Source organism: Eptesicus fuscus, chromosome 2 (genome assembly GCF_027574615.1).
Source record: "Eptesicus fuscus isolate TK198812 chromosome 2, DD_ASM_mEF_20220401, whole genome shotgun sequence".
Classification (NCBI taxonomy): domain Eukaryota; kingdom Metazoa; phylum Chordata; class Mammalia; order Chiroptera; family Vespertilionidae; genus Eptesicus; species Eptesicus fuscus.
The window spans coordinates 69,699,576-69,843,754 of NC_072474.1; the positions used below are offsets into that span (position 1 = coordinate 69,699,576).

At 38.9% G+C, this 144,179-nt stretch overlaps 5 protein-coding genes and 1 pseudogene across 16 annotated transcripts in view; 3 read left to right on the forward strand and 3 right to left on the reverse strand.

Annotated features, from left to right (window-relative positions):
• The first annotated feature begins 10,588 nt into the window (after positions 1 to 10,588).
• On the forward strand, positions 10,589 to 41,936 carry G3BP2 (G3BP stress granule assembly factor 2). Of its 3 annotated transcripts, none has more exons than XM_054728249.1 (11): positions 10,589 to 10,607; positions 24,828 to 24,946; positions 27,158 to 27,239; positions 28,353 to 28,526; positions 29,031 to 29,121; positions 30,023 to 30,125; positions 30,881 to 31,061; positions 32,035 to 32,133; positions 36,255 to 36,357; positions 38,618 to 38,736; positions 39,024 to 41,936. In XM_054728249.1, exons 2-11 carry the CDS (start codon positions 24,852 to 24,854, stop codon positions 39,294 to 39,296), a joined length of 1,320 nt encoding a protein of 439 aa, XP_054584224.1. In that variant the 5' UTR covers positions 10,589 to 10,607; positions 24,828 to 24,851; the 3' UTR covers positions 39,297 to 41,936. The 3 variants fall into 3 exon arrangements, with proteins under 3 accessions (XP_054584224.1, XP_008141890.1, XP_008141891.1); XM_008143668.3 differs by lacking the exon at positions 10,589 to 10,607 and adding an exon at positions 37,648 to 37,776; XM_008143669.3 differs by lacking the exons at positions 10,589 to 10,607; positions 32,035 to 32,133 and adding an exon at positions 37,648 to 37,776.
• A 120-nt stretch (positions 41,937 to 42,056) lies between these two features.
• CDKL2 (cyclin dependent kinase like 2) lies at positions 42,057 to 85,903 on the forward strand. Of its 2 annotated transcripts, XM_054728237.1 has the most exons (15): positions 42,057 to 42,076; positions 57,022 to 57,220; positions 60,780 to 60,974; positions 63,674 to 63,852; positions 64,918 to 65,030; positions 66,272 to 66,411; positions 68,888 to 68,976; positions 70,775 to 70,910; positions 72,330 to 72,628; positions 73,216 to 73,309; positions 76,280 to 76,403; positions 76,652 to 76,758; positions 80,385 to 80,516; positions 83,550 to 83,638; positions 83,796 to 85,903. In XM_054728237.1, exons 2-14 carry the CDS (start codon positions 57,053 to 57,055, stop codon positions 83,613 to 83,615), a joined length of 1,842 nt encoding a protein of 613 aa, XP_054584212.1. In that variant the 5' UTR covers positions 42,057 to 42,076; positions 57,022 to 57,052; the 3' UTR covers positions 83,616 to 83,638; positions 83,796 to 85,903. The 2 variants fall into 2 exon arrangements, with proteins under 2 accessions (XP_054584212.1, XP_028004264.1); XM_028148463.2 differs by lacking the exons at positions 42,057 to 42,076; positions 80,385 to 80,516 and adding an exon at positions 54,405 to 54,422.
• LOC114232270 (U2 spliceosomal RNA) lies at positions 66,692 to 66,806 on the reverse strand (annotated as a pseudogene).
• Positions 85,904 to 96,116: 10,213 nt separating the features above from the next.
• ODAPH (odontogenesis associated phosphoprotein) lies at positions 96,117 to 103,738 on the reverse strand. Its single transcript, XM_054723457.1, has 2 exons — positions 103,672 to 103,738; positions 96,117 to 96,514 (listed from the first exon to the last, which is right to left on the reverse strand). The coding sequence occupies exons 1-2, from the start codon at positions 103,736 to 103,738 to the stop codon at positions 96,117 to 96,119; spliced, it is 465 nt and encodes a 154-aa protein (XP_054579432.1).
• Positions 103,739 to 120,429: 16,691 nt separating this feature from the next.
• Positions 120,430 to 132,003, reverse strand: THAP6 (THAP domain containing 6). 6 transcript variants are annotated; one of them, XM_054728300.1, is made up of 5 exons: positions 131,920 to 132,003; positions 130,864 to 130,966; positions 130,036 to 130,243; positions 126,471 to 126,596; positions 120,430 to 121,512 (listed from the first exon to the last, which is right to left on the reverse strand). In XM_054728300.1, exons 2-5 carry the CDS (start codon positions 130,941 to 130,943, stop codon positions 121,402 to 121,404), a joined length of 525 nt encoding a protein of 174 aa, XP_054584275.1. In that variant the 5' UTR covers positions 130,944 to 130,966; positions 131,920 to 132,003; the 3' UTR covers positions 120,430 to 121,401. The 6 variants fall into 6 exon arrangements, with proteins under 6 accessions (XP_054584275.1, XP_008141895.1, XP_028004270.1 ...); XM_008143673.3 differs by having other exon boundaries at positions 120,430 to 123,236; XM_028148469.2 differs by lacking the exon at positions 131,920 to 132,003 and adding an exon at positions 131,397 to 131,739 and having other exon boundaries at positions 120,430 to 123,236.
• A 20-nt stretch (positions 132,004 to 132,023) lies between these two features.
• RCHY1 (ring finger and CHY zinc finger domain containing 1) overlaps positions 132,024 to 144,179 on the forward strand; it is a 24,789-nt gene continuing 12,633 nt past the window's right edge. Inside the window, exons 1-3 of one of the 4 annotated variants that reach the window (XM_008143675.3) lie at positions 132,024 to 132,227; positions 136,699 to 136,818; positions 137,068 to 137,183. In XM_008143675.3, coding sequence (XP_008141897.1) covers positions 132,138 to 132,227; positions 136,699 to 136,818; positions 137,068 to 137,183 — 326 coding nt within the window. In that variant the 5' untranslated portion in view covers positions 132,024 to 132,137. The remainder of the gene's footprint in view (positions 132,228 to 136,698; positions 136,819 to 137,067; positions 137,184 to 144,179) is intronic. The other 3 variants (XM_054728254.1, XM_008143677.3, XM_028148467.2) reach the window with 3 other exon arrangements.

Below are 144,179 nucleotides of genomic sequence, written 5' to 3' on the forward strand. Positions count from 1 at the left end.
AGAAATTTGTTCTCTGCAGAATTTTTGCACAGAAATTTGTTCTCTGCAGAATTTTTCTTCTTTTTTTATCTTCATCAAAGGACACGTTTTTTTATTGATGAGAGAGAGAGAGAGAGAGAGAGAGAGAGAGAGAGAGAGAGAGAGAGAGAGACATCAGTGTGAGATAAAAATATTGATTGGTCGTCTCCCAAAAGCGCCCCAACCAGAGATCAAATCTGCAACCTGCGTATGTCCCCTGATTGGGAATTGAACCCAATTTTTTGGTGTACAGGACGATGCTCCAGTGAACTGAGCCATCCGGCCCGAGCTCTGTGCAATTTCTTTTCTTGGGCTAACAAAGGTTTGCTTTTCAGAATGAAGCACAAGGAAGGTCTTGATGAACCAGGCCTTTCCTAATGTATTTGAGTATTCAGGTGATTTGGAGACAGCTGCAGGTCTTATACTTTGCTGTCTTTCCCCAAAATAAGCCTCACAGTACAACTGGGGTATGAGGTCAGTGTCTTGGTTTGAAGCCAATCAGATCAGAGTCATTGAAAACAGAGGTTTAGAACACACACCACAAACACAATAACTAGTAAAAGGTCTTCCTTCACTAGATACTATTTCCCGGTTCCCATAAAATTAGGATTGATGTTTAGTCTTCAGATCAGAAAGCCCAAAAAATTTATTCCCTAAGCAGTCGGGCAGAAACCAATCACTTCTACAGGTTTCTAAGGCTAAGTGTTGTTCCATCTTCCTCTGCGCTTTCCTTAAGATCCCACGTTTTATAAGAAAGGCCATCTGACCCCTGCCAGTTCCGGGGGGGTGGGTAGTACTGCTTTTTAAGGCTTAAACGCTATATTTTCTCAGTTGGCAGAGAAAAACAGGGAGGAAATGCAGTTTGTTCATGGAAATTAAGCCCAGCTTTTCCAAGATGGAATAGGTCTGGCCGTCCTTTCTCATCACAGAAACAGGTGTTCTGTGATGAAAGCGCTTGCACAAACATTTCTTAGAGGATTTTTATGCAGTGGGAAAGCTTGAAGAACATTTTTCAATGTAAATGCCATTGGCCTTCCCTCCTCCCTTTGGTTTCTGAGGTGTGCCTGGTTTTGAACTTGTTGTAGTAATACCACACTGCTTGTCATGCTGCTGCATCTTTGCGCTTGCTGGTGCTTCTGCCTGGGACAGCTGTTGTCAACCATTGCATTTTCTTCACTGGCTCATTCTTACTTCACCTGCGAGACTCAGCTCAGGTGTCCTCTCCTCCAGGAATTCTGAGCCTCCAGTTTGATGTACTTGCCCTTTCGTTCTGTTCTCACTGCACCCCATGCAAATCTGTTTAAACTTTATTTTGTTACAGTGATATTAAAATTCTTCTTGGCATGTGTCTTTCCCATTAGCATATACACTCCCGGAAAACAAATTATTAATAAAAATTATTAATTATATGACCATCCTTTTCTTTTAAAAATCATAATGTTAGCCTATTCCCAAACGTTAGGCTTAGTTAATAATCCTTAATGAAAAACATGCAGCTTTGTGAAATATACACTATCATTATTTTGTCTATTAAACTGAAACAATTTAGATTAAGATTCTAAGTTTAAGGGTCCTTAAGCACACTGTTGCTACTGAGCAAATATGGACTGGAATACCCACTTGAAAAAATGGTCTCATTCTGTTTTTGCTGTGTGTGTATGTGTGTGTACTTCCCTTTCTTCCTTTATTAACCCCTTATTATTCTCTGTTACACTAGCTTTTCTTTAAAAAATAAATTGATTTCAGAGAGGGAGAGGGAGAGAGAGATAGAAATGATGAGAGAGAATCATTGATCAGCTGCCTCCTGCATGGCCCTATTAGGGACTGAGCCCACAACCCAGGCATGTTCCCTGACTGGGAATCGAACAGTGACCTCCTGTTTCATAGGTCGACACTCAACTACTGAGCTACACCAGCTGGGCTAGATTTTCTTCATATTTCCAAAGGGCATGTCCTAGTTTATAATGTTCACTGTTAGTTTATAGATTTGGGTTTCCAAGACTATCTTGAAGGAGGCCATTTATTTCCCCTTTCAGAACGATGTCTGAAAGCCATGTATCTGTCACCCAGTGAAAGGTGATGTCTAGGCTGTGGCCATACAGTCCAATAGTAGTAATCACCAGAGCTTATACTTATATGATGCTTTGTGGGTCATGCCCGGTGTTAAGAACTGTGTATGCGACAGTTCTATGAAGTAGTAAGTGCATTGTGCCTTTTTACAAATGGGGAAACAATCTCAGATAACTTAGCATCTTATAACTTTTAAATGCAGAGCTGGATTAAGAACCAAATGCTACCACATTCCAGAACCCATGATTTAAAACATTCTTAATTGTTTATTTTTAAATAAAATGAGTACAGATTAACAGGAAGTTACAAAGACATAGATGGGGAGGTCCTGTGCAAACTTTACTACTCTCCCCCAATTTGACATCTTATATAACTACTAGAGGCCCAGTGCACGAAATTTGTGCACGGTGGTGGTGGAGGTGGGGGGTTCCTCAGCCCCGTCTGCACCCTCTCCAATCTGGGACCCCTTGGGGGATGTCCTAAACCGGCAGTCGGACTTCCCTCTTGCAATCCGGGATCACTGGCTCCTAACTGCTCACCTGCCTGATCGCCCCTAACCACTCTCCCCTGCCGGCCTGATCGCCCCTAACCACCTCTGCCTCGGCCCCTGCCATTGTGGCTTTGTCTGGAAGGACGCTTAGTCTATCCGGTCTAATTAGCATATTACCCTTTTATTAGTATAGATAGTACAATATCAAAACCAGGAAATAGTTTCACATCCATAGTATATAAACTGAGGTTATTGATTAGCATAGAATTTTAGTTAAATATGCATTTTGAATGAAAATAGCATTCTTTGTACTATAAAGCCTTTATTATAGTAAGCAACTCACTACTGCCATGATATACATTGAGGAAGAATATGGTTTAGGTCATTGGTTCTTAATCTTTTAGGTCATAAATGCATTTTAGGAGGCAACGAAATATGACCTTTCAGCAAAAAAGACATATACACACACATTCATGGTTTCACAAACATTCTCTATCTCTACACCTCAAAATGTACATAGACCACAGGTTAAAAACTTCTGGTTTAAGCCAAATACATTTACTTAAATCTGGAAATCTATATAATAAAAGCCTAAGCAACTGTTATGGCGGAACGACCAGAACGACTGGTTGCTATGATATGCACTGACCACCAGGGGGTCAGACGCTCAATGCAGGAGCTGCCCCCTGGTGGTCAGTGCACTCCCACAGGGTGAGCGCCGCTCAGCCAGAAGCTAGGCTCATGGCTGGCGAGTGCAGCAGCAGTGGCAAGAGCCTCTCCCGCCTCCACGGCAGCACTAAGGAGCAATGAGCAGGTGGGCGGTAAGGAGCGAAGGGTCCCGGACTGTGAGAGGGCACAGGCCGGGCTGAGGGAACTCTCCCCCCCACCCCACCCCCCGCCGCCCCCTGTGCACAAATTTCATGCACCAGACCTCTAGTTCTTTAATAATTCTTGTTTTTTAAAAATATATTTTTTTATTGATTTTAGGGAGAGGAAGGGAGAAGGATAGAGAGATAAAAACATGGATGAGAGAAACATTGATCAGCTGCCTCCTGAATGCCCCACACTGAGGATCAAGCCCTGACCAGGAATTGAACCCTGACCTCCTGGTTAATGGGTTGGTGCTCAACCACTTAGCCACACCAGCCTGACAGGGTTTTTTTTGTTTTTTTTTTTTGCTTTTCCCAACTCTGCTTATAGAAAAGCCCCTAGAACCCTCATTTTCTTAAAGGCTGAAAGTTCCTTGGATTTTTCTACAGTTCTTGGTTAATTGCAGAAAAAAAACAAACACAAACAAATAAAACAAAACTTGCTTCAACATATTGCCCCTGTTCACATTTGATCTGGAACTGCTTTCTTGTGCACAAAAGACCTTTGGTCAGTAACTTGCAGATGTCTTTCCTTTTCCAGGTCACCAACAACAACTTGGGTAATTTGGGGTCATGGCTCTGGGATCTTGGAAGTCCATCTAGTATGAGAATGTAGCTGGGAGCTCCTGTCAGTTTTGAGCCATCTGCCAGGAAGTATATTTCCACAGCTAGGGCTCACTCTGAGAGTGTGATTCAACAAGGAATAGGTTAGAGCAGCAATCTGGAAGGAGAAGGGTAAAGATATTAGAAAACAAAACAAAACGTGGGACCTAACTGGGTAGCTCACTTGGTTAGAGCATTGACCCAATACACCAAGGTTTTGGGTTCAATCCCCAGTCAGGGCACATCCAAGAATCAACCAGTAAATGCATAAATAAGTGGAACAATAAATTGATGTTTTGTTTTTTCTCTCTCTCTAGAAATCAATAATAAATAAAACCTTCTCTGAAAGAAAAAAAAAAGCTTATGTTCTAATCAGAAGGGTAGGATGAATCTTGATTCTGAGGAAGATTCTTGCCTTGGTCATAAACCTCTTACATGCTTCCTGCCGAGGTAAAGCTCAGTGAAATATTCTGCTGCTGTGGAGCTCGAATCTAGAATTAGCTAGCCCAGAAGAACCTACAAGGAAGTGGTTACACCTGGAAACGCAGGTGGAAATAAGGGCTGATGCTGATACTTTGCGTGGGGGATTGGCTGTGTTCTGCTCTCACATTGGTCAAGGTAGAAGAAAGACAAAATGCTTTCACTGTATCAACTGTAATATTTTATGATCTTTTTCCAATCAGAAGAAGTTTCACAACTGTTCTACCATCTTCTAGTTTTCTGTCTGCTGACGAATGCCTTATATTTTGCATTAGCTTGGTCTTTTACTACCCTGAATAGGTTGTTGTTTTTGTTGTTTTTTTTTTTTTTAGTCTGGTTGGTACAAGAGACTAGGAAAACAAATTTGTTTTCAAAGGTACTATATCCTTTCCCTCTTCCTTCTGAACTTGACTGTCTAAGACAGGGGTCCTCAAACTTTTTAAACAGGGGGCCAGTTCACTGTCCCTCAGACGTTGGAGGGCCGGACTATAGTTTAAAAAAAACTATGAACAAATTCCTATGCACACTACACATATCTTATTTTGAAGTAAAAAAAAAAAAAACGGCAAAAACACCCGCATGTGGCCCACGGGCCGTAGTTTGAGGACGCCTGGTCTAAGACAAAGACTTATGCCAGTGTTTCTCTGCACTATCAAACCAAGTATTTGACCCACGAGAATGGAAAGTGGAAGGATGGAGGGCACATCTGGCCCAGCGTCTGTTCATGACTATCTGTAGCACCGTGTTGGGGCTCCCAATGTTGAGGGTCTGCCTCAGTTCTGTAACAGCAATCAGTTCTATATCTGCTATGCCAGAAACTTCTAAACACGATAAATAATCCTCCCAATACCCATAAAGTTGGCTGTTTATCCACGAGGAAACTAAAGGTCAAAGAAGCGAACTAACCTAACAACCAGTGTCACAAAATTAGTTAGAGAAGAAAATGGGACTTGATCCCACATGTTTTGTACTCTTACATTTTGTACTCTTATATTTAGTGGCAAATTTGCTCCTTAGCTCTGGCTTCTTTTAGTATAACCTCTCCCCTCTCCTCCCCCCCAGATGAGGGAATGTGGCTCATGGACACTGGTTGATACTAACTTAATTCCTCTGAGGCTGATTAGCGACCCACCAGGTGCCATTTCACAGAGAGAGATATGCCTTTCCAATATTCAGAGTATCTGCTGACCAGGGCCCCCTCCTCTGGGTCAGAGGGCTTGGTGAGCATTAAATCAAAGAGGAGGCAATTGGGTAACCTTGCGGCATCTCATATCCAGACTGTAAGGCTTGAAGAATTCAACACACTCTGTAGCCCAGTAATGGCTAGAATATTGGTGTCTGCCAAATTTTAGTGTACCCTGGACAGTGCCAGATAAACATGGTAAAGTTTCTCCTCTTTCCAAAGTCATCATTTTTTGGACTACAGACAACTCAGGGCAGATGAACCCTCTTTTATTTACATTACCTTTAGTTCTTACACTTTCCAGGAGTACTGTATGTCTTAGATCACTTGGCCTGAGGGGATTTTAGCCCTCATCATAGCTTTGTGAGCATTGGATAGAATCTATTAGAATTTACAAGCAATCATTCAAGGTGGGTTACTTTTGTAATCCCATAACCTAATTCTTTGGGTGTTGATATTGTATGAGGTTTTTGTCTCTAAATTCTGAAGAAGTGACCTCCTCAGTCTCTGCAACCTTTATTTTCTTAAGCTCTGTCTGGTAGCATTTAGAATCTCCTCTACTTGAAGACTTTAATAGATAAGATCAAAACAAGTTACATAGCTAAAATCCGCCATCTATAGTCAATTTCATATTGTTACATTAAACATTTAAAAAATTTTTTCAATTACAGTTGACATTCAATATTATTTTAGTTTCAGGTATACAGAATAGTGGTTAGAAATTTATATAACTTACAAAGTGATTCCCCTGATAAGTCTAGTACCCACCTGACATCATACACAGTTATTAGAATACTAGAGGCCCAGTGCACAGATTCATGCACCAGTGGGGTCCCTCGGCCTGGCCTGTGGGATCGGGCTGAAACAAGCTCTCCAACATCCCCCAAGGGGTCCCGGAATGCAAGAGGATGCAGGCCAGGCCGAGAGACCTTACCTGTGCACAATCGGGGCCCTGGAGGGATGCAGGAGGTTGGCCAGCCAGGGAGGGACAGCGGGAGGGCTCCAGGGCATGGCCGGACCCAGCAGCAAACTAACCTACTGGTCAGAGCATCTGCCCCCTGGTGGTCAGTGCACATCATAGCAACTGGTTGACCAGTCGACTGCCCTCTGGTGGTCAGTGCATGTCATAGTGAGCGGTTGAGCAGCCTTAGCATATCATTAGCATATTATGCTTTGATTGGTTGAAAGGCCAACCAGACGACTGGACACAGCATATTAGGCTTTTATTATATAGGATTATTGACTGTATTCCCTATGCTGTGCTTTTCATCCCTGTGCATATTGTTACATTTTATACTGGGCAACAAATGCGCAGGCTGTGCAAGAGTTTTATGCATCTTTCTGAATGTGACATGTTTCATACACAACCATCAAATAGAGAGGAGGAACCTCTCCTTAGACCCTAACTTGTCCCAGTAGCACAAAGGTAATGCATGGAAAGATTTCAGGAGAAATTAACATTTGATTCTTTCTTCAGGCTATAATAGCCTTTCTACTCTCCTGCTCTAAAAGGAATGGATTCATCCTACTCATAGGTGCAGGTTTCTCTTTGCATCAGAAAGCTTTGTAAAAGAGCCTGCTACAAGAGAGCCCTGAGTTTTCTATCGGAAAGACTTGCTTCAAGGCTAAGGAGGTACGTCATTTAGTAGTGGTATATGGTAGAATGGCACAAATCAGGGGACACTCTGGGGTTTCTTTCTAAATTGGCCTCTTTTAGCCAAGTGTAACTTACTTGCTTTTGAATTGCTTGTGAAAATGAAGTGAGATAATATGTATCAAGTGTTTTGAAAACTATAAAAGGCTATGCAAATGTAAGTTGTTACTTCAGAGCAAAGCAGTGAACAATAAGAACAGTTTTTTGCCAGATATTTACATTATGATTCATTAACAGTAGCAAAATTACAGTTATGAAGTAGCAACGAAAATAATTTTATGGTTGGGGGTCACCACAACATGAGGAGCTGTATTAAAGGGTCGCGGCATTAGAAAGGTTGAGAACCACTGCTCTAGAGCAAGGGTTGCTTGGGGTCTTTTTTTTATAGTCCTAGAGCTAAGTTAAAAATATTTCTTACATTTTTAAAGGAATTAAAAAAGGGGGGGGGTAGATGTGTGACAGATCATATGTGGCCCTCAACACGTTAAAATAGTTACTATCTGGTCCTTTACGTATAAGTTTGCCAACCTATGCTGTAGATTAGTGGTTTTTTAAAGTGTGGTTTAGTCTGGCTGGCGTGGCTTAATGGTTGAGCGATGACCTAGGAATCAGGTGGTCATAGTTCGATTCCAGGTCAGGATATATGCCTGGGTTGACGGCTCGATCTCCAGAGTGGGGAGTGCATGAGGCAGCCGATCAATGACTCTCTCATCATTGATGTTTCTATCTCTCTCCCTTCTGCTCTGAAATCAATAAAAAATATATATACATATATATATATTTATATATATATATTTTTTAAGTGTGGTTTAACTGCTGTTAGAACAGAGCAGCAACCTGGGAACTTGTTGGAAATGCAGGTCCTCAGGCCTTAACACAGATTTGCTGAATTAGAAACCCTAAGAGTGGGGCCCAGCAGTATGTATTTTAACAAGTTCTCTAGGTGACTCTGATGCACGGTAATTCTGAGAACTCCTGCTATAGAGGAACTTTTTACCTGTGCGCCAGGATACATGGTGAAAAATGACAGTGTGGTGCATAAAAGCCCCAAACTGGAAACTACTGAAGGTCAATCAGCAGTAGAAGAGATAAGTCGTGGCAGTAAATACAATGAAAGTATTCCGAGGCTTGTGGTTAAGGGCATGGAATGTGAAAGCGGACTGCTTGTGTTTGAATCCCAGCTCCACCAAATAGTAGCTGTGTGACTTGACCTCTTTAAGCCGCAGTTTCCTCATTTGTAAAATAGGTATAAAATAGTTAACTACTTTATGGACTTAACTGTGAGGCTTAACCAATTATGTAAATTAGAAGAATGCCTGGTACAGAAGTATTAGACTTAAGAGCAAGCTGCATATTATAATGCTTTAAGGAAAACTATGCCCAAGTTCATTTCATAAAAGTGATGGTCTGCCTATATATTTTGCATATAACAAAATGACTAAGCAGCCTACTATAGGTAAAACTATGTCGATTTTGGAGGTTCAAATGTTGGCATTGCCTCTGCAAACCTCAATTTTCACATGTAAAAATAGTAAAATTGTTCTTATAGGATTGTGAAAAAAACTGATGCAATGTATATGCCCACATTGTGTTTGGTACATGGGCATTTAATAAATGTGTTCTCTTTCCTTTCCTAATTGCCCTTTCATTTCAGCCCTTCCTTCCAAAATGCCTCTGCTGTCTTGACATTCTTTGAGAAACATTGCCAGAACTAAGGTGCAAAGTGGCTTCCTTGACTGTAAGGAGATTTGGCTTTTTCCATGAGTCAAGGTCAGGAGAGTCAGTATCTAGTGTTTTCCCAGCTGTGCCCAGGGACCAAGTCTGTGTCTAGATCTAGGACAGGACTGTAATCCTGATATCGCCTAGGATTTTAGTCTTTTAGCTTCCTTAGTATGTAAAATTCTTAGTATGTATTAGCAACACCTAAATACAAAACGGGTACACAAAGAAATAGATTCTCTTCCCTTCTGTGTCATTCCCCCACCCCCTCACCCCCTACATCCTAGGGCCCAGCACCTAGGAGACCCCATATATATATTTATATATTGCTTTGAGTTGTTAGGGTGAATTTGATTTCGGTGGAGCTTAAAACCTCCACTTCCTAGGATGGCTTAATAAGCAATATAGGTGAGTTTAGGGTGCAAGCACCTGAAACCACTGGCTGCATTTTATGCTCATCTAGAGCAGCAAACAACCTGCGGACACTTAAGAGAAGAAAATTACTAAATTCCCTCCCTCCCTCTTAACATTAGTAATCAAAGGGGACCAGAAATACATGTCTCCAAAGACGGCGCAAAAGATGCAGCTCTTGCAGGCGAACTGGCTCCTGTTCTGGCGCGATCTCGAAGGGCGGCGAGACCAAGAGCCTTCAGCCAGGAGAAAGGCAGCCTCCTTGTGACGTCAAATCAGCGGACTCGTACCGGCTTCAGGCCGGTTCCGGTTCCCCGGCTTTCCGGGCGCGCGAGTACGTGAGCGCGGCGATGGTCTGCGCGTGCTCCGCAGAGGGACGAGAGAAGGTTGGGTCCGGCTCGCGAAGGAGATGCGTGATTGGCTGAGGCCGTGCTGGGGGGTTCCCCAGCCCTGTCGGCAGGGGTAAAACAATAAGAGGGGGCGGCGGCAAAGGGGGCGGGACGTCCGTGTTCCTGGTCGCTAGCCGCAGCGCCTGGCGCCGAGGAAGGGCTGGTAGCGAGGGGACGAGCTCGCGGCTCTCCGGCTTCCGAGGTTTGACGTTTGTTGGAGGGCGGGGACGGCGAGCGAGAAGAACCCGCTGCAGCTGGTCCTCTGCGCCTCTCCCGCTGACCTCCGCGCGACGTACCCGCCGCCGCTGTTGGTTGGAGGTGTGTAAGGGGGCCTGCAAGGGAGGTCGGTGTGGTGGTCGGAAGGGGGACTGTCCCTTCGCGCGCGGCGGCTCGAGGCAACCGTCCAGAGCGGGAGCCCGGGTGTCAGAGGCGTAGCGGCGGGGACATTGATTGCTCCTGCCGGCTGCGGACGCCGCGGGGTACGCGTGAGAGGAGCCGAGCGTTTTCTCCCAGGTGAAGGATGGGAGGCCGCGTGGGGAGGGAGCGGACCGGCCCGGCGCTGAGCGGCGGCGGCGGTGGGCTGCGAGGGCACAGGTGGAGCGGGGGCTTGTAAGGGATGCGGCGGTGCGATGGGAAGGGGACGCGGTCGTGCCCCGAAGCGCGCCGACGGAGGCGTCTTACGGCCGGCGAGGGAGTGGGCTTTCCGGAGAGGACGTCTCAGGTGGGGAGCCCAGCTGCCGCACCTCCGACTCCTTCGCGGCGCCTGTCCCAGGTTCCCGGGGAAGCGGGGAGGCAGTCGCCCCGCCCGTGGGGGAGGGGAAGGCGCCTGTGTCGGAGGCAGAAGCGACGCAGATGCGAAAGTAGAGGCCTCTGGGCACCATTTCTGTGCAGCGAAACTGAATCCGGGTTTGAAGGCGCCCGCCGCTTGGCTCCCCCTGTCCCTGGTGTTCCGCGGTCCCCGAGCCCCTCTCGGGTTCATCCCCAGCGTGTTCAGAAACTGGAGCTACCTGTGACGTGCGCTTCTTCGTGCTCCCCCCCCCCTTATTTATTTATTTTTTTGGTAAACGGTCCTTTATTGACCCGGGAACCGAAAAGATGTTTGAGTACTTTGAAGAATGGATTTCTTCCTCTTACCCCACTTTTTTTTTGGGGGGGGAGGGGTGCGGGCAGGATAGCCAAAGGGAGGAACCTAAGCTTCCCTAGTGTTCATTTTGTTAGTCGAATCTGGTCGAATTTTACCTGCGTCTCTAAAAGCAGATTTCTTAACATGGCCCTGTGCCGCTCGCTTTGGAGCGAAGATAGATGTGCATCTATCATTTTCAGCATAGGTCAGTATTTTTTCCCCTTCCGAGGTCTACCTAAGGCTTTAGCCAAATTTTTTTTTTTCTTTTGGAGGGGCGGTGTCTTTGCTCTCTTAAAACAGACAAACAAAAACACACGTGCACCGAAGGTGCAAAAACAGCAAGGTTGTCCTCTCGAATAACCCCCATATGATTGTCGTGATATTAACTTGGGTTATCATCCTGGTTTGGGGCTCAAGACTCCAGACCTCGTTTTGGTCTTCCAAATGTTAGCAATGCATGTACCTGGTTCCGTGAACCATTTACTGCCATTAGGGAGCCCCGTATACTAGAGGGTAAGAAGATGGGAGTTCCTTGTCCAGCACCATATTTGGCAGTTAATATAGCCTTAGGCATGTGAGCAAGGTTTCTAAGTAAACATAGTATCCAGTGGTCCTTTCGATGTCCAAAAGTCCTGGTCTTAAGAAATAGACGGAATGATTAGTTTGAACTTAGAACTGAATTATGTGTTTCTTTGGTTATATTTATTCCCTTTGTTTTCTTAAATTTTTAGAACTCAGTCATATGATTTAATCTCTAAATGCTGTTTAATTCTGAAAAGTTATCAGGAATTGTAGGTAGGATAAGGACCTGCAGTGGCTTGCTTATTACTAAGAGCTGTTCCGATTGCGAATATTCGAGGTTGAAATATTAGTCAAGTGTGAACAAGTATTAAGAGTGGAGAGAACCAGAATGCTTGTGGGGTAAGTGGGGGTCAGAAGTAGATATACGGAGAAAATAAGTATTTAATCGTTTGATAGTCTAATTGAGTGTTCATTTTGCAACTTGAATTGCCAGCAGACAACTCTTGAGTTGAATAATATTGACACTGTTGGTAGCAGGAAATACTCATTATCTATATTTCACTTATGAGAGATCAAAAAAGAAAATTTCTATAGCAGTTACTGAAAATCTATAAATACTAATAGTGTCTTTAGATTTTTAACAGTATCCTTATCCTGCAGAATTATTGCTGTTGATTACCCACTATCAGGATTGAAAATTCTTTCCAAGTTGCTTTAAATAAGACTTTCCCACATAATTTATGCTGAGGGGTTATGGAGGTGGAGAATGACTACTGTTCAAATCTGGTTTTGATAGGTACGAATTTAAGGGTTGTTTCTGAACTTTTGAATCGAATAGAACTTAATTGACAAACATGACTTGGTTACTCTCCACTAATGGACACTTGTTTAAGAACTGATAAGGCAAATTGTTTCTCCTCCTAGAACTCTGGACTGGCTCAGAAGCAATAGTATAACAGTTTCTTGACTGCTGTGTCTCAGCTTATTGTTTAATTTCTATATGTTTTACCCTATTTTGATAAAATGTTTTTAGTAAGTTGGGTTGACACTTTTAAGATTTCCTATTATGTTACTGTCCCCTGCTTTTTTGCTTCTACCAACAATATCAAATACGTGAACAGTTGTGTCTTTGGCTGTTCTTCTAAAGCAGTTGTTTTTAACAGGTGTAATGAAAACATCACCAGAAGCATGAGACCTGATTTCAGATTGTCTCTTTCATAACTATAAGGAGGGACTTTGAGCTCCTTCCTTTTCTTAGGCTCTCTAAACATCAGTCTCCTTTTCTGTAAATGAAACTAATATCCTATCTATTTCAAGGAGATAAAGGAATATGTAGGGTACTTGTTAAACTTGAGAGCATAATATAAATACATGTTTTTATTATTGTTGGTCAGCATTTCCTCTCTTACTACTTGATCACTTTTAATAGTTTCTGAGCTTCAAAACTTGCTTCCTTACCTTTGGGGCCTAAAAAAAGAAAAGGCTTAATCCACAACTACCTTTTATTGTTTATTTCCACTACTGCTGCATGAATCTTGATTGTGATGCTTTCATTCAATGGTCTGCCACAACAAATTAGCCTTTGCTCTAGAAAGCTATAGATACATTGCTGTTTGATTGGTAAAGTCATTTTAAACAGACCCACCTGGAATTTTAGAAGATTCTAATTTTAATTTGGGATTAGCTATTGAAAATGGGTTAGCTATTGAGAATGGTTCAGTGAGAAAGGGCCTGGGCCTGAATTGTATGAGCCCAGAGTGAGGGGCTCTAGAGGGATAAGGGAGTAAGTATTCAATAGTAGAGATAAAGCTGTGTCCTAGCATAGACGTAGCCCTTGGTAATATAGTTTTTTTCTGGTAAAAAGAACTGCATCCTATTTGTAGAAATCTTAGTCTTTTTATAAGAAGCAGGATGTAGTACATTTAACTTTACAGTGCTGAAAAACTTATTTGTAGATTATTTTCCTATATGTCATTTTCTTTTGGCTTCTTGGGGGTCTTTTTTATTTTGTTTCATTTTTTAAATAAGTCATGTGTTTCAACTTCTTAGCAGTTTCATTTAGGCCCATGGTCGGCAAACTGTGGCTCGTGAGCCACATGCAGCTCTTTGGCCCCTTGAGTGTGGCTCTTCCACAAAATACCACGGCCTGGGCGAGTCTATTTTGAAGAAGTGGCATTAGAAGAAGTTTAAGTTTAAAAAATTTGGCTCCCAAAAGAAATTTCAATTGTTGTACTGTTGATATTTGGCTCTGTTGACTAATGAGTTTGCCGACCACTGATTTAGGCCATTTTCTCTAAGCATTGAAATAGCCACCAAAGTGTGATATGAATTTTTATGTCAGTAATTTGTAATGAGTGAATTTTTTTTCCCCCTCTTAGAACTACTTGAGCAAAGATGCTGCATTTCTTATTTTTAATAGGTGGTCAGGACACTCCAGGCTCCTCTGAGAGTGAATTTTTGATTGTGCATTTTGATGCTTATATATAGTGGCGGTGGTTGCAGCCAGCTGTTTGAAGTTAAAAAATTATAATTAGGTTTTATGATTATATGTAGATCTAGCTATTTTATGGATAACTAGAGACCCGGTGCACGAAATTCATGCACTGGTAGGGTCCCTAGGCCTGGCCAACGATCAGGGCCTTCTGGCTGCCGGCTGGGGCCTCCCTTCCCCAGCTGCCAGCTGGGGCCTTCCTTCATTCTACTCCGCCCCCTGGTGGTCCACGCATGTCATAGCGAGCAATAGAACTCCTGGTCGAACTCCTGTGGGGAGACTTTGCATATTAGCCTTTTATATATACAGATAGTTTCTTTAATAAAAATGGAGATGTCATTTGAGATCCCTGATATAAAGATAATTGGTGAGATACAAAGTTACTTTGTATTTTTTATTGAAATCTGCTCTGATAATTATTTTGCTATAGTAGATCGAAAAATTAACTTCACTGTCTTGCCGAAGTGAATACCTTGCCGTAACATTATTGAAATCAGACCGTCATTTAAAATTTTACCCTCTGTTGCTTTTTCCCCCCTATGGTTTTGTAGTCTGACAATATTATTTTTTAGTTTAAAGTTGATTTTTTTGAAATTGTTGACAGTATTATAGATGTCTCGCATTCCCCCCCCCCCACACACACACACACACTTTGCCCTCCTCCACCCATCCCCGCCCCTCCTCATGCCTTTAGCACACTATTGTCTGTGCTCATGGGCTATGCATATTTGCATATATGTTCTTTGGTTAATCTCCCTTACTTCCCACCCTCTCCCCTCTGAGGTCTGTTAGTCTGTTCCCTGCATCCATACCTCTGGACCTGTTTTGTTCATTAGATTCCACAAATAAGTGAGGTCATACAGTATTTGTCTTTCTCTGACAGGCTTATTTCCCTTAGCATAATAATCTCCAGGTACATTCATGCTGTCACAAAGGATAAGAAAGCCTTCTTTTTTCAGCTGTGTAGTATTCTATTGTATAAATGTATACAGCTTTTTTATGCACCCATCTACTGATGGGCACTGAGGCTGTTTCCAGATTTTAGCTATTGTATATAACACTGCTATAAACATAGGGATGTATACATCCTTTCTGATTGGTATGTCGGGAATCTTGGGGTATGTTCCCAGAAGTGGGATTGCTGGGTCGGAAGGCAGGTCCATTTTTAATTTTTTGAGGAAACTCCATACTGTTTTTACACAGTGGTTGCATTCCCACCAGCAGTGTACTAGGGTTCCCTTTTCTCTGCATTCTCACTAATGCTTGTTCTTTATTGATGTACTAGAGGCCCGGTGCATGAAATTCGTGCACTTGGGGGGCGTTGTCCCTCAGCCCAGCCTGCACCCTCTTCAATCTGGGACCCCTTGGGGGTTGTCCGACTGCCAGTTTAGGCCTGATCCTGTACCTTTCAAAACCAGATTTGAACAGTCAGACATCCCTCTCATAATCCAGTACTGCTGGCTCCTAACCGCTCGCCTGCCTGCCATCCTGATCACCCCCCAACCACTCCCCTGCCAGCCTGATTGATGCCTAACTGCTCCCCTGCTGCCCTCCCCTGCTGGCCCGATCGCCCCCAACTGCCCTCCCTGCTGCCCCAGTAACCTCCAACTGCCCTCCCCTGCTGGCCTGGTAACCTCCCAACTGCCCTCCCCTGCTGGCCTGGTCGCTCCTAACTGCCCTCTCCTGCTGGCCCGGTCACCCCCCAACTGCCCTCCCCTGCAGGCTGGGTCGCCCCTAACTGCCCTCCCCTGCAGGCCGGGTCACCCCTAACTGCCCTCCCCTGCCAGCCTGGTTGCCCCCAACTGCCCTCCCCTGCAGGCCTGGTCCCCCCCACCTGCCCTCCCCTGCAGGCCTGGTAACCCCTAACTGCACTCCCCTGCTGGCCTGATTGCCCACAACTACCCTCCCCTGCTGGCCATCTTGTAGCGGCCATTTTTGACCACATGGGGGCGGCCATATTGTGTGAGGGCGTGATTGTCAATTTGCATATTATCCCTTTATTATATAGGATTGATGGTAGACATTCTGACAGTGATAACTGATTATAGTTTTAATTTGCATCTCTCTGGTGATTAGTGACTTTGAGCATTTTTTCGTATATCTATTGGCCATCTGTATGTCCTCTGGGGAAGTGTCTATTTAGGTCTCTTGCCAATATTTTAAATTGGATTGTCTTCCTGGTGTTGAGTTGTATGAATTCTTTATATATTTTGGAAATTAATCCCTTATCAGATGTATCATTGACAAATATATTCTCCCATATGGTAGGTTCCCTTTTCATTTTGATGATGGTTTCTTTTGCTGGGCAGAAGCTTTTTAATTTGATATAGTTCCATATGTGTATTTCTTCCTTTGTTTCTCTTGCCCTAGGAGATGTATTGGTTAAAATGCAGCTACATTAGATGTCTGAAATTGTACTGCCTATGTTTTATTCTAGGATATTTATGGTCTTTTGAATTACACCTAAATCTTTTATCTATTTTGAGTTTATTCTTGTGTGTGGTGTAAGTTGATTTTTATTTTATTTTTATTTTTTTCATGGACCTGTCCAATTCTCCCATTTATTGAAGAGACTATTTTTACTCCATTTTTTGCACTTGCCTCCTTTGTTAAATATTAATTGGTCATAATGGTGAGGGTGGATTTTGGCTTTTCAGTCCTGTTCCATTTGTCTGTATGCCTGTTCTTGTGCCAGTACCAGGCTGTTTTAATTACAATGGCATTGCAGTATAGTTTGATATCCAGTATTGTGAGCTCCTCCAAATTTGTTCTTGCTCAAGATTGCTGCAGCTATTCGGGGTCTTTCTTGATTCCATATAAATTTTTAGAATATTTGTTCTAGATCTGTGAAATATGTTGGTATTTTAATTGGGATTGCACTGAATCTGAAGATTGCTTTCAGTAGTGTGGACATTTTAATTATGTGATGAACTTGGTATATGCTTCTACTTGTTTGTATCTTCCTCTATTTCTTTTTTCAATGTCCTATAGTTTTCTGAGTACAAGTCTTTTACTTTGTTGGTTTATTCCTAGGTATCTTATTTTTTTGTTGTAATGATAAATGGGCTTTTTTTTTTTTTTTCTTTTTTTTTTTAGTTTTTCTGAGAGTTCATTATTGGTGTTTAAATATGCCATTGATTTCCGGATGTTAATTTTGTATCCTGTTACTTTTCTGAATTCATTTATTAAATCTAGCAGTTTTTTGGTGGAGTCCTTAGGGTTTTCTATGTACAATATTAAGTCACCTGTGAATAATCACAGTTTTACTTTCTCCTTTCCAATTTGGATGCCTTTTATTTTTTCTTATCTGATTTCTGTGCTTAGGACTTCCAGTACTATCCTACCTAATAATGGACAAATATGCAAATTGACCATACCTCCGACACACCCACAAGCCACGCCCACCATCCAATCAGAGCAAGTATGCAAATTAACCCAACCAAGATGGCTATAGCCACAGAGAGCAAGGTTTCCTAGGTAACAGAGGAAGCCAAGCTTTCCGCCTGCCCTTGCCAGGCCTAAGTCTCCACTCAAGCTACAAAGTTTCAATTATAGAAGGTAAACAAATTGAAACAGAAATGGCGGCAGAATGGAGCTTGAGAGAGCAGGCTAGGGTTGCCCCCGGCAACAGGGGAAGCAAAGCATTCCGCATACCCTGGCCGGGCCCACCCGCTTAAGGCAACAAAGTTTCAATTATAACCCCAACAGAAATGGCTGCCAGCTGCGGAGGGAGCTCCAGGCTTGGCTCCGCTCCAGGCTACAAAGTTTCAATTGTGGAAGGAAAATAAATTCCAGATACCAGGGCCTCCGCTTGGGTTGCCAGGGGGCGTGGCTGGCCTGCAAACCACCACAGGCCCCTCGCTCAGGCTGCCCCATGCCCCAAGGGAACCCCACCCTGATCAGGGACACCCTTCAAGGCAAACCAGCTGGCCCCCACCCCTGTACCAGGCCTCTATCCTATCTAATAAAAGAGTAATATGCAGATTGATCATCACTGCAACACACAATATAGCTGCCCCCATGTGGTCAAAGATCCTACCCCCATGTGGACACAAGATGGCCACCACAAGATGGCCACCACAAGATGGCCAGCAGGAGAGGGCAGTTGGGAGGCACCCGGCCTGCAAAGGAGGGCAGTTGAGAAGGACCAGGCCTGCAAGGGAGGGCAGTTGAGAGGAACCAGGCCTGCAAGGGAGGGCAGTTGGAGGTGATCAACCCTGCAGGAGAGGGCAGTTAGTGGTGACCAGGCCAGCAGAGGAGGGAAGTTGGGGGCAAACAGGCTGGCATGGGATTGGTTAGGGGGTGATCAGGCTGGCAGGCAGAAGCGGTTAGGGGCAATCAGGAAGGCAGGCAGGCAAGCAGTTGGGAGCCAGCAGTCCTGGATTGTGAGAGGCAGTCGGACATCCCTCCAGGGGTCCCAGATTGGAGAGGATACAGGCTGGGTTGAGGGACAAACCCTAGCAGTGCACAAATTTTGTGCACCGGGCCTCTAGTGTTAAATAATAGTGGTGAAAGTGGACATAATGACTGCACATGAATTGATATTTCACAGTTGGGGTTAGATTTATTTTATTTTTGTTTCTAAGACCATTGGTATCAGGTTATCTGAAAAAAAATAGTACTATATCAGTAAACACAAGTGTTTTTTAAATTACCTCTTGGAAACATTAAAGTTGAAGAGTGTACCCTACAGTCTAGGCTGTAGGTTTTTCATTATTCTCTTTCTCTATGTAGCTGCTCATTTTTAATTCTAGCGTGGTATTTTTATGATCTGTTTCTCCCATTTCAGCCTTCTCAATTTTATCTTCAGTTAGTTGGTAATATTTAAGCACACTCCAACTTTAACCATTAATGGTCACTAATGTAAGCATACTGTCGGTATTTTTTGGTTAACTAGTAGTACTAAATGAATTTTCACACTTTCAACTTTTATTCCAGAGCCATGTTTCCTAACCAGTAACTCATATCTGTTAGATGGTTATCAAAACCTAAATGAAAATTTTTCAAATACTATTTTTAAAACTACGAAGTCAATATATGTTCTTTTAAATACTCAGTGTGATGTAAGTTTAACTTTCCGTTTTTCCCTATTTTTATTGAGTGTATAATTTTGTATTTTATAGCTATGCTATAATTTAGTAAATTATTTCCCTGTTGATGGGCATTTAGACTGATTTTTTTTTCTTTTTTGGCAATGAAAAACCTTGAATACACATCTTTGTGCATTTACTTCTTGAAGTGTGATTACTGTGTATGTGTTCATTTTTATTACTTTGATTAAAACTGTGAAATTAAATCTCCAAAAGGTTTTAACAGTTTATATTCCACCAATACTGTTTGTGAAAGAGCCTTTTTCCCATATTCTTAACAGTACTGGATACTAATTTTTGTTAATCCTCATAGGTGAAAGATAGCAACTTTGAATAAATTGCCTTTTTTGAACTGTTGAATAATATTGATTTCAGGGTACCATGTTTTTCTTATAAATGCTTGGTTGTGGTAGATTCTCCAAAAATGGTTGTGAAATGATTGACATAATGAAGCGTAATTGCATTGCTAAATGTTAATAATTGAGGAATAATTTACAAAGAGTAAAAACCACTCTTTTCATGTGCAGTCATATGACTTTGGACAGACATACACAGTCATGAGACCACCACTTCAATCAAGGTACAAGATATTTCCATCACCTGAAGTTCCCTCATGTTCCTTTATAGTTGTTTCCCTGCTGCCTCCAGCCCCTGAATTAATGTAATCCTATAATTTTTACATTTTACAGAATATCTTATCAATAGAATTATATAGGATTAACTTTAGCTTGGAATAATGTTTTTGAAACTCATCCATGTTGTTGCACAAGTCAGTTCTTTTTATTGCTGAGCAGTATTCAATTGCATGGACTTAACACCACAATTTATTTATTCTCCTGGCTAATGGTCATTTTGTTGTTTCCAGTTTTTGAATGTTTATTAATAAAGCTGTCATAAACACCATATATGTTTTTTGACATATGCTTCATTTCTCTTAAATAAATACCTAGGAGTAGGATTGCTGAATAATATGGGATATGTGTATGTTTTTTAGTTTTATAAGAAACTGCCTTACTGTTTTCTGAAGTGATTAACATTTTTTCTTTCCTACCAGCTCTCCCTATCTTGTAAACAGTACTTTTAGATTTTTATGTTAGTCATTATTATAGGTGTTGAGTTGTAGGTTGTTGGCCTCATTGTAGAAATCTAGAAGCATTAGAAAGAGGTGGTCAACTGTGATAATGCAGACAGGTAGAGGAGTGAGGAGAGGTTATTGGATTTTTTTAGTAGAATTGTGACTTTTGAGGGAATGACATTCAAGGGAAAGCTCAGAATATAATACATGAAAGGGGAGTAGAGAAGAGGACGACTAAGACAGATACGCATTTAGTAATTTAGGGCAGGATCTGACTAATGAAGTGTCATGATAAAGACCCAAAGTTGAGAATTCAGAGGAAAGATAATTATATCCTATTGAGGCAAACAGATAAACTTTTCAGGGGACAATATTTTAGCTGGACCCAAATGTGAATGCGTAGGGTTTCAATCATTAGATAGAAAGGAATGGAATGAGTATTGAAGTAGGAGTCAAGGTGTTCTTGTTAATAGACTTCTAGAATCCTGGCATTGGAGTTATCTAATCTTTGTTAGACACATGATTAGTTTGACAATATTTCTGCTGAACTATTCAGTTAGTCTCTGCAATAAATACCTGCAGTGACTGGCTATTCATGAAATAGCTCTTTCAGGTTATTCTTTCATTATATTTATAGTAGAGTTCTGGTGCACCGATTCATGCACCGATGGGGTCCCTCAGCCTGGCCTGCGGGGATCAGGCTGAAACCAGCCCAGTGCACGGGTTCGTCCAGGGCATGTCCAGCCCATCTCGCCCAGTCCCATTTGGGGCTGATCAGGGCCAGCCGGCCGGGGAGGGACCACAGAGGGTTCCAGGGCATGTCTGGCCTGTCTCACCCAGTCTGGACCCACCGGACCCCAGCAGCAAGATAACCTACTGATTGGAGCATCTGCCCCCTGGTGGTCAGTGACTGGACAAACGGTCAGACACTTAGCATATTACGCTTTTATTACATAGGACTAGAGGCCCGGTGCACAGGATTCATGGCCTGTGGGGATCGGCCGTGGGAGCGCCGCTCATCCTGGTCAGCCAAGCAGCTGTGGACCCGCCCTCTGAGCAGCGCTCCCACTGTGAGAGCACACTGACTACTACCAGGGGGCAGCTCCTCTGTTCAGTGTCTGCCCCCTGGTGGTCAGTGCACATCATAGCAACTGGTTGACCTGTTGTTCTGCTGTTTGGTCACTGGGCTTTTATATAGGATAGGACTGAACCTAAATCTACCTTTCTGTAATTTGTATTTATTGTTCAACCAGTATTGAACTTGTACAGAGTAGAACAGAAATGTCAGCTCATTTTTGACTTTATATTCATACTAGCCTTAGGTTGTTTGCTTTGGGGACAGTTCCATTATATGCTGCTAATTCGCTGACTTAAAAAAGTAAACAAAAACCTAAGTGCTTAACTAAAAGCTGAAGTTTTAGTCATGGGAAGAGTAGAGGCTAATAACTTTGGTTGATAACAGGTTTTTTAAGTATTCATTTTGAAATTGAGGAAATTTGAACATATTGTAGATACCAGTAGGAAGTCCAATGTGACTTTCTTTTCTATCTTGTGTGTATGTGTTACTTTTTCCCTTCTCTCTTCTCAGTGGGTTATGAGGATTAAGAGATTTAGAAAAAATGGTAACAGTTGACATATAAAGCATTTTCCCTGGGTATGCTTTTCAGGAATTAGTCTAGGCAAATGGAGAAGGAGACATTTTAAGAAATAGGAATGAATAAAAGGACATTGTTGAAGATACGCATGGATTTTAAGTGTGATGGGACAGAGTTGGTCAGTAGCATGATCTTGGACATAACGAAGGCTCAATAGATAATGAGGGAAGCTGGATATAATGTTGGTATTTGGGTGAATAAATAGGATGGATAGCTTTTGATCGACAAGGAGAGAATAAATTTTACGTTGTGCATCTCAGTCTTACAGCAATCTCCACGCTGTCAAATGGAGTTTAATATATTGAATTTCACTTTCTCTAAAATGATATTAGGTGATAATTGGTCTTATAAGGTGCTAGAGGCTAACAACCTTCTGAAGATCTTTTTTTGTACTGTCTTGGTTATCTTTATTGATGTGCATAGTCTTGTAGGCTTGACCAGAGATCATGTCTCATTTTGTAAATTAGGAAATTAAGGTAAAAAAAGAACATGACTTTTTATTCTGAACCGGTAATTTGGCTCTTTCTTTCTCTTGACTTTCTTATATACACTGCCTTGCATAAATAATAAACACAAATTCTGTATTAGTCAGCTTTTTCCATATCCCAAACTACCTTGTTTGGTGGTTCATCTATAATTTATCCCTAATGCTGCTTTGATGCATTCCTTATTTATTGAACTGTTAATTTTTCTACTCTGGGGTGGGGGAGGAAGATGGAAGAGATGGCAGTTGCTTGTATAGAACACATAAATTAGTTTGTCATTAAAAAATAGATTAGTCAGTAAGGTTGTGCCATCCCCAATACCTTTACTTTCTGCTTGATTTCCATCAGTCGGTTATATTTTAGCCCTCTAAATTCTGATTCACTTTAAATCAGACTTATGGTAAAGAAGTAACTGATCTTTAAGTTATATTTGTCAGTATAATTAACTTAAAACCCATCCTCTGAGTGACATCTTTATTTCGTTTTATCATCCCTGTGGAGGAGCCTCTCCTGCGCCTTAAGAAAGAGGCTCTGCATAGCCTAATATTGTATAGCCATTAGTTAGGCTTTTACCAGATGAACATTGCCTTTTCTCATTTGCCATTTCAAATTACCTCCTTTGAATAAATAATCCTATATAATAAAAACCCTAATATGCAAATCAACTGGATGGTGGAACGATCAGTCGCTATGACACACATTGACCACCAGGGGGCAGATGCTCAACACAGGAGCTGCCCTCAGTCAGTATGGTCACTGCTTCATTCAGCATCCCGGATTGCGAGAGGGCAGGCCTCTAGTTTATTGAATAATAATCAAATAAAAGTTACCTCTACTTCCTATTCCCTTTGTCTAGCTCTGATCTAAATTGAGGATACCATGATCATGATATTTCATTGACTTTCTATGTGGTAGGTAATTTGAAGTCCCTCTTGAATGAACCTTGTTATAATAACTTTTTAGTGTATTTTGACCCTTCCTTTGATATTGATAGGTGTGATCTGTACCTTTTTTTACTTTGGTTATATGTGAGAAAAATGATAAGTGAATATGTACCTTATAAATGTGATGGAATATTTGGGATAAATGAGGAAGTGTCACTGTAGAAAATCTGGAAATATGGAGGAGAAAGGGAACAATGAAGTTCCCCAACCCAAAAACAATTCTTAATATCATTTTTGTCTTTAACCATTTGAACAAAACTATTTTTAAAAAATATTTTTTATTGATTTTTAGAAAGAGAGAAGGGAGAGGGAGAGAGAAACATCAATGAGACAGGAGTATCATCGATTGGCTGCCTCCTGCATGTCCCACACCAATCACACCGGTGATCAAGCCTGTAACCCAGGCATATGCCTTGACTGGGAATTGAACTGTGACCTCCAGACACTGAACTGCTGAGCCATGAAGGCTGGATTGTTATAATTTTGACTGTTCTGGGGCTGTAAACATATAAATCATTTACTTTAAATGAAGAAAGGTTGTGTTCTAATTTTATTTTGTATTTCTTTTTTTGTTTTGTTTTGTTAGTTAATCTTCATCCGAGGATATTTTTCCATTGATTTTTTATTTTAGGGAGAGTAGAAGAAAGAGGGAAAGACAGAAACACATAGATTGGTTGCCTCATGCATGGGCCCAGGCCCTGGTTGGGGCTCTGGGCCGGGGAGGAGCCTGAACCAAGGTATGTGCCCTTGACGCTCTATCCACTGAGCCAAAGTGGCTAGGGCTGTATTTGTGTTTCTTTACCTTATCTTTGAGATTTCAGCTTAAAAGTAATTTTTAGCATAGCACCTAACACATTCTGTTCTTTGCTTGTTTATATTCCTTGACAGACTATAAACTCCTTGAGGGCTAGAGTCTTATCTTGTTCCCCAGTGTATTTAATTTACTATAAACAGTACAGTACATGGCTTAGTTAGATGCTTAATCAATGGAAAGAAAGATTGGAAGGACTCAAATTTTTTTTTTTTTTTTGAGTACTAAGATTGTTGATTTTTAGTGGTAATCATTATTTTGAAAGTATGAAGAAGCAACAAGTTAGTACTTTTTCCATAAGTGTAATCTCGCAGTCCTGTCTCCTCTACCTAGTTTTTAAAAATGAATTCATGAACATAAGGATAATGGTCCCCAAAGGAAAACAGGTGCTATGAATGGAAAATCTTGGTTACTTGTTCTGACTACTTTTTCTTATAATCTGAGGCAGCACTGGACTGTCTTGTTCTTGGTTACTTGGTTACTTGATTTTATAGTCCAGTCTGAGGCAGCACTGGACTGTCTTGGAAATAACGGTGCTACTTCTCCCTTTTGAGGGATAAAGCAGGAGATGCAGATGTTGGAGGTTACCAGTGGTATTTTGGAATTCTTTTGCCATTGTAAACTACTTTTTAATAAGTGGTATTAATTTTCTTAATTACCACTTGTATGGCTCAGAAAATTGATTTCATGGAAGTTTACAAAGATGACTTTCCAATACTTAATATTCTTGTGTTTGCTCCTTTAGATTTTGACATTGTGCAGCAAAGAAATGGTTATGGAGAAGCCCAGTCCGCTGCTTGTAGGGCGGGAGTTTGTGAGGCAGTATTATACTTTGCTGAATAAAGCTCCAGAATATTTACACAGGTAAATTTTAAATGGTATATTTTAGTATTTTTTATTTAGTTTTATAGTTTTATTTTCTTGAGTATGACTTGACATATTGTCTTCCTGTCACTTCCTGTCTTGACAGTATCTTTTGTAAACCTTATCTAATATTTTAACCATCTGGTGGCTAAAACCATTTTTTTTTTTTTTTAATGAAATCCACAGTAAGAAAACCACTTCTCACAATATAACACATCACACGCTTATGCATGCGCACAGAATTATATACTCTGGTACTTTATGTTTCATTTAAAAAAACAACCACCTTTGGCTTGACAACTAATGAGTTCCAGTGTGCAATTTGAAATCATGGGCTTAAGCCATCTCCTTAAAGTTCTCTATAGCAACGTTAGGAAATGAATCCATTAAGTGATTACATTTGTGAACATTTCTTGATTAATCTGCAAAATAGTATTTCTTGGTAAAACAGCAACAGGAGCCTTGTTTGCTATTTTGGTAAGAGTTGGAATTTGTAAGCTTATTTTTTCCAGAGATTGAAATGAAATTGATTTATGTTCTTTCTGGTATATTTTAGCAGGTGGAAGATAAGTGAGACTTTTGTAAGTATTAGGCTTTGCAAGTATTTGTTGTAGAATACTCTAGCCAAGTGAGCTAAGGATAAATATATATATTATTTATAGGTTCTCTTACTAGGATGCTGGTTATTCTAAAGTTAGATTTTGCAATATGCCCTGCATTGTTAAACATGTGTGTATTATTCTGTGTTGTTACAGGAGACATTTTTGTATAGCAACACCCCCCCCAACCCAAAATGAATACTTACACATTTTCCTAATTATAAAAATAAAGGCATTCTTGTTGACAGTGTTTGTGGAAGGAGAATAGAATTAATAGGGCCATTCATGATTTGAAATTTAATCTTTTTACAATGTAGGTATTAACATTTTAGCTTTTTTTTTTTTTTAAGCAAGGAACTTTTTTTATAGTGACAAAAAAGTAAAATGTAAAATAGACTTTCCACCATCATTTCAAATAACAGCACTAACTTCTGTTTTATACTTATGTAACCAGTTTCCCTAGTAATGAAAATTTAGTTTGTAATTTTGCACTGGTTAATACTGTAATGAATATCCTTACACATACATTTTGTGCGCCTTTAGAATAAGTTCCTAGAAGTCAAAATGTTAAAGGTTTTTCTTATGCACATTTAGAGCCAAATTGTCCTCCAGTGAGATAATAGCAATTGATGTGCTTGCCAGTTTTACATGGGAGGAAATAGTATAAACTTTAAAATATGGGTAGCAGTTAAAAGTATGGATGCTGAAATGAGACAGACTGAGTTTATGTCTTAGCTGCCCCACTTGAAAGATGTGTGATCTTAGGTAAGTTAATTTAACTTCTTCTGAATCTCAGTTTGCTCATTTAGATAATAGCACTTATTTCATGAAGTTGTTGTTAGGGTTAAATGAATCAGTGTATGTAATGCATTGAGAACATTACTTGGCATAGAGGAAGTCTTAAACATGTTTTATTATGATAGAACTTGAATTCTCTTTATGAAAAAATCAACCTTGCATGTTTGATAACCCTAATTTAGAAAGATATTAATTCTAATTGCTTTAGATAATGCAAGAGAAGCATCATGTACTTAAGAGCAATATAAAAATATTAATAAATTGGGTGTTGAAATAATGTAGATTTTTTTTATGTAATCTCTGAATTTGTTATTTTAAATCTAAACTGATTAAGCCTTTCAAGGATTAGTAGTCATTTGGAACTCAAAGTAGAATGTTAAATAGCATTTGATTCCCAAACAAATCTAGGTAACTGAGTTTTTTAATCTAAAGGAAAAGAAATGGGTCAACTACTGCAGCATCAGTATGTAGAATGTTTTATGAATATTTCGTTTTTCCACTTAACAAAAAATAGATGTAACAGGAATTAGATGAGAATAACTAATTATCTGGGTGCATGGTATATTCAGTGTTCTAGACACGCTAATAATTTTATGTCATTATTCATTTAACCCTTACAAAAACCCTATGGGGTAGTCACTGTTCTGATTTATAACCAAGGAAAGTGAACTTAAAAACCCTAAATGTACTTAAATATAAACAACTAATCATTGAGAGAGCTGGACCTGGAAATTAGGTCTCTCTGATACCAAAACTCTTGCCTCTTAGACTTCTCTTGACAATTGAATATTAATCATTATCAATGGTTTTACAGGTTTTATGGCAGAAATTCTTCCTATGTTCATGGTGGAGTAGATGCCAGTGGAAAGCCCCAGGAGGCCGTTTATGGCCAAAATGTAAGTATCAATTTCATATACATTTTAGATGTTTCTTGTGTGTTGATAGAGATTTGAAAAATAGCCTTTGTGTGCCCATTACTTTATTTCCTTTTAAGTAATTCTTTATTGTTGAAAGTATTACATATGCCCCCCCTTGCCATTAATTTATTGAATGTGATCGTTAGTTGTAACCAGAATTTATGTTATAATAATTGTGATTGTGCTTTGAGTTCTTAAAAACATCCATTTTGTATGAAGCACAGTATTACATGGGGGTGGATACAAAAGAGAAGATGGGATGTTTTCTCTCCTTGATGTAATAAATTTATACATGAAACAGTTGAGACAGTGTATTAAGTTTATACAAATGTGGGCCTAATCTTACTTTATAAATAGGGATGTACAGAAGTATGTATGCTCCTTATGATAAATGTATATATTATTTATAGGTTCTCTTACAAGGATGTAGAAAATAGGATGTGGGATTTCAGCTAGACTCTGAATTATAGGATTTGGCCTTGCCAAACGAGGAAATTGAGAGTAGGAGAAAAGGCCTCAGCAAGCATGCAGTAAAGTAAAATTAGCTATGAGGTCAAGGAGTAGTCAACACATTTTGTGTGAGTAAATACCCAATACAGAATAGTGGCAGGAAGCTTTATAAAGCCCATACTTCTGCATAAGAGATGCCATTGTGCTTTCTTGTATAGAGAGTTGACATGTTGAAAATGGTGGCTTAGGAATACCAGTCTGGCAGTAACACATAGTATGATGAAATGGATTCAAGTGAGGCAGAAGGATTAAGTAAATAATCTATAAATTGTAAGGAAGAAATCAGTGAAGTTTTGTTGTAGTATTGTATAGGTCCGTGGTCAGCAAACTGCGGCTCGCGAGCCACATGCGGCTCTTTGGCCCCTTGAGTGTGGCTCTTCCACAAAATACCACGGCCTGGGTGAGTCTATTTTGAAGAAGTGGCGTTAGAAGAAGTTTAAGTTTAAAAAATTTGGCTCTCAAAAGAAATTTCAATCGTTGTACTGTTGATATTTGGCTCTGTTGACTAATGAGTTTGCCGATCACTGGTATAGGTAATGCAGTATCACAAGAATTTGTATTTTTTCCCTTCTCCTAATAAAGGATATACACCACAAAGTATTATCTCTGAACTTCAGTGAATGTCATACTAAAATTCGTCATGTGGATGCCCACGCAACCTTGAGTGATGGAGTAGTTGTCCAGGTCATGGGTTTGCTGTCTAACAGTGGACAGCCAGAGAGGAAGTTTATGCAAACCTTTGTTCTGGCTCCTGAAGTAAGTTTTCATTTACATAATTTTATTTGGCTCTTAGTTGCTTGACGTGTCCAAAGAGTTTCTTCATACCAGTTTACATACATATACATGTAGCTTTTTTGAGAAATTTGTGCTTTGTGTGCGTGTGTGTTTGCACTCTTTGACTAGAGGTAAAAGATACTGATACTAATGGGTATATAGATTATTAAAATTACAGAACCAATACAAAAATTAAGTTTTATAGGTTACATATTAAACAGAATGGAAAAGTTCCATTTGTTAATTGTTCAGATTCTTTTACATTGAGTAGACATTTCTTGAGTTCCAATATTCTTTGATTGATCTTCTTTAGTTTACTTTATTAACATCATATAGTATGTTCAACTTTGGGAAATTATATTTAGTCTACATTATTTTTATAGTATTAAAATAGAAATTGAATGTGTTGTGTAATTTGTTCTTTTTGTGTTATGCCACCTTTATGGGTACTTATAGCATATTTGGATGTTGTTGTTCTTTTTACAGGGGTCTGTTCCAAATAAATTTTACGTTCACAATGATATGTTTCGTTATGAGGATGAAGTATTTGGTGATTCTGAGCCAGAACTTGATGAAGGTGAGGTTACTTTCAAGGTAGAAAGGTTCTTTCATCACTCTTTAAGGAAAAGTATGAAACTTACAGAAGCTTTCGTATATTATAACTGAGTCAAAACCCCTTTCTCCTTTTGGTATTTGTTGTAAACAATATAGGTGTTCATTATATGAAATTATAAAAATGTCAGACAGAGAGAGTGAAAAAAATTCTCAATCTCATCCTTTATAGATAACTAAGAGTTTGGTGCAAATTACAGAATTTTGTTGAATCCTATGCTTGGCCTAAAGCTTGCTTTTAGGCCTGGCCGGTGTGGCTCAGTGTTGAGCATCGACCTATGAACCAGGAGGTAACGGTTCAATTCCTGGTCAAAGCATATGTCCAGGTTGCGGGCTCAATCCCCAGTATAGGGTGTGCAGGAGGCAGCTGATCAATGATTCTCTCTCATCATTGATGTTTCTATCTCTCCATCTCCCTTCCTCAGTGAAATCAATAAAAATATTTTTAAAAAATAATAAAGCTTGCTTTTAGTTTTTCACTTAATATCTTTGTTGACTGGTAATTTTTTAGTTATACCATAATTATTTAATTGATCTTCTGTTGATATACATCATTTTTTAAATTATTATTTGTTATATTGAATAGATGTGACAAAGGAAACTGAGTTATGGCTTTATAATTTATTTCCTACCCTTTCCTTACTAATAGATTTTTTAAAAAAAAATACGATTAAATACCAAACTTTATCTTGTTTGCTCTTCATTTTTTTTAGAGACTAGGGAATATCACAAATGAATGCTTTTGTAAGAAATATGGCAATTTTTTGCTATTTACTATCATATCACTGCCTTAATCATTAAAAATATGTATATCACATTGTGTGTCGAACCTCTTAAAAAATATTTGGTATATTATGTGTTGTCAGAATCGGAAGATGAAGTAGAAGAGGAACAAGAAGAAAGGCAACCATCTCCAGAACCTGTACAAGAAAATGCTAACAGTGGATACTATGAAGCTCACCCTGTGACGTAAGAATAGTGCTTGCAAAGTTAAATTTGTTCTACATTATAATGTCAGGTGGTTTTTGTTCCTAGAATTGTTGGAAGTAAGTTTTTGATAAAGGTACCTATTAGGACAGTATTTGAGTACTTTGCAAGAAATTTGGAAATAATTGTTTAATTGATTAAAAAATTGAACATGGTTTGGACCAAAACCATGATCACTTACTGATAATGCAGATCACTTAGGACAATACAGAGTGAGCATTTTATTTTGTTTTTTTTAGATCATTTTATTATTTATCTGTTTTTCAACATCTTTTTTTTTTTAAATCCTCACCCCAGGGTATTTTTTCCGTTGATTTTTAGAGAGAGTGGAAGAGAGAAGGAAAGACAGAAATATCAATGTGAGAGAAACATCGATTGGTTGCCTCCTGCACTCGCTCTGGAGCCTGCAACCGAGGTACATGCCCTTGACCGGAATTGAACCTAGGACCCTTCAGTCTGCAGGCCGACGCTCTATCCACTGAGCCAAACTGGCTAGGGCATGAGCATTTTATTATTATAAGTAGGGGTTTATTTCTAGTTGATACTTAAGTAAACATTTTTAGTAATCCAGTTTTAAAACAGTGGAATTGAGAAATGTTGCTTGAGAGTATTATTCCCTTCTGCCTTCTAGTTCTTACTGGACTTTTTCCCATTAGATTAGAGAGATACTGAATTTTATCTTTTTTGAATTGATCATTTTACTCATACTAAAAAGGAAATAAAATATTTTATTGTAGTAATGGCATAGAGGAGCCTTTGGAAGAATCCTCTCATGAACCTGAACCTGAGCCAGAATCTGAAACAAAGACTGAAGAGCTGAAGCCGCCAGTGGAAGAGAAGAACTTGGAAGAATTAGAGGAGAAGTCTACTTCTCCTCCTCCTGCTGAACCTGTGTCTCTGCCACAAGAACCACCGAAGGTTAGATCAAAGGAACTTTTTATAACATCACACTTTTATATTTGATACCATTAATGAAGCATGATCTTTGTTCTATTATGTTAATTGGTTTCATATAGTAAACTATACTTTTTTGTGCATATGAAAGAAGCTGTGGGTTTTTTGGTAATTCTGAGAAAATCGCATTGTTTTTTCCCCCTCAAAAAATACCCCGCAGAGTGAAGTTGAAGATTAATCTTTGTCTCTATGCAATGTTTAGTACCTTACATGAAATTATTTGGGTCCATGCATAAAACTGTGAGTTGCTCTTCTATTCTGTACTAATAAATCCTCTACACACCGGATGCAAGGAGTCTTACAATTTCCCAACTTAAATAAGTTGGCCTATTAAAAGAAGAGATACCTCTTATTTCTGGCTTAATGGGAATGGTTTCCTTACTACACCAATTAAACTATCTTGGAAAGATGAGTGACACCCATAATGTATCATTTAAGCCTATCTATACATCTTTTATCTTTCTGTAAAAGTAGAAGGTTAAAGTATATTTGGGTAGTGAGAGGAGATTCCTTGTTCAATTTGTGAATGTTTGTTAAAGTTTCCAGCTAGTACTCTCTTCTTTCCTATTCTTCCCCTCTTAACACCATCACACACCCCATTTTCTCTAAAAGGGGAAAGAAATTGGTTCTATTAGGCTCTTATTTTTCTAGCATGTGTTAGTGGTTTTGTGCCACTTGCTCATCTACTTAGGGCATATAGGAACTTGCTTGTGGATTTATTTAGTAGTTCAGAAAAAAACATCAAGTAATCTTGCATAATGAGATTATGAAAGCTGGCACATAGACTGGCATGTGTGTGTGTGCCTTTCTTTTAGGAGTCCTCCAATATAGAACAGTAGTTTAGAACTGAAAAGAAAATATATATTTGGAAGTTTCCCTATAGGAATGTTGGTGGTTTTCCATGATTAGTAGTCTAGGTTTGTTGCATTTCCTGCAGGCTTTCTCCTGGGCTTCAGTGACCAGTAAAAACCTGCCTCCTAGTGGTACTGTTTCTTCCTCTGGAATTCCACCCCATGTTAAAGCACCAGTCTCACAGGTAACCAATCTGTGAACACATTGGATTGTATCCTTGTTACATTGCCAATTGCTTATCTTTTTAATACTTTTTAAAATGAGTCAATCAGAAATTATGGATTAAATATACAAAAAAAAATTGTCTTAAATGTCAGTGCACCCACTTTAAATGCCAAATCTCCATTCATCATCTGCATAGGTGGTATTTGGGGTTTGGGTGTGTGAAATGCAGATTAAGTTGGTTTTACATATATATATTGTCATTTAAAAGGCTTCTATAAAATAACCAAAATAGTTCTTTTTTAAAAAGTTTTAAATTTAGCAAACATATTTTAAGGAAGAAATTTGGAAAGGCACAAAGTAGTATGGCATTATAAAGAATCACTGTTTTAAAAAAATAAAATACTTTAAAAAATTATACTGCCTAAGCTCTTTGTAAGTGGTTCACACCATTTAATTGAAGCCTGTACCAACTTATGACTGTAGTGTTCACCTTAACCAATCATTCCAGTATTCTGCTTTTTGTTTGTGGTCATCATACCCATTTCAGAGCTTTCAAAACATTGAAATAGGTGTACTTTAGAATTAACTAAATTTAAATTAAATTTATAAGCACAGTTTAAAAGAATGTCTTATTCTTTGACCTACATTTGACTTAAACTTCATTCCACTAGAAAATTTAATTAAAATTGCTAGTGCACATAAAATTGTTTGTATACACCTGTTTGTATACACCTCTTAATATGCTCTAAATAGTGAAACTTTGTGGTTTCAAAAAACTAGTAATTATGAGTCAGTCTTTCTGGTGTTGGTACACATAATCAGGTACAATACATGGCCTCATGATAACCTTTTTTCCCCCCTCAGTTAGATATTCAGGAAGTGTTGAGTAGTTACCTCAGATCACAAATCAGGATTCTCTCTTAAAGAAAATTAATTTACCAAGTATTGATTGTACTTTTCAACCCATCTGAAGACCTGATAAGTGACTTCTGGATATGCTTTGAAATGCTTGATTTATCAGATTTGCATTTGGAATCTTTGGATTGCTATTTCATTTCAGAGAGTTGGCTACATTAAAAAAAAAAAAATTACTCTTAGTTAAAAGTTAAAATAGCTAATCCTCATTATACCAGGCATTGTCAAAACATTTTCTGTTCATTCTCATCTAATTTTCATAACCACTTTGTGAGGGTAGTTACTACTATTATTCCTGTTTCCCACTTAATTAAATTGAGTAGTACTTGAGACAGGTATATAAATAGTAGGGCTAGGCTTTGAATTCATGCAGTTGGACGCCATGAGCACTAGAGTCCATCTGTGACTTATGCAAACCTATATAGATTTCTTTAGACCCTTGGAGGGGAATGTATCTCTATTTACACTTAAGAAGAAGAGTACTAAGGCATGTCTAAATTGCATTTCATTATATCCTAGCCTCTTGCCTAGGAAAAACAATTATCTTAAGATTTTTGAAGTTAGTTTTTGAATTGTAGGAGACTAGATTGTATTTCCCAACCTACACCCTTATTAAAACAAAATGTTTATAATTTAAACTTTAAAATAAATTTCTGATCTTTTTAGGCTATATTTAGAATGAATTTATGATTTTTCCCCTTGATTTAATAAACCTTTCAATTTTATTTTGTTACTTTGGTGTAATATTTATTTCCTTAACAGTTTTAGCATAGGTAATTAATAAAAGAATTAAATGTAGTTCTTAGGATATTACTAGTAGGCGTTAATGTCTTGGTGAAAAGATTTTGTCTGGAAATTGATTATTTTATCTAAATAGCTTATGTTAAATTGAAGTATGTGTTTATTAGTTGCGGTTTTTATTTGCTGTTATTGACTTGATTTGATGGTTTCATTTTTATCTCATATTTCGTTTGACTTTCATTTGTGGGATTTGTCATGTGAGCACAATTTCTTGTTACATGGAAATAATTTTAAGGCCCTAAAATAAAATAGTATGTGGCATATTAGCCATTTTATCTAGTTGAGTACGTAGTTTTAATCATAAACTTGAGCCTACAGTATTAAAACTACACAGCTGGCTTAGTTAAAATATTAATCAGTTATTGAAAATAATTTTGTTAGATTTTTTAATCTCATTCTTCTTGCATTGGTATCATCAGATATATATTAAAAGGTTGCTAAATTGATTTATTTGTAAGATGTTGAAAATTATTTAAAATAATTGTTACTTTGAAGTCCTTAAAGGATAATGAAGAACTTTACTGTTTTGCTACTTGTGGTTTTGTTTTGGTAATCTGTTTTGAAAACAATTTGAATCAGTCAGGTTGCCTCAAATTCTTTGATAACATTTGGATTGAATGAGTCTTAGGTTTTTCTGATATTCTTAAATTAAAATGTGCATTTGCTATTTTTATGAATTTGTAAAACACGCTAGCTTCATCAAAATTTTGTTAGAGTACATCTATTCTTTAATTCTGTTTTACAATCTAATATTCAAGTTAAGTTGCACTTTAGGCCCCCTTAAGTTGAAATTTCTAGATAACTGCCTTTTTCAGGCATCACATCATGGGTCAAAATATCTTATAGTGTTCAATTCCAACTATAGATAGTATTGGTCTCAGGGCTGTACCTTGGGTCAGGCATAGAACATTCTTCTACATGTTTGGGTTAGAGAACTAACTGAATGTGATTTAACTTTAAGTGAATCAATAGTTACTAAACATCTATGTCTAACAGCACTGTTTTGGTTCTTTGGGTGGTGTAGAAATAAAGATATGGTCCTTGTAGGAATAAATACATATAAATAACTGAATAAATCTGGAGAGAGTTAAAAAATTTTTTAACTAGCAAAATTCTAGAATATGGGAAACAATTCATCTTGTTGGAGGAAATGAGAATCTACATGGAAGAAAAAGAATTTGGGAAGAGTTAGGCAAATCTATTAAAAACTGTTAGGAATTACAGTGGGTGAAGGCATTTACAATAAATTGTCATTGGTGAAGGAAGCATAACTTTTTGTATCAAAATACGTCCTTGTAAAAAAAATGTCCTTGCAAATTATAATACTTCAGTTATATAAATGATGAGTTTGAGCCACTGCTGGGACTGAGGTCCTTAGAGATGATCAACCATAAAGACAGCACTGAAATTACTAGCTTCCCGACTTGACAACATGTTCTTCATATACTGCTGAGTGTTTTCAGCATCCTTTGAAGGTCCATATATTTTACCTCTTCCTTGGACTACAAATATTTGGGCAGTAAATAACCTGAAGAAGTTGGGAATACTGAACATGCCATTATACTAAAAGAAAATGTAATAGATGTGGATGTTATTTTGTTTTTAAAATAGTTTAATTGTATGTGTTTAATTCAGCAGTTAGCAGAAACTTTTGGAAGGCATCTTAAATGTCCCATTACCTTCCCTCCCTCCCCCCAATTATCCCTCAAGAAACAGTTAAGGAAAATTGTTGGGGTCAGTCCTTAAATAAATGCACACCTTTCTCATAAGGAAGAAAAATAGAAAGTTAAGACTTCTTTGACTATTTGAGATACTATATACATGTTTCTATCTTGTTTTCTTATGTGCATTTTGACTTAAAAGTAGTATTTTTAGGTGCTAGAATAAGCTAAGTTATATATTTTGAACTATCAAAATATTGATTTTCAAGGTTTATTTATAGGGTGAGGTTTAGAGGATATTGCTAAGCACTTACATTTGAAGGTCAGCAAGCTTGATAATTAGAAAGTATGTGTCAGATATTCTTGTCTGCCTGAAATAAAGATGGCTCTTTCTTTTGTATGTGTGTTTACATGGAGTGGCTGGTTCATCTTGCATTTTTGTGATTTTTATGCTTTCCCAGTGTGGATGTAATTTCTAAAATGTGGTTGTAAAAAATAGCTCATTGTGAGTTATATGGCCTTGAGTGGGAAAACAAAGCCTACCCTACAGTCCTAGATTGGTACAGAATATCTTTATAAAATTATTTTTCATATATATTAGACACTACGTAAAAACATTCTAAGCTTAAAATTACCATTATGCCTGTTAGTGACTTTTGGTAGTTGCTTTAGTTAGTTTTTCTAATATGGAATGTGTTTCTTTTCTTTATAATGTGTTCTTTCCCTTGCATTTTATAATGTGTTTTTTTCCCTTGTATTTTAGCCAAGAGTTGAAGCTAAACCAGAAGTTCAGTCTCAGCCACCTCGTGTGCGTGAACAACGACCTAGAGAACGACCTGGTTTTCCTCCTAGAGGACCAAGACCAGGTGAGTCAGTCCCTCCTCTGTAACTGTTAGAATTTAGTGTTTAGTACTTGAAAAGTTGGAAAATACTGAACTTGAAAACTCTGTGTTTTTTGTTTTTTTTTTTTTTTTACAGAAACAAGATCTATATTGTTTCAATACAGATAGTGTTTTATACCCAAATTCTTTTATTTTCTTTCATTTTCAAAATGCTTAAAGGTTTAAAGAACCTGCTAAAATTCAGTCTGGTGCAAAACAACTAACTTCTAGGGGAGGATTAGTTGTTATGCCATAGAGACATGTATTTTGAAGACAGTTACTAATAATTTTGAGCCAAGTATTATTTGGTTATTGTCACTGGTTCTAAGAATTCAAAACCGAGCTGCCAATAACCTACTTTCTTACTTAGCACTCTTATCTCTTCACAGATAAACAAATAAGCACACCCTGATTCTTCTTATTTTGATTGTCTTAGGTTTTAAGTAAGTTGCCATGATTTTTGACTTGTTTCCATTTTTAGCTAATACATGTAGCACCTCTATTTGAATAATATAAGTATATTTAGATTGCTTTTGGGAGGAGGTGGGAGATAGTATACATCAAATTTAGAATGTGTAATTTTTTTCACAAAAGTAAAATATAAGTGATGTGTTATTAAACCAGAAATCATGGAAGCTAGGATTTGTCCTAGCTTTGCCACTGATTGAGTTTATGATCTTAGGTGATACCCCCTTAAATTATGCCATTCAGTTATTATACCAATTTTTCTTGTGCGATGCCTTTCTCATATGCCTGTGTTTTTTGTGTTACTGGGAGGATCAAATATGATTTATATATGTGTATAAATGTATATGAACACCCTAACATACATAATATATACATGAAGTATTACTATTAAATTTACTGATTTAGCTGTAATTTCATACTACCAAAGATTAAGTAATTTGTGTGTTTCAAAATACTAAACACATTTAGTACAAATATACTTCACTATATGAAATCTGTTTGGCTCCTGGGTAATGGCAAGAGTTTGATTAAGGAGGGAAACTTGAACTACTAACATTTGTCTTTCATTTAATCAATGAGATGAGTAGATCTGGAAGGGACTTGTGCAATCTAGTCAGTACCCTCACTTTACACTTCAATATCACATTTCCTAATTAACCTACTAACAATAGGCACTTCATCTCTGTTCAAGGAACTCACTATCTTATTAAACTAAACCTGGAATATTAAGTGATTTTTATATTCATTGCTTTGAACTAGTTTTTATAAGATGTTGTGAACTTTATATCTGCTCTGTTCTTTTCTCAGGCAGAGGAGATATAGAACAGAATGAATCTGACAACCGTAGAATAATTCGCTATCCAGACAGTCATCAACTTTTTGTTGGTAACTTGCCACATGATATTGATGAAAATGAACTGAAAGAGTTCTTCATGAGTAAGTGGTTTATTTTGCTTTATCTTAAAATTAAGCAGGAGAAAAACAGAGCTTTTCCCATAGTAATTAGAATATCTCCAGTTACCAACCACTTATCAGAAGAGAGTAGATTGCTATATCAGATGTTTCTCAGTGATTGTACTTAGTGTTGACTGGCCTGGTTCTTATAGGTGAGAAGAAGGAGCAGGATGAATCGGTGTTAAATTTGGAGGTGGGATGAATTTAGCAAATGCAAATCAGAAATAGAAAAATACCATTGTCTTTCTAAAATCATGTAGATACCTTTCCTTTTGAAATGTCTAATAAAGATGCTGAAGGGTTACAAAACAAACAGTCCAGCTAGTTGTTGGCGTCTTAGATGAAGGACCTATATGAGTGAATATGTACCTTAGTTGTTGTTGGATGTAGCCACTTGCAACTTTTATTTTGAGATGGATCAAGGAGATTAAGGTTATTCATCTTGAACAATTGAGGCCACAAAGTATTCTGTTAAAATATTTAACCCTTGGTTCCCTCGCCAGTTTGGCTCAGTGGATAGAGCATCAGCCTACGGACCGAAGGGTCCCAGGTTCAATTCTGATCAAGGGCACGTACCTCCGTTGCAGGCTCCTCCCTAGCCTAGGCCCTGGTCAGGGCATGTGCAGGAGGCAACCAATTGATGTGTTTCTCTCACATCAGTATTTTTATCTGTCTTTCCCTCTCTCTTCCCCTCTCTCTAAAAATCAATGGAAAAATATCCTCAGGTGAGGATTAAAAATAATAATAAATAAAAATAGAGCTATTAATGTGAACTTATCATTAAAAAAAAAAATAACCCTTGGTGCAATGTATGTTTTCACAGGTTTTGGGAATGTTGTGGAACTTCGCATCAATACCAAGGGTGTTGGCGGAAAGCTTCCAAATTTTGGTTTTGTGGTTTTTGATGACTCTGAACCAGTTCAGAGAATCTTAATTGCAAAAGTAAGTGACTTAAAGGGCAAAATTCAAGACTTTATTATTCCTGTTGTATATAATATTAATCTGGTGCATTTTTAAACCATAGAGAATCTTTTTTAATGTTAAAACTAAAAATTGTTCACTATGAAGTAAATGGTTTATGCAAAGAATAGAGAATTGTTAGTTTTAAAGTCTGAGGTGTGAGTCATTTTAAATTTGTTTCTTAGGGTTTTCTTATTTACATATACAAGGAAATACTTTACTATTACTGTCTAACCTGCCCATGTAAATCTTTTTGTCTCCTTTTAAAGCCAATAATGTTTCGAGGAGAAGTGCGTTTAAATGTGGAAGAGAAAAAAACGAGAGCTGCAAGAGAGCGAGAAACCAGAGGTGGTGGTGATGATCGCAGGGATATTAGGCGCAATGATCGAGGTCCTGGTGGTCCACGTGGAATAGTGAGTGGTGGAATGATGCGTGACCGGGATGGAAGAGGACCTCCTCCAAGAGGTGGCATGGCACAGAAACTTGGCTCTGGAAGAGGAACCGGGCAGATGGAAGGCCGCTTCACAGGACAGCGTCGCTGAAGCCCCACTGTTGGCAAAGTCTTGGCAGTGGTACATTATTCATCGTGTTTGCATTCTTGTTAATTTTTTTTTGGCTTTGGAATGTGACACAGCCTTTTTGATCATTTCTTTGATGTGAAAAGCATCTTTTGGTTATGAGTTAAATTGAGGTGGACATTATTTCCCCAATTTCACAACAGGATTCACATTGTTAATTTATAAATCTAGACTTGGAGAATTGAGGACTGAGGAATGACCATATCTTAAACTATCTACAACAAAATGAACTTTTTAAGAGGACATGCCCAACTGAATTCAGGTCCTTTGAGTAAAAAACAAAAAAAACAAAAATCCTCTGCTGCACATTTTGTTTTAAGTGTTACTGTTTCTGCCTACTAATCTTGGAAACACAAATAGTGCAATTGGAGAATCTTGCCTTTTTTCTTGGCTCCCCCCAAAATACAAACCAACAGAAACTTTTTATGCACTCATCAAAATGCACTAATGGGTACTCTGAACTCATTATCATTGACATCTGCAACAGGAGGCAACAGGGGAGAAAAATCTTTCATCCTTTTTTCCAGTAGAGAATAGATTGTGAAATGATGAGGGCATTTTATCTGCTTGCTGTGACCAGCGTGTGTACACATAAACCTTAACAAGACTACAAGTATATTCCAGAAGAAAATCATTTAGTTTGAACTAAATAACAAAAATCAGAACTTCAAATGCTATGGTCTTGAATACTAGACCAGATTTAGTAGCTTCATATCTAAGATTTTTCTACCTGCCCCTCTTCAGTACAGGGATGGCTGGCTGCTCAACACACTCCTCCTCCCCTTTTTCCTTTCTTTAAGCTGTGTACAGTGAAAATTGTCTTTACTGTATTTTTGTTCTCTGGTAATGTAATAAGCATGATGGTGCCTTCTATTAATACATCATTCCAGTCTTGCTGGTAATTTTGTACAGTATAGTGTATGAATTGCTGTGCTGCAAAGCCAAACAGCTGCAAAATGTTGAAAAATCATTGAAGTGTATAAAAATTGCAGTATCTTTAAAATTAGTAAAATTGACTAGCATATTATTTACCTTGTTCTTTAGTTAACAACTTTGTGTTCTCTGTGGGAGGGAGTCTTGTGTGTTTGGGAGGGAGTGGGAAGGAGGAAGTCGGTTATTTGAGTAAGTCTCTTGTTGACTTTTCTCTTAGCATGAATGTGAATGATGAAGCAGATCACTTGAGAGGTGCTTGGAAAAGTCAATCAACTTGATGTACATTTTTAGTGACATTTTAAAAGCAGTCAGATTCCATAAATGGCAAGTAAACCTGAAGTGAGGATACTGCAATTTTCAGAGAAAAGAACAGCAGCTCTTAAGTGTTTGCATTTTCTATTTGGGGGGCAGGGAACTGTCATTCATTTTGCACAATTCTTGAACTGATGTCAGCACCCAAGTGGCTCTGAATTTAAGTCTGGGATGACATCTTTTATTTTTACATGAATCTCTAAACAATTCTGTGAGCAAAGTTTGTAACTGCTGGATTATTGTCTGTCTTTTTAGCAAGTTCCAGTAAACCGCAAGTATGGCAAAGGATGTTCAATTTTATGCTTGAAGCATTTGGTACACACCAGTTTCTGATGTTTCAAGCTAGGAGTGGGGTAAATAAGTGTGACCACTTAAAGCTGCTTGTTAGCATGGAAGACTTCTCCATTCTATCTTGGTAAAAACAAAAATGCACTTGACATAGTAGCAAACGGATTTTGAATTATGAAAACTGTTTGCTATTTAGTAAATTAGCAAATGATGCACATATTTTGTTTTTCATGTACTGGGCAATATAAGTAAAATTAAATCTGTCCCTTTTTTTCCTTTGAATGAGGTCTTCCATGTTTGAGGAAAAGTCTTGCACTATTGCATACGTTTTGGGGACACAGATATCTTAATAGTTGCCATTTTGGGGGGCTTAAGGATTTTTCTTTTTCCTGCTTAAAACACTTTTTACACTTTCTGATGTATAGTACTTGAAGTTCTTACCAGAAAATTAATTTTGAGTTTTGAAGCCTTTATTCAAACTACTTTTAAATGAGTGGCTTATTGTCAGTGTTTTTCTATAGCATATTTTTCCTTTACTCTTTTCTTTCTTCCCATTTTATATATGTGAAATTTCTAATCCAGAATATTGCCCTGTCACTCATGAAAACTGTTCTGGCACCAAAAGTAATGGCAAATGTTAAGTGTAATAGAAAATTAGAGCAAAGAGCCATTCAGCTTCAGTCTTTACATACCATAAATAAATCATTAAAACACCACATGGAGAAGTTTACATGGTGATTGTTCACCTGCAGTACTGTGGACTTTTAACATTTTGTCCCCTTTTCAGTGAACCAGAGTAAAAATATTCATCTACCATAACTGTTATTTGCTGATTTTTTTTTTTTATGGATGGTAATATTCTATCCTTATGACACTATTGCAACCAAATTGGCTTTACCATCTCGGCTTTAGTAGGTATAGAAGACAATGGATTACCATCTTTATTGCTGTAATGTGTTAAGCATTATATGCTAGTAGAATCTAGTTTAATTGTTTCAGGTGGAAAGTATTCTTTCGGTTTCCATTTGAATGTGTTTGGACTAAACAAACAATAAACTACTGATGTCTGCAGCGTTTATCTATGTTCCTAATTTAATCAACAGGTTTGTGTTCCAAAATGTTTTCTCCCAATTGCATTTCACACATCCTAAGGAAAAATGAGTTGTTCTAAAACCAACTGCTTACTATTTGTGAGAATGGATCTATAAGAAGTAAAGTATTTTTATATTTTTCCTTAACAATTGTTAAGAAATCTATCCCAGTTCAGCCGATTTACAAGTTAAAGAATTTTAGAGTAATAAGTAATAAGGTGAGAATGATTTAAATCAGACTACTAAATTTTTTTTTTTTTTTAAATCTTGGGTTTTCCAAAGGATTGCTACCTCACATCTCGGACAGGAAAAAGGGGATGGGAATACTGAGGCTCTCTAAAGCTATGGACATGACCCAATTCAGAAATTGAAACAAATTTGTCAAACTCTAAAAGAATATTAAAGGAGGAATAATCATTTAATCATATTTATGAGTCCTAAAGCTTCCTTATAATTTTGGAATTTGAGACTTTTTCTTCATTAAAAGGGATGGTATAATTGAATTCTTCCAGATATATTCAGTGAAGATTCCTTAAATCAGACTTCGAAAGTTTGTACTGGAGAGAAACCAAAATAACCATTATTTAAAATACTCTTAAGGAAGTCGGACAAGATTTTTATAAGTGTATATTAAACTCACTTTCCATGTTAATTATAATGTAACTAGAGACCCCTCGGCTTGGCCTGCGCCCTCTCACAATCCAGGGGATGCCGGAGGCCCGGTGCACGGATTCAGCCCAATCCCCACAGGCCAGGCCGAGTGACCAGTACACAAATCCGTGCATTGGGCCTCTAGTATGCATATAAGATCTTTGGTTAATCTCCTCCCACCTTCCCCATCACCCTTCCCTTCTGAGATTCATCAGTCTTTTCCATGTTTACAGCCTGTGCATTGAGCGTCTGCCCCCTGGTGGTCAGTGCATGTCATAGCTAACGGTTGAATGGTTGTTCAGGCTTTTATATATATAGATGACTTACATAATTTTATGGCTGTGGAAAAAGCATTTTTTAGATGTAATATATGCCACTGTTAAAAACAACCAAATTTGAGGGAGCAAATTACTGTTTGGTCCAGGAAACTTAATATGAAACAGAATATTTGACTATTTTAGCCACTTAAGGTGTTTCATTTCACTTGTGCGCTATAACATAGTATTTGTAGCAAGAGAACGAAAATTTAGTGGCTAGATGTTAATGCTGTTCCTTTAAATTAGGAAAACTTGCTTATCATAATTTATATTTTAACTACAGATGAATAAAGACCGTTGACCTTTCTTTTCATTCTGTGTTCATAAGTAGTTTTCTAATTATTTAGTAGTAGACTGTTTTGATCAATTTGATGCCAGAGTTCTTTAAAATTACTGGATAAGTGAACAATCTATTAACATCATGAAAGAAATTTCCCTTTGTGATAAATTTCAGTAGGTTGCACAGAGAGTAATTATTTTAAAATCATTTGCATCATTGAGTTAATTCCTAAGTAATAAAATTTCTGGGTATTTTGAACAAATGGAGACTTAAATCTGCTTATGCAGCATATAGCTTATGTTTAACATGTTTCAGAATTAATGAGAAATAGTCAATTTTTAAAAATATTTTTTATTGATTTCAGAGAGGAAGGGAGAGGGGAGGTAGAGTGGAGAGAGAGAAACATCAGTGATGAGAGAGAATCATTGATTGGCTACCTGTTACAAGTGCCCCACTGAGGATCCAGCCCGTAAGCCTGGCATGTGCCCTGACCAGAATCAAACTGGGATCTGGTTCACAGGTCGACACTCAACCACTGAGCCACCGAGGCTGGGCAGAAATAGTCAATTTTTAGCACTACCAAATAAATACTGGGCAAAATACCATAAATGCAGGTTTAGAATTAAGAAATCACATAAAGACTACTACCCTTCTATTACCAAATTAATTGTTCTCTCTGTCTTTGATATCTTAAAGAGTTTTGACAAAGCTGGCTGCCTACTTGGATTGCTTTCACTTTTGTGAAATTAATATTTTAACTGCTTCTGTTTTCTTATCCCATAATAATCCCTGCTCACCAGTCCCTTCTGTGCTCAATCTCTTTCCCCGTGAACTTTCTCTGGGTGGTTTCATTTTGGCCAGTAGATTTCAAACAATATAATGGTTAAGGGAAGGGCTTAGAGCAGCAGTCGCCAACCTTTCAGACCTCACGGACTACCAGTGGTCCACAGACCACTGTTTGGCAACCACTGGCTTAGAAGATAGCCTGGGCTTGAATGACAAGTCCACCATTCAATGGGTAGCCTTTTTCTTTGTTGCTGTTTCCTCATTTGTAAAATGAGGTAGGTGGTTGTGAGGATTTAGTACGTTAATATATAAAGCACCTAAAACAATGCAGTGGTGGGCCTTTAGCAAGTGTAAGTTACTATTTTTTTTTTAAGTTTAACTTTTTTAAAAATATGTTTTTATTGATTTCAGAGAGAGGAAGGGAGAGGGGGAGAGAGGTGGAATCATCAATGATGAGAGAATCATCGATCAGCTGCCTCCTACATGCCCCCTAACTGGGAATTGAGCCTGTATCCTGAGCATGTGCCCTGACCGGGAATCTAATTGTGACCTACTGGTTCATGGGTCGATACTCAGCCACTGAGCATCACCAGCCACACTGGCTGGGCAAGTTGTTACTATTTTCAATTCAATTGCATTCCTACTGTCTAACCTATCTTAAAAACTCACAGCCCCCTTTGAAGTCTGAGATAATTTAAAATTTGGAAGTCCAAAACAATGTTTTCTCTTTATAAGTGACTTAATGCATATCTGACTTTCTGGTGAACACTTCTATTTTTCAACCTTTTTAACCTAGAAATGTTTGAAATCTCGTCTCGTCTCAATATTTTTGTCTTCCCTCCTATCCATTTTTAAAGTGCATGAAAACTTGTTCAAGCTATTGTGATTAACTTCTAATAATTCATCTAATTCATTTAACTTTTGAGCTGCTACGTGCCAAGCATTGTTCTAGGTACTATTGGTAAATGATAAATAAATTTCCTTGCTGTCAGACTGAAAGACTAACTCTATGGAGACAGTGAATGTGCATATTTAAGAAGGTAGCTGGGTGGGGAGGGGGGGGGAAGAGAACAAAAAGGGTCTTGTTTGCCTTAAGCAGGTTAGTTTTTATCCCCTGAGCAATTGGGAGGGGTTGGGGGGTAAGGTAATTTTATTTTGAAATGTCTGACTACAGAGTAAAAATGCAAGTTCAGTAATGAATTAAGTAAATCTGGTCAAAGGATTCACCAATATTTCAGTCAATAGCTATGATACTGGAGTCATGGTAAGTAATTTGAGTGGTGGTAAAAATCTAAGGAAAACACAGGTGATAGACTGTACTCCCACAATCTAACCCATAGGTGACCCTATAAATACCTTGGCGTAGTGTGTGTTTCTCCCATTATACTGTTAAACATTGTCTTAATGAAGACAAACCATTTAACTTTTTATTGTTTATTGAGTGCCTCTATGTGCCAGGCATTGTTGATGTTGAGCATACCTGAGTGAATAAGAAGTCCATTGGTCTCCCTGAGCTTATTTATTTGATAATGAAGATAACTAGTTGTAAATGTTAAGGAGAATATATATATATATATAAGGCTAAGCAACCAGTCAACTGGCCGGTAGGTATGATGCACACTGACCACCAGGGGGTAGACAACGCAGGAGCTGCCGAGCGACAGCAACTTTGCAGAGTGCCCTCTTGCACTCTGGGACCCCTCAGGGATGTCAGATTGCTGGTTTCTGCCTGATCCCTGCAGGCCAGGCCGAGGGACCCCACTCGCTCCACAGATGCCCTTCGAGCCCTGGCACCGCCCCAGATGCTGCCAACCAGAGAGGGACCGTGGGAGGTTGGTTTGAGGGTGTGTCCGGCTGTTCTCGCCCAGTCCCGCACTGCCAGCCACCTTCTAATGAATTTCCTTTCAATGTGTATGAGTCCATGCACCAGGCCTCTAGTTAAGATAATAAAAAGCAACTGAGTGGTGGAATTAGGTCATAATGACTTTTGGGAACTATTTCAGTGAAGTGATAAGCTGTTTCTCAGTCACCCATTCTAGAGTTGAAATGGAACTTAGGAGCACTGTAGTCAGAAGGATCAGCTAATGTAAAACAACCTGTAAAATAAAACCTTGGAAGGAAATGATAAGAGGCTGGGATAGATGGAGTTGGTTCAAAGGTTGGCAAAATGATAAGAGGTGGGGTAAGGGAGAGAGGAACTACATCATGTAATCTGCCAGGGTAAGGAGTTAATTCGGATTTTCTTCTAATTGCAATAGGAAGCCATTAAAGAGAATTAAGCAGGTCAGTGATATCCTTGTAGAGGATAGATAGGATAAATGTAGAAGCAGGAAAATTGGTAAGACTTGCAATAGTTTAAAACTTGGAGAGAAATAGGTTTAGCTTATTTTTTGGCAGCTGAATGTAAGCGGTATCTTAAAAGGAATTGAGAATGACTCAAGTTCTGGATAGTTAGCATAAAGACAGAAATCAATGAAAAGCAGACACTTCTACTTGAAAATAGTGTAACAAATAAAATAGTTATTTTTATACTTGTTTTTATCTCTAAAATGAGTTTTCTGACAATATTTGAGAATATACTATGAATCACTGCTGGTGGCTTTACATCTGATTAATATTTAGGCAAGCTAAGTATAGTTACCTAGGTTACTGCCAAAGAGGCTCAGAAAGGATAAGTCACACTAGTATGAAATTGGAATACTGGATTAGCAAAAAGTGTCATAAGTGCAATGCATTTTTATTGTGACTTTTAGAATATTCTAAAATTATAGCCTCCAGCATTGGGACTAAAATTAAGGATCCCTTAATCAGGTATAACATTCAGGAAGCACAACCTTAAGGAGTGAGAGTAGAGACTTGGAACAGAAATCAAACAGCTGTCAAATACTGTGAGTCTCTGAATTGAGGGGGAAAACACACACACACACACACACACACACACACACACTAGGGGCCCAATGCATGAATTCGTGCACCTTGAAAGGAACTGTGGGCCATGAGGCTGCGGTGGGCACAGGGGTGGGTCTCAGCCCATCCTCCACGCCCCCGCCCGGCCCCTCCTGCCACGGCCCATGGTCCCCTCTGCCAGTAGCCCTGCTCCCACTGCTGCCGCTCCCATGCACTGATGGCGCCAGCCCCGCTCATACCCGCTGACTGCACAGAGTGATTGGGGCTGGCGCCATCAGTGGGTGCAAGAGGCAGCTGCTGCCCCGATCACCCCTCAGGAGCATGGGGAGGTGGAGAAGCCCTCAGGGGCAATTGGGGCTGGCAGCCGCCGCTCGCACCCACTGACGGTGCTGAGCAAATAGGTGCAAGCAGTGGCTCGCGCCAGGCAGGACACAGTGCGCGGGAGCAAAGAATTTTCAGTAACCAGCAGAGGCTCGCCCCGATGATAGTGATCAGCACCCTGCCTTGGTCTGGCACCCCTGCTCACCTGCTCCACCATTCTGCCCAGGCCAACACCCCCTATGTTCCGTGCTCTGTCTCCTGCTGCCCTTGCAGGCCATGTTCCGCACGCGCCCCCTGCTGGTGAGCACACATCATAGCGACTGGTTGTTCAGTTGTTCCACCATTCAGTCTATTTGCATATTAGGGTTTTTTATATATATATATGTGTGTGTGTGTGTGTGTGTGTGTGTGTGTGTGTGTGTGTGTGTGTGTGTTCGGTTGTCAAATGATCTTTAATTGAAACATTTTTTGAACACATATTTTAATAATTTTCACCATTAATCTTTAATGGAATAATGTCACTAAATACACCTCATTAGTGAAACATTTTCCTTTGTGGTTCTTAACTAGCCCAGCATCCCTCTGCACCACTGCTGATGTTATCTATGTGATGTCATGAGAGTGGTGGCCATCAATATTGCAACACCCAGGATCTTTTTAATGGTTTCAGAGAGTTCTCTAGTTAAAAATCGGTGCTGCATCTGTCAGGCAATGTTGACAATCTCATCAAAAGTGATTATTTCCACTGTGTTTAATGATTTTTTGCTTCTTTCTGTCTCTTGGCAATTCTTTGAGGCTTTCATGATCAGGGCGGAGGCAGAGGCACTGCCTCAATGTGGGCCTGTCTGTTCTGAATGTTCAGAATTACTGTGATCCCCAGATCCTTCCAAGCACCAGTTGCTTTGTTGATGTCAAAGCCAACCATTTTTGGAGACAAGCCCAGGGGACCAATCTTGGGGGTCAGGGCAGACGCAGCACAAACTTCCCCACCGGTGCACCTTGGGTACAGGACTTTGATCTCTTTGGGGCCAAACTTTGGCTGCATCATGGAGGTGGCTGGTGTCAGATGAACCCGGATTTGGTATGACTGAAGAAAGTTGCACCTAACTTTCAAAGCCTAAAGCTGAAAGCAAAAAAAAAAAACAAAACAAAAAATGTTGAGGGCCTGTCATTTTACATATGTTATATCCTCTAATCTGATTACCCTACGTTTTTTATATTCTTTTATAGAGGTGAACTAAAGTAAAGCTTGGAGACATAAAAAACCATAACCGCCTGGCATATGGTGATGAGGATAGTGACTTTGGCATAGAAAATATGTGAGAGATATTTCAATGAATGGTGACATCAGAAATGACTCAGAGTGATGTTTCAAAGCAGGCACTTATATAACAAATATGTGCTAGGTGACAAAGACTTGTATAGCATGCAGTAATTATTAGCATCTAATATGAGCCAGAAACCTTCCTAGATGATGGCTGGCAATACAGCAGGTATAGCCTACTCTCAGGAAATGTGTGGGTTTTTTTTTTTTTTTAGTACTTATGTAAATAAGTACTTACTATTAGTTCTGATTAGTCCTGGGCACCACACAACTCATTTAGTCCTAACAGCAATTCTTTGAGGAGTATTACTTGTTTTACAGAAGGGTTCACTCAAGCACAATGGGGTTAGCTACTTTTCCAAGATCACATGGCTAATGGGTCGAACTAGTGAAGGTAGACAGTGTAATAGTGACTGGAGATGGTCCTTAATCATTATCGAGGGTGGTAATGAACGGCCTCTACGAAGAGGTACATTTAAGGTCTGAAAGGAAGAGAAAGCAGTCCTGAGATCTGGAGGAAGAATGTTTCAAGAATAAGAAAGGACATAGAGAGAGGCCCTTTGTTTAGAAAGTTTGTTGTATTCAAGGGCAGCGTGGCCATAACAGTAAGCAGATGATATCAAGAGGTAGGTAAGAGCTAATCTGAGGATGGCCTTGTAGTTTGTATTTTACTCTTATATTTACGCTTGGATTTTACTGGGATTGTAGGGATCTGAACAAGGAAGTGATGTGATCTGAATTAGTGAGTGGCCTGTCAAAATGTCAGCTAATAGTGATGGTGGCTTGGGTTAGAGCTATAGCACAGATGGTGATAAATGGTTAGCTAATAAGATTTATTTTGTATATAGAACCTATAAGAATTTTATGGACTGGATCTTGAATGTGAGGAAAAGATAATATTCAAGGGATTCCTGGGAATTTAAAGCAGGAGTGGATTGTGGCGAGAAAATCAACAGTTTTCTTTTAGCCATGTTAACACATTGCGGACGGATCACGAGAATTCTCGCTTCACATTACACAGTGTTTTACAAGATATTAGCTTGTAAGAACATGTAATAAGTAACTTCAAAATGCAATGGGTATTTAATTTTAAAGCGTGCCTATAACACTTATGTAATACTTTTTTTTGTACTAGTTCAATAGAAACTTATCTGGCCACTGGGTAAAGCTAGCAATAAAACTACTGGTCCGCAATGTGTTAAGTTTCATATGCCAATTATATATCCAAGAATGAATGTCACATGGTACAATTATGGAATTCTGAAGAGAGCTCAGTGCTATGAGTTGTCCATATAGGTCTTTGCTGCAGCTATGGGATTAGATGAGATTTCCGAGGAAGAGAGTGTACAGAGGAGAAGAAGCTCAGGACTGAGCCCCCAGATACTCACAAAATTTAGGGTTCTAGTACAGGGGAAGCATGCAGAGAAAACTGAGGGAGACAAAATAGGACAACACTGATATCATGGAAAGCTAAGTTTCAAGAGTTTATCTCAAAAGGAAGTAAGCAGTTGAGTCATGCTGTTGAGAGGTCATATGAGGTAGTGGATTAATTAGGGTGGCTAATTGCTATAATAAATAGAACCCAAGATGTCTAATGGCTCAGACACAATAGTTTTTTTACCCCTAATATAAAAAATTAGGAAAGTGGTAATGAAGAGGTCAGTGGTCTGGCCCCCCTCCCCGAGTCATCTCCATTGTAGCTAGCTGAAAGGGAAAAGGAACATAGAGACTGTTGGATGGAGATTTTTATGGGCCAGGACTGGAAATGGTGCCCATGTGGCTTGAATTCAGTCACATGATCACTCCTAACTGCAATGGAGATCACACAAAAGAAACAAGCCACACAGGAAAAAAGGACTAGCTTATTATAACTAGCAATCTCTCCTACAAATGGCTTTGGCAGGATGTAGGTCATAATGACTTGGGAAGAACTATTTCAGTGAAGTGATAAGGATGAAAGCCCAAGAGAACTGGAGGTAAGAAATGAACACACCTTTTTTTCTGTAGTTTTGCTATGAAGATGAACAGAGGAATCTGATAGAGGCTAGAAAGAGATGGAATGTTAAGATTTTTCAAAAGAGCATGTTACTAGTGCAAACAGAATGTATACTATTGTTAACATTTAAGAAATGAATTCCAAGGTTTACACTGTTATAGCATAGATCAGCAGTCACCAACCGGTGGTCCGTGGACCACTGGTGGTCCGTGAGGTCCAAAAGATTGGCGACCGCTGCTATAGATGTGTTGGTGTATGTTGAATTTGGCAAAATAAGTAGTATATTGTATTTTAGGTTTCCAAATTCCAATTGTCTTAATTACTTTAAAAATGTAGTAATGATGTCATTGAATCAACTACTAGGTTGAGAACAGAATTCTATTTTCTATGGCAAGTGTTCTTCCATCAAAGAACCAGAACTTTAAAGTGAATCAGTCCATTTCCTTAATAGAATGGTAGAATGTATTCATAGCTGCATGCTTCATATACTCTACTGAAAACAATCTTACTTTTTGTAGTCTGAAGATTTTATGCCCTTTCCATTCACTTGGTGACTCAATTGAAGTGATGCCAAAAACCCATGACTAATCAGTATCTCATGGGACCTAAGTGAGAGGTGGTTTTTTCTTTGTTTGCACAAAACACCCAAGCACGTTATTGGGGATGTCAAGATATGTAGAAAATGATTGTTGCCAAAAGTCACTTAATGGAGATGATTGCTAATGTAAGAAAATTGGACTAAGCTAAAATACATAAATTTATTTTAAAAGGCAGATTTCTGGGAAGGCTGAAAATTTCTTATCCTCCTGTAGTCTATTTTTTTTTTTTTGAGATATAGTTCACATACATAAAATTCACCCTTTTAAAGTGTAAAATGCGGTGACTTTTAGTATATTTACTTTAAAAAGTTGTGTAACACTAATTCTGGAATATTTTCATCACCCTAACAAGAAACTATACCTATCAGTAGTCACTCCTCATTCCCATCTCCCTCTCAGTCCCTGGGAACCAGTAATCTACTTTCTGTTTCTATGGATTTGCCTGTGCTGCACCCTTTATATAAATGGAATGGTATAATATGTGGCTTTCTATGTCTGGCTTCTTTCACTTAGCATAATGTTTAAGATTCATCCATGTAGCATGTATCAGTACTTCACTCCTTTTTATGGCTGAATAGTATTCCATTGTATGGATATAACAATTTATCCATTCATCAGTTGATGGACATTTGAGTTTCACTTTTTTTCTATTATGAATATCAATGCTGCTATGAACATTCATGTACAAGTTTTTTATATGAACAAGTTTTCATTTTTCTTCAGTATATATCTAGGAGTGGAATTACTGGGTCATATGATCCTTAGTCTCTTCTAACCTTTAATTCTTTAACATATCTCTCAAGCTCTCCTCTCTAGTTGCTAACCTCATGCACTCCCATACTGTTTTCTTTAGATTTTTAGAACATTTTCACTTTCCTAAGATCTTCCCCCACCCCCACCCCCAGCTACAACTTTATCAAGCAAACACACAGAAATGATAATTGGGAAACCACAGCAGGGTGGGAGTGGGAGAGAATCATGTTGTTATTTGCTTGTCCGTCCAACACTTCTCTCAGTTTTTCTTTAAACCCTTTTTTTCAAAACCTCTTTTTTTCAAAACCCCTTCAAGGCTAAGCCCTTTTCACACTTAATTACTTTCTCTTCACTACCTGTCCTTAGTTGTGTGTTTTTTTTTTTAAATCAATTATTCATTTTCTTCACTCTTTAACGCCTCTCTCTCCATTCGTCTTCACTACAAAGATTTCCGTGTTTATAAAATTAAACTTGCACCTATGTAATGCTACCTCCTCTTCCGCAAACATGTAAATGACTTTACCGAGGATGTGTAATTCCTAAATGCCCTGTCTCCTTCACAGTTGGCTTTAAACTCAGTTCTTTTTTAAATTGTTTTCTCAAGTGTTACCTATTCACCAAATCCAGTATTTTTAGTTATACTTTTGATTGCCTGTGGGGTTTAAGCTTCAGGGTCTCTTGCTTAAAGGAGCCTTTAAAATGTTTGTTGTTGAATATTTTTGTAAAGTTGCCAAAGCAAAAATATTTTTGCATTCTTGTCAAGTTTCAGGCCCCCCAAACCTGGATTTGCCATTTTATAAAAGGTGATCCGCCCCTCATATAAAAGAAGTTCATCAGATTCTGTTATAGCCTGAGGTAACAACTTTGGTCATGGCTCCCTTCAACTTGGTCACAGCAAAGGAAGGAGCTAATTGCTATATTAAGACTTATATCCTGGATTGACCAAATACTTATATTATTTTCATACCTAGGCCCCAGGTCTTGTCCTTAATATCACAGGTTCAGGAACTAGTTTTTAAGCCTTTTGACCAAAGTGATCAAGCACTGAAAAATTAACTCATGCTAACCAAACTCTCAAAGGATTATTTATAAACCAGAATGTTTATTTCTTAGCATACAAAAAGGAATTAATACTGTAATATTGACTGGGTATAAATATCTGCTATCCAGAACACACTTAACTGAATCAAGACCGAGATCAAATATGATTATAAAACGTTTAGTTTTCATGACTTAACGTGAAAATAACTGAGTGCTGAAGGCGTCCTTACTGCAGAGGTATGGCCTAAACCCCTAAACCCTGTTTCTTGTGTGACTTAAGCATGTGCATGATTCTGATCTACCAGTCTTGCCTGGTTATGTATGAATTGAGTTGGTCTGTGCCTTAAAGATCCCACCCCCACAACTGCACCCAATTTGGCTGCCATACGCCAGTACTGTGTTCTCCAGCCTTCCTAGCCTTTGTCCTTTTATTTCATTCATGTTATATCTCCATTCCTCTCACTTTCAGTGCCCAGGCTACCCTCAAGGTCCCTCCTAACCTAAGTTCTGTCGTCACCTGCCTACTTTTTACCTTGCCTCACCTATTAATCATCACCTCCTAGACGGACACCCTCATCGCCCATCGGGCCCAGACTGGCCCCACCTCTCACACCGAATCTTCCCGGCTGAGGGCGCCGTGGGCCCGCTCCCCGCCCCAGCGGGGAAGCTGCGGGGGGAACACTTGATCGAGCTCTTTGCATGACCCCCCTCTTCCATTTTCTCCCAGTCCTACAAACCGCCACCGCATTGACCCTCCCCATGGACACCAGAATCGTCTCTTGCGCGTCTCGGTGGGGAGAGGTCTCCAGCGAAGGCAGAAAGGCGTCTCCTTCCTCAATGTAGGTGTGTCCAGGGGCTGGCACCCACGCCGTCCGCGAGCGGAACCCGGGCGGAGCCCCAGGTGCAGGGGCAGGGTGGTTGGCGCTAAGCCAATCACAGCTCCTGACAACAGGGATCAGCCAATCAGGACACGGGGTGCTTGGCGCAGGGTAAGGACCCGCCCCCTTGCAGCTGGGTGGCCAACGCCTTCGCCCAGGGCTGGCTAGAGCCGAGCTGGTTCCCGAGTCCAGAGACTGGGCACCTTCCGAGCGGGGAGACCGTGCCCTCGCACCCCGGCCAGTTTCCCTGCCGGCCTTGGCCTTAGCAGGTGTCGGTCCTGCCGTGGACGCATTCTGACCTGAGCCGTATCTCTCCCTGGAGACTGTGTGCCTATGGTTGGGGACAGAGTGAGGTCGTTGCCTTGACGACGGCAGCATGCAGGCAGTGGTCCTCCTGAGTGGGAGCTTGGGGCGGGCCGAGGCCAATCTGCCGCTCTCGGCTTCACCTGGGGCCCGTGACTGTGTCCTCACAAGGAATCGTAACAGCCCTGAAATTGCTAGTTTGCTAGTCAGCATTTTTTAGACCCGCGAGAGAGAGATGAATTTCACCTCCAATTTGTTTCCAAGTTGAAAACCTTTGGGTCTTTCCACGTGACAGGATATTAAAGAAGCAGTAAGTATAATACTTTTAAAGGCTTCTGTTATCTCACTCTTGATGTACAATAGATTTCAACCTCTTTAACAAGATAAATTGGCATTGTTTTTTTTAAATCTAACTTGTTGGTGTTAGAACTATACTCGTACCTGGCACAGGTCCAGAAATACCACATTGCCAGTCGGGCAGGCTTCATTTTTATTACCCTTAACATTCGGGGGGTAGAAGGCATGGAAAGTTATAGTTTATGAGTAACTGTTTCAGGAAACAAGAGGCTTTCTAAGCTGTGATACCTTTAAGGTATTTGCAGGCAGTGCCCCTTGAAAAATGGGTGTGTTCAGTGTGCTGTGGACCAAACGTGCAATTGGCTGCAAGAATGAATTTGGAGTAGCCAACTTACACAGTGTTAGCTTATCATGTGCTTCCAAACCTCTTAGATATGCTTAAGGTGATTTTAATTTGCTTTTTCAAATACCGGGAAGACCAGTTGCAAAATATTTTTAAATGATGCAAGTTATGGATTCCATCTATTTTTGTCCTTGACATGATAAAACCTACAGTCTAGTCCTTGATAAAAACGTGCTGTCTTAGTGGAAGGAAAAATTATTTTAAAAGGAGAGAGAAAATAACGTTGAGATATTTTTTTCAAACAGGCTTTATTTGAAAATAGTTGATAGACATTAAATGGAAGTTAAAATGGCAAATGTATGGAAAGTTCGTGTTGGGACACTGCTGTGCAAACAGTTTATAGTATTACCAAAGCTGGTAGTAAAATAATGAAATAATTTGAGTTGCAGTTGACTTGGATTTATTTTCATTCACCCTTCACCCCCAGGTCAATCTTCTGGTTTTCCATGTATATCTATATAATAGAACCTATATAAATTATCATATGTAAAATGCTAAAAATATATTCATTGGATTATCATAGTTTGTTAAAGAGAGGATATTTGTATTGTCTTTTTCATCAGCGTACCAATAAGGAATCCAGGAAAAGCATCACACCTCACAATCGGGTAAATTAGTTTCAAATTGCCATAAATACACAGTGTAATAGGTGATAATATTTCCCCCCTTATTTTATGAATGAGTATTTTTATATTGTCAGGTTAAAAAATTTAACCTTGAATATAAGCTTACTTAAAGGTATTTTTTCCTCCTTAAACTTTTAGAAACGTAATGGGATTAAGATGAATATATATATATATTTTTTTTGGTTCTAGAATTTAATTTCAACACCAGATTTAAAAATAAAGTTTGAAATTTGCAATAAAACTTATGAATTAAAATCTATCTGTATTTGGACTGAAAGTTTTTTTTTCTGTACTAAAATATGTAATGGACTGATTGCTGGACCTTCATCAATCATTGGTAAAGTAAGGAAGGTTTTATTAGGGTTGCCTTTATCCAGAAAATGACATGTAATTGGGAGTAGAAAAGAATTATAAACACAACCTGGCTCAGTGATTTAGCATCGACCAATGAACTACTAGGAGGTCACAGTTTGATTCCTGGTTAGGGCGAATGCCTGGGTTGCAGGCTCCATCCACAGTGGGGGGTGTGCAGGAGGCAGACAATCAATGATTCTCTCTTATCATTGATGTTTCTATCTCTCTCGCCCTCTCCCTTTCTGAAATCAATAAAAAAATGTATTTAAAAAGAAAAGAATTATAAGCACAAAATTCAAATGATTATTCTCATAGTGAGTAATCATTAAAAGGATTTTTGAAATACTCTATTTGGTACTACTAATATTTAATTTCTAAAATCTGCCTATATTCTCTGATGTCATTGCTGTTATTCTATAAGTTCAATATAGGAATTTAATTACTATAGCAAGAAAAATAAAGAAAAATAGCTTATCAAAGGTTCTTAGTATTCATTTGGTAAGTGACAGTTTTGTGAACAAATATTCTTCCTCATTGAGTAGAGAGTATATAAAAATTTTCATCTTTGATCTTTTAATCCTGATGTAAAAAAATAAACATGATCTTCACTAAAACCAAATTCACTTGCGACTTTTTCAACTTTGTGTGAAAAGGAATCATATTTTTCTAAAGTGAGCTGTAGCCCTAACCGGTTTGGCTCAGTGGATAGAGCATCAGCCTGCAGACTGAAGGGTCCCGGGTTCCATTCCAGTCAAGGGCATGTACCTTAGTTGCGGGCACATCCCCAGTAGGGCATATGCAGGAGGCAGCTGATCAATATTTCTCTCTTATCAATGTTTCTAACTCTATCCCTCTGCTTTCCTCTCTGTAAAAAAAATCAATAAAATATATTTAAAAAAACAAAGTGAGCTGTAATTGTTTTGTATGGTAGTTCTAGTGTTACTTTATCCAAATTAAAAATATGTTGAATTTCATCAACATGACATTTAATAATTTAAATTTAAAGTTAATGGCTTCAGTTATATTTGTGTTGTCTATTATGAAATGTATATGAATATTTTGAAAACATAACAAAATTGGAAACAATAAGAAATTGTGAGTCAGCAAGGGAGAACCATCAACACAATGACTGCTCTAATATGGAAAACAAGTTGGGAAGAATTACTTTGCTGTGAGTGTGGAGAAATTTAATATACTCAACATTATTAACTATATTTTGGTTTTTACAGCAAGAAAAAATCCTTCTGGTTTTGAATTAAAATGGAAAAATATGAGAACCTAGGATTGGTTGGAGAAGGGAGCTATGGAATGGTGATGAAGTGTAGGAATAAAGATACTGGAAGAATTGTAGCCATTAAGAAGTTCTTAGAAAGTGATGATGACAAAATGGTTAAAAAAATTGCTATGCGAGAAATCAAGTTACTAAAGGTGAGTAAACACATTTTTGGGGAAATTACTGTTATTATATTTGTTTCATGTATTACAAGGTTTAAAGTATATATTTTTGGCAATAAACAAATAAAATGATTACATATGTATATTCATTTATATCATGAACATAAACATGATTTAAAAAGTACTTGTTGCTTCTCTCTCTCTCTCTCTCTCTCTCTATCTCTCTCTCTACATCTATATATATATATATATATATATATATATATCCCTATCTGTCTACCTACCTAGCTAGGTAGAGCTAGCCAGCTATCATTTGTATTGGGGGTCCCAAAGACCACCCCAACGTACAGTGATTCACTAGAAGGACTCAGCACTCTGCAATTGTACTCATGGCCATGATTTATTACACTGAAAGGATATAAAGCAAAATCAGCAAAGGGAAACCTGTTAAGGCTTCTAAGAATCCCCTTCTAGTGGAGTCACGAAGCAGGACACTTATTTCCTCCAGCAATTAGTTGTGATAACAACACATGTGAAATATTGTCTACCAAGGAAATTCATTAGATTCTCAGTGTGCAGGGTTTTTATTGGTGACTGGTCATGTAGGCATATCTGCCTGGCTCGTACCAAAATTTCAGACTCCCAGAAGGAATGTAGGTATTCAGCATAAACAATATTGTTTGCACAGTGCGCCGTTTTTATCAATTCTGGAAATGAAGGGAACCCTCCTGAAATCCAAGTTCCCAGGTACCAGCCAAGGATTCCCAGGTACCAGCCGAGGTGCAAGCATGCCTGTTTAAGGATAGCAGTCTCAGGCCTGCTGTGTTATGTCCCTCTTTCTTTAATCAGTCTGACGAGAAGTGTATTAATTTTATTTATCTTTAGAAAGAACCAACTTTTAGCTTTGTTAATCTTCTCTATTATTTATTTCTCTTCTATTTCATTAATTTTAGTTTTTTTAGTATTTCATTCCTCCTACTTATTTTGGGAGGGTTTATTTTGTAGTTCTTTTTTTCTAACCAGTTGAAATACATACTTATGTCTTTTACTGTATTTCCAGCCTCTCCCCGCCGCCTCCTTTATGCATTTAAAGCTATAAATTTCCCTCTCAGAACAGTTTGGTATGTATTGCAGAAATTTTGATTAGCAGTTCAAAATATTTTCTTATTTCCCTTAATTTCCAAATATTTGGAAATTTTCTAGATTTTCCTTCCCTGGTTTTTTACTTTTGATACAATTGCCCTGTGATATGAGTATATACTGTGTAAGATTTTATTCCTTTGAAATTTCTTGATACATGCTTTTTGGTTCAGAATATACTAAAAAAAATTTTTTTTCCTCATGTACTTGAAAAGTATTCCATTAAATTAGCTTTTGTTACTTGCATTGATTAAATCTTCTAAATTCTCACTAAGTGTGTGTGTGTGTGTGTGTGTTCTATCCAGTGCTGAGAAGAGATATGTTAAAATCTTCTGTGATTATTGATTTGTCTTTTTTAAATTTTAATTCAGTTAAGATTTAAATTTACAAGTAGAAAAGCCATATTATTAATATTTTATATTTAGAATTATTATATCTTCATGCTGAATCAAATCTTTTACCATCATGAAATAACTTTTTTTTTAAATCCTCACCTAAGGAATGAGGATATTTTTTCCATTGATTTTTTGTTTTGTTTTGTTTTTAGAGAGAGTGGAAGGGAAGGAAAGGAGAGAAACAGCGTGAGAGAGAAACATCAATGTGAGAGAGACACATCGATTTATTGCCTCCCACATGTGCCCTGATGGGGATAAAATCTGCAACCCAGGCACATGCCCTTGGCCGGGAATAAAACCCAAGACCCTCCCATGTGCAGGCTGTGCATAGGCCAACATTCTGTAATCACTGAGTCATGCTGGCAAGGGCTGAAATAACTTTTTATTATAGTAATGTTTTTTTCTTAAAGTCTGTTTTGGCTGAAACTAATAAGGCTACACTAGTTTAATTTTGGTTAATGTTTGCATAGTATATCTTTTTCTATTTTTGTTTTACTGTTGAGGGTATTACAGATGTCTCCCATTTCTCCCCCCTTTACCCTCTTCTACCTGGCTCCCCATCTCAGTTCTTGTTTAGAGGTGTCTCTTGTGAACATAGAGTTACATTTTTCTTTCATCATGTTTGACAATCTTTGTATTTTAATTGGAAGAGTTAGCCCACCTACATGTAATATAGTTTCTGATATATTTAGGTATAAATCTACCATCTTAATATATGCTATTTGTCTCACTGGTTCTGTATTCCTTTTTTTCTTTCTGTCTTTGGATGGATTACATTTATCATTCCTTTATTTTCTCAAATAATTAGAAAATTATATATTGTTTCTTTTTGTGGTTATCCTAGACATTTGTTAAAGTCTAACAGAATCCAGTAATTTTATCCTTCTTCCAAACCTTGCAATAATCATCTCTAGTTATTCCCTTTTATCTTATTTAAACACCATAAGACATAATTATTTTTAAATGTTCATTTAGATTTATTTTTACCACTTTTTTTGTTCTTCTTTTCTTTCTGCATTTATTATTTATCTGTGATCTCTTCCCTTCTTGTTTAGGATTTCCTTTTGTGAGGAAATACTGAAGATAAAACATTTCAATTTTAGTTTGCATGAAAATATCTTTATTTTGTTATTATTCATGAAGGATATTTTTGCTATGTATAGAATTTCAGGTTGGCAATTATTTTCTTTCAACAAAATGAAAATAACATTGTTTTGTCCTCTGGCTTCAATTATAGCTCTTGAGAAGTCAGCTGTCAGTCCGATTGCTGCTCTTTTTTAAGTTTGTTCTTTTATGTCTGGATCTTTTTTTTTTTCCTTTCAACTTTTTATTGACATATACATATAGAAAAGTATACATATCATAAAAATATATCTCTATGGATTTAAATAACTGAACAACCCATGTAACCACCATCTAAATCAAGTAAGAGAACACGAAAATAACCCCAGAAGGCCCTCTCTCCTCCCCCACCCCTCCCCCCAACCCCCTCCACCCTCACTCCTTATACCTTCTCTAGTCACTACTGTCTTCCTTTTCCACTCAGGTCACAACTGTCTTGATTACAATCAGCATAAATTAGTTTTATTTTCTGCAACCTTGTTCCCATTATATCTAAGAAGGTTTTGGGTTGTTTTTTGTTGTTGTTGTAGTTGTTGTTTTTCCTTTTCAGGGTATATCACCAACTTTGGAGAACTTGGCTCTGCCAGCTTTGTGGCCACAGATAATCTCTTGGTATCTTCCTACACTCATGTTTGACCTTGATTGCATTTGGCAGTTTCACCTCATTTGTTGTGGGTAGGGGTCATAGATCCTACTTAGTACCATCAGAAATAAAGCTACATTTCTTTTCCTTATCGGTTTTATTGTGTTCTCTGAGAGGACAACAGAGCAATGTGGTCTTTTCACTAGAATTTAAAAACCAAAATATACATTTGCAATTTATACTGTTCATGCATTTTATTTGTATGTCTTTCTTATGCTAAGACCTATTTTGGATTGTCACTAAATGCTAATCATTTGATGTTGTAAAAACTATTTTGCATTTTTTATAACAGCAACTGAGGCATGAAAATCTGGTGAATCTGTTGGAGGTGTGTAAGAAAAAAAAACGATGGTACCTAGTCTTTGAGTTTGTTGACCATACCATTCTTGATGACTTGGAACTCTTTCCAAATGGACTAGACTACCAGCTGGTTCAAAAGTATTTGTTTCAGATTATTAATGGAATTGGATTTTGTCATAGTCACAATGTAAGTATTTAGTTTAAATAATTATTTTGCCAATTATTGACTCTCCAGGCACCAGTCATTTAATTTAATGAGATACTTATTTAAAGTTTGGACTAGGAAAGTCATAGAAATGAACTGTTACTTTAATATTGCCAATTTTCATGTGTCACAATACATGTGTTCTTTTCCCCACCATCATATTATGAAAAGTTTAGGACATACCATACTGAAAAATAAAAAGAGTGTGCCATGAATACCCATATAATCTATCACCTAGATTCTATACTTGTTAATATTTTTCCATATTTTCTTTATTATGTGTTTATTTATCTATTAATATATTTATCTATTTATTAATGTCTTATTTATGTATTTGTAAGTAAATTACAGATATCAGTACACTTCAACTCTAAATACTTTGGCTATGTATATTAACTAGAGTTTAATATTTTTTTTGCTTTTGTTTGAGGTGACATTTAATGAGTGAAATGCACAAATTCTAACATATGAGTTTTGACAAAAGCATTCACCAAGGATCCATGTATATGTTAGTTCAGATTCTGTTGCCAAGTTGTGAAGTATAAAAATCCCTGCTCTTCATGGAACAGATTGTCGAATCTCAGAGAGAAGGCAGGGGTGGATGGGTGGGTGGGAAGAGATCCACCAAAAAACTTGTATGCATATATACATAACCCATGGACAGTGTGGTGAAGGCCTGGGGTGAGGGGTGAGGGTGGGCTAGAAGATGTCAATGGGGAAAAAGGAGGACATATGTAACATTTTCAACAATAAAGATTTTTTAAAAAATCCCTGCTCTTGCCGAGACCGGTTTGGCTCAGTGGATAGAGCGTCGGCCTTCGGACTGAAGGGTCCCGGGTTCGATTCCGGTCAAGGGCATGTACCTTGGTTGCAGGCACATCCCCAGTAGGGGGTGCGCAAGAGGCAGCTGATCGATGTTTCTCTATCATCAATGTTTCTGACTCTCTATCCCTCTCTCTTCCTCTCTGTAATAAAATCAATAAAAAAAAAAAAAAATCCCTGCTCTTAGCCTGTAGTCTATCACAATAATTTTATATCCTTTGAGCATCAATAAGAGTACCTCTAGGTAAAATGGCACAAAGTACAAAATGAATAACAACACATTATTCTTCCAGTTTTACAAAATATTTTAAATGACATTTTTTTGTGTGATTATAAAAGTAATAGATGCTAATGGTAGATGTGGGGGTGGCCCTGTGAGCTTGCATGGATGTAATAGCAGTGGTAGCCTCTGCAAAATGCTCAGTAATGGCATATTGCCATTTAAGATGCTGGTCCCCAGAAAGAGTTTAATATATATATATATATATATATATATATATATATATATATAAAATATTTTTTCAAAATACAGTTTACTTGTATTAGAGAATTAGGTCTAATATTTTGTTTTGCCTCGCTGTAGAATTTTTAGTATTGTCTCCCAGTATTGATATTTTCTCCTTTACAAATCTTAACCACTGATCTTGTTGACCCTCTTTATATTTCTTTTTTTAAAACATATTTTTATTGATTTCAGAGAGAGGAAGGGAGGGGGAGAGAGAGAAACATCAATGATGAGAGAGAATCACTGATCGGCTGCCTTCTGCATGCTCCCTATTGGGGATCAAGCCCACAACCTGGGCATGTGCCCTGACTAGGAATCGAACCCTGACCTCCTGGTTCATGCGTTGATGCTCAGCTACTGAGCCACACTGGCCTGGCGACCCTCTTTACATTTCTAATTGCCTGAATAATGCCTCCACTTGGGTGCTCAGCAATCCTCATAAAGGTCCCTATGGCTAAAAGTAAACTACTAATTATTCCATCAAAACTAACTTTTTCTAAGCTTTTTAATTTTTGGCAATAAAACCACCATTCTTTTAGATTCCCAGGTTTAAATAAAATATCTGAGACTACTTCCTAAGCTCTACTGATGCTTGATTTAAAATATTTATAAACTACGTCTCCTCCTTTCCATTCCTCCAAGCACCAGTCTAGTTTAGGCCTTAATGCCTCGTAGTTGTCCCACTGCTCTTTTCCCTGCCTCTAGTTCCTCTCTCTGATTTAGCTTGTTTATGGCCAAAATCTTTAAACATCGTACTGGTCATACCACTTCCATGGGTTCCCATGGCCTTGACAGGAGCTCAGACCTCAGGCTGGCAGTTGAGACATCCTTTCTCTCTAGTATATAACCTGTACTGTAGAAGTAACATTTCTCTAGTCTCCTGATCTATTTCTCTTCATTCTTTTGTTCTCTTTGTTACCTTCACTTGGAGTGCCCTTTCATTTCTACATTTATCCAGGTCATACTTAGATTAACGACCTACCTTAGAGCCCATCCCGTTCATAACATTTTCCCTTGATTACCCAGGCTTCAATTACAGCTTTATTCTCTTAATCTTGAGAGCAGTGAGTGAGTAACAGAACAATTGATTTGGGATATATATATATATATATATATATATATATATATATATATTTAACATCTTTGATTATTTACATAAAATTTTAAGAATAAATGTTATTTCTTTCCCAACTAGATTTCAGGTTCTTTAAAGCCAGGAAGAATTTCATATGCTTTTATTTCTATTCATTATAGGGACAAAAACAGTGCCCTGCACATGGCAGGCACTAAAAACATAATTAACTTGTTTACCTTGATGTGCCAATATATGTCATTCTCTGTTTTTTTGTCTTAGATCATACACAGAGATATCAAGCCAGAGAATATATTAGTCTCCCAGTCTGGTGTTGTCAAGTTATGTGATTTTGGATTTGCACGGACATTGGCAGCTCCTGGGGAGGTTTATACTGATTATGTGGCAACCCGATGGTACAGAGCTCCAGAACTATTGGTTGGTGATGTGAAGTATGGCAAGTAAGACATCATGGTGGTGGTGGTGTGGGAGGCGCTAATATCTTTCTAATATAAAAAAGATTCCTCTAACACTGGAAGGAAGTTTTGAATTTAGGGAACTTTACAAAGTGATTTGTAATTTTTGGTGCTTCCCCTTTAAGTATTCTTGTGAAACAATTTGGGGTGAGTATACTAACATTTTAAAGGTAGGGAAATCAAGGTGAGCAAGTAGTCTGTTTTCTTATAGTGGTTCAGAAATAGGTATACTATATTTCACTTATAAAAGAGGTAACATGGATTGGATAAGTCTGAAACTATTGGAATGAGGTGAGTGGACAAGGCTCAGGGTAAAAACAATTTGGTGAAATGTTTTTAAAACATAATTGTTTCCATAAATGAATTATTCAAAGAAGATGGGATTGTAAATTTTACTGCTTTTATAGAAATCTTTAAAAAATATTTTCTACAATTTCTGTTTTCAGAGTATACATCATTTAATGCTTTCTTGATTACTTTAAGTTCTCCTTTTACTGTCATACTGTAACCTTTATATCATTTTATAATATAGCTATGATCTTGAGAAATTTCAAGGTAGTTGTCCTTATGCTAATAATGCCAGAATATTCTTTAAGTTCTTATAACTGATTTTAAAGACAGTTTTTCTATTTTTTTTTCCTCTATTAGCTTTCATTTCTCCTTCTTATTACTGTACGTGTCCCTAACGACCACCTCCTTCTGGTAGTTTTCTGTATATGGTGGGATAGACTGATTAACTTGTTAGAATTATGTGTAAACAAAGAATGAATAGCTTCTAAATGAAAACCCAAAAGGCTTATCTTCAGAATAAAGGACACATAACTATTATGACTTTTTAGAAGCCTTTTCCCTCTATGTCACATGATCAAAGTTTCTGGAAATCTGACTTATATAAAATTAGGAATTAGTACTTTAAGTTTATAGGTGATTTAAAACTTGCTACTCCTATTCTCAATACCTAGAATATTTAGTAGTAATATGCAGAGCAGATTCAAGTCACAGTAAACATATAAGGAGGCCAAATTTTACACCACATTGCTTTTCTTTCAGAGCTGTTGATATATGGGCCATTGGTTGTCTGGTAACTGAAATGCTCATGGGGGAACCCCTCTTTCCTGGAGATTCTGATATTGATCAGCTATATCATATTATGACGTGTTTAGGTAAGATTATACATCTGCATTTTCAATTCTAGAGGCTTTCTCCTATGCTTGCTTATTTGTTTGTATTGATTTTACAAGGTAGGAAGCAAATAGGAAATTTTCATATATATGTATATATTCATTCATTCTCAGCCTGGTCTGTGTGACCTATGGTCTTAATCACGCTTTCACTCCACCTACTGCCCCACTTCCCCCTAAAGAGCAAAGGTTATATATATTCCTCTGCACTTTTGCATTCAGTCACACATAGAAAGGATGCAAATGATTGCTTATTACCTATGGATCAATAAGCATTTGGTGTAATATGACTATACCCTCATCTCCACCTTCAAATTGAGAGATACAGAGACTTCCAAGGTAGTTTAATCTTGTTGCAGATGTGACTTTTGTTGTTAGTGCTTTGGATGAAGTGTCAAAGCTAGATTATCACATTGTTCTCACATTTGTTGAAATATCAACTTCATTGTTGGGAGATAGAGCTTGGAAAATCGAAAAAATGGTAAAATACTTGGGGGCTATTTAACTATTGGGTTTTAAGTTTCCAGGTTAGAAATTCAACAAACAATATAATGGTTTCATATATATTTTATGCTCAGATAGGTACTGAAGTTGATAAAAAAGATACAAGTATTAAAATCAGACCTGAACATAATTATAAAATCAGTTGACCAAATATTAAATTCTTAAATGATAAGACTGATTTATCTAGATTAGATTCTGACCATATTTTCATTGTTTTAGTCAGCACTCTCATGCTTTTTGGTGTTACAAATGAAGTGCTGGTGATTATATTTTAAAATTATAGCCCAGCCGGAGTGGTTCAGTGGTTGAGCGTCAACCTATGAACTAGGAGGTCATGGTTTGATTCCTGGTCAGGGCACATGCCTGGGTTGTGGGCTCGATCCCCAGGGTGGAGCATGCAGGAGGCAGCAGATCAATGATTCTCATCATTGATGTTTCAATTTCTCTCTCCCTCTCCCTTCCTCTCTGAAATCAATAACAATATATTTTTAAAAATTATAAAGTGCTTTGCCTCTCCTTTTCCTATGCTCCTTCGTGTCTTCAGTTCTATGTTTACTGGCATATGAACTTCCATTAAGAGCACTGTCTTCGGTTGATTTTGCAGAGAGAGCCCCAACTCCATAAGCATGTCCCCCTCTTTTCTCTACTCCACATCACCTGTCTCTGCCATTACTCCCATGATGTATAATGACAGAGATGTGTGCTGTCCTCACCTCCAGGTAATCTCATTCCAAGGCACCAGGAGCTGTTTTATAAAAACCCTGCGTTTGCTGGAGTAAGGTTGCCTGAAATCAAGGAAATGGAACCTCTTGAAAGACGCTATCCCAAGCTCCCTGAAGTTGTCATCGATTTAGCAAAGGTAACCATACTTTTTCTTTCACTTTCTGACAGGGAATTTATATTTCGGAAGCTTGGCTTTCTCTCTCTTTTTTATCTTGTTTAGTTGATCATTTAGGTCAACAATTTCGTGTGTATGTGTATTTCACTGAAAATTTCACCTAAGAAATCATTTAGTGTTATCTAGCATGTTTTAAGTGTGAAAACATCCTCATAGAGATGTTTTTAATGTTTAACATTTAAAGTGTAAGCCTTGTTTAAATGGAAAAGGAAAATAGAGTAAGAAAATAAAAAGAAGGGCAGAGTAGTAGGAAAATTAATTAAATTAAATGGCATAGGATCATGACCTGCGGTGTATTGTTAAACCAATAAGAATACATACTACACTTGATCTGAGCCAAAAGGCCGAGAGGTGATCTGTTGTGTATCCCACTGAGCCACTGGATTTGCTGAAGCTAATTTGCAAATCATCATCACCTTTGCCTTGTGTTTGATTGAGGTAGATATTAGGGAGAGTCCCAATGGATCAAATTGTCTTTGAAAGTGGACATTTTGGAATTATTAGCTCAGAAAAATTTTTGTTAGGATTGTCCTAAAGTATTGATTAAATAAATATCTCTAAAACACACAGGATCGCCGAAACCGGTTTGGCTCAATGGATAGAGCGTTGGCCTGTGGACTGAGGGGTCCCAGGTTCGATTCCGGTCGGGGGCATGTGCCTTGGTTGCGGGCACATCCCCAGTGGGGGGTGTGCAGGAGGCAGCTGATAGATGTTTCTCTCTCATTGATGTTTCTAACTCTCTATCCCTCTCTCTTCCTCTCTGTAGAGGATCAATAAAATATATTTTAAAAAAATAAATAAAACACACAGGATCACATAACATTTATCTAAGTTATTTTATTATTATTATTTTTAGCTTTCTATATATTTCATTAAAAAAGGTTAGTGAGCCCTGGCTGGTTTGGCTCAGTGGATAGAGCTTCGGCCTGCGGACTGAAGGATCCCAGGCTTGATTCCGGTCAAGGGCACATGCCCAGGCTGTGGGCTCCATCCCCAGTGGGGAGCGTGCAGGAGGCAGCTGATCAATGATTCTCTCTCATCGTTGATGTTTCTATCTCTCTCCCTCTCCCTTCCTCTCTGAAATCAATAAAAATATATTTTAAAAGAAAGTTTAGTGTGCTTATAACTAATTATAGTAAGTTCTTAGAATAACACATTTCTAATTTTCTCTATAATCTAACACATGCAAATATTTTTCATTGAAACCTGCTTTATGATCAATCTATAAAGAGACTTAAAGGGAATAAAAATAAAATTATTGTCTAACTTATGGTCCTTATAGTAGAATCATATAACTTTTAAAACATTTTATTATAGAAATTTTCAACAGAAAAGAAAGAATAGCAATAGAATGTAGCCTCGTATACTTGTCATTTAGCTTCAACAATTAACAACCTCTAGACAATCTTTATCATCTCTCTACACCCTCAGCACCTTTTTTTGAGCATTTTGAAACAAATTGCAGATACTATATTTTTTCACTTATGAATACCTTAATTATATGTAGAACTTTTCTTGTTCATTTAAAGCTACTTATTGTGTCCCTTTTATTTTTACTAACATTGAATGATTTCAATTAGTCAGAACAAGCCCTGCATTACAATAGAATCTATGTAAAGTACCCAGCACAATAATAAGCACAGAGCAGGTCCTTTCCCTCCCATTCTGCAAGGGCTTTAACATTTCACCATAATTCCTTAGTATCATAAAACATCTAATCAATGCTCAAAGTTTCATTGATTTTCTCATAATTTCTTTTTATAGTTTAAATTAGGATTCACATAGAGTCTACATATTAATCAGTTAACTTCTTTTTTTAAGGAGGTTACATCTTTTTTTTTTTTTTAATGTTTTATCAATTTCAGAGAGGGAGGGAGATGGAGAGAGGGATAGAAACCTCCGTAATGAGAGAGAATCATCAATTGACTGCCTCTTGCATGCCCTCTACTGGGGATTGAGCTCCCAACGGGGGCATGTGCCGTGACCAGAAACAGAACCATGAACTCCTGGTTCAACGCTCAACCACTGAGCCACACTAACTGGGCTAGTTACCTTTTTTTAAAAGATTCTTAATTTACCAACTCATCTTCATCTCTTTTTGTTTTGTCTGCTTTAACCTTGCTACTTATTTGTTGAAGAAACTAGGTTGTTTGTCCCTTAGAATTTCCCATATAGTATAGTTTAATAATGTTCCTCTGTGTCCTGTATTTCTTATAAATTCATAGAGCTAGAGCATGATCAGAATGTCTGGTGGTCTTTCTTTTTGTGATATCAGCAACCTTTGGTCATTGTCTAGATTTGTGATTTATTCTTTATAATTTATCATAGATGTTTAAATTCATGACTATAAGGATGTATTTTCTATATTTAGACATTTAAATGTGGTTAGATTTTTTTAATAAAATATGAGCTACATGTTTTTCTTTTGGTTTTCCAGAAATGCTTACATATTGATCCAGACAAAAGGCCCTTCTGTGCTGAGCTCCTGCACCATGATTTCTTTTGTATGGATGGATTTGCTGAACGGTATAGTACTGGCTCATGTTTTCCAGGTCTCCCCGGCCTAGAGTTGAAATAAGTTCTCCATAATAGTAACAGACAGTATTTCTCTACCCAGCTGCTTTTATAGGATCTCATATATTTACCACCCTACCTCCATTCATCCTTAGCAGCCATGGAATTTGTGGGAGTGGTCTCCTGTATTCACTAACTTAGGGCTCTTGGTTTTCCGGCTTTTATTCCTGTCTTCCTGTGGTAACAGGTATCACTCAGGTCACTGATTTCTATGTTGCTACCAGTTGTATGATGCCATAATCTTGGGTGCTGATGCATTTGCAAAGGTACCATCTCCTGTTGTTGCCAAACTCATACCACACCCAGTCCCTGCTGACACTGCTGATGTGCTGGAGACCTTGGTGTGCCAAACCTGTGGGTGCCAGAGCTGTTGGCATGTTCTCTGGTGCTGTTTGAGCTACTGGCATCAGTATAGCTGAGAAAGCAAAAATATAGTGAGATGATTGGTAATGCTTTATATTTTTACAAGTCTAGTTAATATCTAGCTTAGTAAAAGACATATGGGTTCTCATATTTGCTTCTAATTTCAGTAGTTGTGATATGTTGTGTAGTTTGAAATATATGAAGAAACCCTGACCTCATACAAATATGTTGTTGGGAACTGGAAGAATATTTTACTAGCTTTTTTAGATAATTGTGCGCATTCTTCTTTGATCCCATACCAAAAACTTTGATGCTATACTAAAACTTACAGTGGTAGTTCTTAAATGTTGGTTGTGGAATCTGAAACCACATCAATGAGCTTTTTTTACCCAGTTACATTAAAATCTCACACTTTGAATATAGGTCTTTTACCCATGTATACTTTTGTAATAACATACATTAGTCATTTGGAAAATATTGTTTTGCTGTTATGCAGATCTTTAAAATGTTGACCTATTTCATTATGCCACATTAAAAAAAACCACATTCAGAAAAGTCTCATCAGAAAAGTCTTTAAATATTGGGCATTTGCTCAGCTCAAAGGAGTGGATACAAATTTAACAGAATTCCAATTTTGCATAAAATTTTGAATTTTATTAACACAAATATTACCAGTTGTTTTCCTTGAAGTGACAAGCTCCTTCGTTCACTTTTTAAAAGAGAATATATGCTAAATACCCCCTCTGAATAACAATAGCTCTTCTGTCAGTCTTTCTTTCAAGTAAAAATGTTCCAAGAAAAGGTGGCTAGTTTAGTTTGTATCGCAAACAATCACACAGTGCTTTCCTTAAGATAACCATTGTGCTTCAGTTTGCAGCAGTTCTTTTTGCATATTCCCATATTGTCACACAGAATATAAAAAAGGCATATGTTCAAGGATTTAGATTTAATAAAATTAATACTTTTTTACTGCTTTATCAGGGACATCCTTAAATACAACTCTCTCTCTCTCTCTCTCTCTCTCTCTCTCTCTCTCTCTCTCTCTCTAACTGAGAATGTGTGGCTATGAAGAATACAGCGACTGCTAGTGCAGTTCGGCGCCACTGTTGCTTTCACCAGCGCAAATGTTATCAGGATGAAAAGGAAGTCATCTTCCTCTTAAGAATAGCTTTGGCTTTTGAACCTCCTGAAAGGTTCTTAGTGATTCCCAGGGGTATACAAACTACCTTTTGAGAACTGCTAATGTAGGCCATAATTTTTCTCATTTTAAATAACGCAATCTAGTTTAATAGTCAATTTTAAAAATAGATATCTTGAAAACCATTTTTCCCCCTTGATTTACCTGTCTCACACAATTTTAATTGTTGACAAATGTATTTTTATGTAGGTTCTCTCAGGAACTACAGTTAAAAATACAGAAAGATGCCAGAAATATTTCTTTATCTAAAAAATCCCAAAACAGAAAGAAGGAGAAGGAAAAAGATGATTTTTTAGGTGAGGAGAGAAATACTCTTGTGGTACAGGTAAGTGTCCATGTTTTGATGTCTATTAAATTTAAATTTATTATGTTGGATGGTGAAAAAAAGGAAGGTTAAAATATTTTCTGATGGGGAATAAGTTTATTTTTAGCTTCTTTATAAAAATGTATTTTTTCTGTAGACGTTGCCTGTTTAAAAAATCTTAACATAACATGTAGTGAGTGCCTACTGTGTACCAGACTGTGTAGGAAATCATACTCATTCAAGAACATTTAGACACACATGTGAGTATCCACATACCAATACATGGACACAAACACACATGAACACCATTTTCCCCCCTTAAATAATAGAAGAGAAAATATTGCCCTAGCCGGTTTGGCTTGGTGTATAGAGCGTCGGCCTGTGGACTGAAGGGTCCCAGGTTCATTCCGGTCAAGGGCACATGGCCTGGGTGCAGACTCGATCCCCAGTGGGGGGCATGCAGGAGGCAGCCAATCAATGATTCTCTCTCATCATTGATGTTTCTGTCTCTCTCCCTCTTCCTTCCTCTCTGAAATCAATAAAAATATTTTTAAAAAAAGAAGAAGAGAAAATATCATTGTTAGAATTTTATATAAAGTAGAGCATTTTAAAATTGAAATTTGGGTATTGAATTTATTTGAAGTTTACTTTCCCTGGTATGTTATCCAGAATTGGTTCTTGGTAAGGTAATTCAAATCCACCACCAACCACTCCTGTTTTCTCACATGAACCAAAAGAAAAGACTTTCAATTTTGTGTTTCCTGACTCTAAATATATAGGAACAAAAGTGGGCATGCCTTCGAACAGAAGGTCAAATTACAGCGGGAAGGTTAGGGAGAGGTGGGGGAGATAAGAGATCAACCGAAGGACTTGTATGCAAGCATATAAGCATAACCAATGGACACAAAACTCGGGGGGTGAGGGCATGTATGGGAGTGGAGTGGGGAGAGGGCAATGGTAAGATATGTACACATATAATTCCTTAATAAAAAAAAGAAAAAAAAGTGGACATGCTTGATTTCTCTTCCACATTTCTCCCCACTGAAATATTTATAAACTAGATATATGTATCATGTAAATCTGAGGTGTACAGGACATGGCAAACATAGGTTTACAGGTGTGAGTATGTGAAACAGAGTTTATTCTTGTATTATTATTTATTAATTACTGTATTATTTTCCATATGAACAACTGTAAACCTACTTTACCCCACCCTGTACACATCAGAGCTAGTGTAAATTGCATTTCTATTCAAAATAAATGTCTGACTGAGAATCTTGGGTTTAATTTTAATTCCATAGGTAGATAAAAAAAAAACCAGAGGCACAAAAAGGTGATGTCTATGGAATTCTGGTTTAGTGGACAAGTACTTTATAGGTAGAGGTGATTTTTCATTATCCTCAGATCATTAATGTTATTAACATTTTTATTATTGCTCAGGATTCCAATGCTGACCCCAAAATTAAGGATTCTAGAGTATTAAAGATAAAAGGGTCAAAAATTGATGGAGAGAAAGTTGAAAAAATCAGTCGAGCTTCAAATGTCAGCTGTCTCCATGACAACGGGACTAGCCACATCAAAACAGTGCCTTCAACAAGCCTTAGAGATTGCAGCAATGGCAGTGTGGACCACACAAGGAATCCAGGCATGGCTATTCCTCCACTTACACACAATCTTTCTGCAGTAGCTCCTGGTATTAATTCTGGAATGGGGACTATCCCAGGAGTTCAGAGTTACAGGTATGAATTAAGAAAATAAGGACAAAAGGTTGTTTAAGGATATATTTGCAAATTTGTAAGTGATTGTCATTTCAGCCCCATTGTGTTACTCTCAGGCTTCTGGATACTGTTCATTCTTGTCAGGTTGTTGTTTCAAAAGACTTTCTGGCCTATATAATGAAGATTATTAGCATTTGGTCAAAAAATTAACCTGAGTCCTAAGAAAGTAGGGCTGTATTGTTTAAGGTGAAGAGAATATACAGCTATTTATTCTAATAACATGGAAGGAGGTTGTCATAACAAAAGAAGTAATTGATTTTCAAGGTCTGTTTCTGCATTGTATGGCTACAGGCATTTAGGGATACAAAGAAGCTCCTTTGGGGAATTTTGCTTAAAGAAGGTAATTTGTTTGATGGGAGTTGGGGACTGGGTAGGAGGCATGAGTATAGGACAGAATGTTTTACCAGATCTGTGCGCACAGTGTATTTAAGAACAGGCATTAAATGCTGATTAAACTGCATGTCACTTGGTGCTATGTAATTTGGTTTTGTGCTTGAAAAATAATTACTGTTGGTTCTAACTTAATTTTTTTGTCCTTGTTGTTACAGAGTGGATGAGAAGTCCAAGAAGTATTGTATTCCATTTGTTAAACCAAATCAACAGACTCCATCAGGCATTTATAATATTAACATGACCAAACCAGTAAGTGATCTGTTTTCAGTGGTAGAAGAACAAGCTAAGTAATTTCTAGACTTTTATTAATATTAAATATAATAGTGAAGAACTGAGATTTTTATTTGAGGACAAATCATAAAATGGAAGCTTAATTATGCAGGTATCTTTCACATTTATGATTAAGCCTGCCATAATCATAAATGTGAAAGACTTAAAGTTTAAGTAAGTTTTAGAAAGTAATATCAATCTGGAACTTAAAATGTAAGATTTTATTAAAATGACATCTGTTTTAACTCTTTAGGCAACAGTAAATTTTCTTAACCTAATGCTTGGTGATCAGTGTTGTTGTTGTTGTTGTTGTTGTTTTAGAGTAGAGAAGATAAATGGTCTTATCTCCCCCACACTAGGATTTTGGTAAAAGTATTCTGTTTCTTCATTTAACAAATATTTATTGATTACCTATTATGTATAAAACACTGGAAATGAATGAGTCAATCTTTCTCTCCAAGGAACTCTTGGTTTAGTAGAGGATCAGCAAGTTAAAGCATAGATTGTAATAGAAGCATGTACAAGGTTCATATGTCTTCTGAAGCTTCAGAGGAGCATTTTTATGCTCAAGATAGCTTCTTTTTAAAGTTAAATCATCATCACTCTTCCACTCAAAACCCTCCCTTGGCTTTTCATTTCTGAGTAAAGACCCGAGTTCTTGCAGAGTCTTTATGTCCCATTCGCAGCTACTCTCATTCTTGATCAAGCTATTCCAACCACACTGATTTCCTTGTTATTCCTGCAACATGGTCAGGCATGCTCCCACATTTAGGCTTTTGCACTTGCTTCTTCCTCTGCTTTGGAACATTCTCCAGATAATCCAGAAAACTTGCCTTTTCTCTTCCTTGGCTTACATGAAACCTTATTATGAGGTCTTCCCTAAAATGATAAATCATTTTGTCTCCCATTACTTCCTATCCTCTCACCTTGCTTAATTTTTCCCCCAGTATATATATTTGACGTCCTCTACATTCTTTTATTTATATATTGTCTGTCTCCCTCACTAAGATGTAAGCTTCCAAGGCAGGGATTTGTGCTTTGTTTCCTCACTGCTATCCCTCACACCCAGAACAGTGTCTAGCAAATTGAAACTGCTTAAGAAATGCAAATGAATTCTGCCAGGGAAAGGGAGGTATGAACGTATTCCCCAGAAAAGTATTTTTCTCACAAATGTTCCTTCTCTACTTCTTTCATTATCCTCAGTGCTGAAAATTATAGCCTTTCTTTTTCATCTCTCATGATTTAGACATTATATTTGCTTGTTTTTAAGTTTTTCTTAGGCTACAGTATCTGTACCCATTGTGCTTTCCTTTTGATATAGTCTCCCTTTTGATTTCTCTGTGGTTATTTTGTGTTTTACATTCCCACTCTGCTTTGAAGATTCTTTTGCTCAGCTAGGCTATTCCAAATAGTTGGCTCAATACCATTTTTCTGGAATTGATATCAGCCTTCTTTCAGGCATTGCATAACCATCACTGGCTAGTAATTTTAGATCTTATTTCTGTTTATCCTTCTTGGAACAGGCAATTAAAAAAGGAGGTAAAGATTAGTGGGGGGAAGATCCACTGGAAAATTAACGGAAGCAGAGCTAAGCCTAAACTTTCTTCAACTTCTTGGTTGAAGATCAATAATAAATATATTATTATAAACATCTCTTATGCATTTTACTTGCCACTGTTTGACTATGTAAATATGGTAGTTTGGACTTATTTATTCATTTATTTGTTTGTTTATTTATTTTTGTATTTGCAGATAATTTTTTTGAACTAATTATTCTATTTTGTAGCTGACTTGAGCCAAGAGCCTTAGTACTTACTCTATTAAAAGAACAAACAGAAACATCCAAAAGAAAGAAACGCAAACTCTCACTTCAGGACTTTTGAAGACTTTGTGGGAGGCAGAGTGGCATAATTCACAGAATATTAAATTTGAGACATCAAGGAACCTTAATGGCTTAACACTGTCATTATAAGTGTTTATGTATATAGTTCATTATACATACATACATATGTAAAACACATATATGATTTCATTATATATAGTTTTTTTTAATGTTTTTTTTAAGAAAATCACACACTGTATATATTACCTGTTCTGAAAATGTAGAAAAGAATATAGACTTTCTGTCATTCTCAAATGATACAGAAAAATGCCAAATCCATAAAGGTGCAGAGTTGAAGTGCTCCTACTATTCTTCACTTTATTATTTCTCAGACTTTATCAACTATGAAGTAATAATACTAAGATTTGGAAAATAATTGAAGTTGTAATTCAATACTTTTTTGGGGAATATGTTCATACCTCCCTTTCCCTGGAAGAATTCATTTGCATTTCTTGAGCAGTTTCAACTTGCTAGACACTGTTCTAGGTGTGAGTGAGAGCAGTGAGGAAACAAAGCACAGATCCCTGCCTTGCAAGCTTACATCTTTATTTAACAACTGTGTAACTAGGAGATAGTACGTGGTAACTCTGAGGAGCAGGACAAGGACAAATGTTTTTAAAATAGGCAGCAAGATTATGTTGGAAAAGCAAAAAAACAACCTAGGACATGTGATATACATGGCAAGATAAACTGCTCAGAATTAAGCAACTATATGCTGAAAAGCTCAGCAAGTGTCCTAAGGCCTGACCTTGCTGGCCTGATGCCCATCTGCTAACCTTTTACTGATGGCCCGGACTTACCTGAAGGCTGGGAGAGGGAGAAGGAGAAACTCATATCAACCAGTAATTTACTTGGTAGCAATTTTAATACATTTACTGAGGGAGAGGTTTGAAATAACTAGGTGAAATTGTTTTTTTTGTGTGTGTTACTTTCGTTTTTCAAATATTGTATTATTCCAGATCTTCAAATCCATACATTTTAGGCTATGACTACAGTAGTTAGAAAAGGGGCAAGCCCGGTTTACCTGGAAGCTAATTCATTTGTGTTAATCATTCTGATGATATTAGATCACTAGTGAAAAGAGCCTCCTTCAGGCAAATAAGAAAAGAAGAGAATACGCAAAGACAGATGTCCATTTGCCTGAATTAAACTATAATCATCTCCCTGAACTGAGAGCCTTGGAAGGCATAGGTATGTTTACAATGCTTTTACCTTGTCAGCCCTTTTGTTTGCATTGTTTAAAATGTATGTGAAATGAACAGAATATCAAAAACTCATACATGTATGTTAAATGAACAGAATATCAAAAACTCGTAGTAATTTCACATTTTTATGTATGTAAATATGTATAATAAGTACTACATACAAAGGGACAGAAGGTGAAAAACTAACAAAAATGTCTATTTTTTCCCACTGTGCTTATGGTTATTTTTGTGCAGCTCGAAATTCCAGGCTAATGAGGAAAGAGAACAAAAATCTTTCAGAATCTCAAATTCCTTCTCTGGCTGCTATTGACTTGCATGCCTCCAGTGTTACACTGCACCAGGTACAGAAATTCTCTGTAGGTTGTGTGGAGCTCCCGTGTCTCTCATATTTCCTGTTCAAGTTCCTTAGGGAGAGCTTGCTCTTAAGGATTGGGAAGGTTTATTGGTGGGATCTATAAAATTTTGCTTGTTAAATTGTGTATTATGGTTCATTGAACTTAGTATCTCTATGACATATTCTATATAATAAAACCCTAATATGCAAATCGACAGAACAGCGGAATGACTGGTCACTATGATGCACACTGCCCGCCCCCCCCCCCCCCCCAGAGGGAGGCGACCGGCAGTGGTGATCAGGGGGTGGGGCCTGCTGGCGGGTGCCAGCGGGGGAGCCCCCCAATCACCCTGCCCACCGGTCACCCCACACATGGCCCTGATCCCTGGCCAGGCCTAGGGACCCTACCCTATATATTGGGAACAATCTCTTAGATTTAAAAATTAAAACCTGGCAAGGCTACTCAAACACTGAAAAATCAGGATGATGCAGTGATGACATGCATGGACTCTGGCTTGCACATTTTGTGGTCCTGATTCTGACACTTATAACTGTGTGACAAAGCCAATTACTTAACTTCTCTCTGCTTCAGTTTTTCCACCCATAAGATGGGGAAAATGGTACTACTGCCTCAGAAGGATCATGTTATGTACTGCTTTTTATAATCAGGGCAAAAAAATGTAGCTGCCCATACAACAGCAAGATGCCTTTCACCTGTATGAAAAATATGGTCACTAGTGCATGCAGTGTCCCAGACTGTGAGAGGGAAGTCTGACTGCTGGTTTAGATCCGACAACCCCTGAGGGGTCCCAGATTGCGAGAGGGCACAGTTTACAGTAATCAATGTTTTATGATTAAAAATGTGTGTGTGTGTGTGTGTGTGTGTGTGTGTGTGTGTGTGTGTGTGTGTAGCCTAGTTATGGCTTTTATATAACTACAGGTTTTGTTGTAGGTTATAGTATTTCACTGCATTAGCCCCAAAATTATAATCTATCTTTCAAAGAGTAAAACTCTGAAACTGTTTTTATTCTTTTAAAATGTATTGTCTGACACTTTCCCCCAAGATGATTCACTTCATCCATGTTAAAGATTTGCTATTACTACAGTCATCTTTTTCTATAATTTCTCTTAGCTCTTAAGACTGTTTATGTTTCTGCTACTTTTATATCAACAACAGTCATATCGCTCATTTTCACATTGAGGAAACCGGCAAATTTTTAAATCTCCTGAGCCAACCAGAACTTGCTACAAACTTTGGATATGTATCATTGTACTTCACTTTTACTTTTTCAGATTTCTCACCTTTGCTTGATGCTTGGAAACTTTTGTTTTAGAGTGAAATTCTCCATTCTCATTTTTTAAGCATTTCCATTTAATTTAATAGAGAAACTCTATGTTGCTTCTTTATCTATGTGAATACTCTTTTCTCCTTAACTATGTTACTCCTTAAATAATTTTGTAGAGCTCTCTAAACAAGGGGAATAATATTGTTGAGGATAAGTTACAGAGGCGGTTACCCAGTGATACTGAGAAAAAGGGTTTATTGACTGCTGTTGCTTTGCCTTATCTCTTGCTGACAATTTCTGTAGCAACATTATCAAAACTAAACAAATTCCTGTTGTATGAAGATGAATCACTGTCACAGATTTAACATCTGATAACTATAGAGTCTCAATAAATTCCTTGTATACTTTTAAACTTAAGTTTAATGTGCATTTTAAAGGTGCAGAATTTTTCATTTGCTCTTTGAGAGTGCACTATGGTTCAAAAGCACTTTTCAGGGTTGACATAACCAAATCTTGTTTCAGTCAATGGAAGAAAAGGTTTTTATTTGTTGTTTTGAACTAATCTTTTTTTTTAAAATATGTTTTTATTGATTTGAGAGAGAGAGGAAGGGAGAGGGGTAGAGAGATTGAAACATTGATGAGAGAGAGAAACACCGATCGGCTGTTTCCTTCCTACTTGGTTTGGGGCCTTCAACCAGGGCATGTGCCCTGACCAGAAATCGCACTGGTTACCCCTTGGTTCAGGGGTTGATGCTCATCCACTGAGCCATGCCGGCTGGGCTGAACTAATCGTTTTATACATATAAACTGGTTCTGCATGTTTAGTCTCAAGTTACTTGCTTAATTTCCAGTTGTATTTAAACTACAATAAAGGAGAAAGTCGGTGTAACAAAAATCACAGATTAACACCAAAATAACATGAGCTTATGTACAGAAAATCTGAAGGAAAGAGAAACACCATGAGACTGAAAGCAAAAGACTTTCTGGTAGGCGGTGTGACTTGCCCTGCACTCTTACTTTATTATTAAGAATACATTGAACTATGTTTCATTTCTGTACATAACACAAAACTTTTCACCTTTATAAAAGTCTATTTGTACCTTTTGGAAAAATCTGTAAGATAGATTTTTGTAAGTAAAGTGTTGCATAATCCCCTGCACCGCCCCCCCCCCCCCGACACACACTTATACATGTTATGTACTTATGCACACAACTACATGTTTTTTCCTGTAAGCATGGTTTTAGCTTTATCCCACAAATTTTGATATGCTGTAATTACATTATCATTCAGTCCAAACGTTTTTTTATTTCCCATGTAATTTATTCTTTAACCCATGAATTACTTAAAAATGTTGGTTTAATGGTTAGATATTTGGAGTTTCCCTGGGTATTTTGTTATTATCGATTTATAATTTAATTCCATGTGGTTAGAGAATATACTTTGTATGAATTTAATCCTTTTAGATTCATTGAGATGTGTTTTATAGCCCAGCATATGGTCTATATTGGTAAATTAAACTTGTTCCCTTGAAAATAGGTATATTTTTAAAAAAATATATGTTATTGATTTTTTACAGAGAGGAAGGGAGAGGGATAGAGAGCTAGAAACATCGATGAGAGAGAACATTGATCAGCTGCCTCCTGCACACTCCCTACTGGGTATGTGCCCGCAACCAAGATACATGCCCTTGACCAGAATCGAACCTGGGACCCTTGAGTCCGCAGGCCGACGCTCTATCCACTAAGCCAAACCGGTTAGGGCAAATATGTGTATTTTTTAGTTGTTGGATATAATGTTCTATAAATGTGAAATTAAACTAAGGTGGTTGATAGTATTGTTCAGATCTCCTATGTCCTTAACTGTTTTTTTGTTGTTTACTTCTATCAGTTACTGAAAGAGTACTGTCAAAATCTTTTATGACGGTTGTGGAATTGTCTATTTTTCTCTTTTATCTGTTTATTTTTGCTTTGTGTATTTTAATCTCTTTTTAATTACATGCACACTTAAATTGTGTTGTCTTCCTGATACATGTTCCTTTTATTATTATGAGATGTCTCTCTTTAACTCTCATAGTACTCTGGGCCTTGAAGTCTATTTTGTCCGAGATTAAAGTAGACACTCCAGCCTACTTATACTTATGTTTCCACGGTATATCTTTTTACTTTTCATTTACTTTCAACTATCTGGTTTTTATACAGTGTTCCTTTTGTCAACAGCATATAAGTAGGATCTTTCCTTTGTATCCATTCTGTCAATTCCAATTCTTTTAATTGGAATGTGTATTAGTTTTCTATTGCCGATAAAAATTACTCCAACTAAAAACAATATCCATTTATTATTTCACAGTTTCCATGGGCCAGAAGCCCGGGCCAAGCTGCTTCTCTCCTTCAGAGTCTCACAGGCCGAAATCCAGATGTCAGCAGGGCTGCATTTCTTTCTGGAGGCTTTAGGGGAGAATCCGTTTCCAGGCTCCTTCAGGTTGTTGGCAGAATTCAGTTCCATGTGGTGTGGGACCTGTTTCCTTGTCCCTGTTTCTTTCCTGGCTGATCCCCAGGGATTGTTCTCGACTTCTAGAGGCTACCCACATTCCTGGGAACCCTGGCTCAGTTCCACCATCTTCAAAGACAGCAACATTAGCTGGATTTTTTATTTTTATTCTTTGAATCTCTCTTACCTCATCTTCTGCCTCATCTCTCTGACTCACTCTTCTGCTTTTAAGGATGATGTGATTACATTGGGCCCACCAGGATAATCTCTCTACTTTAGGGTCAGCTGATTAATAACATCAATTTCATGTGCAAAGTCCCTTCACACAGAAACTAAATTAGTTTGGTTGACTAACCAGGGATAGGCATCTTAGGGGGATATCTTTAGAATTCTGGCTAGCACTGAAAATTTAGGCCATTAACATTTAATGTGATTATTGATATGTTTGGGTCTAGCTCTGTTTTCTTTTTTTCTTATTTGTTCCTCTGTTTTCCTTTTCCAGTCTTCTTTCATATTTAAATATCTTTAGTGTTGACTTTTGGGGATATCTCTTTGTATTATTTTTTTAGCCATTGGTCTACGGGTTACAGTATATATACAGTATATATATGTGTGTGTGTATATATAATTTTCACAGTCTACTTATAGCAAACATTAGGCCACTTATAAATGTAAAAACCTTGCAAATATATTTCCCTTCCCACCAGCCTGAACTTTTTTTGAAAGAATTTTATTTATTTATTCTCACCCAAGGACATACTTGAAGAGAGGAAGGGAGAGAAAGAAACATTGATGTGAGAGAGAAACATCACTTGGTTGCCTTCCATGCGCGATCTACCTGGGAATTGAACCCACAATCTAGGTAGATAAGTGCCCTGACCAGGAATTGAACCGGCAACCTTTCGGTGCACAGGATGACACTCAAATCAACTGAGCCACTATGGCTGGGCCACCAACCTGAACTTTATGTTAGAGTTAATCATATATATTTTACTTAGATACATTGAAAACTCCACTACACTGTCATACATTTTGCTTTAAGCAGTCATAAATATTTTAAACAATTTATGAGAAAAAAGTAGTCTATATTTTCCTAGCTACTGACCATTTCTGTTTTTTCTGTTTTCTTAAAGATTACAGTTTTATTTTCTGGTATTTTCCTTCCACAGGAAAAACTTACTTCTTGCAATTCTTGCAGAGTAGGTCGGATGGTGATAAACTCTTAGTTTTCCTTCATTTGAGAATGACTTTATTTTGCTTTTGTTCCTGAAGTATATTTTTGTTGGATATAAAATTTGAGTTGGTAGGTTGTTTAAAATTTTTTTCTCTCTCAGGACTATAAGGATGTTATTCCTCTTTTCTGATTTCTGTGATTTCTTGGGGGAAATGCTCAGGTATTTGAATAATTATTCTCCTGTATATAATGTTTTATTTTTCTCTGGCTGTTCTCAAGATTTAATTTTTATCTTTTGTGTTCATTAGGTTGAGTATAATATGTCTAGGTGTAGTTGTTGTTGTTTTTATTTTTTTAATGTACCCTGTTTGGGGTTTTCTGAGCTTCTTAAATCAGTAAACTTATACCTAATTGGGGAAGTTAATAGACCTTATTTTTTCAAAAAAATTTTTTCCGCCACAATCTCTTTTCTCCTTCTGAGATTCCAGTGACATATATGTTAGACCTTTTGGTATTTTCTCACAGGTTCCTGAGGATCTGTTCATGCTCATCCATCTTTTTTCTCTTTATTCTTAAGACTGGGTCATTTCTATTGATCTGTAGTAAAGTTTTTTGACTCTCTACTTTGTCATTTGCATTCCGCTATTAAGCCCATCCAGTGAAGTTTAAAAATTTCAGTACTGTTTTTTAATCCTAAATATCTACTTAGTTCTAGACAGTTTTAGAGTTCTACTCTTCTACTAAGAATTCCTGAGCCTTCATTTCATTATGTTTTCTTTCATCTCATATACCATAGTTATAATGGCTACTTAAAAATAAGTATACAAACACACACACACATACACTATATATATATATATATATTCCAACATCTGGACCACCTCAGGATTGATATTTGTTGATTGACTTGATCACACTTTCCTGGATGTCTTTATGTCCAGTATTTTTGGATTATATCTAGGACATTGTGGATATTATGTTGTGTAGCCTCAGGGTTCTGCTATAAAACTCTGGAAAACGTTGAATTTTTTGTTTTAGCAGGAAGTCACCCAAGTGTGGTTCACATTGTAAATTCTGTCTTAGCTTCTGTGAGAGGTGGTACAAATATCAGTTCTCTAAGTCTTTCTTATCCTGGTTTGCACCTGTCCTGTACTTGTGTAGTTCAGGAGACTTGTGCAAGTGATTCAAATCTCAGTTTAGTTCTGTAAGCCTTTGCTGTGCTGGTCTAAAGCTCTCCCATGTGCATATCTCAGGAGTTGGACTGAGACTTCTGCGGCTAGAATTAGAGGACCCCTTTTTCTAGTTCTCGTCCCTTCAGAATTCCCCCCATCCTTTTTGGCCTGCAGGGATTCCTTTTCCTGGTTTCTCTGTAAAGATGGGGTTTCTTCCAGACTTTTAGCCTGCTGCACTTCCTTACTACTCTGGGACTAGGGCAAAGCCACAGGAGGGAAAAACAAAATTGGAAACCTACCCCCACATGAAAGGCCACATCTTCAAATTTTTGACTCCTCTCCTTAATCTTAGTGGGCTTTTTTTTTTTTTTTTTTTTTTTTGTATCTTCCCCAAATGTTTCTTTCTTTGTTTTGATTGTTTGTTTTAGAATAAGTAGGAGAGGGGGTTTGTAGTGGGTTTGTACTGCCCTGGCACATCCAAAGTACACTTTAATATATGTATCAACAAAGAGGTAAAAAAAAAAAATAACATCCCCTTACTTCATCTTTTGTGCAAGTAATTTGAGCTATGAATAGTTAATTTTAAACATCTGGTAACTGAACAACAAAAATAGGGGTTTACAGGGAGTGGGACGTATAATGACTAGGAATCTATAATGCTGGATTATGAATTTATAGGTACCAGGATCTCCCCTGCCAGAGGATTCAGAGGCTGATTTACCTTGGATGGAGCACCAGCACTGAATGTCAGTTTGGTTCTGAACGGGGTAGGTTTTCTTCCCCATATTTAAAGCTGTGTAGCCTTTTTTTGGGGGGAAATATTTTGTATATTTGTAAATATAATGTGAGAAAACAAGTAGGATAGAAATCTAGAAAGATTTTATGTAAAATATTTGATGGCATGTATTCCTCCTGTGCTTTTAGGTGCTGCTCTAGCGCTTGAGATGACATCCTCTTGGAACAAAAGTGCTGATATCCCAGGAGGAGATATACATGGTTTTGATAATTTACTTCTGAACTGCCTGCATTTTCTGAGAAATGTTTTGCAGAAGGAAAGACAATGACTCCCAGGTGTTTCAAAGGAAGATTGGGCAAGTGTCCTCCCCAACTGTTACCCATCATCTTTGAAGTCCACTGATGCTATTTCAAGATATATCCAATGAAAGAATAGTGATATGGTTCTTGTTACATGAGTGTATATTTACTATTAGTAGGTTGTGTATTTAAAGGTACCCAAGATTAACAGTAAGTAAAAAAGGGGAGAAAGATTATAAAAGTTTATGTTACTTATGCATTGAACTTTGTGTGTTACCTGCATTAATGTGTACATTTATTTAGGAGTGTGTTTGGTGGATGTGGGTGCTAAAAACTAGAATCAGTTGAAGAAAATGAAAAAAACTAGGATCAGTTAAAAAAAAATGTTTCCTTTACCCTAACCTAACTATAAAAACACATTTAAGAATCTTGCTTGTTTCTAGGCTTTAACAAGATATATGCCTGCTCTCTATGGATAGATGTATTTCTTTGGTTTCTGTGATTATAGTTGATGTTTGATCAGTGTATCATGGGAATCTGTCTCTCTGCTGATCTTCTAAGAACCACATTACATGCAAGTTTTGCAAAGAACCCTTTTTATTTCTAACGATTTGGTACAGCCGGGTCTGGACAGTCCTTTGCACTGTGGGATTCGGGGGCTGATGTTCCTGTGAGCAGGAATGTGATTGGGACAATGGTGGGAAAGGAGAATTTTGTAGGTATACCTTGGAGTTGAATCCTTCTCATTGACAAAAGAGGTGTACATGCAAAATCAGGAAATGGGAAGCAGGGTTACCCTGCTGAACTCCCCAGCCGAAGAGGCTTTGGGCACGGGATGAACTTTGTTCTGGACTTTACTCCTATCCACTGGTAGTTTGAAGGTGATATTACGTAGAATATCTTTCTAACATCCCAGAGATATTCCTGTCTTCTTATTTCCTCAAACACCTAGGCCTTCCCAAAAGCTTGTAACCAAGGTGCAAAATTATTAACCCACAGGACACACATCTTTCCTAAAACACTGGTCCTCAACTTTTAGGTGAGAGAGTTAAACCAATTTGGCTCTCACTTTTTCGTTTCTGGGTTTCAAGTCATGCTCTGCATTTATCGTTTTAGAGAATGGTTGTTAAGGGGACCAGAATTTGTGTGGGGTCTTTTGCCTTAACCAATTAATAGTATGTTGTTGTTTTTTCCAAAAGACATTGACTAGAACTTAGCCCAGGAATTTTACTAGCACTTTTCTCTATTACCTACCCTGTGGAGCTTAATATTAAACTTCTAATCATACTTACCTGAGCCTCAAAAGAGTAGGACATTCAGGAGGCAAAATAAGGGGCTGCAATGTAGAAGTCTATGTAGGTGGCTCAATTAAACTTTGATCTTGATTTTGAAACGCTATCTTTAACCTCTGACCAGGTGTTTGACTAGACCAGGTATGGCTAATATGCTGAACAAAGTTAGTGTATAGGCATTAATAGGCCTCAAATTAAAATATTATTATTTTTACTTTGAATTATGTTGTCAACAGCCACCACAGCATAAAAAGCAGACACTACTTAAAAGCCAAGTAGCTGTCCAATTTATTTCAATGTTAGTTTTACTTAAAGATTGGTGTGAAAATATCACCTCAATGTCTGAGGGTCTAGGATTAGACCTTTTTCATTCTGTATTTGCGCTAGGTATCTTTTATGGATTAAAACACTTTGTGCACTTTAGAGTTAAAGAACTAAAAACTATTTACTATAAGTCCAAGTTGAGACTTAAAGCTCGTATTTGGTTAGAACCTTGGAAGAACTACTTGAGAAAGATTTTGCAAATTGGGGCTATAGACCCTGAACTAAAATAATCCTATTTTTTTCAATTTAAGGTTACTTTGTCTTTCCTTATAAGGATATGATTAAGTCACATACTAATAGGTATATGTATATGTAATGGTGGGAAAATGGGCTTGCTGTGTGTATGTATATTTTACAATTAATAAATATTATATGTTATTGAACTCCATAGATAGTTTTTATTTGCATTTATTTAATTACTAAACTATAAACAATGTATAGAACACTGTATGGTGTTTAACAAATATGTTTGAAATAATCAGTTCTTTTTGGGAAAGTTAGGATATAGGGCTGACAAGTTAATTTTCTTGTACAGCCAGTGATACAAGCCATCTGGTCATAAAGTAACATGTCTTGTAAAGACTACCTGGTAAAGGTGGTGACAGACCCAGGCTTAGAACCTGATTCTCCTGATTGAGAATCCCCTGCTTGGTTAGATTAACTAGCATCCTATTGAAATGGAAACGTAGAAGATGTATTGTCTTGTGTGACTCTCTCATTATTGGTTTCTTTATCTTAATTGTGCTAAAATATAAGGCTGGATCTATAAGCAACTGTAAATCAGTTTAGATTGAAAAATGTGACCGACTTATTTTCTGAGCCCTCCTCAATGTAACCGAGTCACTGGCAGAGGATCCGAAATTCTAGGGTCACTGCTCCTAAAGCCTTAAGTCCTAGTGTATTGGACTAAGTGGATTTTTCTCTATTGCTTTGTATTGTGTTTTTACATTAGAAATGGTCCCCTAACACTATGTGAGTGAAAAATTATGTTCTCACATTGCTTTTTAAATGGTTTTATTTTTTCTTTTGATTGCTTTAGACATGAACTATTTGAAAATGTAATGAACATACAGTTTATCTGTTTCTTTTAAAAAAATATTTTTATAGATTTCAGAGAGGAAGGGATAAGGTGAAAGAGATAGAAACATCAATGATGAGAGAGTATCATTGATCGACTGCCTCTTGCACGCCTCCCACTGGGATTGAGCCCGCAACCTGGGCATGTGCCCTGACTGGGAATTAAACTGTGACCTCCTGGTTCATAGGTTGATGCTCAACCACTGAGCCACACCAGCTGGACTATTTGTTTCTTAACATGTCCTTCTGCGAAATTCCTGGCCCCAAATCTTAACATCACTCATTATCACTTGTGTGTAATTTGTGTGACTTGTGATTTAGACCTTTGTGTTTACAGATGTTTGGGGATATCTGACATCGAATGTATTATACACTGAGACATTTTCTTCACAAAACAAAAAACCATCCATAAAATGTCATCGCCTTTTGCTCTCAGTGAAATCCGCTCCCCTTCCCCGGCAGATGTAGCCTTATTTAATCCTCTTGTTCTGCTTTGTCATGCAGGGGCATCTCCAGTGGAAGTGAGGAAGGTTCTAACAAAACTTTTGAAAATGTGTTGTTGTCTAACATGAATGAAAACAAGAATCAGGAAAATGAAATAAAAATATCTCAATTCAGCCTGTTTTCCTATCCATAGATTAGGGTAGGATCTTCTATCATTCAAGTGAGCAGGTTTTTATGTGTTTATCTTCATTCATCTATCTCCTTGCCTCTAGATCTGGAAAGTGATCTCTATTAATATTGCTGCTAGAATTAAAAACCATCCCTCCCCCCCATGGCAACAGTGTTTCAGTTGGTTACTTCCCTGTTTTTAGCCTTTTTCCTTGGATTATCATTCCTTTTCTGATATGTATACCTTCTTGTCTGTCTCCCACTAGACATATTTTTAAATAGTATCATCTGTTTATGAAGTTGCTCCTAGGCTCCTGCAGAAGAGTCAGGGCCAGATTCTGAAGGCACATGTGCAAGAACAATACTCAGTGTCACTGCCCACTACGTTTTCTGTGTTTCTGAAGATTGGGAACCACACTTTATTTAGCTCTGTTCCATACCATCTAGCAAAGCAATTCCTATGGGACGATAGTAATAATATTCCTTATGAAGGTAGGAATGTTAGTCATATTTTACAGGCAAGGTAATAGGCTTAGAAAGTTTAAGGAATTAACTCAGTGTCAGTCGCTCAATAAATGATAGAGCCATGCATGTTTGTTGAAGTAAATATATGGTCATAGTTTTTAGATCTGGAATCAATTAAAACATTTTTTGTTTAGATAATATAAACTCTGGGCGCTTAGACTCCTGGAGCTATACATGTCCTCATCCTCTTAAAAGAGTAAGAAGTGCATTCCTCCAGCCACAAACAAACCTTCGCTCTGATTAAGCCAAATTTGGATATTGCTCATCTTGAATTGAGCATGTCTCCTGGGGCAAGGCATGTTCTGATTAGCGTGGGCCTTTGTTAAATTCCTTTGTCTGAATTAATAATGGGAGCTAAAGGACATGGGATTATGCTGATTGGTTCAGGCCAATCACAGCCTCCCCATGGAACCACCTGGCTCCTTCAAAGCCCAGGGGGAAGAGAATGGATGCTGGCGAAACCATCGCAATGTTCACCAGAGGTGGACAGTTCGAAGCTGCAAAAGGTATGTTTCATTTTGGATTTTGACTGATTCTTCTGAATTGTCCTCCGAAAGTGCTATACCACTTTACATTGTCATCAACAATGTATGAGAAAATCTATTTCCTATATTGGAACTATTTTAGATATTAATAATTTTTATTTTCACCAATTTGATGGGTAAACATTATTTTGCTTTAGTTTACATTTTCTTGATTACTACTTGTTATATATACTTTCATATATTTTTCTTATTACTGATTTATAGACCATTTGAGTTCCTTCTTCTGTGAATAAAGATATTATCGGTCATTTAAAAAGCAGATTTTAGCTTGACTATTGGAGATACTCCTCTGTAGATGTGCCTCCTACCTCCTGAAAACAAAGGCAAACACCAGATTCAGATAATACAGTTTGGCTCAAACTATATTGTAGGATCAAAAATTGTTTTGTACTGGGAAATGCAACCTAGTCAGAGGAATGTAGTTTTAATTACACTTTTCTTCTTATTTCATCTTAAGCAAGGCAGTCAGGTCCCCTTTCTTCTGATGGGTCCTGGAAGGAAAGAAGTTAGTAAGAGACGAGCGCTTCTCCCTCCTCTGCTAGAGGGATGAAGGAGAAGTCAGTTCTGCTGGAATGGACAGAAGTTATTTAAGGAGAGTTCTGAAACACCTGAACTGAGGGGTGGCTGTAATTGGCCTTAACATTCATTTCCCTGGGGTGACACCCTAATCCTTTGGCTCTGCCCAGGACAGCCTAGGGCTGCCAAGCCATGATCCAGGAGGTGGCAGTAAAGCCCCACTCACTATCACCCTTATCCTTCCCAAGGGGAAAAATGCTAAAAACCTGTGAGGAATTTGACCGGAGGGGTATTTTCTGTTCCTTTTATCCATGCAATAAATAGCCTTCTTTTTTCCATTTTTAAGGGCCCAATATTAAGGAGTGCTTAATCTATTTGAACTGCAGAGGTATAATTGACATATCACATTATGTAAGTTAAAGGTGTACAATGTGTTGATTTGGTATATTAATAAATTGCAAAATGATTATCACTATAGCATTAGCTAATACTTCCACCCTGGATTTAAGATCTACTCTCTTAGCAACTTTCACGTATATAACATAGTATTATTAGCATGATCATCATGCTGTGCATCAGATCCCCAGAACTTATTAACCTTATAACTGGAAGTTGGTACCCTTTGACCAATATCTCCTTATTTCCCCTATCCTCCAGCCCTTGGTAACCACCACATGCTTCTCAGAGTTTGAATTTTTATATTTATTTATTTTAAATATATTTTTATTAATTTCAGAGAGGAAGGGAGAGGGAGAGAGAGATAGAAACATCAATGATGAGAGAGAATCATTGATTGGCTGCCTCCTGCACATGCCCTACTGGGGACAGAGCATGCAATCCCGGCATGTGCCCTTGACTCAAATCGAACCTGGGACCCTTCAGTCTGCAAGCCAACGCTCTGACCATTGAGCCAAACCAGCTGAGGCTGAGTTTGAATTTTTAGATTCCACATATAAGTGATATCATATAGCACTTGTCTTTCTCTCACTTAGCAGTCATATATTGCTTACTGAAACTTTGGTAACTACCAGTCAATAGAATATTTGAATGCTTGTTTGATAAATGAAATCTACAATTGTAAGGAACATACACATACCGATTTCCTTTACTCTGCAGCATTTAAAATATTCCAACTGATATTTCACATATATACAATAAGACACATAAATCTTAAGTATATGGCTTGATGAATTTTTATAAATGTACACACCCATGTAAAAACCACCCCGATTAAGAGATGGAATATTGATTTCTAGCTCCCAGCATGCTTCCTTTTGCCCTTTCCCAGCCAATTACTTACCAAAACGTATTACTATTCTGACCTCAATCACCAGGGATTAGTTTTGTGTGCTCTTGAATTTCATATGAATGGAATCTTAAATACATTCTTTTGAGTCTGGCTTCTTTCACTCAACATGAAATTGTGAGATTAATTTATGCTGCTTCGTGAAGCAGCAATCCCTTCATTTTCGTGGCTGCGTAGTATTCCAGTATATGATACAATAACAATGTTCTTATCCATTCTATTGTTGATGGACATTTGTGTTGTTTCCAGTTTAGAGGTATTTTGTGATGATTCAGTGGGTTTCCTTGGTGTTGACTTGAGGAGTTGCCGAGATGTATAGAACTGATTGCCCCAAATAAATTGTTTCAGTTGTGTCTACTCTTTTGTACCTCTCAGCCTTGATTTGTTTATCTTGCTATTGTTTAGAACAAGCTTAGAGATTCTTATAGGAACCTGTTATCTATTTACATTTTATTATAAAAATAAGTCAAATGTGCTCTAGGCTTAAAAAAGGAAAGTGGTAGTTTACTTTATATATTTTTAACTATTAAAAGTACCTGAACATTCTGACCACAGTTTTCTTTAAAATTAGAGCCAGCTTTTTCTAGATTATACAGCTTGTCTGGGAGTTTGAACTTCCTACTATGGAATTGGACATCTGTCATTATGGGCTGAATTTATTTTCTCCAAATTCATGTGCCGACACCTTGCTCTTGGACTTTCAGCTTCCAGAACTGAGAAAGAATAAACTTCTATTGTATAAGACCCCCCCCCCCCCAAGTCTATGGCATTTTATTATAGTAGTCCTAACTAACTAGCAAACTAAGATACCTCCTCAAATAGTTTTCCAAATGTCACAAGGTAACATCTATAAAATAAGTCTTTTTCTTAATTTTTTCATATTTAATCAGAAACTAGCAAACCCCAGAGTTTACCAGTGCTTTAATGTGCTGTCAGGAGCAGGCCCAGGCAGCCCACATGTCCTTCCTCTGCTTGGCTGTCCCTGTGGCCACACGCTGCCCACAAAGCCCCAGAAGGCGCTCCAGCACGGCTGCGGTGGACAGTGCCCTCTGTGAGTACTAGGACGCCGCTGTGTCCCACGCTTTCAAAAGTTACTGTTATTTTGGGGGGTGACAGAGGAGTGAGTTCTGTGCGGGGGCGGGGGGAGAATGGACCCTTTCTCTAATCTGTGCCACACTTTGTCATGTTGGCCCCAAGGCAGCTCTATGTTCAGCGTCTCCTAAAATTTCTTTTAAAGACATTTTTATCAGCATCTGGTGCTCACCACTGACCCAATCTCCAGGCTCAAATTCAATCCAGGTGGTGCTGTGGAAGTTCATGCTGTCTCATGTCTTCTGTTGATCCCTTTGAGACCCAAACTTCCAACCATACTTCCCATCCTCCCCCAAATATCAGTGAACGTGAGAGTCCCAACTCATCCAGCCCATGACTCTTAGTATAACTAAAGTGTGAATCATTACAAGGGTGTTAGTAGTGTGGGAAGCAGGAATAGGATTTCATTTTTAACTTATCTTTAAGGCATGGATAAATCTAAGATTAATTATTTTGTGAGGATTATTTATTTATTTATTTATTTTAGTTTAGAATTCAAATCTTTCTTTGTGCTGTAAAGGAGAAGAGAAATGCTTAGTAATAATATACATGATGCAACAGGACTAGTTCTTACCATACGGAGCAACATACAAGCACTTTAACCGCCTACCTTTACAGATTTAATTTCACAACAGCATACTTGAACATATCTCTCCATACATGCATGCCTAATACTCCTTAAATTCCAATAGTCATTGTATCATACCTGAATCATTAGTTAAGACTTGAACTATCATGCCAACATATTTTTAAACATTAAAAAAAAAAAAAAGAACCCAGAAGGCAGAAAAATCTCAAAGGAAAAAGTATTGAGGATTTTTAAAATTTTAAGTAAAATTTAAGGGGGAAGAGGGACATATTAAAAACACACACACCATGGTAATACTTTACCAATTTAATAGATGCAGCTCGAGAAACAAATCTATAATAACAAAAGCGTAATATGCTAGTTAGACTGGACAGCCGAATGACCTTCCAGACATCATTCCAGATATCCTTCTGGATGAAGCTGCAGCAGCGGGGGGTAAGGCAGAGGCAGTTAGGGGTGATCAGGCAGGTAGGAGAGCAGTTAGGGGCAATCAGGCAGGCAGGCGAGTGGTTAGGGGTGATCAGGCTGGCAGGAGAGTGGTTAGGGGCAATCAGGAAGATAGGCAGAGGGGTTAGGGGTGATCAGGGAGGCAGGCAGAGTGGTTAGGGGCAATCAGGCAGGCAGGCGAGCGGTTAGAAGCCAGCCATCCCAGATTGTGAGAGGGTGCAGGCCGGGCTGAGGGACCGCCCCATCCTCTGCACGAATTTCATGCAGCGGGCCTCTAGTATTAACATAAAGGGTTTTCAGACCTTCCCCTGAAGTTTCACAAACAGATCACAACTTGTAAAGGTCTGTCCTCCCACCTCCTTGCCTCACCCCGTGTTTTGCTCTTATTCTCCCAAAATGATTTTGGCTGATAGTTTATTCTCTACTGCTGGATTATTTAAAAAGCACAAAGAAACATTTAAACTAAAGCTGGCGATGGATTATTAACTCTAACCTTAGCAAGAGTGCATGATCTCTGTTTGTTACCAAACATTACAGTAAGTTTACAGCAACCACAAAAGATTATTTGGTTCTCCTTGTTTATAATGACTATGAAAAGATAATAGTAAGCAGAAACTTTTGCTGTTATTGATACTGACCACAAACACAGGAAAGACAAAAGATGTGTTTGTAAGGCACTACTCAACAGACAAAATTTCTTCAGAAATCATTGCATTTTCACTTGGAATTTTCAATCACAAAATATCTCAGTGGGGGAAAAAATGAGTTACAAACCCAGAAGAGTGTATCTAACTTCATTTTGCATGCACACCAAAATCTCAGACTGAAATGTTTTTAAAGTCTACATGGAGCTGCATCCTCCCAGGCCAAGTTCCCCTTTTCCAGTGGGTTGCCTAGCCTGGGGTGTTGCTGTCCACTCTCGGGCCACTCTAGGCACTTGCTATGCAGTGTTCCGTAGCTTTGTTTCCCCAAGATCCCGTCTGCTTTTTAACCTTCCTTTTCTTTGTACCCCCACCCCCAGTCTAATCTTACTCTGTCGTTTCCTCCATCTGTCCCCAGGCCCTAAACTAACCACTTCCTCCCCCATGACTAACCCAGGGTGGCACTCCTTGTCACTAACGCCTCTGTGTTGTGGTTAATAGTATCATTTTACTTTCATTTTGAGATAACTTCAAACTGCACAAGAGTTGCAATAACTGTACAAAGAACTCCCTTGTACCCTTCACCCATTATATACCAATTGTAAAAATATTTGCCACATTTGCTTTATTTCTCCCTTCTTCCCATTCTCTCTCTCTTCTCTCTCTCTCTCACACACACACACACACACACACACTTTTTTCCATAATAATTTGAGATTTATTTGTAGAAATCATACTCCTTTACCCTCAAATACTTAGATCTTACATAAGTATGTTTTCTTACCTAATTATCAAATTCAGAAAATTTAATGCTGATATAATACTTTTACTTAACACATGGCCCACATTAAAACTTTGCCATTTGTCCCAATAATATTTTTCATGGCAATCTCTCCCTTTCCTTCCCACCTCCAGGATCACATTTAGTGGTTGATTCTTTGTAATCATCTTTAATCTTTGTCTACCATGACCTCTTCATTTCTAAAGATTACAGGGCAGTTGTTTTGTAAATGTCCCTCAATTTGGGTTTGTCTGATGACTGCATTCAGGTTATGCCTTTTTCTCATAATTAGAACTTCAGACTTGCATAGGCTATTTTTACCACAAAGCAAAAGTTGAATTTAAAGGTCATCACACCCTCCCCACAGAAGTCCCATTGCTTCAAAAGCGGCTAATCCCACCTGTATGCTAAGAGGAACGCATTTGATAAACTAGCTCACTTTGAGGTATTAGTGGCTGAAGACTATACTAGTACCTGAGTCCGTAAACCTGCTAGGCATCACTGTATTTTAAGAGAAAAATCTATTAACCCAAAGGATGCAATTTCTCAAAAAAAGTCACAAGAATATGCTTGTACTTGCAAGTGTGGGCCTGCTTTTTATATACATGTTCAAGGGTGAGAAGCAATGCAATTTTACCTAGTTATTTTACAAAAGGCTCTCACTATGAAACGCTTCAGCAGTCGTCTGCTTTCTATAATAGATGCAATAACCAACTAATGAAGCTGTTAATCTGTCTTTACTTTGTCTAAGTTTTCCTAATGATTAATATCACGTAGCAAGGCCTTCAGGGACTCAGTTCAGAGCAGTTAACGTTTGGATTGCACAATTTCTAATGTTTGGGAGAGAAAGCGCAGTCAAAGCCAGGCTGATTGGACAGTGGGAGTTCTGGCAAGAGCAGTGAGTACTAGGTGAGGGTAAGTGGGGAGCAGTGATAAAAGAGGGGTTCCTGAGAGGGAGGTGAGATCACATACAAATCTTTCTCTGTCTTCAAGTTTGCCCAAGGTTGGCTCGTTTCTGCTTATGCCCACTAACCAACAAGAAAGGAAAAAAAGATCAAGGTTATTAAACAAAATATAGAATTTCTTAATGAGGATTTCAAGTATAGATTTTATTTAAGCCTGTCATTTTGAAGCAAATATCTGTTCTTATAATGAAAATTTGTTATGAAGCAAGTAAAGGAAATAGTTGTGTATCCCCCTCCCCCTCTTATCTTTAATACAGCAAGGAAGCAAAGCAATCTCTTTCCATTTCCCAGGCAATGTTCCCAGCAACCTCACGTCTTTATGTTCTTTTTTCTTTGTAGAAGCAGCAGCACCAGCAGCAACTTTTGCACATAGTTCTTGGGAGGAAGAGGTATTAAGATACAAACCACATATACAAAACTAGTTCCTATGTTACAGGCAAGACGAGTGGCACAAACAGGAGTTGGTATGTGACAGAATGGCTAAAGAAATAACCAATGCATGTAATCTGTGGGGTGGGTTACTTATATTGCACCCCCGAAGCTTCCTATAGAGGAGTAAACTTATGTCTGTGGAGTCCTAGAGTTAGGAGAACATTCATGTCAACTTAATCAGACTTAGAGCCCAGATCACATTGAAAGTTTTAGGGGAAGTATATCATTTAAACTAGTGTCTATATGATGATGGTGGGAGAACGTGAGATACTTATCATGCTAATTTGCTTAAAAAGTTAACATTAAAGTACATTTAGATATTACAATTAAAAAGAGTTCTGGGGTTAGGTAATTCAGTTTATGATAGCTTTAAAGTATTATCTATAGTCAGATGTCCTATAATTTAGTTTAATCTTTAAAATTGTTGTTGTTAGAAAACTGATTGGATCTTGGAAGTTCTCATCACAAGGAAAAATAAATTTGTAATTACCGATGGTGTTGATGTTAACTGGACTTATTGTTGTGACCATTTTGCAATATATACAAATATTGTATCCTTATGTAATGTTATGCCAATTGTACCTCAATAAAAATATAATAAATGAATAACTAACCACTAGTTACATCCCTGCCAGACATGCTTTAAATAAAGCTTTCAGTTTTCCATAATTGCTTTTACAGTTCACTTTGTAAATGCACCTTGCTCATAAGTTTTCCAGTGAGTATAAAAGTGCTTCATTAATGTCTTCATTTGATTTATAGCAATCTTGATTTATTGAAATGCTCCTCGCTCTAATTTAGAAGATGGAGCTGATTCTTCTGGCATCTCAGTATGGACAGGAATGACCAGAACCTCTCATTTTAGGGTTTTATTTGCATAAATATTATGTGGTCGTAAAAAGTTGGGAATAAGAATAATGTGGTTATTGCTCCTACTTTGCAAACTTGAATGACCTTTACACCAGTATCTTCACTGTTGGCAAGGAGAACAATTTCTAGTCAGTGGTGTTTAAGATAAGTTTCAAATTCGGTAATTTTAGTTTGGAAAAAGAGAACAGAACTATTTTTATAGTCTTTTCTGAGGCATTGACCTCCTCTGATTGAGCAGGTTTGGGGCTTCTCTCTTCCCTCTTCTTTCCTCAGATGAGCTTCCTCTCCGGAGTCTTCTTCTGGGGAAATAGTTATAATATGGACTAAGACGATTGTTTGGCCAAAAATATGGACGGTACTGAAAACGGTGGTTGCACCTCGGTGGGAGGAAAGGTCTGTTTGGAAACCTAACTTGGACGCTGGGCCTCCGTATTGGAAAAAAATGGAAAGGACACTTGGTTGTCCTTGTGATGGGCTGGATCCTTGTCACCGGCTTTCTTGTGGGAGGTGGAGGGGTGAGTGTAAAGATCTGGCAATCTGTAGGATCCACATTATTTTGTGAGCCTCTGGAGGGGATGACTACCCCTACTTGTCCTGTGGGGAGAAAAATGCAAGTCAGGAAGCAGGCCTGATAACAACAGAAGAAGGGAGATGCTTGAGGGGTGGGAGGAGAGCGAGATTAGAAGGGAGAAATGGAGAGGTCTGAGTGTGTTTGGAAGAACTGCCAATGTTCAGTGAAATGAAACATGGACACACATTATGATCCCATGGTTGCACTCTGGGGAATTTACCCAAGAGAAACAAGTATATATGTCTACAAAAGACTAGTTCAAGAATGTTCATAGCAGCCTTATTCATATTAGCCTAAACTTGGATACAATACAAATGTCCATCAATCGGAGAATGTATAAATATTCATACAGAATATCTGTATGAATATCTACAGTCTGAGAAAAACAAATATATGATTTCACTTACAAGTGGAATCTAATGAACAAAATAAACTAAAAAGCAAAATGAAATAGTACTCAGCAATGCAAAGGAAGAATTACTAATACAACAATACAGATGCATCCCATGGATGTTATGTTGAGCAAAAGATTCCATTTGTATCAAGTTCAAGAACAAGCTATACTAATCTATGGCTTTAAAAAATGTAAAAGAAAAATAGTTAGCTTAGGGTTGGGGTAGGTATTATTTAGTGGAAAAGTAACGAGGGAACTCTTTAGATCTTGATATTGGTGGTTGTTACATAGATATGGAGATAAAGACTATATATATATACACACACACATATATAGATATATAGATAGATAGATATATAGATACACACACAGACACACACACACACCCATATACACTTATCTATATATGTAAAAGCCTAAGTGACTGGCTGATTGGCTAGTAGCTATAACACGCACTGACCACCAGGGGGCAGATGCTCAATACAGGATCTGCCAAGCTGTGGTCACTTGGCAGCTGTGGTTCTCCAGTGACGCACCCAGAACCAGAGAGGAGGGAGTCCGATTCTGGGGTGCGTCACCCGAGAACTGCCCTCTCGCAACCCGGGACCTCTTGGGGGATGTCAGAGAGCCAGTTTCAGCACAATCCCTGCAGGCCAGGCCGAGGGACCCCACTGGTGCACGGATTCATGCACTGGGCCTCTAGTATATACATATCTACACACATGTTTATACACACATATATGTATGTATGTGTAAAATGTGATCAATCTATACCTTAAGATTTGTGCATTTTATAGTCAGAGAAAAACAAATATATGATTTCACTTACAAGTGGAATCTAATGAACAAAATAAACTAAAAAGCAAAATAGAAACAGACTCAGATACAGAGAACAGACTGACAGCTGTCAGAGGAGTGGGAGGTTAGGGGCTGGGTGAAAAAGGTGAAGGGATTAAGCAAAACAACAACAAAAAAACCCTCATAGACAGAACACAGTATGATAACTACCAGAGGGAAAGAGGGGATGGGGAGGAGAGGGTAAAGGGGGGATAAATGGTGATGGAAGATGTGACTTGGGGTGGTGAACATACAATACAGTATACAGATGATGTATTATAGAATTCTACCCCTGAAACCTATATAATTTTATTAACTAATGTCACCCCAATAAATTCAATTGAAAAGATTTGTGCATTTTTATTGTATATAAATTATAACTAAATAAAGAAAATTAGTTGAAAAACAGAACTTAGTGTTAAGAAAATAAAAATAACTGCCCCTCACCCCGACAGGCCATTAATCCAAAGGCCTGCTTCACTTGCCCCAGCAGTGCAATCATTCCCCAAGGAGGAAGCAGGGAGCCTCTGCACGCAGCAGGGGAAGGAGCACTGAGGACCAGGACGACGTTAGTTTCTGAGAAGAAATTTGGATGAAGCTCAAGTGTCCAGGTCTTCCCTCTAGCTCTATCATCTACTTGAATTGGCTATGAGAAAGTAAGCTTCCCTTTAGAAAATTATTCCTTCACTCCCCTAGCGACTTACCAACTAGACCTGGAAAGGACTGCTGAGTGTGAATGATGGGAAACTGAGCTCCCCACAGGAAGTTGGGACTACAGAGGCACGTAAAAAGAGCTAGATACCCCTCACCGTTAGAACAACCGAATCCAGGTTTCTTGGTTGTATTGGATATGCTTATTGCCTGCCTCTGCTCATAGTCCCTCCCAGAGATTCTGTTTCACCCACAACCCCCGGAAAGGTCAACCCTGTACACTTTTGGCTATGGCTGATTGGACTGCTGTTAGACACTTACCTCATTCATTGCCTGGCCAGTGACCAATCAGATTCTCACTTGAGAGTTTCAACAGAGACACAGTCAGTGGAAGGTGTAAGACAGGGGCTGGGTTAGGTTTTGGTCAGTTGAATGTTGAGTAAGCAGAGAAGCCCGTCTTTCCATAGAAACTATGAAATGGGGAAGGCCTCTCAAAGAGAAAAAGAGACAAGAGACCATGTGGTAACAGAGTGATGATGAAAGTAGCCTTGATTCCTGACTTTCCAGGGCTGATCTGACTGAGGGCTGGTTGTACTTAGGGTCTTAGAGATATTTTTATAATAACCACTCCACTTCCAGTTCTCTTTTTAAAAGCTAGCTTGAATTGGTGTTTATTCCTTGAAGGAAATACTGACCCTTTCTTCCAGACCCATCTAGGCTACTGAGTATTGAAATTCTATGACTGAAAGTAGATTAAAATATTTCAACTTCCACAAGATGATTAAATCCCACATGACTCATTCTTTCCTCCTACACAATTAGATCAGTTCCGAACCTTTTGTAACATAAAAATCTTCTGCTGAGGTTTCAGTTGCTAGGGGAGAAGCTAGCCTTACTCTTAATCCCCATCTTGACACTTTGCTGTCAGATCAGGCTTAGCTAGGCCTTGAGCTCTGTCACTCAGTAAGCTGCATTCCAGCTGTACAAACCAACCAACCAACCAACCCACCCCTGAGCTCATCTCATTTCTTAAAACCTGAAGCTACTCTCCACATCCTCCAGCTGACAGTGGGTGTTAGAGCCTGCTAGGCAGCTTTTTTCTGACTCTGGGATGTCCCGAGGCGTTCAGTGTTTTCTTCTGGGAATTTCTGTGGGGCTCAAGATCAAGGTACAAGTTTGTCCCATTAACCAACCTAAGAATGTGGGCAAGCCCACATAAAACCACATTCTTCCAGCAGACTAGACACATGGTGACTATTCCAGGTCACTGGTTGGCTAGCACAAGTGCTCTAAAATGGGGAAGCCATAGGGATTGATTTGGGAACTGTCACAGATTCTTTACAAGGTTAAGGCCAAACATCTGAGTGAGGGGGTGATGCCATTCATGGTCTCCAACTTTGACTGAGTTAATACTGCTCATTAATTCTTTTATTTAAAATGCTATATTTCTTTTTTTAAACATATTTTTATTGATTTCAGAAAGGAAGGGAGAGGGTGAGAGAGAGATAGAAACATGATGAGAGAGAATCATTGACCGGCTACCTCCTGCACGCCCCCTACTGGGGATTGAGCCCACAACCCAGGCATGTGCCCTTGACTTGGATCCAAGCTGGGACCCTTCTGTCTGCAGGCTGACACTATCCACTGAGCCAAACCAGCTAGGGCTCATTAATTCTTTTGTTTATCCTTGTTCTGCTCAATTCCCACTGTCTTCTAAACTTTTAATATGCTCCTCAAAGCTGCTTCAAAATTCCCATTCTTCATTTACCTGAAGAATTCTCTTCTAAATTCTCTCTACCTTTCTAAGTAGATTACTTAGCTTCATATTTCATAGAGAAAACTTTGGTGATCTGCCATGAAATTCTTTGGTTTTTACTCTCATTGCAATCATTGCAAAGAAAAGTCTGCACACTTCTGATTCTGCCGCCCCTCCCCCACCTATTTAAATGAATTGGAATCTGACTCTGCCTCCTCCACTCCACAAAGGCTACTTTGGCAAAAGTTACCAATGGTTATGGGTTTTAAAAAATTTGGTTCCAGATACTTAGAGCACCATTGCCTGCCATCTTTGCTTGGTTTACTTCTATGCAGATTTCATATCTCATTTCTTGAGGGAGGCCTTAATCCTGAGACTGTGTTAAGGCAATATGCAGTATACTCCCATAGCATCCTGTGAGTCCATGATACTCATGAGTCATGTGATTGCTCTTCAGAGGTTATATTCCTCCTCCACTGAAATATCCACTTGACCATCCTGTAGACCACATCCTTTGACCTCATCCCCAGCATGGTACCTAGTAGAATTGATTGATTGAGAGAAATCTGTTTCTATAACTGCAAAAGTTACCGTTTTCCTATCTCTCAGGAATAATGCAATTGTTACTAAGCAAATAGTTCTCACTGTGTAACATACTGATATGCCACCAAAGACACTCACTATCAAAGATGAGAGTGCTTCTGCAACCTTATTCAGGCCAAAGTAGGTCAAATATTTAAATGCAGATTAAAAACATTTTGAGAGGCAGAACAGCATAATGTTTAAAAGCATAGGCTCTAGAGCCAGGTGTCCTGAGCTCTGCCATTTAACAACTCAGAGACGGGTTCCTTAACTTCTCTGAGTCTCTTTTTCCTTATTTGTAAAATGGAGAAAATAATACTATCTATCTCACTGGTTTATTGTATTATCTGAAATAAGATATGTAAAGTGCTCAGAACATTCCTGATCCACAATATGCATTTAGTAGGTGTTAGCTACTGTTACGATTAATCTTAAATGCTATGGAAAGATTCTGTTAGCAAGAGCCCAATTTTCTTGGTTCCATTTGGTAACTCTTTATACATAAAAATCTGTGCACTATTGATAGGACTAAAGGGTGCAGATCTTATTACAACAGGACCTCCATGAAGACAGGGACTGCTGACTTTGTTGGTCACTGTGATGTCCCTAAGCATGTAGAATGGTCCCTGGCTTAGAGTGGTGCCCAGACACACGGCAAATACATGGATCTGATAAATGGAATGAATGGCCAGCCAGACATTGAATTTTCCTCTCTATAGATTTTTGTAAAGCTCACTGAATATTTAATGTCAGTCCTAGAAAATTCACAATAATAACTTACATTTAAAATTAGAGTAAAATAAAAAATTAAGCCAAAATATTGCTTAGAGTTTAGATATCAATTTTAAGTGGGTTTATTATAGTCTAGACATAAAATTCATAGCATACCAACAACTAGTACATTTTTTTAAAAAAAAGTAAGGATAAGAAGACTTTTATATAAATATATAATTACCTGTAGTCTGTGGTTATTTGGGCAGACAATAGTTGGGTCGTAGAGAACTATACGGATTTTAAGAGAAGTAAGCTTCACACTTGATTTATAAGTACTAGTATGCAGTTCTTCCTTTCCATGACACATGGAGTATTAGAAAAATTCGCACATGCTTTTGGAATTGAACCAGAAAGAAATATAAATCCTGTGATTAATTTACTCACCACTCAACTCAATTTGATTTTGACTTAGTTAACTGCAACTCAATGACTCACAGAATGACTGGCTATCTTGATCATATCTCTAATTTTACAGGTAAATAATTTGGAGCCCAGAAAGTGTCACACAGGCTTATTTCATTTTCAGCAGTCGCAGGGTCCTATGCTAGGTATTGTGGCACATGCAGAGACGATAAAGACCCAGCCTGAGCTGAGGAGTGCAGATGCGCTGCAAATACATGGATCTGTAATACAGAGCAGAATGCAGGAATGCCATGGGTGATGCACAAGTTATTATAAGTATTATTCTAAGATATCGGAGAGATTGCAATTTTGTCTTAAGAAAGCCTTTGTGAAGGCTGTACCATAGTGACACTTAAACATTGTCATGAGAAGCAGAATTGCAGTAAACGGGGCAGAACAGGAGGAGGGGCAGTCCAGCCTGCCAGGGAGAGGAGAGGAGAGAGTGAGGGTTGTAGAAGTGAGCAATGAGCTGGGACCAGGGTGGCTTGGATAGAGTGAAGCTACATTGCATGGACTTCCATGCCCGTCTGAGAGACAGTGGGGAAGCGTGAGTCAAGTTCAGAAATCATATCTCACATTTTAATTGGTGTTCTTTGGTGTGAATAAACCTCTAATCTCATTATAACCGGTTTAGCTACACATTACAAAGTTTCCTGACGAATGGTTCACTTTCTGGAACGAAGGCCTGAGGTGGCTAGTTCTGTTTATTGGTGTTTCTTTTAGATGTCACTTTTAGCAAGTGATGCTTGGAGTCCTTGTCTTAGGAAGAAGTGGGGCAGGGGTTATTTGTAATCTCTATTTCCTGCCCTCTGATCACCGGAATTCATGCAGAGATTGGACAGGGTGAGCTCTGGTGGTCTCTCCACCAGCACTAAGGTCTCTCTCCTCTCTGCTGTGAGCTTTGGGAGATGGAAGCAGGGAATTTGTTGGAGGCTGATTAGCTTCTGGCTGGGCTCCTGCAAAGCCCCCAGGGGCATGTGAAGGGGAGAAAGATTCAGTTTGACTCCTGGGTCTCTACTCCCTGAACCATAGTTAGTTCTGGAGCAAAGGGAAACTGTTATCAGACCCAGGTCTCCCAGTTTCTTCTTCCTCTCTCTCTTCCCTCTCCCCTCCCCCCCCCTTTTTTTTTTTTTAATCGTTTTCTTTCATTTCCCCAGAGGTTTGTAAGCCAAATCTAAGGCTCAGGCCACTTGGAAATTTCATAGTGGAGAAAGGAAAAAGAAAAGGAACAGTGGAGAGATGGAATCTAATATAACCCTAAAGAAAGAAATCTATGCTCACCTGAATGGCACTAAAACACAGCTAAATAGATGTGATTAATTAAAGCAACTAACAAACAGAGACTAAATACCCACCATGTGCAAATCACTGTGCTTCTGAGGATAGAAAGAGGTGGACATTGCTGTCATTCAGGGCGGCAAATTGTTAGCTTTAGAACCAGAGTAAGTAGTATTCGTATAGTATTTTAAACTTGAAGAGCTTTTCTTGCATGATGGCTCACAACCCCCCAAATAATGCATGTTTTTAATCCTGTCACTTCACATATGAAGAGATTGATATCAGAAAGGTTAAGTATGTCTAACGTCAACAGCGCGAGAACTGAGACTGAGATTGAGATCGTCAGATGATAAGATTCAGCCTGTTCTTCTTTAGCCACACAGGCTGGTGGAAGCTGACAAACATTTTCAATTTATGAACATGTATAATCATGGAGCCAAATTGTATCTTTTCACACAACTTATTGATTAGTGGGCCCACGGTAGAATAAACACAAAAACCCTTACCTTCTGCCACCGTTACCACCAACCAGCAGGCCAACAGCCAGCAGGAGAGGCAGAGCCCGTGAGCCATGGCTTCTACCTGAGCAGTCACTACCTTGAACCTAGCGTTGGTTTAAAAGGGAGTTGGTGACTCAACAGCCTGAGTCAGGTAATTTGCATTTGCATAGTGGACCGCAGTGGTCAGGGCCTGCGGTGTGAGGCCAAGAAATCAGCAAGGAAGTACCAGAAAGTATTTATCAACCAGAAGCTTCTTGCAATGACAGCCAAACATCGTTCACTTGTCCTTAGAGTTGGACTGTATTCTTTCAATTCCCTCAAGTCTTCTCCCCTGTTTACCTGTGTGTATGAGTCTCCCTCCACAAGAGAAAGACTCTGTCTGGGAAATAGTCAACACTGCTTCCCTCTGTGGCGCTTACTTATTTAAAAAATGCCAAACAGGACGGAGAGGGCATTATCAAAAGGCTTCCTGACCCAGGCAGTTTAGAGAGGCTGTTTGTTCGTAGGCCTCTGACCAGGATTTATGGCTTCTCTGCTTTTGTGCAGGAGCCAAGGGCAGCAATAAGCAAAATATCTTCTCTGATAGCCATCATGATCACTGTCTAAACCAGTGGTCGGCAAACTGCGGCTCGCGAGCCGTGGTTTGCCGCTCTGTTGACTAATGAGTTTGCCGACCACTGACCTAGACTCTCAATTCCAATAATTACAGGCTGTTGTTGTTCCTTGTGATTAAGCCCTAAACAAACACCAGAGTCTGGAAAGATTAACTTAGCGAGTTGTCTTCCAGGCTCCTCCTTATGCACGAAATTGCCAATAAGATGGACATGATACATCTGTACCCAGTTATTTCCTGAGAGAAGGATTGTCAGCTGCTGGAGGAGTGGGATGGGATGGTCACAAGTGATTAAGAGCGTGGACCTTGGAGTTACAAAAACCTGGCTCCAATCTTGGTACATAGTCCAACTCTAATTTTCTTTTAAAAAAATGTTTTTATTGATTTTTAGAGAGAGGGGCAGGGAGAGGGAGAGAGAGATAGAAACATTGAGGAGAGAGAAACATCCATCGGGTGCCTCCTGCACGCCCCCTACTGGGGATAGAGCCCACAACTCGGGCATGTGTCCTGACTGGAAATGGAACTGGTGACCTCTTGCTGCATGGGTTGATGCTCAACCACTGAGCCACACTAGTGGATCTGTTCTTTTTCCGACAAGCTGGGTAACTTGGAGTGAATCCCTGAGAGTTGTTGAAGCATCAGGTGCCTCATCTGTAAAATGGGGCTTGTAGTATTTTTCTCAGAGGATTGTTGTGGAATAAAAGAGTCAACTGACTTAAAACTATTTCAGTGTGTGGCCCATGAAATGAGTGGTTATAAAATTATTCTGACTCCAGTTTTTTGTTCTCTTAGGAGGTGATACTTGCCAAGTCATTCAATTGCTCAAAAGGCCCCCACTTAGAGCATTTTCCTGGGCACTACAGAACAGCAACACAGAACACAGCCCCTAGCTTCGAAGAGCTGACAATCGAATGAGGGAGACTAGGCAAACAGAGAACCAAAACGAATAAGGCAAAATGGTAAATTCCACAGGCTTGCTATAATCCTAGGCAAAATTCTGGAACAGATGATTAAATGGACGATTTGTCAGCAGCTTGGAAAGGAAGCAGGGGTGATCCAGACCCAGCTCATTTCCTTTGATTAAGGCACTACCCACTGGTTCAGCAGGTCTCTGTTGACCACGCATGATGTACCCTAGGTGCTGGGCTAAAGATAGAGTTCCTGCTATCATCGAGCACAGTCTGGCAGGGACATTAAATATTAACTAAGGAATAACAACAAAGGATCTTGAGGGGTAAGAGAGAGGAAGTACAGGAGGCTATGAAGCAGAGCACAGAATCTGTAATTTTCCATCACCGGGTATGTATTACAGATGCTACTTTGCCCCTGCATTGGTAACACACTGCCTTGCCAATAAAACCAGATCCATGTAATCTCTTTATCTACTGCCCAGTGTTCCATTTTATGGATTTATTTTAAATTATTTAACCAAACTTTTAGTTGAAGGACATTTGTATTATTTCTTCTGATCTCCTTTCTTTTCTGTATTGGATTTCTAAATAGCTTCCAATTTACATGTTGATGAAAATAAATGACAAAAGCAAGTGGCATATTTTTCTCATTTGCATCTATTGCCCTGAAATTTATAAAAGAAAGGAACAAAACTTTAAAAGGGACATTTAGATTGTTTTATTAAATTTTTATTTGACAGAAAGTTCTTACTTATTTCTTTACTGTTGGTGTATAGAGTAACTCTTGCCATATTTTGCTTATTTATATGTTATATATAAAGTGAAACCAAGTGATCAACAATATATAAACTCAATGAAGCTGTTGTGAGGTCATTAGGTTAGCAAATTCATTTGCAAAAATCTTTAACTCGAAAAAGGAAATATTTCTGAAAGCTTATTTCAAATATGGTAACTTTGATACAAGTATCTTTTCAGTCATATACTTTAAAAGTCCACAAATCATAATGTAGTCATTTAGTTGAAGATTGATCAATGAGATGCAAATTTCCATAATCCCAATGTCAACAAAGCTGCAGTGGCTTTGGGTCACTGTTGTTGGTTCAATGTGTCAAGGGAAAAGGCCCATATGGCCAGTTGGTGTTAGGTTTTTCTAACAATAACTTTATGAGGAGGTGATATAGAACTAACAGTAGTCACACTTCCTTCCCAAAGACTCAGATATTGAGGCTGGGATTCAGACCTGAGATTTTTCTGGATCCAAAATTTATGTTTTTCTTCTAATTAGATATATTTACTTTGCTTTAAAAATCTATTCATTCATTTACTCACTAATTCATTAATGAATATATATTCTTATTTTAATTGAACTTTGTTTTATGTCCATGTGGCTTAACAATCTATAAAGAAAGAAGCTCTATCCTGCCAGCCCCATTTAGAAATGACCCAGGGAGGAGCTCTGGTTGGCTAAGCTTGTGGCTGGGGAAGGGAGGGAGGAATCAATACAAGAAGAAGAGAGATAGGGGTAACAGAGACTGGGCTACAAGGGATGTTGGCCAAGGAGCTGCCCTGATTTGTGTCTATTACACCCACAGTGTCACGTGACCTTCCCACCCAGAATGTCTCCTTCCCACTCTCCAGTATGTGTCACTTACCCAGAATGCCTGTTAACAGGCAAAGGCCAATTGATGTTCCTGTGAAAAACAAAAAAAAGGACAACTTTTTATTACTAAATGCCTGGGATTGTTACAAATATGGTAATATTTATATTGCTGTTTTTTGGGAGACATTGTTGTTGGTGACTGAAGGGTCATGTGGTTCAGCCACCACTTGGCATGTGACCTTATTCCAACCAAATGTCAACTTAGATGGAATTATTCACTGCCTTTATTCAGTCCAGCATCCGTGTCTAGGTTGCCCTGATGAAAAGTTCCCGATGTCCTGTAGTGACATGTTTCATCACGGAGGGGACGCTAGCCTCTGAAGGCTTTCTGATCGTTTTAGGGAAAAGTCCCTCATGTCCTCCGTCCAGGTTTGGAGCCCAGAGAAGCGGGAGCCTGGGACTGGGGCGTGCTGCTTTGTGAATGTGTACTTTGTTTTCATTATTCATTCAACAACTACTTATTTAACTGTGTGCCAGACACTATGTCAGGTGAGCAAAACAGACAAAAATTACCTGTCCTAGGGCAGTATCATTCAGTGGGATGGAGACAGAGAGTAAACAATAATTGTAACAAAGGAATAAATTATATAATATGTTAGGATATGTGAGAATGTTCGGATATTCTGTAATATGTACTATAGAAAAATAAAAAAATATAATCAGGGTATAAAGGGTGGGTGGGTGTGGCACCTTTAAGTAGAAGATGATGTTTAAACAAGGACTTGAGGGAAGTGGGGAAGTTATTTATGTAACTCTATGGGGGAAGAGTGTTTCAGGCGGAGGGGAGGGCACAGCCAGTGCAAAGGTGCTGAGACAGGAGTAGACTTTGTATGTAATATACGATAGCAAAGAGGTGGCTGTAACTGGGCAGAGTGAGTCAAGGGGGACAGTACCAGGATAAGGTCATGGGGTCAAGGGTCATTATGTGAAGCCATTGGAGGATTTTGCAGAGGCATGGCATGACCTTACATCTTGAAAAGACAACTCTAGCCACTGTGTGGAGAACAGATTGTTGGGGGCAAGGGTGGAAGCAGGCGGTCCAGTTATAAGACTACAGCAGTAGTGTAGGGGGAGAAGATGATGACTCACATTGGGGTGGTAGCAGCAGAGGTGTGGGGATAGGGAGATTCTGGACATATTTTGAAGGTAGAATAGATAGGATTTCCTGGTGAATTGGAAGTAGGGTGTGGGAGACACAGGAGAGTCATGGATTACACCAAGATTTTTGGTCTGAGTATTTGACTGCTGTGGTTGGGTGTGGTCAGGTGGTGAGATTATGGTTGAATTTCTAAAATCCTAATATATAAAAACTCTGGGTCTGTCACATCCACAACAACCGGGAGGCTCGACCAACTGGAAGTCAGTCCTGCAGTCAGCACTGGGTTGCTGTGGTGACCCAGCACTGACTGCTATGGCTGCAGGCACGGTGACCCAGCACTGACTGCCGAGGGGGCTGCGAATCAGGCTGGGAGAGAAGCTTGAAGAGAGAAGCAGGGTCTGATCCATAGCCTCTGTGGCAGCTGTTGATCAGCACTTGCCTCTCTCTTTCCGGGCCTGGTCAGCAGCCGTGCCTCCATTTCTCTCTAGGCCTCCACAGGGGCTGCTGATCAGCCCTGCCTTTCTGACCAGGCCCCGTTGATAGGCCCAGAGATGCTGACTGGCATAGAAACCGACCAATCAGAACCAAATTGGCCGGCAGAAGAGGGCAGTTGGGGGCGAGATCAAGCTGGCAGGGGAGGGCAGTTGGGGACGATTGGGCCGGCAGGGGAGTAGTTAGGTGTTAATCAGGCCAGCAGAGGAGCAGTTAGGGGGTGATCAGGCTGGCAGGCAGAAGCGGGTAGGGGCAATCAGGCAGGCATGCAGGTGAGTGGTTAGGAGCCAGCAGTTCCAGATTGTGAGAGGGATGTCCAACATGTGTCTAAGCAGTCAGACATCCCCTGAGGGGTCCCAGATTGGAGAAGGTGCAGGCTGGGATGAGGGAACCCCCTCCCCCCCAGTGCACGAATTTTGTGCACCAGGCCTCTAGTGTTACTATAATATTGCTTTTTCCATCAATAAAAATTGACACTTTAATGAATAAATACTAAAAAACTTTACAACTTGAGACAAGTTATTAGTCTGCGGACCTGTTCCATGAAATTGCAGGACTAGAGAAGTGAGACTGTCATTTCTGGGCAATAAGAGGGAACTGGCTTGCAGCCCGGTTGGTGATGTGCTGGGAGATTCTTATGTCCAGCGCAGCGTTGCTCACAGGGGATGGAAAGGATGAGGTGAGCGGGTGAGTGAGGCGCAGGTTCTCCTGACCCATGTGGGCTCTGGGTTCTCTGCTTGCCCTGTCTTACCATGGGTGAGACCCTACATTAACATTGAGCTTTGTATCTATCCTCTCTCTCTGGACTTTGAGATCCTTGATGGCAAGAACTATTTTAAAATATTTTTAAATTGTGATGAAATGGACAATATAAAAATGATCATTTTAACCATTTTTAAGTACACAGAAGAACTGAGTCTTAGTTACAGCTGTGGCCTCAGTGCCCTGCACACAGGCACTCAGTAAGTAGTCTGGAGTGCATGGATAGAGGAATGCCTGGGGAGGGGAAGGAGAAGGGTCCCTGCTTGTGCATATGAGCTCATGCACCTTGTTGTCTGGCAACTACCTGTTAGGAGAGGACAGGAGGGCAGGAAGGTGGCTGTACCCAGGGTCTCCAGATCTCTGCCACACCCTGCTATTTGGATCTGAGCTCCGGGAAATGTTAACACCTTTCTTTCTCCTCCCACTTGCACTTTATGATGGTTAGTTTTGTGTGTCAACTTGGCTGAGACGTGGTGCCCAGATAGTGGGTCAAATATTATTCTGAATGTTTTTTTTCTCTGAGGATGCTTTTGCATGAGAGTAACATTTAAATCGGTGAATTGTGAGTAAAGCAGATTGCCCTGAATAACATGGGTGGGCCTCATCTAATCAGTTGAAGGCCTGAATAGAGCAAGAAGGAGCTGAGCAAACAGCCTTCAGAATTGAACTGCATCATCAGCTCTTCCCCTGGTTCCCAGACTGGCAGGCTTTTTGGACCCTGCAGATTTTGAACTTGCCAGCCTCCATAATCACATAATCAAATTCCTTAAGATAAATGTCCCCCTATTTATGTATACATACTATTGATTCTCTTTCTCTAAAGAACCTGACCAACACACACACATATTCTCTCTCTCTCTCACTTTCACCTATATGCATGCTGCTCTCAGGTTTAGGGCACATCTATGTACGAAGAGACTTAATAAACCAAATTCTTCTCAAATAAAAGTCTAGGTGTTTGTGGATAATGCAGGGCATAGCCCAGTGCTCCCTGACCATGACTTTAGGAATTTTCAGCTGGATGGTGAGTATTGAACTGGAGAGTAGCACCCCTCTCCCCCATTTCAAAAAGCCTGTCTTTTAACTGGAGGCTGAACACCTGTATTCTGGGGAGACTCTCATAGTGACCTCCTTGCCTTCTTCCCTTATCAGCCTCTCTTGCCCTCCTTCCTGGTGGTTTAAAAATGTGTCTAGAATTTTAGGGAGCACAAACGCTGAAGATACTGGGTTTGGATACAATAAAAGTGGTTTTGGGTAAGTAGTTTATTTTAGATGCTCAAATGGAGATAATATAAGTCATCCTTCTGTAGTAATTGAAACGGAATCAAGCTCCCTGAGAGGGAAAAACCACAACCAGCAATGTTCAGAAAGGCTGGACTGTCCTAGCTGTCCACCTGCAGCTTAGGGCGCCGCTCTGCAGAACGGCCTTCCACATTCTCAGGGCCCCGCCGGGATGTCTGCCTGAGGAATGGATCAGCTGCATCTCGCCCCGCTCATCTCTGTGGGATGAAGGTCCCGTTTTGCTGCCAGAGCTTGGAGAAGCAAAGGCAAACTACAGTTACGTCTAATGAGGCTACTACTCTCCTGCTGCAGAAACTGCCTGTCTGGGAGAGGCATTCCCATCACACGCTGGCCACAGTGAGTAATGCGGAAAGCTGCCAGTAGGGCCTCCATGAGTCAGGTTATCAGGGGAGTCGTGGGGACCAGGTCTGGACTCTGAGTCAGGCTAAGGAAGTAGTGGCTGGCGCTGTGAGGCTTATCTCCTGGAGGCCTGGGTGGCTTAGGGTTCTCTGTCGGCAGGATGGGGCAGACACCTTTTCAGGGAATCTAAAGGTTCTGTGGTCGGTACTGATTTGGAGGTGCTGCTCTGTGGTGGCCTGGATGACTCCCCTGCAAAGCTTGCTAGCACATCTTCTGCTGGAATTTCTCCTAAGAGGGATCTCAGGCCCCTTAGACACATCTCCAATTCTCCCATTTGCAGATCAGGAGACTGAGGCCTGGGAAGGTTCCTAAAGTCATCCTAGTGCTTTAACAGCAGAATGGCAATACTATCCTGGTCAGGGTCAGAGTGATGCCCACTACATGAGAGCCTTTGTTTATCAGTGGTTTGAAACGATTAAACCAGTGGGATAAATCAGCTTCCCTGCCCCTCAGTTTCCTCATATGTATAAAGTATCATTTACTGTATTCTTTTATTTATTTATTTTTTCTTTTTTTCATTTACTGTATTCTAAGCATCACTATTTTAATTATTGCACATCCATTAGGCCATTTAATCATCATTAATCCAATGAGATAGGTACTATTGTCACCCTCACTTTAAAGATGAGAAACTGAGGCACAGAGAGGTTAAGTCATCTATAAAAATAAAAGCATAATATGCTAAGTAGATCGAACAGCCAAACCACCTTCCAGATGTCCTTCCAGATGGCCTTCCGGACAAAGCCGGGGCTGTGAGGGCCGAGCCCCTTGCACGAATTTCGTGCATCAGGCCTCTAGTATGGCTAATAAGTGGCAGAGCAGTGATATGAACCCAGGCAGTCAGGCTCTAGAATTCTTGCTCTTAACCACTGTGCTGGGTGTGTTCTGATGTCTTGGCTGTCAACTGATTGCTGTAAAAGCTTCATGAAAGTAGCCTTAAAATTCAGTCATGTGGTGTAGGACAAAAGACTTGATCTAAAAAAAGTTTTTTCAAGGCAAAATAAAAAGAGGGAGAGGGAAACCTACAGTTTAGAAGAGATCTAAGAGACATATTAACCAATTACAATCCCAACTTTATTCGGGTGCTGTTTGAAATAAACTAATTGTAAAAAATAAGGAAGAACAAAAGACAATTGGGGAACTATGAACTCTAATTGGATGTTTTGATATTAAAGGATTATTATAGGTGTAATAAAGATAAATGGCTTTGTCCAAAAAAAATTAGTCTTTACTTTTTAGAGATAGATGCTAAATATTTATAGGTAATACTAGAGGCCCAGTGCATGGATTCGTGCACTGGTGGGGTCCCTCGGCTGGCCTGTGCCCTCTTGCAATCCGGGACCCCTTGGGGGATGTCGGAGAGCTGGTTTCAGCCTGATTCCCACAGGCCAGGCCGAGGGACCCCCACCAGTGCATGAATCCGTGCACCAGGGCCTCTAGTATGCATATAAGATCTTTGGTTAATCATTTCCCTCCCTCCTCTCTCCCCTCTTTCCTCTGAGATTCATCAGTCTGTTCGATGTTTCCATGCCTGTGCATTGAGCATCTGCCTCCTGGTGGTCAGTGAGTGTCATAGCTACTGGTTGAATGGTCGAATAGTCACTTAGGCTTTTATATATATATAGAGGCCCAGTGCACAAAATCATGCAGGTAGGGTCCCTAGGGCCTAGCCTCCTGCGATCAGGGCCATCTTTTGTCTGTTTGCCAGTCCCCAGGCTGAACGCTGCTTCCGCTGCCAGGCTGTAAGGCCGTTGGGATCACCAGGTCATCCCCAGCTGCTCTGTGGCTCAGGTCTATGGGAAAGCAGGCACTGGTGACTTCACCTCCATGCGCGTGCGCAGGCTGGCGGCTGATGGAATGCACTTCGCATTTGGGCTCGCTCACACCGGGTTGGGTAGGTCACGGGTATGCCCCACAGCTTCCATCCATGCCTCAAGCCCCAGCAGCAGTGGCAGCAGCAGTGACAGCGGTGGTGGCGCCCGCGTGAGTGGCCCCAAGTGGGCAGCGAGTTCCATCAGTGGCCGGCACGGCACATGCGCATGCACATGGAGGTGAAGTCTGTAAATATTTTTTTCTTCTATGCATCCAGCACGGCTAGAGAGTGGTCCGGTTCCTGAGTAGGGGCTGCTGGGGATTGAGAAAATGAAAGAGACAGACACAGAGATAGAAGGGAAAAGCTGGGGCCGGGTGGTACCACTGTCCTCTGACAGGGACAGGGACCCAGAGCCAATACAGCGTATTTATTTTATACAGCAAAAAACAGGAAGTTTTACTAAAAGTTAAGACAAAGGAGATTATGTGCATTCTTGGGTGGGCCCGAGTCATATTCATTCCTGGTGCTTGGCTGGATTTAAATAACAAAACCCACCCCCTGTCACCTGGGCTGAAGGTCAAGCTGACAACACTCCTGCCTCTGGCAAAGAGTGTTTCCAGGACATGGCTTTGCCAACGTCATTGGATTCAGCTGACAATAATTAAAGAAATGCCCATGTGCCTTCTCAGGCGCTCTCTACAGAAGTTTCCGGCACCTGCTTTCCCACAGGCCTGACCTCCTGAGCAGCCGGGGATGAGCTGGTGATCCCAATGGCCTAACAGCCAGCCCAGTCCTCCAGCCACCCACCCCGATTCCCCCGTTCACCATTGCTGATCCATCGGAGCCTGTGGGCTGGGGGCAGGGACCAAGAGGTCAGCCGTTCAGCCTGCTTGCCAGTCCCCAGTCCTGCCCCGCCCCGGTCATGGGCTGGGGGTGGGACCACCTCATGGTGACCAGTCATTTGGTTGTCACGGTCATCATGGACACTGGCTTTATATATATATATATTTAGATGCTGCCTAGGATTTGCTTCAAAACAATCAGAAAATGGGGAGGGAGTCAGGTGTAGGTGGAATAAGACCATCCATAGTTAATAACTGTTGAAACTAGGTGATGGTGCATTCCAGTTTATTATATTCTCTACTTTTTTTGGAACTTTCCATTATAAAAAGATTTTAAAAATCACCCAGAATAAATGTTGTTTCATTCTCTCAGAAATGTCACAAGCACCATGGACCTACTTCACAGGGCTAGAGGGAAGAATAACAGTCCATAGTGAGAGAGTTGTGGGACACTGCTTAGAAGACTCACCTTCAAAGGCTGTCATTTATTTCAGGGTGATCCCTGGTGCTTTTTCCACATGGCAGATGTTCAGTACATTCTTCTAGACTGCGTGAATGCATGAGCATATGAATGAATGTTGTCTATAGTGAGTTGGAGAACCATTCTGTCCCAAGATCAGCAATCTTATATAATAAAGAGCTAATATGCTAATTAGACTGAACAGCCGAACAACCATCCAGACGACATTCTGGATGACCATCCAGAAGTGGAGCTGCGAGGGCTGGCCAAGGCTGCAAGGGGCTGCAAGGGCCGGCTGGGGCTGATAGAGGCTGCGAGGGGCTGCAAGGGCCGGCTGGGGCTGTGAGGGGCTGCGAGGGGCTGCAAGGGCCGGCTGGGGCTGATAGAGGCTGCGAGGGGCTGCAAGGGCCGTCTGGGGCTGTTAGAGGCTGCGAGGGGTTGCAAGGGCCGGCTGGGGCTGATAGAGGCTGCGAGGGGCTGCAAGGGCCGGATGGGGCTGATAGAGGCTGCGAGGGGCTGCAAGGGCCGGCTGGGGCTGTGAGGGGCTGTGAGGGGCTGTGAGGGCTGAGCCCCTTTCATGAATTTCGTGCACTGGGCCTCTAGTAATTTTCAGACCAAATACAATAAAATGATTCTGTATTTTCCCATTTAACCAAATATTGCATTTAAAGGCAGCTTTCTCTACCACAATCATAACAAGGACCAAAATACTCCTACACTGTCCCTCTTTACCCTGGTGGATCAATGCACATGAACAAATTTACTAACACAGAATCTTCACTCAGGTGCTGTGTCCCCACCACTGAGTTCCAGTGCAATTGATTTTTGCTTGCCCAGCCCAGGATCAATCCTAAGTCTTCTGATTACCTAGCTCTGAGTTCCCTCTGTGGAAACATAATTTCTGTACTCTCCTGTCTCCAGGATTGCCTGTAATCTACACCTGCCAATCAGCATAGCAGTCCTATGGCCATAGTGATATGTTTAGGGATGGACATTTGACTCAAGCCAAGTCAACAGGCCCAGTCAAAACTAGTCCTGGGACTATTGCACGAATGACTGGAAAAGAGGCACACAATTGCCTTTGGATTTGAAGTAGTGAAGGGCCATACCTACATGAAGGGGGAGCCTACATGATCAAGCAGAGTGGAGAGATATCAGATTCTCTCCCTGGACCTGGCTGTACCTGATGTCATATACACTGTACTGCATGTGGCATGCTAAAACATATTCTGAAATATTACCATCACATTCTAACAGTCTAATAGTAGCAAATCACATACGGAATGAAGATTCTATTTTAAACCTAGTGTTGCTTGCTAAGCGGAAAAGAAGAGCTATTAACTTTTATATTCCTGTATTGGATTAGAAACTACTATAGATGTAGACACAGAGTGGGAACTTATGTCAGTTCTAGTGGTTGGGTAAAGCATTAACAGAGATTAGATTTTTATTATTCCTTGCATTCTTCCTGAGAGCTGAGAGAAACTAGGTGGCTAGACAAACCCCTGTGCAGGTGAAACCCATGGATACTTAAACGTCTTGCAGACGTATGTGGTAAGGTGACGTCATCTGAGTGCTCAGCTGCCCTATGTATGCTTGGCGGTAGCATCAGACAGATTCAGATTGTGGTAATGAGTAACTGTGGGGTCTCCCCAGCTTCAGACACAGGATGAGTTCACATTTTATCCTTCGACCTGTAACTACCCCATCTAGAGCTTCTGAATGGAATGATCTAAGTCTAGTCTTAGATACTGTGTATGCTCAATAGCAATTCAACATTTAGTGAATTGAAACCTCCAGGTCTGGCATTGTAGATCAGGGATGACGACAATGTGTCTCCTTGTATAAGGATGAGAATATTTATCATTGTACTTTGGGCAAGTCACCTAACATTTCTGTTTAATTTCCTCACCTGTAAAATGGGAATAATAATAGTACCTACCGTATAGGATTGTTGTGAGGTGAAATGAGTTAACATTTAAGCACCTAGAATAGAGATGGGCACTTTGTAAATGTTAGCTGTCATTAATATTGAAAATTAATAATTTTATGCCTCAGATAAACATTCCTCTAGAACCTGGGTATCTGAAATAAAATGAAGAAAAGGCAGAAATATGAAGATTTATGAATTGTGGAAAGTTCTATGAGAGTGTGCCATACTTCTCAGATATCAGTACTCTGAAGTCATGGTTTTTAGTTTTCTGAGATACTGAGTCAACTGGAAAGCTGGATTGAAAGGTTCTCAGCGGGGGATGAGAGTGTGTGTTTTTAAAAAATTTTATTTATTTTTAGGGTTCTGCTAGGTGGCTAGTCACAGCTAACTAAAATCTGTAACCATACCTACCCAGACAGTGGTTTCTGTAAATCTCAGTAGCCAAGCTGACAGGGGTGTGAGAGAGTTCTTTGAAATATCCAACTTTCACAGGAAATGGTAGCAATTCAAGACCTGGATTCAACTTTAGTCTGTGTCTTAAGGAGGTGATGAGGGTAATGATAACAATCAACTACTAGTTCTTAAGAGATGAAATGTTTTTATTTAAATACATAGAATGCTGTTATTATAACTTCCTTTCTTTTCTTTCCCTCCTTCCCTGCCTGGATGTTTTTCCTTCCTCTTTCCTCTCTCTGTCTTTGTCACAAGAACTATATACATTCCCCTCTCCAGAAGCACTTTTAGCAGTTGGCAGATCCTTCAGTTCCCTTTTCTGTATATTTACACACACATGCAATTAGAAATTGTTTTGTAGGTGGGCTTAAAATTATTTTATATAAGCAGGATATTTTGAGTTGCTGCCTACATTATTTCTTCTCACTTAAAATGTCTTTTCTCTCCATTCCAATACATATAGATCGATCTCTTTCTTTTGAATTGCTGCTTATTACAGCACTAGAGGCCCGGTGCACGAAATTTGTGCACGGGAGGGGGAGGGTCCCCTCAGCCCAGCCTGCACCCTCTCCAATCTGGGACCCCTCGGGGAATGTCCAACTGCCGGTTTAGGCTTGATTGGGCCTAAACCGGCAGCTGGACATCCCTCTCACAATCCTGGACCACTGGCTCCTAACTGCTCACCTGGCTGCCTGCCTGCCTGATCACCCCTAACTAACTCTGCCTGCTGGCCTGATTGCCCCTAACTGCCCCCCTCTGCCGGCCTGGTTGCCCCTAACTGCCCCCCTCTGCCAGCCTGGTGACCCCTAACTGCCCTCCTGCCCTGCTGGTCTGGTTGCCCCATGCAGCCTGCTGTTCAGTCATTTGGTCGTCCCTCACTAACCCCCCTGCCATCCTGGTTGCCCCACGCAGCCTGCTGCTCAGTTGTTTGGTCATCCCTCACTAACCCCCCTGCTGGCCTGGTCGCCCCACGCAGCCTGTTTGGTCATCTGTTCGGTTATTTCGGTTGTGACAGTTGCTTAGGCTTTTATATATATATACAATTTGGGTGCATCATAGTTTTATTTATTCATTCACCACTTGATGGAATTTGGGTTGCTTTCCATTTTCTGCTCTTACAAACAATCCTCTCATAGCCCTCTTTGGGCACATGCAGTTTCTGTGCCATAAAGTACATTTAAAAATAACTTGCCAAAACAGGATTTAGATTTAAATCACAGAATACATTTTCATTCCACTCTAAAAGTTTCCAGTCCCTATGGGCCTTGTTTGATTTTTTTGAATAGCCACATTTTATTGCTGGTTAAAAGCATTTCCTATCTTTTCAACGAAAAATGGCCAGATAATGGTGATGGCCACAAAAAAGGTGAAATGTCCATCTCAGTAAGACATTCCCTACCTAAGAGTCATCTGCAAGTGTCATAGTGATATGAGTGGCAACCAAAACATTTCTTGAAATCTTCAGGATTTCAGAGGTAATCTCCTTCAGCTGTGTAGCCTGGCAACGTTTTTTACCATTACAAAATCTCTTTCATAAACACCAGTCCCCTTCATTTTTAGTTAAATTGTATGTTGAGTACAGTTTGCTGGCAAGTCTGCAGTGGAATGTCCGTCTCCACAAGGTGCTCATCACCAGTATTTGTGGTTAGCATTCTGCACAGCCTGTATTCTTCACTATCTCTGTTTAATAAAACACTTGTTTTCAAAAGCATGAGGCCCAGATCTTCTGAGTCTGATGTGATGTTATCTTTCAACTTCACAAGCTCTACCACAAGCATTTGGAAAGTTTGTTATCTGACACAGATCTGTCAGGGCCTCTTCTACTGTCAACCTGCCACAAACCAATAAGCTAAGGTTAATTCAAAGATTGCCTATTTAGTGACTACATAATCTGAGATAGTGCTATTAAAAATCGCTCCCCTGTGAACTTTTTTACTGGTCCAGAATGAAATAAGATGTTTGTTCCAGAATGTAAATCAGCACACTATTTTATTCACTGAGAAAGTCTTGCCATGAAAAAAATGTTGACTGAACTTAACAGTGCTTCGAGATATAGTTGATTTGCATTCTGGTGCAAGCTTTTTAACATGTACACATGTCTGTGAACCACATTTGAGTAGCACCATCTAAGGTGCTTTATGACATTGAATAAATGAATGATATACCTACGATGGATTAAATGGCTTTTCAGGGTAGAGGTGGCAGAATGGAGAGAAGGATGGCGAATAAATAAAATAGTCTCTTTCAATGGGGGAATGTTCCTTCCCTGCTTTTGAGCTGCCACAAGGAGAGATGGTTATTCAAGGCCCAAATAGCCTACTGGGCTAGTATCATTCCCTATCAAACTCATTTCCCCATCTTGCTTTTTGCCCTTCTTCCTGTTAACTCTGGCATGGGATTTAAAGAAAGGAAAGCAATATATGGAGGGCTCATTGTATGGTCTGTTTTACAGACAATTAAATACAATTCTCACAAGTGGGTGAGGAAGTATTATTGTACACTTTGTAAATGCTCAGAGGTTCACTTAACTCGACCCAGGTCCCATCTATATATAAAAGCCTAAGCGACCAAATGACCAGTCGACTGATTGGTCACTATGATGCACACTGACCACCAGGGGACAGATGGTCAACGCAGGAGCTGCCCCCTGGTGGTCAGTGCGCTCCCACAGTGGAAGCACCGCTCAGCTGACCCATGAGCGCAGCTGTGATGGCTCGAGCCTCTCTGGCCTCCCCTCCGAGGCAGCACTACTGAGTGGCGGTGGCAGGCGTAGCTGCAGGGCGCCTGGCCAGGGCCTAGGCTCCTCCCTGGCCGCCTGCCACTTCATGCACTACCACATCCCTTGGGGGATGTTGGACAGCCTGCGAGGATCAGGCTGAAACCGGCAGTCCAACATCCTTCAAGGGGTCCCGGATTGCGAGAGGGTGCAGATTGTATGTAATAAAGTGGCAGATTTGAGATTGGAACCTAGGTCTCTGGGTAGTTTGGTCTTTTATTGTCACATCCAAGGAGAGTGCTAATAGAATCCAGGACCCAGGACAGAACTTTAAAAATGCACACTGACACACTAATGTTCCATGTTGGAACTTTGAGGTTCTGTTAGTTTCATAGTCTGCCTTCTCTGACAGTCCTGACAATTGCCCACTTCTCGGTATTTGTTACATACTTGTATATCCCTGTAGGTTATGAACACCTCATCTTACCATCTTTGTATCCCACACAATAGTGTATGGAGCTTTGAAAGCATTACATGTAATAGGTTAGTACAGTGGTCAGCAAACTCATTAGTCAACAGAGCCAAATATCAACAGTACAACGATTGAAATTTCTTTTGAGAGCCAAAATTTTTAAACTTAAACTTCTTCTAACGCCACTTCTTCAAAATAGACTCGCCCAGGCCGTGGTATTTTGTGGAAGAGCCACATTCAAGGGGCCAAAGAGCCTCATGTGGCTCGCGAGCCGCAGTTTGCTGACCACGGGGTTAATACATGTAATAATGTTAGTCTATAGACTTTTTTATGTGCCTAAGATAAATAGTAAATAAATGAGACTGAACGAGACTCAAAACTTAAATTTTCAGATGTTGTGGTATGGAATCTACTGAGGATGTGTGTCATCCAATAGAGCAGTGCACAGTGAGGAGAAAGGCATTAGGAGCCTACATCAGTAAAATTTGGGGGAGGGGCATGCTGGGACATCCCCACTGAAGTACAAGACACATTAGTGCAACTTGCACCTCACTATGAAGGTGGCAGCACAGTGCTGAATAGGCCTCTTTGGGCTCTGAAGGCAGCACAACACCTAAGAATACTGCTCTCTGCTCTACACGAAAGGCCGCCAGTTTTGAGTGAGGCCCAGAGCAAGAAAGGGTCTACGGCAGGTCCATACTGTAGTGGAAGCAGGCCTGCCACTTGGGTCATCTGACCTAGTAGATTCTATGATATCACTTATTGGTGGAGAGGAAAATGTGGAAAAAATTAAGCCAAACTCTTGTTTTTTTTGGTTCATTTTATTGAATAACTAAATGTATAAAAACCACATAGAGCACATTACTGAAGAAAATATTTTCTTTTTCAAGTATATAATGAATTCTTCACCCCTCAGTTATTTCTGTAACAATTTTATCTTTTTATTAAAACTAAGTATACAAATTTTAATACATTTCATCTTTCCTCCATTTAAAGACTATGTTATAATTATGATTATCTTTAGCAACCAAAGTCTAAAGATTTAAACTTTATATGGAGAAAAACGCCATGTCAAGTCCTTCACACCTGATTTGGTGCTGAGGTTGAACTGGTGTATTGGTTTGTTCCAGAATCCAGAGGCCACTCTAAGCCTTAAAACAAAGTGAAACTCTTAGGCTGGCCTTGGTTTCTGGAGGAACCTCTGGATGGTGGATGACTGGTTTTGCTCCGCATAGAACAGCTCTTCCCCAGGCTAAGAACTGTTCTCTGGGAACTGTGAACTGAGGTATATACTGTAGTCAGACATTTGTTTGGGGTGGCAGTTGGGGAGGGCCTTTTTTATGTCATATTTCTATTGGTAATCACATCTCCATAAAAATAAAGGGCAAATGGGTAGCTCCAATTCATTGATGATACCAATATTTTCCCACAGTTATCTCTTGCTCAGTGATACGAAGACCAATGAAAAAGAACACAAGGACTGAATTCACTTTGAACACAAGTAGTAAAAGTGACTGGTAACTGATAGTGGCAGAAACTGGGACTTGGCTTTTGTGAAGGTCTCCCGGGCTTGATTTATTTTAAGCAGCCTGTAGAGAGCTAGAATTTGGACACACTGTTTTGAATCTATCCTTTTACTTTTTTCCACTGTCCACTGACTTTAATTTTTATATGAAAAAATAGGGTGAGGGAAAAAAAATCTCCATATCTGTCACAGAATCACTATAAAACCTAAGGTCATACCTAAACTTCCCACTTAAGTGTCCATTATGAATTCAAAATTAAATAACTAACATAAATAATGGGTAACTAATGAGTTTTTTTTAAGGTAGTAAAAATATATGACCTCAGAGACTTCTTAGCATAATGCTGATCCGTCAAATGTGGGTAAAATCCCATTAAGAAGGAAGGTTTGGAATCCTATATAAAAATATAACATGCATTAAAATCCTATATAAAAATATAACATGCATTAAAACAGAGTATTCTTAAATATAAAAAAATTCAAGTGACCATATCCTTATTGATACGAATATATCACAAATAAAATTATAATGAACATTTTAGCACAAATGAAGTTCATTTCTAGTTAACACATTGAAATAATTGACACTCAAATTCTAAATACTATAGCATAGATGCCTTAATGAGATTCATATATGTATATATGCTTCAAAGTAGAATTTGACTTTGGGCTAGTACATTGTATTCTAATCCATAGTTTATATGACTCTTAATTTCAGTTGCTTTTACGAAGAAACTGGGAGAAAACCAAAATTTCTGACACTTGGATCAATCAGAAAATAGCTACTGTGTACTCAGTAAGAAATTATTTATAAAGCTGATGTTTTTCTTACCGATTTCTCTATATAAAAGCTCTTGAATAGTAATATACTCTTCTAATTAGAAGAAAATATTATAAACCTTTCTCCAATTCCTATTTCCACTGGAAGAGCCACATCATCTTTTTAAATTAGTTTCTTCTATATTTTATATTTTTAAAAGTGTCAGCATATTACTTTCTGTAAAATATAAAGCAGCATTAAAAGTATTCATCTAGTACTGGCATTCAGATTTTGAAGATACACCTTTGTGATGAAATGACAGTAAAAAAACAATATTCAGAACTGTCAGAGTAACTAGCTATTAGAAAAATCAGATTTATGATCCTCTCTAAAATTTTTAAAGCTACGCAGGTTTACATCAAAGTACTCATAGTGAGGAAGAACAATGTACTGTATTGAAAAACTGAGACCTTGTCCAGGGGTCTTCTTAACTTGTCTCTGGACAACTTTAAAAGCCTAAAGTTCTGTACCATATGCTGTTCTCAGGGTCAGTACCACGGGATGTCTTGTAAAAAGATCTTTTGGTATTACTGATAACAAAAGCACCTTGGACTGGATCCAAGGTCAACATGTGTTATAAATAAATTCTGCTTTATAGTAAGATACATTTAAAGTAAAATTGAACATATTTACCATAAAGAGTACCTATGTAAATAATAGTAAAAGTATTCCTTTGAAGTAAAAAATCTGCTGCTGCTGCTGAAGGGTTCAGTTCCTACTACCATAGCTTAACATGGCTGATTTGATATCATTTCCTTAGTCCAGAGGGATTTTCTTGATCTTTTAACTTACAATAATGACCTGGCACTAGTTTAGGTATATAAAAACGTAATTGTCACAAGTCACATCAAAACATGAGAACTAACACAAATTTCTGCATGTCTTCAAAAATGGTCTTTGGATAACAACTATAATGCTTAATGCTAAAGAGGATCCAAAGAAGCACTCTAAATGATAGACAGTATTTAATAATGGTAAATAAGAATTATTTTCTAAAAAGCTGTACCAATGTCAATTGTAGGTTAAAGATAACGTGAAATTATTTCATGAAATACAGTCTCATTCTATGCTCTCCTGATAATATTCCCAACAAAAAGCTTCCAGTCTATTTGCTGTTTCTTGGCTGATGAGACAGTCATCCTTTAATTCCCTGATTGTCTTCCCCAATGATTTTTGGAAACGCTTTTCTCGGTCTAAAACATTCCGCAGACTTTTCTTGGTATCCTCTAGCTCGCTGATCACATGATCTAATTTATACTTAAGTTTCTTTGGACTGTCCATTACACTGTAGCTATGCTCCTAAAAACATAAATACCAAGTTAGTAAAATAAACAGACAAGTAATTAGCCAAAAGCTTATAACTAGGCCTCAGCTGTTTCTCCAGTTACTGTGCTTAGAGAAGACCTTTAAGTTGGTTTTAGTAAGTTGGTGAACATAAGAAGAGGATAAGGGAATAAGCAATATTTCAGGTGCCTAGAGCCTCTTTGTTTTGTCAAAGGCTAGGCAGACAAGAGGAGAGCAGAATGCTATGGATGGGATGCACTTCTCATTCAAAGTAGGTATCTGCTTATGAACACTGAAACCCACAATGGCTATAAGGCTTTCATTCCCTAAGGGTGGGGCTTCTAAGTTTGTTTTAACAATAAAAAAACTTACATTGTTAAATGAGTAACTGAGTTACTTAAGTTTGATGAACAGTTGACTTTATAAAGGAAGTCAGGAAAGGAGCACTGACTGAAGCAGGCCCTCAGGCTGGGTGTTAGGGTTTAAAGAGGACTCAGGCCTTGGATTTTTAAAGAGATAATTTAAGTTCTTTTAATATTTATTATGATTATGCTTACATTTGCTGGGTATACCTTTTTCATTTGAAAATATGAAAGATAACACGGACATTTATAAAGGCACTATAAAAAATTTTGAATAATTTTATTTAATATTAAAATTAGTGAAGAGAACTTTTGCTTCCAGCCAAAATGAAATAAGAGACTTGGAATGACTCCTATCTAAAAAAATCAATACAAAGACCAAGACATAAAGTTTTGACATGATCAATTAAAGTGGTAACTGTCTAGTTAGGCTGATCAGCAATAAAAGTGAACAGAAACAAATGATTAGAAATGAGATGATATTACTATAGATTTTATAGATATTAAAAGGATAATAAGGAAATATTATCAACAGTTTTAAGATAATAAGCATGACAACTGAGATAAAATGAACAAATCCCTTGGAAAATACAAGCTAACAAAAAGACTTCTCCACAAAGAACACTTCAGACCTAGCCAGCTTTGCTGGAGAATTCTACCAAATATTTATGGAAAAAATAATTCCAATTCTATACAAATTCTTCCAGAAAATAAAAAAGAAGCAATATTTTTGAACTCATTCTTTTGAGTTCAGCATTATTCTGATAGTGAAACCAGACAAAAAGACTGAAACAAAAGCAAATTACAGGCCAATATCACTCTTGAACACACAAGAAAGTATTCTAAATAAAATTTTAAATCGAATCCAATAATATATGAAAGAAATAACGCATCATTAAGAAGTAGGGTTTGCCCTAACTGGTTTGACTCAGTGGAGAGAGCATCGGCCTGCGGACTGAAAGGTCCCAGGTTCAATTCCAGTCAAGGGCATGTACCTTGGTTGCGGGCACATCCCCAGTAAGAGGTGTGCAGGAGGCAGCTGATCGATGTTTCTCTCATCGATGTTTCTAGCTCTCTATCCCTCTCCCTTCCTCCCTGTAAAAAAATCAATATATATATATATATATATATATACATATATATATATATATATATGGATTTTATATATATATATAAAATCAATCAATATATATATAAAATGTTAATTTTTTAACATTAAAAAATCAATTGATGTAACTAATCATATTAACAAACTAAAAAAAGAAAAATATTATGTCTCAATAGATACAAAAAGATCATTTGACAAAATTAGCATTCTCTTCCAATAAAAATTCTCAGCAAACTAGGAATAAAAAGACACTTCCTCAATCTGATAAAGGGCATTTACAAAAAGCTGTAGTTAATATCACATTTAATATCATATTAATGTCTTCAATGGTGAAAGACTGAATGTTTTCTTCTTAAACTCAGGAGCAAGGCATGGAGCCCTGACCAGAAGTATCTACAATAACAATTATTGTAGATACTTCTATGACCAGATAGCTTAGTTGGTTAGAGCATCATCCCTATACACCAAGATTGTGGGTTCAATCCTCAGTCAGGGTGCATATAAGATTCAACCAATGAATGCATAAATAAGTGGAACAACAAAATGATGTTTTTGCTTCTCTTTCTCTCCCTTCCTCTCTCTCTTTCTCTCTCAAATCAATAAATAAATTAAAAAAAAAAATCAGGAGCAAGGCATGGAGATTAGTTCTTAGTAATTCTATCTGGTATAGTTCAAGGCAGTGCAAGAAAAAGAAATCAGTTATTCATATTGAAAAGAATCAAAACTATTTTAAATGACAGACATGATGTAGAAAATCTGATAGCTTCTACAAAAAGCTTTGATAATTAACATGTGAGTTTAGTAAGTTTTCCAGATATAAGATCAATAATATAAAAAATCAATTGTATTTCCACATACTAGCAGTAAATAAAACAATATCACTTATAAAAATGAAGTGAAAGACCTGTTCACTGAAAACTACAAAACATCACTGAGAGAAGTTAAAGGCCTCAATATATGAAGAGATATAATGAGTTAATGGGTTAAAAGACGTAAAAGAGACTTATTAAGATTGCAATTCTTTAAAAAGAAAAAAAAAAAAAAGATGGCAATCCTTCCCAAATGAATCTATAGATCTGACGTAATCCCAGTCAAAATTCTAGCTGGCTTTTTTTGTGGATGTTTTACAAAGTGATTCTAAAATTCATATAAAAATGCAAAGGACCCAGAATAACCAAAACAACTTTGAAAAAGAACAAAGTTGGAAGACTACCAACTTTGATTTAAAGAATTATTATAAAGCTATAGTAATCAAGATAGTAAAACAGATCTGGATTCCAGGCCTGGTTCTAACATGAACAGACAATGAAATGTAGAAATAAGTGCAAGCTTGACTACTATATGTGTATAATTATACTTTAAAACCTAAAGACATAACTATTTTTTAAATTATATGTTTCCATATAAAAATATAGTATCTAAAGGGAGGAACTGCATTTTCTTGGTTGAAATATCCTTGTGAAAGCATTCTCTTAACTAAATATGTAAACAAAGGCTTAACTACCTCTAATTTGTATTACCATGGCCCTGGGAAGTAGTTTATTTTTGGATATTATAGATTAAAAAGAAAAATCTCAAACATCTAAACTCCTAGTTTTTATTGTATTACCATGGTCCTGGGAAGTAGTTTATTTTTGGATATTATAGATTAAAAAGAAAAATCTCAAACATCTAAACTCCTAGTTTGTTTAAATAAGATTTTGAAAGGTTTAAAACTAATGGAAAGGAAAAATTCATCTTAAAAATATCAACATCAGCTCAGTAAGTAATTTTACTTACAAAAATGAACTGGGGTTGAAATTCTTCAATACACGAGGAAGCACCAACAAGCTGGTGATTGTGGTTTGTGACTGGAAGGGGTTTGAGGGTGAAGTTTTTTCTACAATGAAGCTGTTCTCTTTTCCCCTGTTAAGAATTGTTAATAACAATTATTGTAGATACTTCTGTCCTTTTAAAAATTTTATTCCTTCCTAACTCTGTAAAATTAATATTTCTTTTAATGAAAACAGCTTTTAAAAGTCAGTAAAATTTAAATTCCACTGAAATTACTTTAAAGGAACTTTTCCAAAATTACATCTAGAAGCACAAATTTTCCTAAAAAAGAAGAGTAATAATGAGAGAAGATATGTCCTCCAGGTATTAAAAACTTTTACACAGAAATAATAGTAAAACTGGTTTGCTACTCTCCTGGACAGAAAAATCTAGAAATAGTTCAAGTAGACAAAAGCCTTTAGAATAAAATAATTGAATTATAAATAAGTGGAGAAAAGCTATAATGTCAAAATCAAATAAGAAATCTGTTATATCCTTATACATAATAAAACATGATGAAAGTCTATGTATTAAAAATTTATGTAAAGATAAAAACCATGAGGAACTATAAAAAATATAGGGAATGTTTATATAATCTTAAGGTGGGAAAGGCTAAAGTCAGACAATACAAAAGGCTAAAGTCAGAAAATACAGAATTGACTACTTAACAAAAAAGTCTGAATTAAAAAAAAACAAAAAACCCAACCCCATTAATTAGAATTAAAGACAACAAAAGGTAATTGCAACATAGATGGCAGTTAAATGGTTCATATCATATGTGTATATATATATACATATATATATACACACATACACACACACACACACACACACACACATATATATATATATACATAACATTATAATATACCTTAAAATATGAAAATAGAAGAGGACCTGAAGATATAACACACTCACACACATCAAAGAAATATAAATGGTGAATAAACACATAAAAAATGTAGAAACTCACTAATATTCAGAGATGAATTAAAACAGTAAGATGACATTTTTGCCTATTAATTTTAGCAAAGGTTAAAAACACAACTAATACCGAGGGTTAGGATAGACAGACATGCTTCTGTATTGTTAGTAGGGGAATAGATTGATATAAGCTTTTTGGTAGGCCTTGGTAAGAACGGTATCAAAAACATGTCTTAAAAATATGGCCCTAGCCTGTGTGGCTCATTTGGTTGGAGCCTCGTCTTACACCAGGTGTCCTGTTTGATTCCCGGTCAGGGCACAAACCCAGGTTGTGGGTTTGATCACTGAGATGGATATGAGAGGCAACCGATCCATTTTTCTCTCTCTTTCATCAATTAAATAAAAAGATTTCTTAAAAAAATTTTTTTTAATGTGTAAAATTTTTGATCCAACAGTTTTATTTTTAAGAATTTAGTGCAAGGAAATAAAGATATGTACAAAGATTTAGCTACAATAATGTTCATTATAGTGCTGTTTAAAATAGTGAAAGATGATAACTTATCTACAATAGTGAGGACCAATTACATAAATTATTGTTCATACACAGAATCAATGGCTATATGGTCATTAAAAATGTTCTATAAAGCTCACACCAAAAGTACTAGCAAGGATATAGATCCTTAGGAACTGTAATATGCTGATGGTGGGACTGTATATTGGCAAACCACTTTGGAAAATTATGGCAATATCTACTTAAGCTGAACAGACACATAATAGAATCCAGCAATTCCACTTCTAACAGAAGTGTGCATACATTCTTCAGAAATGTGGACATAAGTGCATCAAAAGTCATGAACAAAAATGTCATAGTTGAATAGAAAAATTAGTTTATTTATACAATGGAATATTATAGTGCAAAGACAATAAATGGATTTTAGAGAGAGGGAGAGAGAGGGAGAGAGGGAGGGAGAGGGAGAGGGACAGAGAGAGGGAGAGGGAAAGGGAGAGAGGGAGAGGGGGGAAGGGGGAAGAGGGAGAGAGGGAGGGGGAGGGAGAGAGAGAGAGAGAGAGAGAGAGAGAAACATCGATAGGCTGCCTCCTACATACCCTGGCTCGAGTGGCTCAGTTGGTTGGAGTGCTATCCTGCACACTGAAAGGTGGGGGGAGGGGGTTCGATCCTTAGTCAGGGCACATACTGGGATTGTGCGTTTGATCCCTATTTGGGGCAGGAGGCAACTGACTGATGTTTCTCTCTCACAGTGATGTCTCTCTCTCTCTCTCAAATCAACTAAAAAAATAAAAAAGAAAGATAAGCCAATAAAAAAGAGGATATACATACAGCGTAATTCTATTTTTGTTGATTTCAGAGAGGAAGGAAGAGGGAGAGAGAGATAGAAACATCAATGATGAGAGAGAATCATTGATCGGCTGCCTCCTGCAGGCCCCACACTGGGAATCGAGCCCACAACCTGGGCATGTGCCCTGACCAGGAATTGAACCATGACCTCCTAGTTCATAGGTCAATGCTCAACCACTGAGCCACGCCGGCTGGGCCAGTATAATTCTATTTTTATAAGACTATATAGGTAAAGATGAATTTACATATAAACATATATATACAAATGACTGGAAAGATACACATCAGAGTGTTAACAGTATTATCTCTGGATTATGTAATTATTAATTTTTATTTTCTCTTTCCTTTATTATCTAATTTCCTATAATAAAATTTTCTTTATTAGGAAATAGTTTTTGAAAGTAACTTATTTTTTATTTATTATGCCAGTATTTCTTAAGGTCCTCTTAACACTGCAGATAGATGACGCCTTACTATAGGATAAAAACCCTTCAGAGCAAATTGCACAAGGGAGGCAGTCTCTACTTGGTAACTCAGGTGCCACAATAGGAACAACTGCAGATAGTGACCAAGATCACATGGGTGCAGTCACACTGCTGGACCACTTCCCTTGTTTCCAGCTGTCAGGAGGGAGATACCTTTCAATGGAGGCTCATTACTATTGTGGAACCCACAGGCTCTCTCTGAACTTTCCACAGTGGATCAGTCAGTCTAAAGTTTATGGAAGCAAATACACTTCCAGGTATATGAAGTCAAGAAAGGTGTTGAGGATGAGGCAGCCACCCCATAGCACTCATATCACTGAGAAAAAACAGAATTCAACTAGAATTTACTTACCCAATCCTTTCAATTTCCTTTTTAGATCTCTTCTCTCCTTACCTTCTCCTGTTCTTTTGTTTTTTTTCTTGTCCTTTCAGTCCTACCTAGGCTTCAAGTTTGCATGTATGTGGCTCTAAACCAAAGTGAGCAGGACTCCCAACTCGGAACTTTACTTAAACCATTCTTATGTTCCTCTATTTTTCAGATACAAGTCTTGAGCTATGCTAATTCTTAGGGGTAGTCCATTTCACCAAACCTTTATAAATATTTCTGAGTGGCTATTGGTAAAATACTCCTACTACATATTTCACAGTCTGAAGCAGCAGTTTACACCTTTAAAAACTTAGAGGATTTCAAAGCAAGTGTGGTGAAGCTTCTTCGATAGTACCATAAAGAGTGAGTAATGGTGGCAAGCAGTACTCATAAACAAACCTGTAAGTGAGATGGGAAATCAAAGATAGAAGGTATGACTCCAGGTTTCAGTTTAATATTTGGAGTACTTCTGTCAAAATCTGTCTTCTTAAAGTGCCTTGAACACAACACATCTCCTTTTTTAGGCTCCCAAATGCCTGCAGCATTCACATCAAGTCTTTTCATCGCTAATACCCATTTTCTCTTTACATTTTCATCTGTGGGGAATCTAGAAAAAATACAAAAAGTATTTTAAAATTAAACACTATTGATATTATACTTGAGTTAAGGATGTGACTAAATTAATTTCTTAACTAGTCTGCTATTACTCTTGGGAAATATTACAGCAGAAACGATCAAGATTCATGCTTTTGTAACTTACAGTTTTAATAGTCAGATTTTTCAACTAACCATGTTGTAGACATATGGTCCTCATTTAAATTTTTCTCATGTTATAAAGAAATTTCAAAGGATATTTAATACTTTATGGTAAGATCCACAACTGAAGGTTTTTCTGCATCCAAGGACAGAATATGTTTGGGCAAAGATCCTGCATTCAGATTGTAAACTACATGCAAACAACACGGGCTTTCTTTGAAGGTATGCTAAAATGCAAAGTAATGCTAGCAAACATGGCTTTGATGATATTTCTGTGAACCAGCAGGATACCTTGGCAGGTATCTTTAACCTCTAAACTAAATTCTAAGTGTAAAGGCATCACCGTCGCTTCAAATTTAAGTAAAAAGGTTATGTAAAAAGAACTTGGGAACTGAAGTTCAAAACTTAAGATTTAAGTAACACTGCTTTTGGCTTTTGGAAGTACTTGGCTCAACGACAGAAAAGTCTCACACGTGAAACGTCAGCCCTTTCAACTTGGAATTTGGCAAACAGCGAGAAGCACATCCAATCGCCGAGCAACATTTCACCATGACTTTAGCAACGCATAACAGAACTGCAAGAAAATGAAAATGGTCAGCGTTAGTAAACTTCCAAGCAAGGGGGGGTGTACATATTTACCTTTCCCAGTACATTTTGGGTGAAGGGAAATCACACGAGAAAGCCAAAGGCAAGTGTTTTCTTCCAACACCTGCAGCTCTGCTCATACACGTTTCCAGGGGCTTGGCTCCTTAAAGGAGCCAGGTGGTGTTTAGCCACGCGCCCCGAAGCCAACACACGGGATTTCAATGTCGCAGCCTCGTTTGCGCATTTCCCTCCCACGGCTGCCTCCCAGGTGGGCTGTGCCCCCGGGCTCAGCACTCCGACCCCGCCCGGCCTCCTGCCCCCCCGCAGCCTTCAGCGCCCGTGGCTCCCCCGGGGAGCCCTCCCTTGACTCGCAGGTTAAGTCAGATCTCCTCTAGCATTGGCTCTCGTAGGACACACACTTCTTCCTGGCCCTTCGCAGAGCTGACATCTTCCCTGTATGTCAGAGATTCTCCCTCAGTCCTTCTCCCTCAGTCTGGGAGTCCCAGGGTGGCATGGTGGGGCGTGTTTTTTCCTTTTTTTTTTTCTTTGTCCCCACGTCCCCACGACTTCGCTGGTGACCGGTATACAGTAAATGTTAGCACATCATTTGAAGAAATAAAGAGCAAGTCAAGGGGGAGGGGAGGACCCAGGGAAGCCAGGCGCCGGTGAGGGCCCGGGTGCCCAGCAGGGGCGGCGCGCGCCCGGGACCCGCGCCGGGCCCGGCGCCGGGCCGAGCTCCGCCCCTTTCTCGAGGCCGCGGCCCCGCGCGGCGAGAGGGAGGGGCCGCCCTGTCAGGTGCGAACGCGGCCGGAAAGGGCCCCTTCCCCGGGGGCCGCCGGGCGTCTCCGCGCCGCTGCCGTCCCTCGGGCCCCGAGCCGCGCCCCAGAGTCAGGGCGGGTCGCTATGGAGTCGGGAAGGCAAAGGCTCCCTAAGAGTCATTACCGTTAGCGGCGAGGACAGCGACTAACGTCGACGACAGAGATTGAGTCTTCCTCGGCTTCCGCCCCGCCAGCCGGAAATCCGACTGCCCCGGGTCACGTGCTCAGCCGCCATATTGGCTCCGCTGGCCGCCGCGGCCGAGAGGGCGGCGCTGCTCCTCTGGACGTGGTTTCCCTCCCCGGGAGAAAGGGTCCTCGGAGTGTGAAGGGGAGGGAGAGGAGATGGCGGCCTTGGTGCGAGAAGATGGCGCTCGAGGCCCAGAGCAAGGACGGCGGGGCTGCGAACATTATGACCGAGGATGTCTCCTGAAGGTGACGGCTTAATTGAGCTCTTCCTCCGCGAGCTGCCGCCGGGCCGGGCTGGGGACGGAGTGGGCCGGGCGGTTAGGTTCGGGCTTAAGTTGGAGGCTAAGCTGTTGGTGAGGCTACCCTTCTTCACCTCCCGCTGGGTCCCTGCTGCGGAGAACATTCTCGTGGAGGTGCCCACAGGCCGCACACCTCCTCCCGTTTGGTACTTTGCAAGCAAAGTCGTCCTTGTTTGGGAGGAGCCTGGGCTTGCACGTCGATCCCTGCATCGGTGGGTTTATCCATCTGTTTTGCTGTTGTTGCTGGAAGTAGACGGAGGCCGTCTCGGGCCTGTGCTGGCTTTTCCCCAGGATCCCTTTCCAGTGTGATGAAATAATGGCAGAGGGACAGCCAGTGGAGAATCTGATAGGATTTCAGCTCCTGTCGTAGATAACGTTTTACAGCTTCATTTTTGTGCCCAGACCTGCCAAAGGGAACATGTATGTGTGAACTAGGAAGACAGTCTTGTAATTGCCACTAAGTAGGAAATGATGGCTAGGACAGTGCCTACTATGCATCTATTGTTATACTTGTGCTGTTCACTTTTAGAAAAATACCTAGTCAGTCTATAATTTAAAAAATTGGCACCCATCCGATTCCTGAGTTTGAAGATTTTGCTTAGAAAGCTTGAGATTTGAGTCCCACAACCCTACTCCTAGACCTTAGCTTTGCCCCTTAATAATTTGAGCAAACTACCCTTGAAGTGCCTCATATATAAAATACAGTTAATAATAGAAGTTCCTATTTCATAAGGACTATGAGGCCTGTGAAGACCATCTAAAGCCCTTTTGGCAGGCCATGGTTTGGTGAATATTCCTCTACTGCAATTGATGAGCTCTTTCAAAGTTGGTCATTCACCAAGTGTGGTGTAAGGAATTGAATGCTATTCTTACGATTCCATCTCCACTGAGTTGTTCTGTTACTCTTTCAAGCTTGAGATCTAAAACTGAATTCAACATTTTGGCCCTCCCTCTAACCCCCAAGAAACTATGCAGACATTGTATCTGCGTTTCATAACTCTGAGCTACTGGGCCTTGAGTTATCGAATGCTTTTTTTGTCCCTCCCCTCTGTCTTCCTTAAATACCAGAGGCCAAGTGGAAAGTTTTTAGGAGGCAGTAATCAATTAAATCAAATGCGGCTGTTTGAGTAAGAGAAGAACTAAAAATTTATCAAGGAGGAGGTAGCTGGTATTCTGAGACGTTTCTGTGGCGATATTGGGAGAAAACTTTATTGGAGTGTATTCAAGAGAGAATGGGAGTAGTGGAACTGGTAACAGTCTTTATAGACAACTCTTGGAGTGTGTTGTAAAAGAACAAAAACATAAGGCTGTGGTTGCTGGGAGATGTGGGGTCATGGGATTGTTTTTCCCTTTAAGATGGGAGTTATTGCTGCATGCTTGTATATTCTTGGAAATGACCCAGTAAAGTGAGAACATTAAATAATAGGAGGGAGAGGCAAAACTGCAGGAGCACTGTCCTTGAGCATTCAAAGAGAACATGGAACCCAGTGCGTAAGTGAGCCTTTAATAGTAACATGGACTGTAGATTCTGTAACAGAAAGGAAGATAGAATATAAGGTACATTTGCAAGTAGGTTGATAGAATTTGTGGGAGGATGTTCTCGATTATTTCTATTGTTTTCATAGTGAAATAAGAAGCAAGGTCATTCACCAGCAGATTGTAAGTAGGTAGGAAGAGGTGTTCAAGGTTTAAAGAGAGAGGAGATGTGAAATAATCCCTACACTCGGGAAGAATAAGGAAATTGACTGGGAAAACGTGGTAGCTCTAAGAACCCACTTTTTTTCAGTGGTTATGACTTTAAATTGAGACCAGTCACGGTTGAGGTGCTTTTTCTTTATCTGTATTCAGCTGTTCCTATGTAAGTTAAGTAGGAGAGAGTTGGATTTAACCAGTTGAGATTCTGGATAAGTGAGTATATAGAGGAAGAGAGAAGGAACCCAGGGTGTGGACAGAAGAATTGGAGTGTGTTGGAAAGAGAGGTAGTGTTTAGAGAATTCCATACTTGAAATTAAGTTACAAACACGCCTCAGTTCTAGAGCAGTGGTTCTCTATGTGGAATGAATGGACTCCTCAAGGTCAAAACTACTTTCCTTCAATGTCTAATACTAAGACATTGTCTTTTTCAGCGTGTACAAAACTAATGATGAATACTGCTGGCGCCTTAGCACAAATCAAGGCAGTGGCACTGAACTGTGCCACACCTATATATTAAAAGCAAAACAAAACAAAAAACAGGTTTACTTAAGAATGTCATTGATAAAACTAAAGCAGTAAAATTATTAATTGTATAAAATCTCATCCCTTGATTGTACTTTTCACATGTTTGATGTTTTCATCAACTGCTTTCTGCACAGACTGAAATTAGGTGGTTTTGTGAGGAAAAGCTCTTGTGCAATTGTATTATGAACTGAGCTACTTACATTTTTTATTGAACAGCATATTTTTACTTGAAGTATGGTTATTCAGGCTTGGGTATTTGGTGAACATTTTCTTAAAAAGGAGAGAAGTGTGACTGTCATTACCCGGAAAACAACTAACAGTGATAAAATTTGAGCTTTCACGTACCAAGTAGAATTTTGGAAAACGTGTCTTAGTCACTGTGAGCTTGAGTGCTTCCCAATACCTAAAAAAACTTTTGATGAGATGGGTAGTGATATTAACAAATGTGATTTTTTGATATTGCATAATTCAGTGAACTGATACTTTCCAAATAACCTGTGCATGAGTAAAAGATACTTTCAAAGTTCAAGATAGGTCAGTGGGTTTTACTGTAACAGGGAGAATAGTTTACTGATATGATTTCAGAGTCCATATTGCAACGAACCAAGAGTTGTTGAGTTTTGGTATAGTATCATAGTATCAGAGAAGAATATCCAAATTCTCTGAAAAGGCTATTAAAGTACTCCCATTTTCAGCTACATATTTGTGTGAGTCCAAAATTTCTCCATATACTTCAACCAAAACTAATTGAATGTAGAAGCAGAATTGAGAACCCAGAATTTTTTTGGGAAAATATAATTTATTTTTCATTAAACTTATTTATGTTAAGATGTAATGGGCTTGTTACTATTATTTTTAAAAGTAATAAATATTTTCAGGACCTATCAGTTTAATTTATAATATGGTATTAATAGATATAATTTACATAAACAAAAGCTCTCTGGGATAATCAATAATTTTTAAGAGTTTAGGGGTCCTAAAACCAAAATGTTGGAGAGCCACTGTTCTGTAGTATGACTGAGCATATGTGGAAGTGAGAAAGGAAAGTAACTGAGAATTCAGGGTATTGAAGGATTATTATTGTGGATGTGCAGATCACTAAGAGTTAGGACAAGAATAGTGTTGGAGAGAGAGGCAGCCAGTTGAGTGTTAAAATCTTTAAGGAATAAACTATATCATGGTGAGTCATAGCATAGGAAGTGGTCAGAAGTAAGTGGGGAGCTAAAAGGTTACATTGTACTGGAAAGTATTGGGTTAGTTTGCTAGTCTGGAAACTTCTTAATGTACTAGTTGGGGTAAGGCTAAATAAATTGCTATAACAAAAAGACTCAACAGTAAGGTGAGTTAAAGAATAATGAGTTTATTTCTTTTACCTAACAATTCCAAGGTGAGCGATCCTGTTTGTTGATGAAGCTCTGTTCTACATGATCACTCCAGGGACAAGTTTTTTCAGTTGTATTATTTTGCCATGTTTTAGGGCATATAGTCATCAGCTGGGTTGCTGCCATGTACAGGTTTCATCTTATGAAAAGGGAAAAGGGAGCATGAAGGAGGGGTCATGCCCAGTTTCTTAATTAATATTCAGGCATGAGAGTGGCACTGATGTTTTCTGCTCATATTCTCTTGATAAGAACGTAGTCATTTGGCCACAACTAACAGCAAGGAAGTCTAGGAACTAGTATAGCTGTGGGGAAGGAGAGAACAGATTTTGGTGGACAGTCTTTGTCACTCTTGAAAACAAGGACTATTTGTTATGTTTATTATATCCTCTAAAATATGAGGCATATAGTTAACAGTTGACAAACACAAGTGAACTAAAATATCTTTATAATATTCAATGTTTAGCGATTGAAGTAGGTAAATGAATTTATCTGGAAATGTCAAAAAGTTGTTGCTGGCTTGCCATTTAGGGTGTTGGAGGGTTAATTTTCTAGTCTAGAGATTTGCATCCTTCATGATTCTTTTGTCTTTAAGGACAAGGTTGTGCTCAACTTGATACAAACATGTAGATGTTGAAAAGAATAGTTAAAATATGCTAAGAAACAGTGAGATGTTATGTTTAGGGTCAGCTTACCCAACTGATTTGTAGGTTGTATTCTTTGACCTTGTTCCAGGAAGAGGAGGAAGAAAATTTCTTTTTGCATTGCAAACTTGTCTTCTCTTGCTTATTATAACTCTTTTTCTCCCCTGGGCATTAGGCACCTTGCTGTGACAAGTTGTATACTTGCCGGTTGTGTCATGATAACAAGGAAGATCATCAGCTAGATCGCTTTAAAGTAAAGGAAGTACAGTGCATAAATTGTGAAAAAATTCAAAATGTAAGATTTTATCACATTTTTATTTTCTTTATTTAAAAAAAATTTTTACTAAGGTGGTTTTAAAATTTTAATCAAGAGTATTGCCAAGTAAGGCAGCTCTAAAAGTAAGCAATATCTTTGCTTTAAGTGTTTAAAATCTTATAAAAATAAAACTGCATATACTTTAACATAATTCTGGATATTCAAATAGTAATTCAAAATGTTTTGGTAAATTTATCCCAATATTTACTTACATATGCCTTTTTTTAGGCCCAACAGACTTGTGAAGAGTGTAGCACATTGTTTGGAGAATATTATTGCAGTATATGCCATCTGTTTGACAAAGACAAGAAGCAGTATCATTGTGAAAACTGTGGAATTTGTAGGTACTGTATGTAAAATACTCTTTTCTAATTACTTCTAGTGTATCTGGACAATAATAGTTTTTAAAAAAATTTTAATAAATCTTTATTGTTCAGATTATTACAGTTGTTTCTCCTTTTCCCCCCCATAGCTCCCCTCCACCCAGTTCCCACTCCCTCTGCCCTTACCTTCCCCCCACTGTCCTCATCCATAGGTGTACGATTTTTGTCCCGTCTCTTCCCGTTCCCTCCACACCCCTTTCCCCCTGAGAATTATCAATCCCCTCTTATTCTATGCGCCTGATTCTATTATATTCACCAGTTTATTCTGTTCATCAGATTTTTAATTAACTTGATTTTTAGATTCACTTGTTGATAGATATGTATTTGTTGTTAATAATTTTTATCTTTACTTTTTTCTTCTTCCTCTTAAAAAATACCTTTCAGCATTTCATATAATACTGGTTTGGCGGTGATGAACTCCTTTAGCTTTTTCTTATCTGTGAAGCTCTTTATCTGCCCTTCAATTCTGAATGATAACTTTGCTGGGTAGAGTAATCTTGGTTGTAGGTTCTTGCTATTCATAACTTTGAATATTTCTTGCCACTCCCTTCTGGCCTGCATAGTTTCTGTTGAGAAATCAGCTGACAATCATATGGGTGCTCCCTTATAGGTAATTAACTGTTTTTCTCTTGCTGCTTTTAATATTCTCTCTTTGTCTTTTGCCCTTGGCATTTTAATTATGATGTGTCTTGGTGTGGTCCTCTTTGTATTCCTTTTGTTTGGGGTTCTGTGCACTTCCTGGACTTGTAAGTCTATTTCTTTCACCAGGTGGGGGAAGTTTTCTGTCATTATTTCTTCAAATAGGTTTTCAGTATCCCGCTCTCTCTCTTCTTCTGGCACTCCCATAATTCTGATGTTGGTACGCTTGAAGTTGTCCCAGAGACTCCTTACACTATCTTCAAATTTTTGGATTCTTTTTTCTTTTTGCTTTTACTGTTGAGTGTTTTTTGCTTCTTTGTATTTCAAATCTTTGACTTGATTCTTGCATTCCTCTAGTCTGCTGTTGGGTCTCTGTATAATATTTTTTATTTCAGGCAGTGTATGTTTAATTTCTAGTTGATCCTTTTTCATATCCTCGAGGGTCTCGCTAAATTTATCGGCCTTTTCTAGGAAATTCTTGAAAAACCTTATAACCGTGGTTTTGAACTCTATATCCATTCGTTTGTTCTCCTCCATTTCTTTCGTTTGTGATCTGTTTCCTTGCCTCCTCATTTTCGCTGGTTCCCTGGGTTGGTAGGGTGGCTTTATGTGCTAGGTGTCCTATATGGTCCAATGGGTTGGCCTCCCAGTTACCTGAGGTGGACACTCTTGGTGCACCCCTTTGTGGACTGTGTGTACAGTCTTGTTGTAGTTAAGTCTTGATTGTTGTTGGTGTCACTGGGAGGAATTGCCCTCTAGGCCAATTGGCTGTGAGGACCCACTGTGTCTATAATGGAAGAATTGCTGTGCTGGAGACATGCTTATGGGGCAGGACTTGTTTCAGTGGGGCTTTGGTGCTCACTGAGTCTGCCTCTTCAATGTGTCCCTTATGAGAGTAGTTGAAATCTGGTGTCATCTCACACAGACCACTAGATACATTAGCTTCTGGATCTCCAATTGGGTGCAGGTCAGCTACTGTCTGAGGCCACCCAGCAGGAGCTACAGCTAGAACTACAGTTTTCTCCTCTTTGCTTGGGGTTTGGCGGTTTTGGAGCTGTCTGACCGGAGCTGCAGTTTGTTTGGTTAAGCTGCGATAGGGCAGGCCATTTATATGCAAAAGCCGCTGCTCGGAGCTTGGGTGGGTTTGTAGATTGTGGGGGGTGGACTCTCAGGGTGTCACTAGGTTTAGGGCGTGGCAAACAGCGATGGCTGCCAGTCAGCCGTCTCTGCGTTTCCGCGTTTCCAAGTCCCCGCGCCCCGCACCCCATCGCAGTAAACACTGATTGCTGGGCGCACCTCTGCAAGAAAGTCACCCTCACTTTCTGACCTGATGGCCGACAGTCCAGCTTCTCCCCGTAGGAGTTTGGGTCCCCAGCGTCTCCCCAGAAACTGGATTTCCGAGTAATTGGGAGCTTGTCTCCCTTCGAGTTGAGAAACAGCACATCCAATCACCTGCCACCAGCCTGATTCGAGCGCCTCTGTACCTCAGCTTTTCAGCGCTTATGCAAGTCGCAATGCTCTTTTTCTCTTTCCTTCTAGTTGTAGAACTTCCACTCAGCCGGCTTTCCCATGGTTCTGGGTGATTGATGTTTTGTCTTTTAGTTGTAGTTTTGAAATTGTGCGAGGTAGCAGTTAGGTGTTTACGTATGCCGCCATCTTGGTTTCTCTGGACAATAATAATTTTTAAAGATCAACTTTATTGGAATATAATTTACCTCTAATAAAACACATTCATTTTAAGTGTCCAGTAAGTTTTCATAAATAGTCATATCTATGTTACTACCAACACAATCAAGATAAAAAAGCATTCCATTCTAAAAATTTTCTTCTTGCTTTTTTTTGGTAATAATCATTTAATTAGCCCACCAACTATTGTGTGGCTATTTAACATTTTAACTTTGGGATATAAAATATGCTTGTATAATGCAGCGTTTTGTAGGTATCTGAGGTAGAAAATTAGAGTGGATTTTTCTTTTTTAAAAATTTGTTTTTAAAAAGATTATGAAAGTTTTTATAAAATTAGAAAATATGGAAAAGTAGAAAAGAAAAAAACCACCTATAGTCCAACCACCCACTGACAAGCTACATGTTGGTATATAGGAATTTAAAAAAAAATTCTGAAGTATTAGAATTATACAAAAGTAAATATGTAGTGTATATATGCCTTGAAGTATAGTAATAAACAAAAAAGCCACACAGTTTAAGAAATAGAATGATAGTACTGTTGATGCTCCTAGTTCTATGTCAATCTTTTCTCTTTGTTCCTATTGAAGATGACTGTGTTGAATACTTTAAATCACTTTCTTTTCTTTTATAGTTTGTTTTTAAGGATAGATAGCAAACATACTAAAAGATACAGAAATTACAAACAGCCAGAGAGAAATAGGGGAATATAACATCTGCTTCATGCCCCAGAGTGCACCCTTAACCCTGCCAGCTGTCTCAAAAGACATGCTTTTGGTTGTGGGGGTGGGGATGGGTCAACTCAAAGCCATCAATTCCCATAAGAAAAACAAGCTAACGTGCAAGCCCCGTCAATTAACTAAGATTGAAAGCTTCATCTTTCTTAAGAAGGACATGTTACAGTATTAGGGAATACAGTATACTTTATGGAATGTACCTTGTTCCTAAATGGATGGACTTAAAACCTACCCTATCTAATAAAAGAGTAACATGTAAATTGACCTTCACTCCAACACACAAGATGGCTGCCCCATGTGGACACAAGATGGCCGCCACAAGATGGCCAGCAGGGGAGGGCAGTTGGGAGGGACCAGGCCTGCAACGGAAGGCAGTTGGGGGCAATCAAGCCTGCAGGGGAGGGCAGTTAGGGGTGACCAGGCCAGCAGAGGAGGGAAGTTGGGGGCAACCGGGCCTGCAGGGAAGGGCAGTTAGGAGGGACCTAGGCCTGCAGGGGAGAGCAGTTGGGGGGGACCAGGCCTGCAGGGGAGGGCAGTTAGGGGTGATCAGGCCTGCAGGGGAGGGCCGTTAGGGCCGACCAGGCTGGCAGGGGAGCAGTTAGGTATCAATCAGGCTGGCAGGGGAGTGGTTAGGGGGTTATGAGGCTGGCAGGCAGAAGCGGTTAGGGGCAATCAGGAAGGCAGGAAGGCAAACAGTTGGGAGCCAGCAATCCTGGATTGTGAGAGGGATGTCTGACTGCCCGATTAGGCCCGATCCCGGTAGGATCGGGCCTAAACGGGCAGTCGGACATCCCTCAAGGGGTCCCAGATTGGAGAGGGTGCAGGCTGGGCTGAGGGACACCCCCCCTCCCCGTGCACGAATTTCGTGCACCAGGCCTCTAGTGTTCTAATAATAACTAACAGTGAATGAAAAAAAAAAAAGAAATTATAAAAGCCTAATGTGTTTGCTTATGAACATACTCTTTTAACTACCACCCAAATAAAAATATAGAATATTCATAATACTTTAATGGACTTTCTTATGCCCTAAGGCAATACACTCGCACAAGTTAAACACTCTCCTGACTTTTTATACTTTTTATAAATGGAAGCATATAATACATGCTCTTTTGTGTTTTGTTTTATATACTTTAAAGCAATATTTTTTAGGTACTTACATAGAATTGTTATATTTTCCTTTATGATTGACTCATTTATCATTATTTAATTTTTTTTATGTTTAATGTTTTCTGCATTAAGATTCACTGTATCTATATCAGCTTTCTTTTGATTAGTTTTTGCTTATATATCCTTTTTCATTTTTTATTTGCAAACATTTTGTATATTTATATTTAAGCTGTGTGTCTTGTAAGCAGAATATAATAGGGTTTTATGTTTTTATTGAGTTGATAAAGACTGATTTTTTTACTGAAGTATTTAGTCCATTTATTAATATAATTATATTAATTTCAATTAACAGTTTTAATACTATTTACTGCTGTACTATTTAATTATTTGTATTTTTTCTCTGATTTCTTGCCATTTTTTGGGTTAATCAGCCTTTTCTATTCTATTTTTATTCTCTGTTAGCTTATTAATTATACATTCTTCCATTATTCTCTTAGTGTTTAATCTTAGAAATTGTAATATACATCCTTGGCTTACTACTATAATATGTTTATCATGTCCTGGACAATGCAAGAACCTTAAACACTAAGAGGATTTACATACTATTGCTGTCATGTGTTTTTACACACACACACACACACACACACACACACACACATTAGAGGCCCAGTGCACGAAAATTTGTGCACTGGGGGGGGGGGGCCCTCGGCCTGGCCTGCCCCTTCCCAAAGTCTGGGAGCCCTCAGGGGATGTCCTACTGACGGCTTGGGCCTGCTCATCTGCGGGAGGCGACCGGGCCAATCAGGGGAAGGCACTGCCCCCATAACCCCGCTGCTGCTGCTGCTGCTGCCTCTGGCCTTCCTCTATAGGAGGCGACCGGGCCAATTGGGAAGGTGCCACCCCCATAACCTCGCTACTGCTGCTACTGCTGGCCGCTGTGGCTGCCGGCCCTCCTCGGCCCTTGCAGCTGCTGTGACTTTGTCCGGAAGGATGTCCGGAAGATGTCTGGTCTGTCCAGTCTAATTAAGATATTACCCTTTTATTAGTATAGATTAAACTCTGTAAGATGTTTTCCTGAACAGTTAGTATTCTCTTATATTTACCATTTCAATTGCTCTTCTATCTTCTTTTTAAAAAAATTTAAATAGTCTGGCTGGCGAGGTTCAGTGGTTGAGCATTGACCTATGAACCAGGAGGTCATGGTTCAGTTCCTCATCAGGGCACATGCCCGTGATGTGGGCTCCATCTCTAGTAGGGGGTGTGCAGGAGGCAGCTGGTCAATGATTTGCATCATTGATACTTCTATCTCTCCCTCTCCCTTCTCTGAAATAATAAAAATACATTGAAAAAAAATTTTAAATGATTTTTTAATTCCAGTTGACATATATTATATTAGTTTCAGGTGTATACCCCAGTGATTAGTCATTATATAATTTACTAAGTGAACATCTCGATAAATCTAGTACCCATTTGACACCATACATAGTTATTAGAATACTAGAGGCCTGGTGCACGAAATTCGTGCATGGTGGGGGGATCCCCTCAGTCCAACCTGCACTCTCTCTAACGCGGGACCCCTTGGGGGATGTCCGACTGCAGGTTTAGGCCCAATCCCGTTTTGGTGTGGACTTCTTTTGGTTCATCTTGTTTGGTACTATCTGTGCTTCCTGGACTTGTATGTCTATTTCTTTCACCAAGTTAGGGAAGTTTTATGTCATTTTTTCAAACAGGTTTTGAATTTCTTCTTGTCTCTCTTCTCCTTCTGGCATCCCCATGATGCCAATATTGGTATGCTTGAAGTTGTCACAGAAGGCTCCTTACACTATCTTCATTTTTTTGGATTCTTTTTTATTTTTGCTGTTCTGATTGGGTGTTTTTTGATTCTTTCTATATCACTGATTTGATTCTTGGCTTCATCTACTCTACTGTTGATTCCCGGTAAATTATCCTTCATTTCAGTTAGTATTTCCTTCATTTCTAACTGCTTCTTTTTGTGGTTTCCATGCCTTTTTTTTTTTTAAAGCTGTTGAACTTTTTCTCTACGTTCAACTACTCTTCCTGTAAGTTCATTGTGTATCCTTATAACCAGTGTTTTGAACTCTGCATCTAGTAGATTGCTTATCTTCATTTTGTTCTTACGTGGAGTTTTGTTCTGCTCTTTCTTTTGGGACATGCTTTCTTGTCTCATTTTGGCAGCCTCTCTGTATTTGTTTCTATGTATTAGGTAGAGTTGCTTTGTCTCCTAAGCTTGGTAGAGTGGCCTAATGTAGTAGGTGTCCTGTAGGTCCATTGGCACAGGCTTTCCAGTCACCCAAGCTAGGCACTCCAGTTGTGTCCCTCCCCACACCCCCATGTGGGCTATGTATACCCTCCTATTGTAGTTGAGCCTCTATTGCTATTGGCACATCAATAGGAGGGATTTACCCCCAGGCCAATATGTGTTGTAAGGACTGGCTGTGACCACTGACAGCCATGGAGGATCAACTGTGCAGAGGCCTGCCCCACAGAGCAGGGCCTGCCCCACTGAGTCTGCCCTTTGAGCTTGTCATTGTATAGGTGTTTGGGTTGTATTTTAATGTAGTCTGAAGCTATCCACCATGTGCACTGGCTCTGGGGCCTCCAAGGAGGTTGAGGCCAAGGTCAACTGCCATTGGCCACCTAGCTTGAATTACAAAGTGATCTGCAGCTGCTGGTAGTTCGTTGGGGCCATTTAGTGAGAGGTACGGGGCACACTGAGGCCTGATGCTGCTTGTTTGAAGGATTTTAGGAAATCCTGAAGCCTGACTTTACC

Coding starts and splice junctions, on each gene's coding strand:
- CDKL2 (XM_054728237.1), top strand. CDS start 57,053: ATGGAAAAATATGAGAACCTAGGATTGGTTGGAGAAGGGAGCTATGGA. Junction 57,221..60,779: donor GAGAAATCAAGTTACTAAAG/GTGAGTAAACAC, acceptor TTTTTATAACAG/CAACTGAGGCATGAAAATCT. Junction 60,975..63,673: donor GATTTTGTCATAGTCACAAT/GTAAGTATTTAG, acceptor TTTTTGTCTTAG/ATCATACACAGAGATATCAA.
- ODAPH (XM_054723457.1), bottom strand. CDS start 103,738: ATGGCTCACGGGCTCTGCCTCTCCTGCTGGCTGTTGGCCTGCTGGTTG. Junction 96,515..103,671: donor GGTGGTAACGGTGGCAGAAG/GTAAGGGTTTTT, acceptor TTCTCCCCACAG/GACAAGTAGGGGTAGTCATC.
- THAP6 (XM_008143673.3), bottom strand. CDS start 130,943: ATGGTGAAATGTTGCTCGGCGATTGGATGTGCTTCTCGCTGTTTGCCA. Junction 130,244..130,863: donor AAAGGGCTGACGTTTCACGT/GTGAGACTTTTC, acceptor TATTTTTTCTAG/ATTCCCCACAGATGAAAATG. Junction 123,237..126,470: donor TTCAACCCCAGTTCATTTTT/GTAAGTAAAATT, acceptor TTATGTTTTTAG/GAGCATAGCTACAGTGTAAT.
- G3BP2 (XM_008143668.3), top strand. CDS start 24,852: ATGGTTATGGAGAAGCCCAGTCCGCTGCTTGTAGGGCGGGAGTTTGTG. Junction 28,527..29,030: donor CCTTTGTTCTGGCTCCTGAA/GTAAGTTTTCAT, acceptor TTCTTTTTACAG/GGGTCTGTTCCAAATAAATT. Junction 37,777..38,617: donor ACTGAAAGAGTTCTTCATGA/GTAAGTGGTTTA, acceptor ATGTTTTCACAG/GTTTTGGGAATGTTGTGGAA.